We start from the raw sequence: 123144 nt of genomic DNA on the forward strand, positions 1-123144 counted from the left end.
CGAGTTGTGCGTCAATCCTCTTTATGTCAAAGTTCCTCCACTGCTTCTACCTCCTCAACCTCCTCTCGGTCTTCCACCTGCACCCAAAGCCTGTCTGGTCATGCCACAAGCTTTCTAACTGCGCAGAAGGGATCCTGCACACCTCCTTACTATGCTGGCAGTAGGGCTCAACGTCATCAGGCGGTTTTTACTTTGAAATGTCTGGGAAATGTGAGTCACACAGCTGAGGAGTTGTGGTCAGCTCTGGAGAACCAATTTCATGAATGGTTGTCTCCACTGGACCTGAAACCAGGGAAGGCCGTGTGCGACAATGCTGCAAACCTGGGTGCGGCCCTTCGCCGGGGCAATGTCACACACGTGCCTTGTATGGCTCACGTGTTGAACCTGGTTGTCCAGCAATTTTTAGCCCACTATCCCAGACTAGATGGCCTTCTGCAGAGGGCACGGTCGCTGTGTGCTCACTTCCGCCGTTCGCATCCCGCAGCTCAGCGACTTACATCTCTACAGAAGTCGTTGGGCCTGCCACTTCACCGGCTAAAATGCGATGTGCCGACACGGTGGAATTCAACTCTGCACATGTTGCAGCGACTGTGGCAGCACCGACAAGCCCTGGTGCAATACGTTCTGACGTATAGCCTGGGCCAACGAGATCCAGAGGTGGGGCAAATCACGCTGGAGGAGTGGTCTCAGATCAGGGACCTATGCACCCTTCTGCACAGTTTTGAAATGGCGACGAAGATGTTTAGTGCTGACGATGCCATTATCAGCATGACTATTCCGGTGATTTACATGCTGGAGCACATGTTAAACAGAATTCGGAGTCAGGTGGTGGCACAAGAGGAGGTGGAGGAAGTAGAGGAGGAGGAGTTGTATGCGGAAGGGCTAACATCTGCAAGGTCCAGACGGTCGGCAGCACCAAGGCGGCAGGCATGTGAGGGTGGGGGAGATGGTTTTACCAGGGCGCATGGTAGCAGCCAAACTAGTGAGGAAGGTGCAGGAGCCCAGGAAGAAGTGGAGGACGAACTGATGGAAGACTCATCAGATGAGGGAGACCTTGATCACATTTCTGTTGTGCGAGGTTGGGGGGAGAGGACAGAGGAAGGAAGCATGATTGTTACCTCGCCACCAACACAACAGGGACTTGGTGCTCCTGGATGCGCAACACACATGAGTGCCTTCTTGCTGCACTACCTGCAACATGACCCTCGAATTGTGAGAATTAGAAATAATCCTGACTACTGGGTTGCCACACTGTTAGATCCCCGGTACAAAAGTAAATTTGCAGAAATTATTCCTGCCATAGAAAGGGATGCACGCATGCAGGAGTATCAGCAGAGACTGTTGCAGAATCTTACATGTGCTTTTCCACAAAATACCAGTGGTGCACGTAGTGAATCTCACAGTTCCAACTTGCCAACCGTGGGACCGTCAAGTGTTCAGCACTCAAACCGTAACAGAACCACAGTATCTGCTGGTAACATCAATTTTGCGGAATCATTTCACCACTTTTTTAGCCCATCCTTTGCAAGGCCACAGGAGACAAGAAGTCTGACACATAGTCAACGCCTAGAGACGATGGTACAGGAGTATCTCCAAGTAAACATTGAAGCCACGACTGTGTCACTGGACCCTTGCTCTTTTTGGGCTTCCAATCTGGATAAATGGCCGGAGCTAGCCACTTACGCCTTGGAGATCTTGTCATGCCCCGCAGCCAGCGTTCTGTCTGAACGTGTGTTCAGCGCTGCTGGTGGTGTGCTGACAGATAAGCGCACGCGGCTCTCCACTGATAATGTAGACAGACTCACGTTCATAAAGATGAACAAATCATGGATCCGAAATGACTTTTCTACCCCTGTGTCATCCTGGGGAGAGTAAAAGCTTGATGATTGGTTAAAATCACCCTACCAACCGTTTTAAGCTTTCAAATTACTAATCATGTTTATCTGTATCTTGGCTGGAAAATAATTTGGGCTTTGTAGCAGTGTGCAGCACTGATTCTATTAGGCCATCTATAATTAGCTCCACCAGATTTAAAATTACTAATCATGTTTATCTGTATCTTGACTGGAAAATAATTTGGGCTTTGTAGCAGTGTGCAGCACTGATCCTATTAGGCCATCTATACTAAGCTCCACCAGATTTAAAATTAATAATAATTTTTAGCTGCATCTAGCCCGGAAAATAATTTTGGGGCTCCGAGATGCGCAAGACACATAAGTGCCTTCTTGCTGCACTACCTGCAACATGACCCTCATATTGTCAGAATTCAAAGTAATCATGACTACTGGGTTGCCACACTCTTAGATCCCCCAAACTTTTCGATCAACCTTTTCATTTTAATAAAGACCAAAAAAATGGTCATTTTTGAAATTATAAGCATTAGCAGGTTGTTAGAAACTGAAATCAAACAGTTTTCAACTCAAAACTTTATTCTAGGTGATGTTACATTTTCACATAGGACCCCTTGTTCGAAAGGAGCTTCTGAACTCTCTCGTCCATTGAATTTGTCAGGTTTTGGATGGTTTCTGCTTCAATTGTTTTGCATGAGGACAGAATACCCTCCCAGAGCTGTTGCTTAGATGTGAACTGCCTCCCGCCATCATAGACACTCCTTTTGATGATGCTCCAGAGGTTCTGAATGGGGTAGAGGTCAGGGGAGCATGGGGGTCACACCATAAGTTTGTCCCCTTTTATGCCCATATCAGCCAGAGATGCAGATGTTTTATGTGCAGCATGAGATGGTGCATTATCATGCAAAAAAATTATCTTGCTGTGAAATACACGGTTCTTCTTCTTGAACCATGGCAGGAAGTGCTGTTTGAGAAAATCCACATACATTATGGAGTTCATCTTTAGCGCCTTCAGGGATCCTAAAGGGGCCGACAATCTCTCTCCCCATGATTCCAGCCCAAAACATTACTCCACCTCCTCCTTGTTAGCGCTGTAGCCGTGTTTGCATGGGGTGTCCATCAACCAGCCATCCTCCACTCCATCCATCTGGACCATCGAGCGCTGCACGGCACTCATCCGTGAAAAAAACAGTTTTGAAATCAGTCTTCATGTAATGTTTGGCCCACTGGAGCCGTTTCTGCTTGTGTGAAGTGGATAGAGGAGGTCGACAGGATGGCGTATGCACAGCTGCAAACCTCTGAAGGACCCTGCATCTTGTTGTTCGGGGGACGTTGGAGGCACCAGCAGCTTCAAAAACTTGTCTGCTGCTATGACAAGGCTTTTTTGCCGCTGCTCTTTTAACCTGACGTAATTGCCTGTAGGAAAGAGTCCTCAATTTGCTCTTATCAGCACGCACACATGTGTACTGTGAATCAGCTACATACTTCTTGATTGCCAAGACACTTCATCCTGATCATCGCACAATGTTGATTGTAGTCATGCCTTGACCTAAGCACTCCACAATTTGTTGCTTCTCAGCAGCCGACACATCCTTTTTCTTTCCCATTTTGGCAGAAAATGTAGGCTGCTTAATAATGTGAGACAGCCTTCTTAAGTAGTCTTGCCTTTCATTGGACACACCTGCCTAACTAATTAGCACAGGTGTCTGCAATTGCTTACAGTGATATAAAGAGCCCTGACACACATCACCATCAATGAGTTTAACTGACAAACAAACAAATTCTTCCCTTATCACTCCTAAACACTTTTTGCATAATAATTTGGAACACAGTGTACATGTGCTTTTCCACAAAACACCAGTGGTTCACGTAGTGAATCTTACAGTTCTAACTTGCCAACCGTGGTCTGTATGGAGTTGTTCAATAAAGGGCCCAAAATTAAGATAACATAGAAGGGAGAGGTCTCTATGAATAGGAATTCCTAAGTATTTGATACCCTGTGAGGGCCAGGCAAAGGGAAAGTTGGACTGGATGGAATCCTGTATGGATTTGGGGAGGGAGACATCGAGGGCCTCAGACTTCGCTGCATTGATTTTAAAATTTTACCATGTAACAAAGTGATCTATTTCAGCCATAACAGCAGGGATGGATATATGTGATTGAGTGATATATACTAGGACATCATCAGCAAATAGAGAGCACTTGTACTCGGTGCCTCCCACCTCAATCCACCTAATATTGGGGTTATGGCGAATTGATGAGAGCAGGTGCTCCGTCACTAGGATGTATAAGAGAGGGGACAGAGGACATCCCTGCCTTGTCCCATTGGTGATTGTGAAAGGTGATGAAAATGTTCTGACGCACCCCCTGGGCCTTGGGACACCCGGAGCCGGACCCTTTTTGGTGGATGCTGGTGGTTGTAGTCTTCGTGGCGGCGATCCGGTTCCGTTGCTCAGGGCGGTCAAACCAGTGGCGGAACTATTTATGTGGTTTTGATGTTTAAATGTCCGACTACGCCACCCGTGGATTGCGGTCAGAGTGAACCGCCGCTACAGGGCAGACCGCTAAGGCTGGTGTTGTGGGTGCAGCAGAGCGTAGCATAACTCCCCACGGGAGGAGTATAGCCTCAGGGCAGTGTATGCGGAGGATGGGGGTGATGGTGCAGGGCAGCAGCAGTAACGACACGGAGTCAGTGATGCAGTCCAGGGCCTTTACTCACAGTTCTTATTATCCAGACCACGTCTGCAGGTAACGGCTGCCCACGTCGTACTGTGCTCACCAGGTGAGGGGCTCAGAAAACTCCCAGATAACTTTGGAGCGCTTCACAGGACCCCCTTTGTGTGTCCTTTGTCTGGGCTTTCTTACCAACGCTTCTGTCCGGCTGCCTCGGGCCTCCTCTTGGTAAACTTGGCACCAGTTTCCCTGACCCTATGTGGTGCCTTCCTAGCGGGTGTAGCGAGGGGCTGCGCCACATAAAATGTCACAGCCTCCGTTTTCTAGCTGAGGGTCGTTTCCCGCCTCCACTAGTTTCAGGGACCGGTCTCCCCCTTTGGCCTGACCCCTCCACGCAGGTGGATTCGGGCGTGCGGTGGCGACTCGCCCGTCCGCACCCCTGGGATCCCTTCGTTCCTCGTTCCTGGAGCCTTCTCCGCTCCTCTTCCTTCCTTCTCCCTTTTCCAGGCCTGGGCCTCTGTTACTAGGCCCGCCTCCGGAGCATAGCTCATGCAGAGCCCCTGCTCCCTGCCACTTCTGCTCAGACTTCTCTGCACTGAACTAAGATGGTGCCCACCTTTTATACTCCCTTCTCAATACACCCAGGAACTGCTTCCTCCCTGCTCCTGCACTACAGGGTTCCCCTTCCTCAGTGTTCCCTCCCCCCACTCCAGCCAGGGACAGGGACTGTCGTGCTCATCTCAGGGGCATATTGGTCGCCCTGCCCCACGGCAATGTGGTGTAATGCATGCTGGTGTCGGGTCCTGATCCACTCTCCATCCTTACCTGAGAGTGATATATCACACCTCTGGGTGAGGTGCAATACGTCTGTAGCAACCGAGCCCTCAGGGTGCTACAGTTCCATCTATCTTCAGCCTAGGTGACGTATTGTGATACAGGGCCGTGATTTTGGCTATAAAAGGGTCCCCTAGACCCCTACCCCAAGCTTTTTAAGAGAATCATATATGGCGTGCCAGGAGACTCTATGGAATGCTTTCTCAGCATCCAACGAGAGTATCTAATTACAAATTTATAACTGCATCTAGCCCAGGAAATACTTTGTGCCTAGTAGCAGTGTCTGCTAGTCAGCGGATTATCCCAGCTGTTAAGCAAGCTACACCACCTGTAGTTTGTACACTTAATTTTTTCAAAGGAAATGCTTCGGGACCACGGGATACTCAGTGAAGAGCATCAGGAGGCACGCCAAGGCATAGGGGCTGGGACTGGCAGTAGGATGCCTTGCGGTGGACAGCCGAGCTCGATCCTTATAAAAGCTTTTTAACTGCAGCAGCTTTAGTGGACGCTACTGGAGCTGGAATTACGCGGCTGCTGGCATGAGACTTGCCCTCCAATAGATCCTTGTAAATGGATTTAAAGTGTATTCATTCAAATTAGAGGGACAATTTAAATTAAAAAGCTTAGAGCTGCCTCCACCACAGGGGGGCTCGCTCGACCCACCAGCGGACAGGCACCAGTATTGGGAGAGGGGGGCTGGCCGTCAGGGTTCACCGCGGCTCTGGCACAAACCCGGCGACACGGAGGTGGCACGGGCAGGAGCAGACTGAACGTGTCGTCTTCTCACTTTTTGGATTTTAGAAGGGCATGACATGCCTATATCTGTGTCTCCCCCTCCTTTTACTCCTCCACCTCTTTTATTTTCGCATGACTATATCTACTTGTCACTTTTCCATGTGTTAGTTGTGTCTTCTGAGCAGTTTGTCAGCTTTTGGACACCTTTGAAGGTGTTTTCTATGTGTTTCTATGTGTTTTTGTTTGCCTGCCATTGGTTTTAACGGTGTTCGAAGGTGTTCGACGAACAGTTCGACGAACAGTTCGGCGAACACACGGGTGTTCGACGAACCGAACCGAACTCGAACACTACGGGGGTGGCTCAACACTAGTCAGGATGTTACACTAAACCCGCTGCCTCATTATGGATGGAAAGAGACCCAAGATAGTGATCCGGCAGTGAGTCTAGTGAAGAGGCTGGTAACCCAACCGGATTCCAAAATTGAGAAGAATGCTCCCCCAGAGGCCCAATACCTGTGGAAAGAAAGAAGCAGGTTATTTATCTATAAAAAACAATTGTGCAGATGGTATATCAATCCAAGGACACATGAAATGGTATGGCAAGTTGTGGTTCCAAAGAGAGACGTCCAAATGGTATTGGAAGCGTACCATAATGGAGCAGGACACTTTGGATGGAGAAAACTGGAAATACTGTTACGTGAGAGGTTTTATTGGATTGGCATGAGGTCTTCCATAGAAAAATGGTGTAAAAATTGTGGCCCATGCTCATTAAGAAGAGGAGATCGTAACAACCAGAAAGCACCACTCCAGCCTATCATAACCAAACAGCCCTTGGAACTAGTAGCCTTGGATCATGTCAAACTCACACCCAGTAGATCAGGCTATACTAATGCTCTTACCATGGTGGACCACTATTCCAGATTCCTAGTGGTAGCTCTTGTGAAGGACTTGACAGCTCAGACAGCAGCAAGAACCTTTCAAGCTTATTTCTGCAGGCCACATGGATATCCAGAACAGGTATTGACAGATCAGGGTCCTGCCTTTGAAGCGGAAATATTTCAAGAGTTCTGTAGCTTGTATGGATGCAAGAAAATTCGTAACACGCCTTACCATCCCCAAACTAACGGAATGTGCGAAAAAATGAATCACGTGGTAATAGAATTGCTGAAGACTCTACCCTTGGAAGACAGAAACAGATGGCCAGAGAAATTACCAGATCTGATTGACATCTATAACAACATCCCAGTAAGCTCAACTAATTGTACCCCGGCATACTTGATGAGAGCGAGACCCAGAAAATTGCCAGTGGACTTTGAAATGGGCATTGTAGTTCCTGTGGAAGACCCCTCAAGTGCAGATTGGGATACTAGAAGAACAGAACAATACAAGAAAATACAGGAGTGTGTTGAGAAAGGTCTAGCAAAATCCAGAGAAAGACAAGAAACCAATTTCAATAAAAATGCACAAGGAATCCCGTTAACCCCCGGAGAATTGGTTTTGAAAAGGGAAAAAGAGACTTCATAAGCTAGATAATCAATGGGAAGAAGAACCATATGACGTGCCCCCAGGGCCGGGGGGTACTTGGCAGCCGGGCCTACGGATGCTGGTGGGGATATCACAGTGGCTGGCTCGGTCCGTGGCCCAGGGCGGTTAACAAAAAGGAGATATTTATAGGGGATTTTTAGTAAGTTTGTGACGCCACCTGTGGAATGCGGCTAACGGGAGACGCTGCTGCGGAGCAGTCCTCTGGAGCTGGTGTTACGGCAGCAGGGATGGTGTGGCTCTCCACAGGTAGAGCTAGCTCCAGGGCAGTGTAGGGGTAGATGGTGGATGCTGGTGAGAGACGGCAGGACGGTCCCGGAGGAAAGACGGACACTCACACGGGGGTAAGCTTCAGTACCTTTACTGGTGATGATGCAGGCACGGTCCAGGGTACTCCGGGCGAAGGGTGCACTTTTGGACTCTCCCCAGTGAACGGGTGTAGGGCCTCCTGATCTGTGGCTTCCTCTTGCTAAGCTTCTGACCTGCCTGGAGCTAGGCCTAGCTTGATTACTGTCTCTCTCTTGTACCTGCTGACCTGGTGGTAGGGCCCTCTCTTGGAGATCATGCTCCCTGGACGCTGGGGCCTCTGTGACTCCTAGCCCTGGTACTGTAGTCAGCGTTTGGTAGACCTGGGACTTGTAGTCCTCCAGGTGTCCGGTAGTCCCTACTGGGCATAAAGGGACCCCGTAGGCGCGAACCCGGTGTCCGGTATATATCTCGGGCTGAGCCTGGTATGCTCCTCTGCCCCCTTTGCTACTTCTTCCTTCTCCTCTCGCCTTCGGCCACACTCAGGGCCCTCACTAGGCTTCACCTCGTGCTGTAGGCCTTGGCTCGCCAAAGCACCGCAGCAGCGTGCTGCTCTTCGCTGCTCTCTGAGCGTCAGCACGCTCTCTGCTCACAGACTGAACTCTGACTGAGCTCCAAACTAAACTGAGCTGCCTGGCTCCACCCTCCCTATATATATCCCTATCAGGGCTCCCTCTGCTGGTCTGAGGTGGTAGGGTGGAGGTGTGTGAATGTGACGCGCCCCCTGGGACATATTCCTTTTTGAGGGGAATACCCGGCACCGGATCAGATGGGGGGTTGTAGTCTCCGAGCGGCTGTGACCCGGTCCCGTGCCCAGGGCGTCAAGCTAAGTGTTATGTGGCAGTCCTTACTGATGTTATAAGAGTTCTTTTGTGTCGACTACGCCACCCGTTGTAATGCGGTCACTGTGGCCGCCGCTGCAGCAGGGTCCGCTGAGGCTGATGGTGGATGTGCAGCTTGGTGGGATAACCCCCAACGGGAGGGGTATAGCCTCAGAGGGGACAGGCGCAGAGGATGGGGGTTGTGGTGGTGCGGTGCAGCCGGCAATGAAGACAGACTCGGGTTGTGCAGTTAAGGGAGTTTACTTACTGCGGATGTTTCGGTCACTCCAGCTGTTAGTGACCACCCGAGCCGTGCTGCGTCCACCAGGTCCTGGATCCGGCCAACCCCCAAACAAGTCCGGAGCGTGGCCCTGAGCTCTCCCTCTGTCCTTTCTTCAGCCGTCCCCACCAGTGATCCACCTAGGTCCAGCTCCCTCGGGCCTTCTGCTGGGCAACCCTTGGCCTTAGGTTCCCTGACCCTCCATGTGGTATGCCTTCAGGGTGGATGTAGTGGGTGGCCGTGGCAGATGCTGCCCACAGCCTCCGGTCTCTGGCTAGGGATGTTTTTGCCCCCACCAGCTTGGGTTCCGGTACCCTTGTGCTGACTCCTCACCCGGTGCTCTAATTTGGGTTCTTGGGTCCCTTCAGTCTTCCCCCTCTGGGTCTTTCTCTTTCTTTCTCCTCTCTCTCTCTCCAGGGCTGCTGTTTCCTTTTCTCTCTCCAACTGACTTGTTCTCAGCGTCTGACCCTGATCTAAGTTGGTGCCCTCCTTATATATCCCTCTATGTGTGAGCTCAGGTGACCAGCACCCAATGAGCTCCTAACACTACCCAGACTGCTCCCCCTATCTGCCCCTACACTACATGGGATGTACCACCCCCCTCCCACTCCAGCCAGGAACAGGCTCGGTTGTACCTGCACATTTCCAAGTGGGAGTACCGTCGGCCTGCTCCTCTGAAGTGGGATGTGTGTAGTGCATGCAGTCTATCTGAGCTCAGTTCCCCACTCCTTCCTTACCCGGGAGTGGAATATCACACCTCTGGGTTGAGGTGCAATACCCCTGTAGCAGCCGAATCCTCAGGGTGCTACATTCCCCCCTGGTAAATCACAGCACGTCCTCGGGCTGTAAGACATAAAACACCAAAACATACAAAATTTTTATATGAACATATAAAACATATAAAACATTATATATATATAAAACTTTTTCATATAAACATTCTCGTCGTCTCTGGTTTCAGGTTCCTCCTCCGGACACTGTGCAACGTGTGTCCGGGAAAAGTGCGACAGTCTTTCTAGAAAAATGGTTTCTCCTATAAAACCGGTAGGGGGCGCTTTAGGACGCGCAACTATTTACAGGGAAATTTGGCCGTTCTCAGTCCCCGGCCAAGTAAAGGGAAAGGGATGGCTGCTCACAGTCCTCAGCCTGGTTTGGGTAGGGGACACACGGGTTAAACTGTTCACTGGTCCCAACGGGGACTAAACTTTAAAGCAGCCACGGTTACTTGGGTACCCCGACAGGTAACTATATACAGTCCTTTGTACTATCTCAGTCATAGTACCTTCTAGCCTTGAACCCGTTCGGGTCTTCTGGCTCCTCCTCCCTACACCGCAACTCCTCCTCTGTCAGGCGATGCACGTGGAGGGCGTAAGGTCCCTTGGCACACTTGTGCCGGGTGAACGTTACCTCGTCACCGACGTAGAGGTCACGGCCTTTGTGACCCTCTGGCAGGTGGGACTCGACGTCCCGTCGGGTAACGAAGACGTCACCCATGGTGTTCCGGTCCTTTATGAAGCCCCACCCATGCTGCGCATTAAACTTTATTACCGTCCCGATGGTACGGGGACGATTTGCTGCACAGGGGTCCCTTCTGGTCCGACTCTTTTGCTCCGCGCTGCGGGTCTGGGCCCATTGCTCTCTGACCCGCCTCTCCTCCCGTTCTCTCTTAAACTCTGCCAGCTGTTGACGGCAACACTCTGTGCGTTCAGCTGCAGCTGCCCGAGTCTCTCCGGTGAACCCCATCAAATCTTCTCCCGTGGGGTCCCACACGAATTGGGCTTCTTCTAGTGGAGGCGAGACCCGAGTCACGGGCTTTGGAGCCGGAATCAGGGGCTCACACAGGGGACCTAACTTCTTTTGTCGCTCCAGTTCCAAGAATTCTTCGGGCCAGATGAAAGGCCGCCCGTCCGGCCACGCTAGCTGGCTGAAGGGGTCCTCTCCCAGATATGGCACCCTTGGTGTTTCGGGTGCGGGCGCGATGGTGGGGGCGCCCAGGTTACCCAGGCCTTGCGGCCAGGCCGGGGGCATCTGGAAGGTAAATGGAACTGTTAACACGGCGGCGCCCTGGGCTACCTGGCCTTGCGACCAGGCCGGAGGCTCCGCGGAGGTAGATGGCTCTGCTGGGGATGCGGCGCCCGGAAACGCTAGGCCCTGCGACCAGGCCGGAGGCTCCTCTTCCTTCGCCACACTCCGGGTCACGACGCGTGACGTCACCGGGGTCGCGACGGCGGCTTCCGGTCGGGGCCTAGTCGGTGGCGGTGTCATGGCGGTCTCGGGTACGGCCGGGGGACCTTCGGGCTCTGCGACGGGGAGCTGGGGCAGATAAGCGGTCTTCCGGTATGGGGTATAGGCGTCCCCCTTACCTGCTGCCATGCGTCTCGCTCCCTCTTCTGCGCCGTCTCCGGCCTTGGGTCCTCCCGCGTCATCCGCAGAGGCAGTCGGTGTCTTCTTCCAAGGGAGCGGGTTCCGTGGACGGGTTCCAGCTTGCTGGGCCATCTCCCGGCCCCACTCCGCCAGGATCTCCCTCTGCACTCGGGCCATCCTTCCCGCGAGGCCCTCCAGGGCACTCCGCGCGCACTCCCGATCTCGGGGAAGCTGCGCCAGGATCTCCGCTAAGCCTAGCGGGGTTGTTGACTCCAGCAGGCTCCTGACCATCGGGTCGGTGCTGCTCTGCTCTCCTCTTTCTTCCTTTTGCAGGCTCCTGGCCAGCGGGCCGGTGCTGCGCTGCTGCCGCTCCATTCCCGGGTCTATTCTTCCTCTCCTCGACTCCGGGTGCTCTCGCTCTGGACACCTTGCCTCCGGGTGCGCTCGTTCTAGACTGCTCCAAGCGACACCCATCTTTTCTCTTCTCTTTCGTCTCCTCCCACTTCGAGGGCGGTCCCGGGGCAACTCGGTGACTGTCAGCTCCAGGGGGAGTTCTTTCACGCTGACAGACACCTCCAGCATCACAGTCTCTGTTGGTGGGGGCGGTTTCCACTTTTGGCGCCATTTTCTGTCCTGGCCCACGATGGGAGGTGGCCTCCTGCCCTCCTTTGGCACGCCCATAATGGCGTCCGCTGCTCTTCCAAGGCGGGAAATCTGCGGTTTTGGCGGGAAGCGTCGCCCAGTGGCGGGAAACTCTGCAGATGGCGGGAACAAGCTGGAAATGGCGGACAATCGGCGGGAAACGACTGGTGATGGAGTCCGATGGCGTGGACCCTCCGGAACCGGCGGGAGACTTCTTTCTGAGGTAAACTTGCACTTTTCTTCAGGCACGCAGTACCCGGGTGTTGCGGGCACGTAATCCTGCCGACTACGCCAAAGTTGACGCGCCCCCTGGGACATATTCCTTTTTGAGGGGAATACCCGGCACCGGATCAGATGGGGGGTTGTAGTCTCCGAGCGGCTGTGACCCGGTCCCGTGCCCAGGGCGTCAAGCTAAGTGTTATGTGGCAGTCCTTACTGATGTTATAAGAGTTCTTTTGTGTCGACTACGCCACCCGTTGTAATGCGGTCACTGTGGCCGCCGCTGCAGCAGGGTCCGCTGAGGCTGATGGTGGATGTGCAGCTTGGTGGGATAACCCCCAACGGGAGGGGTATAGCCTCAGAGGGGACAGGCGCAGAGGATGGGGGTTGTGGTGGTGCGGTGCAGCCGGCAATGAAGACAGACTCGGGTTGTGCAGTTAAGGGAGTTTACTTACTGCGGATGTTTCGGTCACTCCAGCTGTTAGTGACCACCCGAGCCGTGCTGCGTCCACCAGGTCCTGGATCCGGCCAACCCCCAAACAAGTCCGGAGCGTGGCCCTGAGCTCTCCCTCTGTCCTTTCTTCAGCCGTCCCCACCAGTGATCCACCTAGGTCCAGCTCCCTCGGGCCTTCTGCTGGGCAACCCTTGGCCTTAGGTTCCCTGACCCTCCATGTGGTATGCCTTCAGGGTGGATGTAGTGGGTGGCCGTGGCAGATGCTGCCCACAGCCTCCGGTCTCTGGCTAGGGATGTTTTTGCCCCCACCAGCTTGGGTTCCGGTACCCTTGTGCTGACTCCTCACCCGGTGCTCTAATTTGGGTTCTTGGGTCCCTTCAGTCTTCCCCCTCTGGGTCTTTCTCTTTCTTTCTCCTCTCTCTCTCTCCAGGGCTGCTGTTTCCTTTTCTCTCTCCAACTGACTTGTTCTCAGCGTCTGACCCTGATCTAAGTTGGTGCCCTCCTTATATATCCCTCTATGTGTGAGCTCAGGTGACCAGCACCCAATGAGCTCCTAACACTACCCAGACTGCTCCCCCTATCTGCCCCTACACTACATGGGATGTACCACCCCCCTCCCACTCCAGCCAGGAACAGGCTCGGTTGTACCTGCACATTTCCAAGTGGGAGTACCGTCGGCCTGCTCCTCTGAAGTGGGATGTGTGTAGTGCATGCAGTCTATCTGAGCTCAGTTCCCCACTCCTTCCTTACCCGGGAGTGGAATATCACACCTCTGGGTTGAGGTGCAATACCCCTGTAGCAGCCGAATCCTCAGGGTGCTACAAATGTGTGAGGGCCTCTTGTGGAGAAGTCCATCCATGCACCCTTCTGGGTTCTGTGGCACCAGTGCGTAGCAGGGCGCCACATTGCCCCCTAGTAAAACTCAGTACTCCTGGACTGAAGCATTTTTCTCAAAACAGGTTAAACAATAACATTTCTTCCCTTTATGGGAGGCACTTTTCTTGAACGTTACAGGTAACATTATAATACAATAATGTAAAGTATCTTCAGAGTTTCTCAAATCAGTTCCAGTGAGATCCCAACAGGGTATCCCTCTCACTGGTCAAAGTGCAAAGGTAGCTTGAGGGACCTGTCTGTAAACCCTCCACGTAGGTCCTGGGCGTGGCTGCAGGGCACAGGTGATCCGGCGTCGGACCACGACTTCTGCCACGCCAAACAGGTTTTTGTTCTGAGGTCGCTTAAAAGGGCACTCCAGGGAGTGCAACTATGTACATGACAGTTTTTGGGCTGCTCACAGTCCTCAGCCACCGAGTCCTTTATATATATACCCTTATGGGTAACTAGATGCAATGAGAAGTGTCCATGTCACATAAATTGTCCATTAACAAGGCAAAATAAATCAATAAATAAATACATGAAATTATTACAAGAACATACCCTACGGGGTAACTATTTATACTGTCAGTGTTTCTCTATTTACTCTCTATACCTGACAGGGGTCTGGCCTTTTGTGCTATGCGATGACCTACGTAGTACTGGGATGCGTGTAGTATGGATGCTTGCTCTATTTTCCACTCTATCAGCTCTATGTGTTGGTGGACTGCAAAACTGCCTTAACCTCTCTACGGGACTGGCAAGTATACCATTGGCTGGGCCTTCTTGCACTTCAGCTGGTGATCCTTCTTCCAGGGATTCTTCCTGAGCAGGCTCTTCTGGGGAACTTACAGGTCTTACTTGCAGTGGAGAGTCTTCTGGCTGTTGGTAGAAGTGCATCACAGGTATTATTACAGCTCCACCTAGTTGAGGCCAATCTGCCGGGAAATCTCCTAAGTCAGTATGGAGTACTTCTTCTTTAGGCTCCTCCGGTACGGTGAGAGGCACTTCCTCCTGGGGCTTCAACAGACTTGGGCACAACTTCAGATGGTCTCTCGATACCGTTGCAGTTTTTCTTCCTCCATCTTTGCTAATTAGACAGGTTTTCCTATTGTCGAATCTGGAATTCAACACAGTGTAAGGTTCTCTTTCCCACTGGACGTCAAGTTTGTGGTTTCTCCTTTTTCGTTTTAGCACAACTTCTCCAGGTGTTAAGGGTTCTGCTGGTGCACTCTGGTCTCACCCTATTTAGACTGTCTTCGACACAGGCCTGTACTCTCTTGTACTGCTCCTGTCGAGTCATATCCCAGTCTTCAGTGGACATATCTGCTTCTGGTTCTACTACTCCAAGCTCCAGGTCCATGGGCAACTTTCCAGGTCTTGCTCTCATGAGGTACGCTGGAGTACAATATGTGGAACTCACAGGTATGTGATTGTACAGATCTACCAGGTCAGGTAGTTTGTCTGGCCACTGGTTTCTTTCTTCTAGAGGTAAGGTCTTCAACAGGTCGATGACTATGTTATTCATCTTTTCACATAACCCATTGGTTTGGGGGTGGTATGGTGTAGTCCGGATCTTCTTACACCCGTACAGATGGCAAAACTCCTTCAACAATTCGGCTTCAAAGGCAGGGCCTTGATCCGTCAGCACCTGCTCCGGGTATCCATGGGGCCTGCAGAAGTACGCTTGAAATGTCTTTGCCGCAGTCTCTGCCGTCAGATCCTTGACGGGGGCGACCACCAGGAACCGGGAGTAGTGATCCACCATGGTCAAGGCATAGGAGTATCCTGACCTGCTGGGTGACAGCTTGACGTGATCCAAGGCAACGATCTCCAAAGGTCGAGTTGTCTTGATGGGCTGCAGGGGTGCCTTCTGGCTGCTGTAGTCTTTTCTTCTGAGGCTACAGGGTCCACAATCCCAGCACCATCTCTCTATGGAACTGCACATTCCAACCCAATAAAACCGACCCTTCAGCAGGGTTTCTAGCTTCTTCCAGCCAAAGTGCCCCGCTTGATCTTGGTAGGCCTCCAACACCATCTGGATGTCTGTCTTGGGCACTACTATCTGCCATACCATCTCATGGGTCCTAGGGTTGACATACCTTCGGCACAGCTTCTCTCTATAGATGAACAACTGGCTTCTCTCATTCCACAGTTGCTTGGCTTGCGGAGTAGCGTCCTTCTCCAGGGAAGAACCTTCCTGGGTTATCAGTTCTTTAATACGGCTGACAACTGGGTCGCTGTCCTGGGTCTCCTTCCATGTGTGATGAGGTAAAGGATTTAGTGTCTTATCACGATAGCTCCTGGAGGTGCGCTGCTCGTGGATCAGCCCATTTCTGTGGAAGGCAGGTAGCTCAATGTCCTCCAGGTCATCCACTTCTTCTTCAGTGTCCGACTGGTGAGGCATTCAGGATTGGGCATCGGCGTTTGTGTTCTTGTGGCTTGCCCGGTACTTGATGGTGAACTGATAGTTTGACAGTCGGGCCATCCAACGCTGTTCCATGGCTCCCAACTTGGCTGTCTCTAGATGCGTCAAGGGGTTGTTGTCAGTATAGGCCGTGAACTTAGTGTAGGCCAGGTAGTGCTTGAATCGTTCAGTGATGGCCCAGACCAAGGCCAGGAACTCCAACTTGAAGGAGCTATAGTTTTCTGGATTCCTCTCAGTAGGACGAAGCTTCCTGCTGGCATAGGCAATCACCTTCTCTTTGCCATACTGCTTCTGACTCAACACAGCTCCTAGTCCCTCGTTGCTGGCATCAGTGTACAGCAGGAAAGGTTGGCTGTAGTCAGGGTAGGCCAGGATTTCTTCGCCAGTCAGGATCTCTTTCATCACTGCAAAGGACTCAGCCTGTTCTTTACCTCACTGGAAGGGTTTTTTTTTGCCTCTGTTGGATTGTCCTACCAGAAGATCTTGCAAAGGCGCTGCCTTCTTGGTGTAGTCCTTTACAAATCTCCGGTAATACCCGACCAGTCCCACGAACTGACGTACCTCCTTGAGATTCTTCGGTTCTGGCCATTTCTGGATTGCGGTGACCTTCTACGGGTCTGGTGCTACTCCTTCTGGACTCCAGGTACTGAACCTTCTGTTTGAGCAGGTGGCACTTGGAAGGCTTCAATTTCATCCCATACCAGGACAACGACTCAAATACCTCCGCCAGGTGCTTCAAATGGTCCTCATACGTCTTGGAGTACACTATCACGTCATCCAGGTATAGCAGCACGGTCTCGAAGTTACGGTGTCCCAAACAGCACTCCATCAATCTCTGGAACGTTCCAGGGGCGTTGCAGAGTCCGAACGGCATACTGTTGAACTCGCAGAGTCCCATCGGGGTAGTGAAGGCCGTCTTCTCCTGGTCCTCCTCAGCAACTGCTACTTGCCAGTACCCACTAGTGAGGTCAAGGGTAGAGAAGTAATTTGCAGACTTTAGTGCTGCCAGGGATTCCTCTATACAGGGCAAAGGGCATGCATCTTTATGTGTTATGCGGTTTACCTGTCGGCAATCTACACACATCCTCATGCTTCCATCCTTTTTCCTGACCTGGACCAGGGGCGCTGCCCAGGGGCTACAGCTATCTCTTATTACCCCTGCCTTCTTCATGTCATGCAACATTTCCTTCGCTTTCTGGTAGTGTGCTGGTGGTATGGGCCTGTAACGTTCTTTGATGGGTGGATGGTCACCTGTGGGTATATGGTGTTGTACCCCTTTAATCCTCCCAAAATCAAGTGGGTGTTTGCTGAATACTCCCTCGTATTCCTGAACCACCCTGTGTACACCCTGTTTCTGATGGACAGGAGTGGCGTCAGTCCCAACATGGAGCTGTTGACACCAATTCTCCACCTGGGTTTCCGAGCCGTTATCCTCCACTCTGTCTGGTGAGGTTAAGGACTCCACTGTGTGGATAGCGTTGTTATTTACAGTGTACAATCTGGCAACAGTGGCATATCGTGGTAATTTGACTTCATCCTCTCCATAGTTTAGGAGGCGTGCAGGTACCCTCCCATTGCGTACATCCACTACCCCTCTGGCAGTTAAGAGTGTAGGTCTATGTTCCGAGCTAAGGGGCTCTACTACCGCCTGGTAGCTCTGTCCTCTGAGGCCTATTGCTGCTCTACACCAAATCAGCATTTCACTCATCGGGGGCATCACAATGGGTATCGGGTCTGTCACCTGTACATTACCAATTTCACCACTTGTTAGCTTTACCTGTTGCTGGTACATAAGGGCTCGTATCTCTTTCTGGAGCACCCTCCTCTGCCCTGGTTTGGCGGTGTCAGCAATCTGTTGGAGCTAGAACAACACTTCTCCCAAACAGTTACCAACAATATTTGTGCCAAGTACCATATACAAGTCTGTATCACCAGAATTAGTCTCTACTACAATTAGTCCCTGGTCCTTCAGTTCCACTCTTCCCACCTTTACTGCCACATCCTTAACCCTGACTAGGTTAAGGGGAAGGCCATTGGAGAACCTTTTGTAGAGGACATCAGGCATGATGGTTACCTGAGATCCAGTGTCCAGCAGGGCAGGTGTTGTGATGCAGTCCAGCACAATGGACAGGAAAGTTCTTCCTACCACGAACCAGTGGTACCAGTTTGATGGGCCTGGTTGGTCCACCCCTGGGTGTCGGCCCTCGGCCCCAGGGTTGTCTCGTTTAAAGGACAGTTCCGCGCTGTGTGGCCTGCCTTGTGGCAGCGGTAGCAGATGAATTCTCCTGGAGGGCGACGTTGGTCATTGGTCCTCCCACGGGGTGGCGTTGTCCTCCTTCTTCTCCTCATCCAGGGGACATCCTCAGGGCTGTCGGCCAGTAGGATCCTTCCCTCCAGCTCAGGCTCCGTCTGTAGCTGCAGGGTGCTCAGGACAGTGGCCAGGGTTTTACCTAACTGGTGCACTTCAGAGCGCAGGCTGTCCAGCTCGCTAGGGGGCACTGTTTGCATCTTTCTTTCAGCCATCAATGAAGGAGCAGTGGGTGCTGCGGGCACTGGGATGGTCCCACCCTGGTAACGTTGGATAGCCGTATCTGTTGTTTCCAGGGGCTGTAGACCCTTTATAGCCATGTCCTTAAGGGTGTCAAAGGTGGCATCTGGATGATCTAAGGCCCACCACCGTACAGTTCTGCTCTCCTCCTGGGACCTCAACCCCCGGATGAACTGTTCCGTCAGCATTTAAATTTCATTTTGTATGCTGGCTAGACTAACCTTTTTCAGGGCCCGCAGGGCTTCCTGTAAGCGCCAGGCGTAGTCCCGGACACTGTCCTCAGGTTTCTGGACACAGTGGTAGAACCTCATCCAGAGGTCTGTCTCAGTGCGATTCTCAAAAACAGTTTGCAGCTTTTTAAATATTGCGGATACTGACTCTTGGTCTGCGGCTGACCAGGTTTCAACTTCCCGCTCTGCAGCACCAGTCAATTGTCCAAGTACAACAGCGGCTCTCTGTTTGCCTGTCACCGAGTACATGTCCAGCACACCGCATATTCTCCTTTGAAATCCGGACAGCGTATCTGGTCTGCCGCTGTACTGGGGGAGCCACTTCGCTCCAGGGATGTACGGTAGGGCCATGGGTATGACAGGGATTACAGGCCTTGATGGTGGAGCGGCTGCTTCAGCCTGCTCAGCTCCGAGCGCAAGTAGAACATCAGGGCCGTTAACCGGTACTCCGGCGTTCTGCTGGACTTCGGACATCGTTGCGCCCCCCTAGTGAACCGTGGCCTACCTTCTTCACTTCTTATCAGGTAGGCCGCAGCTCCGCAGGCTACGGTCTACTTCCAGGACCTTGCGTCGCTCGCGTCTGAAGTCAGAGCGTCCACCGGATTCCTTCCAGGACCTGACGCTTCCTGGTTCGACGTCAGGGGCGGGGCGTGTCCTGGGCTTCTCGCGCTTTAGCAGTTACGCCTCCCAGGTTCCCGCGGTTACGCCCTTCTTCCCGCGCTGCAGGGCGATAATGGCGGCGATCTTCACCGCAGTTTAACACACAGTTCAGTTCAATAAAGGCGCTCAGTACCTGGTGGCAGCGGGCACGCAATCCTGTTAGTGACGCCAAAGTTTGATGCGCCCCCAGGGCCGGGGAGTACTCGGCAGCCGGGCCTATGGATGCTGGTGGGGATATCACGGTGGCTGGCCCGGTCCGTGGCCCAGGGCGGTCAACAAAAAGGGGATATTTATAGGGAATTTTTAGTAAGTTCGTGACGCCACCTGTGGAATGCGGCTAACGGGAGCCGCTGCTGCGGAGAAGTCCTCTGGAGCTGGTGTTACGGCAGCAGGGATGGTGTGGCTCTCCACAGGTAGAGCTAGCTCCAGGGCAGTGTAGGGGTAGATGGTGGATGCTGGTGAGAGACGGCAGGACGGTCCCGGAGGAAAGACGGACACTCACACGGGGGTAAGCTTCAGTACCTTTACTGGTGATGATGCAGGCACGGTCCAGGGTACTCCGGGCGAAGGGTGCACTTTTGGACTCTCCCCAGTGAGCGGGTGTAGGGCCTCCTGATCTGTGGCTTCCTCTTGCTAAGCTTCTGACCTGCCTGGAGCTAGGCCTAGCTTGATTACTGTCTCTCTCTTGCACCTGCTGACCTGGTGGTAGGGCCTTCTCTTGGAGATCACTCTCCCTGGATGCTGGGGCCTCCGTGACTCCTAGCCCTGGTACTGTAGTCAGCGTTTGGTAGACCTGGGACTTGTAGTCCTCCAGGTGTCCGGTGGTCCCTACTGGGTATAAAGGGACCCTGTAGGCGCGGACCCGGTGTATTGTATATATCTCGGGGTGAGCCTGGTATGCTCCTCTGCCCCCTTTGCTACTTCTTCCTTCTCCTCTCGCCTTCGGCCACACTCAGGGCCCTCACTAGGCTTCACCTCGTGCTGTAGGCCTTGGCTCGCCTAAGCACCGCAGCAGCGTGCTGCTCTTCGCTGCTCTCTGAGCGTCAGCACGCTCTCTGCTCACAGACTGAACTCTGACTGAGCTCCAAACTAAACTGAGCTGCCTGGCTCCACCCTCCCTATATATATCCCTATCAGGGCTCCCTCTGCTGGTCTGAGGTGGTAGGGTGGAGGTGTGTGAATGTGTGAGGGCCTCTTGTGGAGAAGTCCATCCATGCACCCTTCTGGGTTCTGTGGCACCAGTGCGTAGCAGGGCTCCACACATACACTGTATTACCATCCAATTTTGACAACCAGAAAACCTGTCTAATCACCAAGGATAACGGAAACACAACAGCAACAGTGTCCCGAGACCACTTAAAGAAGTGTCCTCAACCCTTACAACAAAAAGAATATATCTCTTGTCCCATACCAGAAGAAGAGACGCCAAGGACAATTAAGACAATCTTAGGAGAGTTACCCGCAGATTGGCCCCAAATAGAAGGATCATATTTAATTCCCATGTTGACATTCCCACAACCTGTACAAGGATCAAGAGCAGAAGAACCACCAGCTGCAGCCGAGCTAGGGAATCCTGCAATCGGCATACCTGCCATTCCCACTAGGGGAGTGGGAAGACACTCCGGCATACCTGTGCAACGTAGACCAACACATGAGTCAGTAAGTAGTGTTCGCTCCACACCAGGCTTACGCACCAGTGGGATACCAATTTTACGGAGGTCATCACGTATTAATTTTGGACACCTACCATTCAGATACAGGGAGTAAACCATAACAAGTGGGAAATGTAAATAGGTTCAAAAATGTAAATATGTGGTTAAAGTCAGTATATAGAAGGGTGACGAGTAGGCCAAAACAGGTTACACCAGGTACACAACATAAAAAAAAGGGGGTGAGTAGAGTGGGTGTAAGAAGCTGTCTAGGGAGAGCAAAATCTTGGCCAATAGGTGACCCCAGGGCCAAAGGGCCTACAGTGCTTATGACCGGTAGAGGCCCCTGCAGTACCTAGGACCCTTGCGCCAAGGCACACGTAGTACATGTTTTGTTGTGTATTGTGAATTATTAAGTCTATTTGAATTTTTAAGCCTACAGAGACTTTACCTGTTTGGACATCTGAAACTTTTTGCAAATTTTTAAGAATGGACCGAAGCCACAGGACTGGTGGTGGCAAAAACACATTCCCTTTAACAGCCTGCAGCAGATCGACTAGCGTTGTATGGACTGGTTATCCGATTTTTCCCATTTTCCTTGGCTATTGTAAATTTTATTTTTGGGACTCTGTTCAAATTACAAATGTAAATGTTAATGTTATTTTATCTTTGTTAAAAAAAAAAAATGTTTCAGTCCCGGAGGACTGAAGTTAACTAGGGGGAATGTGGCACCCCTGCGGGGGATTACCACAGGATCCATAGGTGCAGGGGGAGATGTACACTTGGGCACACACAACACCTTCCACCCCAGGTCTGAGGGGAGGAGTCAGTTTCGAGGGAGACAGCAAAGTGGCAGTTAGTTTGGGAAACGGGGGTGAAGGAAGGATGAAAAGGAGAGCTGTTGGCCGGGGAGCAGTTAAGCCCTGAACTAGGAAACCGGTCTGTGTTGTGAATGCGCCCTAGAGAGAGGGACGGAGGCTAGAAGGAGAAAGAAAGAGATAAAACGATTATCCCTTTAACTCACCCGGACACCGGAGTCCGAAATTGCTATTAATTCAGGAATAGCATAGAAAACCCAGACAGATCAGGAGAATCTACTCCCCCTGAAGAAGAAGGGGAAAGAGTTGCCAAACTTGACCAAGTATAGGACCAGGGGCTCAAAAAGAGAATTGGTAGCCCCAAGGAAAGGTCCTCATTGTCAGTTGTGGAGAAGGACCCCAAAGAAAGTCAAGGTGGCAGGTTCAGCTTAAGGCAGGACTGACCCCAAACAACGCACACATTGTTAGAGGAGGCCTCACAAATCTCCAAGGTGAATAACTCTACCTGCACCGAAAACCTGGTTACCCTCCTGTACTTGTTACCGGACATCAGTAAAAAAAAGGTACTGAAACAAAGACTTAATGTGTGTGTGTGCCTACTTTGTGATTTTTGCCTATAGAGTTTGGACAAGCCGTATGCCGATCGACCTCAGCGACCATTCACAGCGCTGGTAACCAATTTTACCAGTTACCACAGGAGATGTCATGACACAGTACTCCCATCATCCTGACCCCCATCACTTCACTGAGGGTCCAGGGCACGGAACCGGGAACCGACCGTGATCCCCACCGAAGTAGCCCATCCATCCCGGTATCCGAGTACCCCTACCCTGTCGACCGAATCAACTGACTGCGGTGGAACATAATAAAATATAACTTTTATTGAATATATAAAATAACAATACACCAAATCCACCGTGCTGGTGTGCAGTCTACCCAAGTGTGCTTGCATAGACCGGACACACCATGGGTATTAATAGACCTAAAAAGGACAAATAAATGTCCAGCATCAGCTCATAATATATGGAGGTGCTAGACTCACTAATCCCCAACTGATGAAAGAGGGCATAGAAAAACTAAACCAAGAAGGGAGACCCCCTTCATAAAGTGCAATCAGTTGTATATTGCACACTAGCCCACTTGCCTATCATAGAGCCTTGTCATAGAGCTCCTTGTTATAACCCTCATTCACCCAGAGCACCTTAGAGTTTACTACAGATAGCTCCCACAGATATTATGGTCTATATCACAGGTCACTGCCTAGAAGTTGATTACTAGCTCCTTGATTTCACTGCTCCATTGGTAGCCAGCGAATAATACTATGGCTCTCACTGCTTCATTCATAGCAGGGGGGCACATTCATATCACACCTCGACGCGTTTCATCCCTTTTTAATGCTCATAGGGATACATCAGGAGGCTTATTAGAATATGGAGCATTTGTTTAGCACTGGTACCGGCCACGATATGAGCCGCACTCAGCGGCACGGACGCCCGACATTTGTAAAGAATCCTCCGCCCCCAACAGATGACGCGCGCTCACGCCGGCCAATCCCATGCTTCGCCCCATCGGACCAATCAGCGGTGGCCACATCTGACACAAACGTCATAGCGCCATCCCGGAAGCGGAGGTATCCTAGATACAGGCATAGAAACAACAGATAGATAGCGGAGGAAGATATATGACGCGCCCCCTGGGCCATGGGGTACTCGGTAGCCGGGCCGGTCGTTGTTAGGGGAGATGTCACAGTGCCGGTGACCCGGTCCGTGACCCAGGGCGGTCAATAAAAGGGGAATTTGAGAAAGGGGGGGGGGCTGAGGGCTCTGGGGGGCTCAGGGGCTCTGGGGGGTCCATGGCCAGATTGCCCTCATTATAATATGTGCAGCACATACCGGCAGTCAGAGGCGGGGGGGCCCCGGACCGCTCCACCAGCAGCGGCGCACTGCCGCTGCTTCTTCTTCGGCCGGGCCAGCACTGCAACTGTTAACTTCCCAATGTGCTGGCCTAGACGCGTCACAGCTAGGAGACACGGCCCTGTGCGCGGCCGTGTCTGCTAGTGTGACGTCACGCAGTGCGAGCCCTGAGGAGGAGCTGGAGGACTGGAGCCGGGGGATGGTGAGTGAGTGAGTGTGTGTGTGTGTGAATGTGTGTGTGAGTGTGTGATTGAGTGTGTGTGTGTGTCACAGTGTGTCTGTGTGTGCAGATATCATTGTGTGATGTCTGTTTATATGTATTTTTGTGTTTCAAATGTGTTTATGCGTGTATGTATATATCTGTACATGTTTGTGTGTGTGCGTGACTGCGTGCGGCCTCCCACTGTCTCTGGGGGGGTGCCGTGTGGCCTCCTGCTGTGTATAGATGGCGGCGTGTGGCCCCCCGCTGGGTATAGATGGCTCCGTGCGGGCTCCCGCTGTGTATAGATGGCACAGTGCGGCCTCCTGCTGTGTATAGATGGCACAGTGCGGTCTTCTGCTGTGTATAGATGGTGCCATGCGGCCTCCCGCTGTGTATAAATGGCTACGTGCGGCCTCCAGCTGTTTATAGATGGCTACGTGCGGCATCCAGCTGTGTATAGATGGCTACGTGCGGCTTCCCGCTGTGTATAGATGGTGCCATGCGGCCTCCCGCTGTGTATAGATGGCTACGTGCGGCCTCCAGCTGTTTATAGATGGCTACGTGCGGTTTCCTGCTGTGTATAGATGGCTATGTGTGGCCTCCCGCTGTGTATAGATGGCGCCGTGCGGCCTCGTGCTGTGTATAGATGGCTACGTGCGGCCCCCCGCTGTGTATAGATGGCTACGTGCGGCCTCCCGCTGTGTATAGATGGCTACGTGCGGCCTCCCGCTGTGTATAGATGGCTACGTGCGGCCTCCCGCTGTGTATAGATGGCGCCATGCGGCCTCCCGCTGTGTATAGATCGCTACGTGCGGCCTCCCGCTGTTTATAGATGGCTACGTATGGTCTCCTGCTGTGTATAGATGGCTATGTGCGGCCTCCCGCTGTGTATAGATGGCGCCGTGCGGCCTCGTGCTGTGTATAGATGGCTACGTGCGGCCTCCCGCTGTGTATAGATGGCTACGTGCGGTCTCCCACTGTGTATAGCTGGCACCGTGTGGCCTCCCGCTGTGTATAGATGGCTACGTGCGGCCTCCCGCTGTGTATAGATGGCACCGTGCGGCCTTCTGCTTTGTATAGATGGCACCGTGCGGCCTCCCGCTGTGTATAGATGGCTACGTGCGGCCTCCCACGGTGTATAGATGGTGCCATGCGGCCTCCCACTGTATCTGGGGGGCGCCGTGTGGCCTCCCGCTGTGTATAGATGGCTACGTGCGGCCTCCTGCTGTGTATAGATGGCTACGTGCGGCCTCCCGCTGTGTATAGATGGCTACGTGCGGCCTCCTGCTGTGTATAGATGGCTACGTGCGGCCTCCTGCTGTGTATAGATGGCTACGTGCGGCCTCCTGCTGTGTATTGATGGCTACGTGTGGCCTCCCGCTGTGTATAGATGGCTACGTGCGGCCTCCTGCTGTGTATACATGGCTGCGTGTGGCCTCCAGCTGTGTATAGATGGCACCATGCGGCCACCTGCTGTGTGTAGATGGCTACGTGCGGCCTCCTGCTGTGTATAGATGGCACCGTGTGGCCTCCCGCTGTGTATAGATGGCTACGTGCGGCCTCCCGCTGTGTATAGATGGCTACGTGCGGCCTCCAGCTGTGTATAGATGGCACCATGCGGCCACCTGCTGTGTGCAGATGGCTACGTGCGGCCTCCTGCTGTGTATAGATGGCTACGTGCGGCCTCCCGCTGTGTATAGATGTCTACGTGCGGCCTCCCGCTGTGTATAGATGTCTACATGCGGCCTCCCGCTGTGTATAGATGGCTACGTGCAGCCTCCCGCTGTGTATAGCCGGCTACGTGCGGCCTCCTGCAGTGTGTAGATGGCTACATGCGGCCTCCTGCTGTGTATAGGTGGCTACGTGCGGCCTCCCGCTGTGTATAGATGGCTACGTGCGGCCTCCCGCTGTGTATAGATGGCACCGTGTGGCCTCCCGCTGTGTATAGATGGCTATGTGCGGCCTCCCGCTGTGTATAGATGGCTACGTGCGGCCTCCCACTGTGCATAGATGGCTACGTGCGGCCTCCCGCTGTGTATAGATGGCTACGTGTGGCCTCCCGCTGTGTATAGATGGCACCGTGTGGCCTCCTTTTGTGTATGGATGGCTACGTGCGGCCTCCCGCTGTGTATAGATGGCTACGTGCGGCCTCCCGCTGTGTATAGATGGCTACGTGCGGCCTCCCGCAGTGTATAGATGGTTACGTGCGGCCTCTCGTTGTGTATAGATGGCACCGTGCGGCCTCCCGCTGTGTATAGATGGCTACGTGCGGCCTCCCGCAGTGTATAGATGGTGCCGTGAGGCCCCCTGCTGTGTATAGATGGCTACGTGCGGCCTCCCGCAGTGTATAGATGGCTACGTGCGGCCTCCCGCTGTGTATAGATGGCACCGTGCGGCCTCCCGCTGTGTATAGATGGCTACGTGCGGCCTCCCGCAGTGTATAGATGGCTACGTATGCTCAATATTAAGTCATACAATTAATGTAAGGCTATGTGTCCACGATGCAGAAATGCTCCGGATTTTTTTTGAGAGTTTCTGAATCTCCCTGGCAGAAAAAATGCATGCGGATTGTACAGGCGGATTGTACATGTGGATTGTACAGGCGGATTGTACATGCGGATTGTACAGGCGGATTGTACATGCGGATTGTACATGCGGGTTGTACATGCGGGTTGTACATGCGGATTGTACATGCGGATTGTACATGCGTTTTTCCTGCCAGGGACATGCGGATGTGAAGCGTTCTTCACATGCATTTCCGCATGCGGGTTGACAAGCGATTTTAGCATCACTTGGAAAGTGCTTGACAACTTGGTCACACTATATAAATCCATGCAAAAGGCAACCGGCATGGATTTATATAGTGTGACCGTAAAGAATGGTAAAAAATAAATATATACTTACCTTCTGATGGCCTCCGCTGTCTTTATCCGATGCGTCCTGGCTCCCCAGCAGCTCGTGGTACACTGAAGGACCTGCCGAAGTCAACAGTCGCGTCTACCGCGATCTGCCGGCAAGCCAGGAAACATTGGATAAAGACACCGGGGGCCATCAGAAGGTAAGTATAATATTTATTTTTTATTTTATTCTTTTTTTACAGTTTTCTATGGTACCCGGGTCCGGAGGAGAGTCTCCTGTCCTCCACACCCAGGTACCATCCACACATTGAAACGCATGGATTCTGCATGTACATATACAGTGATGTGTAATACATGCGTTCTAATGCAAGTCAATGGCGGTAAAAACGCAGCACTTCCGCAAAATAATTGGCAGTGCTGCGTTTTTTTCTGCAATGATAATCCGCAGCGGAGATTTCCGCAGCATGTGCACAGCACATGCGGACTATCATTGGGGAACATGGCAGACCTTCTACCAAGCGTTTTTTAAGTGTTTCTGCAGTGGAATTGCCACTGTGGAAACGCTTAAAAAAGCATAGTGGGCACACAGCCTTAAAAAAATGATTATAATTAATCTATATATATAATCGTCTTATCCCGTCTGTCTGTCTGTCTTTCTGACTGTCTTTCTGTCAGTCTGTCTGTCCTGGAAATCCCGCGTTGCTCATTGGTCCGGCAGCGGCCAATCAGCGCCGCGGGATTTCTGAAAAAAGATGGCGGACATTAGCGGCTCATCTGCGGGACGGAGATGCAGCCGGGAGATGACCGGCGCGAGGCGCTCATCTCCCGGCCGGTAGCAGCAGAAGGACCTCGACCGCCGGCGCCGCTGACCTCCATGCGGCTAGGGTGTCAAGGGAGGACCGGGGAGCGGCGCTGTGGGTCGGGATACTTGTGCTGCGAGCAGTCGCTCATCTCCCGGCTTCTCGCAGCGGAAGTAGCCGCACAAGCAGCGGCGCTCCCCGGTCCTCACCAATACGATTCCGCTCCCCGGTCCTCACCAAAACGATTCGCTGATTGGTCGCGATCTCTCGCCGCGACCAATCACTGATCTTGGCCCAAAAGTTAAACACTGCTGTGCTGATTGGTCGCGGGCAGCGGCGCTCCCCGGTCCTCACTAATACAATTCCGCTCCCCGCTCCTCACCAATACGATTCGCTGATTGGTCGCGCTCTCCGCACGCGACCAATCAGTGATCTTGGCGCTAAAGTTAAACACCGCTCTGCTGATTGGTCTCGGCCGCTGCCCGCGACCAATCACCGATTTGGGCGCCACATTTAAATAGAGGCCGCGACCAATCACCGATCTTGGCGCCACATTTAAACACTGCTGTGCTGATTGGTCGCGGACGCCAGCCGCGACCAATCAGCGAGATTGGCACCAAATTTAAACAACACTCTGCTGATTGGTCGCGGACTGCAGCCGCGACCAATCAGCGAGATTGGCGCCAACTTTAAACAACGCTCTGCTGATTGGTTGCGGATGCCAGCCGACCGCGAACAATCAGCGAGATTGGCGTCAAATTTAAACAACGCGCTGCTGATTGGTTGCGGCCGCCAGCCGACCGCGACCAATCACCGAGATTGGCGCCAAATTTAAACAACGCTCTGCTGATTGGTCGCGGACACCAGCCACGACCAATCAGCGAGATTGGCGCCAAATTTAAACAACGCTCTGCTGATTGGTTGCGGACGCCAGCCGACCGCGAACAATCAGCGAGATTGGCGCCAAATTTAAACAACGCTCTGCTGATTGGTTGCGGACGCCAGCCGACTGCGACCAATCACCGAGATTGGCGCCAAATTTAAACAACGCTCTGATCTCCCGACGGCAAGTGTGAACGGAGGACCGAGGAGCGGCGCCGCCGGTTGGGATGCTTCTGCTGCGAGCAGCCGCTCATCTCCCAGCTGCTCGCAGCGGAAGTAGCCGCACAGGTAGCTGATTGGCCGGCCGCAACCAAGCAGCGATATTGGCGCTAAATTTAAACACCGCTCTGCTGATTGGTCGCGGTTGCCGGCCGCGACTAATCAGCATTATTGGTGCCAAATTTAAACACCACTCTGCTGATTGGTCGCGGTCGCCGGCCGCGACCACTCAGCACTATTAGCGCCAATTTAAACACCGCTCTGCTGATTGGTCGCAACCACCGGCCGTGACCAATCAGCGATATTGGCGCAAAAGTTAAACACCGCTTTGCTGATTGGTCGCGTTGGTCGGCCGCGACTAATCAGCATTATTGGCGCCAAATTTAAACACCGCTTTACAGATTTGTCGCGGTGGCCGGCCGAGAACAATGAGCGATATTGGCGCCAAATTTAAACACCGCTCTGCTGATTGGTCGCAGCCGTGACCAATAACCATTATTGGCGCCAAATTTAAATACCGCTCTGCTGATTGGTCGCGACCGCCGGCCGCAACCAATCAGCATTATTGGCACCAAATTTAAACCCCGCTCTGCTGATTGCGCCTGGTCGGCCGCATACATATTCTAGAATACCCGATGCGTTAGAATCGGGCCACCATCTACACTGTGTTCCAAATTATTATGCAAATTATATTTTCTCAGATTTTCCCAAATTACCTATATGAATTGCAGTCATTGTAATTTTCCAGTCAAATAACTATTAGAGTACAATTGAAAGGTTTTTGTACAAACTGCCTATGATAACAGGATATTTTTAAAAAAATAAAACACTCAAACTGCACTCAAAATGCATGTTCCAAATTATTATGCACAACAGAGTTTTCAACCTTTTCATTTTAATAAAGAACAAAAAAATGGTCATTTCTGAAATTATAAGCATTAGCAGGTTATTACACACTGAAATCAAACAGTTTTCAACTCAAAACTTTATTCTAGGTGATGTTACATTTGCACATAGGACCGCTTGTTCGAAAGGAGCTTCTGAACTCTCTCGTCCATTGAATTTGTCAGGTTTTGGATGGTTTCTGCTTCAATTGTTTTGCATGAGGACAGAATACCCTCCCAGAGCTGTTGCTTAGATGTGAACTGCCTCCCGCCATCATAGACACTCCTTTTGATGATGCTCCAGAGGTTCTGAATGGGGTAGAGGTCAGGGGAGCATGGGGGTCACACCATAAGTTTGTCCCCTTTTATGCCCATAGCAGCCAGAGATGCAGATGTGTTATGTGCAGCATGAGACGGGGCATTATCATGCACGAAATGATCTTGCTGCGGAATGCACGGTTCTTCTTCTTGAACCATGGAAGGAAGTGCTGTTTGAGAAACTCAACATACATTATGGAGTTCATCTTTACCCATTCAGGGATCCTAAAAGAGCCGACAATCTCTCTCCCCATGATTCCAGCCCAAAACATTACTCCACCTCCTCCTTGTTAGCGCCGTAGCCGTGTTTGCATGGAGTGTCCATCAACCAGCCATCCTCCACTCCATCCATCTGGACCATCGACATCATTTCATGCATGATAATGCCCCGTCTCATGCTGCACATAACACATCTGCATCTCTGGCTGCTATGGGCATAAAAGGGGACAAACTTATGGTGTGACCCCCATGCTCCCCTGACCTCAACCCCATTGAGAACCTCTGGAGCATCATCAAAAGGAGTGTCTATGATGGCGGGAGGCAGTTCACATCTAAGCAACAGCTCTGGGAGGGTATTCTGTCCTCATGCAAAACAATTGAAGCAGAAACCATCCAAAACCTGACAAATTCAATGGACGAGAGAGTTCAGAAGCTCCTTTCCAACAAGGGGTCCTATGTGCAAATGTAACATCACCTAGAATAAAGTTTTGAGTTGAAAACTGTTTGATTTCAGTTTGTAATAACCTGCTAATGCTTATAATTTCAAAAATGACCATTTTTTTGTTCTTTATTAAAATGAAAAGGTTGAAAACTCTGCTGTGCATAATAATTTGGAACATGCATTTTGAGTGCAGTTTGAGTGTTTTATTTTTTTAAAAATATCCTGTTATCATAGGCAGTTTGTACAAAAACCTTTCAATTGTTCTCTAATAGTTATTTGACTGGAAAATTACAATGACTGCAATTCATATAGGGAATTTGGGAAAATCTGAGAAAATATTATTTGCATAATAATTTGGAACACAGTGTATATATATAATCGTCTTATCCTGTCTATCTGTCTGTCTGTCCAGGAAATCCCACGTCGCTCATTGGTCCGGCAGCGGCCAATCAGCGCCGCGGGATTTCTGAAAAAAGATGGCGGCCATTAGCGGCTCATCTGCGGAACGGAGCTCAGCGGCGATGCAGCCGGGAGATGACCGGCACGAGGCGCTCATCTCCCGGCCGGTACCAGCAGAAGGACCTCGACCGCCGGACCCATCTGCGGGACGTAGATGCAGCCGGGAGATGAGCGGCGCGAGGCGCTCATCTCCCGGCCGGTAGCAGCGGAAGGACCGCCGGCGTCGCTGACCTCCATGCGGAAGGGAGGACCGGGGAACGGCGCTGCAGGTCGGGATACTTCTGCTGCGAGCGCCCGCTCATGTCCCGGGTTCTCGCAGCGAAAGTACCCGCACAGGCAGCGCCGCTCCTTGGTGCTCACCAAGACGATTCGATGATTGGTCGCGGTCTTCGGACCCGACCAATCACTGATCTTAGCGCAAAAGTTAAACACCGCTGTGCTGATTGGTCGCGGACGCTGCCCGCGACCAATCACCGATTTGGGCGCCACATTTAAATATTGGCCGCGACCAATCAGCGGTGTTTAAATGTGGAGCCAAGATCGGTGATTGGTCGCGGCCGATATTTAAATTTGGCGTCCAAATCGGTGATTGGTCGCGGGCAGCGATTTAAACGCCGCTCTGCTGATTGGTCGCGGTGGCCGGCCGCGACCAATCAGCGATATCGCCGGCAAATTTAAACGTCCCTCTGCTCATTGGTCACGGTGGCCAGCCACGACCAATCAGCAATATAGGCTGCAAATTCAAATGCCGCTCTGCTGATTGGTCGCGGTGGCTGGCCGCGACCAATCAGCGAGATTTTGGTCGATTTTATCGCCAAATTTAAACAAGCTCTCCGGTCCTCACTAACACAGTTCGCTGATTGGTCGCGGCCGCCACCCGTGACCAATCACCGATATTGCCGCCAAATTTAAACACCGTTTTGCTGATTGCGCCCGGTCGGCCGCATACATATTCTAGAATACCCGATGCGTTCGAATCGGGCCACCATCTAGTAGTAGTTATATTCTTGTACATAGGGGGCAGTATTATAGTAGTTATATTCTTGTACATAGGGGGCAGTATTATAGTAGTTATATTCTTGTACATAGGGGGCAGTATTATAGTAGTTATATTCTTGTACATAGGGGCAGTATTATAGTAGTTATATTCTTGTACATAGGGGGCAGTATTATAGTAGTTATATTCTTGTACATAGGGGGCAGTATTATAGTAGTTATATTCTTGTACATAGGAGCAGTATTATAGTAGTTATGTTCTTGTACATAGGGGGCAGTATTATAGTAGTTATATTCTTGTACATAGGGAGCAGTATTATAGTAGCTATATTCTTGTACATAGGGGGCAATATTATAGTAGTTATATTCTTGTACATAGGGAGCAGTATTATAGTAGTTATATTCTTGTACATAGGGGCAGTATTATAGTTATATTCTTGTACATAGGGAGCAGTATTATAGTAGTTATATTCTTGTACATAGGGGGCAGTATTATAGTAGTTATATTCTTGTACATAGTGGGCAGTATTATAGTAGTTATATTCCTGTACATAGGGGGCAGTATTATAGTAGTTATATTCTTGTACATAGGAGCAGTATTATAGTAGTTATATTCTTGTACATAGGGGCAGTATTATAGTTATATTCTTGTACATAGGGAGCAGTATTATAGTAGTTATATTCTTGTACATAGGGGGCAGTATTATAGTAGTTATATTCTTGTACATAGGGGGCAGTATTATAGTAGTTATATTCTTGTACATAGGGGCAGTATTATAGTAGTTATATTCTTGTACATAGGGGGCAGTATTATAGTAGTTATATTCTTGTACATAGGGGGCAGTATTATAGTAGTTATATTCTTGTACATAGGGGGCAGTATTATAGCAGTTATATTCTTATACATAGGGGCAGTATTATAGTAGTTATATTCTTGTACATAGGGCAGTATTATAGTAGTTATATTCTTGTACATAGGAGCAGTATTATAGTAGTTATATTCTTGTACATAGGGGCAGTATTATAGTAGTTATATTCTTGTACATAGGGGCAGTATTATAGTAGTTATATTCTTGTACATAGGGGCAGTATTATAGTAGTTATATTCTTGTACATAGGGGCAGTATTATAGTAGTTATATTCTTGTACATAGGAGCAGTATAATAGTAGTTATATTCTTGTACATAGGAGCAGTATTATAGTAGTTATATTCTTGTACATAGGAGCAGTATTATAGTAGTTATATTCTTGTACATAGGGGGCAGTATTATAGTAGTTATATTCTTGTACATAGGAGCAGTATTATAGTAGTTATATTCTTGTACATAGGGGGAAGTATTATAGTAGTTATATTCTTGTACATAGGGAGCAGTATTATAGTAGTTATATTCTAGTACATAGGGGCAGTATTATAGTAGTTATATTCTTGTACATAGGGAGCAGTATTATAGTAGTTATATTCTTGTACATAGGAGCAGTATTATAGTATTTAGATTCTTGTACATAGGGGGCAGTATTATAGTAGTTATATTCTTGTACATAGGGGCAGTATTATAGTAGTTATATTCTTGTACATAGGGGGAAGTATTATAGTAGTTATATTCTTGTACATAGGGGCAGTATTATAGTAGTTATATTCTTGTACATAGGGGCAGTATTATAGTAGTTATATTCTTGTACATAGGGGCAGTATTATAGTAGTTATATTCTTGTACATAGGGGGCAGTATTATAGTAGTTATATTCTTGTACATAGGGGGAAGTATTATAGTAGTTATATTCTTGTACATAGGGGGCAGTATTATAGTAGTTATATTCTTGTACATAGGGGACAGTATTATAGTAGTTATATTCTTGTACATAGGGGCAGTATTATAGTAGTTATATTCTTGTACATAGGGAGCAGTATTATAGTAGTTATATTCTTGTACATAGGGGGCAGTATTATCGTAGTAATATTCTTGTACATAGGGGGCAGTATTATAGCAGTTATATTCTTGTACATAGGGGCAGTATTATAGTAGTTATATTCTTGTACATAGGGCAGTATTATAGTAGTTATATTCTTGTACTTAGGAGCAGTATTATAGTAGTTATATTCTTGTACATAGGGGGAAGTATTATAGTAGTTATATTCTTGTACATAGGGAGCAGTATTATAGTAGTTATATTCTTTACATAGGGGCAGTATTATAGTAGTTATATTCTTGTACATAGGGAGCAGTATTATAGTAGTTATATTCTTGTACATAGGAGCAGTATTATAGTAGTTATATTCTTGTACATAGGGGGCAGTATTATAGTAGTTATATTCTTGTACATAGGGGCAGTATTATCGTAGTTATATTCTTGTACATAGGGGCAGTATTATAGTAGTTATATTCTTGTACATAGGGGCAGTATTATAGTAGTTATATTCTTGTACATAGGGAGCAGTATTATAGTAGTTATATTCTTGTACATAGGGGGCAGTATTATAGTAGTTATATTCTTGTACATAGGGGGCAGTATTATAGTAGTTATATTCTTGTACATAGGGGGCAGTATTATAGCAGTTATATTCTTGTACATAGGGGGCAGTATTATAGTAGTTATATTCTTGTACATAGGGGCAGTATTATAGTAGTTATATTCTTGTACATAGGGGCAGTATTATAGTAGTTATATTCTTGTACATAGGGGGCAGTATTATAGTAGTTATATTCTTGTACATAGGGAGCAGTATTATAGTAGTTATATTCTTGTACATAGGAGCAGTATTATAGTAGTTATGTTCTTGTACATAGGGGGCAGTATTATAGTAGTTATATTCTTGTACATAGGGAGCAGTATTATAGTAGCTATATTCTTGTACATAGGGGGCAATATTATAGTAGTTATATTGTTGTACATAGGGAGCAGTATTATAGTAGTTATATTCTTGTACATAGGGGCAGTATTATAGTTATATTCTTGTACATAGGGAGCAGTATTATAGTAGTTATATTCTTGTACATAGGGGGCAGTATTATAGTAGTTATATTCTTGTACATAGGGGGCAGTATTATAGTAGTTATATTCTTGTACATAGGGGCAGTATTATAGTAGTTATATTCTTGTACATAGGGGCAGTATTATAGTAGTTATATTCTTGTACATAGGGGCAGTATTATAGTTATATTCTTGTACATAGGGAGCAGTATTATAGTAGTTATATTCTTGTACATAGGGGGCAGTATTATAGTAGTTATATTCTTGTACATAGGGGGCAGTATTATAGTAGTTATATTCTTGTACATAGGGGCAGTATTATAGTAGTTATATTCTTGTACATAGGGGGCAGTATTATAGTAGTTATATTCTTGTACATAGGGAGCAGTATTATAGTAGTTATATTCTTGTACATAGGGGGCAGTATTATAGTAGTTATATTCTTGTACATAGGGGGCAGTATTATAGCAGTTATATTCTTATACATAGGGGCAGTATTATAGTAGTTATATTCTTGTACATAGGGCAGTATTATAGTAGTTATATTCTTGTACATAGGAGCAGTATTATAGTAGTTATATTCTTGTACATAGGGGCAGTATTATAGTAGTTATATTCTTGTACATAGGGGCAGTATTATAGTAGTTATATTCTTGTACATAGGGGCAGTATTATAGTAGTTATATTCTTGTACATAGGGGCAGTATTATAGTAGTTATATTCTTGTACATAGGAGCAGTATTATAGTAGTTATATTCTTGTACATAGGAGCAGTATTATAGTAGTTATATTCTTGTACATAGGAGCAGTATTATAGTAGTTATATTCTTGTACATAGGGGGCAGTATTATAGTAGTTATATTCTTGTACATAGGAGCAGTATTATAGTAGTTATATTCTTGTACATAGGGGGAAGTATTATAGTAGTTATATTCTTGTACATAGGGAGCAGTATTATAGTAGTTATATTCTAGTACATAGGGGCAGTATTATAGTAGTTATATTCTTGTACATAGGGAGCAGTATTATAGTAGTTATATTCTTGTACATAGGAGCAGTATTATAGTAGTTATATTCTTGTACATAGGGGGCAGTATTATAGTAGCTATATTCTTGTACATAGGGGCAGTATTATAGTAGTTATATTCTTGTACATAGGGGGAAGTATTATAGTAGTTATATTCTTGTACATAGGGGCAGTATTATAGTAGTTATATTCTTGTACATAGGGGCAGTATTATAGTAGTTATATTCTTGTACATAGGGGCAGTATTATAGTAGTTATATTCTTGTACATAGGGGGCAGTATTATAGTAGTTATATTCTTGTACATAGGGGGAAGTATTATAGTAGTTATATTCTTGTACATAGGGGGCAGTATTATAGTAGTTATATTCTTGTACATAGGGGGCAGTATTATAGTAGTTATATTCTTGTACATAGGGGCAGTATTATAGTAGTTATATTCTTGTACATAGGGAGCAGTATTATAGTAGTTATATTCTTGTACATAGGGGGCAGTATTATCGTAGTAATATTCTTGTACATAGGGGGCAGTATTATAGCAGTTATATTCTTGTACATAGGGGCAGTATTATAGTATTTATATTCTTGTACATAGGGCAGTATTATAGTAGTTATATTCTTGTACATAGGAGCAGTATTATAGTAGTTATATTCTTGTACATAGGGGGAAGTATTATAGTAGTTATATTCTTGTACATAGGGAGCAGTATTATAGTAGTTATATTCTTTACATAGGGGCAGTATTATAGTAGTTATATTCTTGTACATAGGGAGCAGTATTATAGTAGTTATATTCTTGTACATAGGAGCAGTATTATAGTAGTTATATTCTTGTACATAGGGGGCAGTATTATAGTAGTTATTGTCAGGCAAAAGGTATTTTTGCCCGAGTTTTTAAAAATGAGAGATGTTTTAAAAAAGGAAAAAAAAAAACCCACCCCCTATCTGTTTGTAAGTGAAGACATAGAACTCACTTTTGCTTTTCCCCAAACCAGGAATTTTTATGACCCGCCATAAAACCTCAGTCCAGGGCAAGCGCTAGTACAAACCGGAAAATCCCTCCAAAAAATCCCTTTGTTTAATTGTACAAACGTTTTATGCCAATTTTAATCACGCACAGGTCTGACAGAAACATCGGAACCACGTTTTTTGAATGCTTACCTTTTTCCCATTACAATAGTATAACTTGCATAACTGAGGAATGACCGGGAACTGAGATAATGGATTCTGAGCTTCTGAGCGTCATAGAGGTTTCATATTTAATATCTATCTTCATGAATATTGGTGACGGTCAAGATGATGTCTCCCTCTTGGATGTGGGACCCCCCCACACCAAGATATGGAATCTGAGGGATCTTTTGGGTCTTCTGCAGCCTGGTGGGCTCGCAAAGCCGAGCCCCCCTTGTAAGGTAAATAAGGGGTGTTCCCCAGAGTTTTGGCTGCTTACTAAAAAGCAAATCGGCCATTTTCAGGTCATTCTTCTCAGGGACGTCGAACGCACGCACATCACGCGGCGTAAGAAGAATCACCTCTAATTTCCGGGGAGCCGTCCCTCCCACAGAATCTGAGACCATCACCTCGTGGCGCAGGTTTTGCTATTACTTATCCCTTTTATTTTAATAACTGTTTATGCATACATGTAAATTGTCTCCTTTATAATATCTTGTATATATTTTGTAAACACTGCCCACCTTTTGGGAGTAAATCATTAATTATTTACCAGTTTCTTTCTTCTTGTCCTATGTCGAGCAAACACGTTCCTCACCCGCTAATTCACGTTACCTACCAGGTACCCGATCCACCTGTTAAGCGATCGGTGGTGGCAGTATACCAGTATTTATGTGATATTGTGGTTTGAGGGTGGCTGGTCGGAGGTATATATACGTTCCTGGAAGGAACTGGTGGTATATATACGTCCTGTCACATCACGTGCCGCAATAGTCGACATAAATGAGAGCAGCTGCACCCGTGCTTATCCTCTGTCAATACCGTGTTTGACCAGCAGGATAAGGGGGCGCCAGAGAGCTGCAAGGTCTGACCCAAGAGTGGGTGTTGTTTTCGTGACAAATTGGTGGCAGGCGGTGGGATCATAGGACATTAGTGATCTGGTTTGAGCAATCATTCCTCTCACTAAAAACTTGCACAAAAGTTTTGAAGATCGAACTCAGTGTTTATTAGATCTGAGACAATACTGTATGTGTAGCAGTTACCCCTACCCTTCTTCGCTTTTTCTTTTCTATTTTTATTTTGGTGATCATGGTCGTAGTTGGGGAGTCCTGGTATCACCAGCAGAAAAAGGACACTCTTACTGGAATATGTATAACCAAAGGCATTGACCCCCACGGCAAAAGCAAAGAAGAAATGATTTCTGAACTGTTACAAGATGCTGCAGAGCCCGTCCGACAGCAGAGCCCTGATGAGGGGGCGGCCAGCCAGGGCCCGGATGGTGTTGCTGCCGGGGTCCAACCGGTGATTGCCAGCCATACCCGCAACCAGGGTAGTGTGGACCCCCACCTGCAGATGGCCTTGGAGGAGCTCGCCACAATCATGATGGACGACTGGAGCTGATCCTGAAATTCCAGGAGCGGGCTGAGCGACAAGCCCAAGCTGACCGAGAGGCTGCTGAGCGACAAGCCCAAGCTGACCGAGAGGCTGCTGAGCGACAAGCTGACCGAGAGGCTGCTGAGCGACAAGCTGACCGAGAGGCTGCTGAGCGACAAGCTGACCGACAACACCAGCTGGAGCTAGCCCGGATTCAGAAGGAGTCGCCCTCTACGCAGACCCGTGAGTCCAACAGTGCCAGCTGCTTTAAACCTCGTCCTGAGCACTTCCCTGTGATGGAAAAGGATGGGGACTTGGACACATTTCTGCGAGGCTTTGAAAAGGCCTGCAGGCAGTATCAGCTGCCCATGGACCAATGGGCAAGATATTTAACTCCAGGGCTCCGAGGAAAAGCTTTGGAGGTGTTTGCTTCCCTCCCTCGAGAGCAGGATGGAAACTATGAGGCCGTCAAGCAGGCCCTGATAAAAAAGTACCAGCTGACTCCGGAGGTTTACCGGAAAAAATTCAGAACCCTCCAACGTGGACCACAGGACACCTACCGTGATGTGGTAGACGGGCTCAGAATCAACTTTGAGCAGTGGATCCAAGGACTGTCAGCGACCACCTTTGAGCAGCTAAAGGACCTGATGGTGAAAGACCAGTTCCTGCATCTGTGTCCGACTGAGGTACGGCAGTTCGTGATGGATCGGGAGCCACCTGATGCCAATAAAGCAGCGCAGATCGCAGACACCTACGAGGCCAACCGGAGACCAGAGGTGCGGAAGCCGGTCGTCGCCAGCTGGAAAGGGGGTAAGCCATCAACCACCATCCCTGCCCCTGCCAGCCGACCTTCCGGAGGCCTTTTTCCCGTTGCCAAGGCCCTGCCTGCATCCGATGCCCGCAGGTGTTATTCCTGCAACCAGACTGGTCATCTCAGCGCCACTTGCCCAGAGAAGCAGAGGAAGAACCCCCCATCCAAGGCCCCAGGGCCTAATGCTTCAGTTCTTTTGGTGGGTGGGCCGGTTGGGAGGGCCTGTGAAAACTTTCAGTCTGTCAGGGTGGGGGACACTCTCACTGTAGGCCTCAAGGACACTGGGGCCGAACGAACCCTCATCCGACCCGAACTGGTGTCCCCTGAAGCGCTTATTCCAGGAAAGACCCTGACTGTCACTGGGATTGGGGGCGTCCGATGCCCCTTGCCCATGGCCCGGGTTTTTATTGATTGGGGTGCGGGGAGTGGGGTGAAGGAAGTGGGAGTATCCAAAAACCTACCTGCAAATGTTTTGTTGGGAACTGATTTGGGGAGGATGTTTGCTTATTATGTCCCTGACACCCCTCCCCGATCTGATACGGTTGGTAAGGTTAATGCTAATAATGTGAATGTCAATGCTTTACATGATGATGGTGATGATGATGATGATGATGATGATGATGATGATGATGATGTTGTTGTATTGGAAGGTGCAGGAGAACTCAGCCATGTCACTCTGCGGGGTGATGTTGCTGAGGATCCCCTAGCAGGAGCAAATGTCAGTGCCAAGGGTAATGGGGAGAGGCACGAGGACCATGAAGCAGGTGGTGCTGTGCCAGTGACCAGTGTCACAACAGAAGGTGACCTGGCTGATGGTAGCTGCCGCATACGTAGCACTGTGCCTGAGGTAATGGAGGATGATGGAGAAGTAGTTCTCATGGCCTCTCAGGCTAATGAGACGGTGTTATTCCCCGGGGAGACGGCCTATATAGCCGCTGTTACCCGCAGTCAGAGTGCCCAGAATGCAAGTAACGCCCTGCCTTCTGGACCCTCCTCGGACAGAGGAATAACAGGATCAGGTATGGACCCAGAGCCGGTCCCAGAGGGTCCCAGTGAGGACGTGGCCTTAACCTCACTTCTGGCTTCCTCCAGCCAGGAGTTTCAGGCAGCTCTGCACTCAGATGCTAGCCTGGAGACGTTAAGGAGCCTCGCGGAGAAACCCACCTCCGAGTCGGATAAGGAGAGGGTATTCTGGGACCAAGGGAGGTTGTACCGGGAGACAGTTCCCTGTACACCCCAACAGGAGTGGCTGAGGGAAAGACAGCTGGTCGTCCCCTACCCATTCAGGGATGAGTTGTTGCGGATCGCCCATGAAATTCCACTCGCTGGACACTTGGGGGTCAGCAAAACCAAGGCCCGGCTGTCTCATCACTTTTATTGGCCCAAAATGAGGACAGATGTGGTGAACTACTGTCGATCCTGTACCACGTGTCAAAGAGTGGGAAAGTCAGGGCCGGCCCCCAAAGCCCCCCTGATCTCTTTGCCAGTGATAGAGGAGCCTTTCCAGAGGATTGCTGTGGACATTGTGGGACCACTGGCCATACCCAGCAGCTCTGGAAAACGATTCATCCTTACCGTGGTAGACTATGCTACCCGGTATCCGGAGGCAGTAGCCCTGTCCTCAATTAGGGCGGATAAGGTGGCGGACGCCCTCTTGGCCATCTTTTCGCGAGTAGGATTTCCCAGGGAGATGCTTACCGACCAGGGGACTCAGTTCATGTCACGCTTAATGGAGGCCCTATGTAAGAAAATGCAGGTGCAGCATCTGGTATCGAGTGCGTATCACCCACAGACCAATGGTTTGTGTGAGCGATTCAACGGTACCCTCAAACAGATGTTAAAAATGCTGGTTGAGACCCAGGGTCGCGACTGGGAGCGTTACCTCCCACACCTGCTATTTGCTTACAGAGAGGTTCCACAGGCCTCGACGGGGTTCTCCCCCTTTGAGCTCCTGTATGGCAGGCGTGTCCGAGGACCCCTTGGGTTGATAAGGGAATTCTGGGAAGAAGAGCCGAGCTCCCCAGGAGTGTCCATCGTGGAGTATGTCATGCGCTTCCATGACAAGATGCAGACCTTGACGCAGTTGGTGCATGACAACATGGCGCAAGCCCAGGCTGACCAGAAGCATTGGTACGACCAGAACGCCCGAGAACGGACCTACCAGGTGGGTCAGAAGGTGTGGGTGCTGGTCCCCGTACCAAAGGACAAGCTTCAGGCGGTCTGGGAAGGCCCGTACGTCATTCACCAACAGCTCAACCCGGTCACCTACGTGATCACCCTTGACCACGAGCGGGGTAGGCGGAAGGCGTTTCACGTTAATATGCTGAAGGCTCATCAAGAACGTGGAACCTGCGTCCTACCGGTCTGCAACCTGCCCGAGGATGGGGAGGATGACCCCCTCTTGGACATGCTCGCCCAAGCGAAGGCCAGCGGGTCCCTAGAGGATGTAGAGCTAAGCGACTTGCTATCCGCAGACCAGAGGTCTCAGATGCAAGCAGTGCTGAAACCCTTCCAAGCAGTGTTCACCAACCTGCCTGGCAGGACTGAAGTGGCGGTCCATGAAGTGGACACCGGGAATCATGCCCCACTCCGGCGGACAGCCTATCGAATCTCCGACGAGGTGCAGCATGTCATGCGCCAGGAGGTCGAGGAGATGCTGCAGTTGGGGGTGATTAAGCGGTCCAAGAGCGCGTGGGCCTCACCTGTAGTCCTGGTGCCTAAGAAGGACCGGACCACCCGGTTCTGTGTGGACTACAGGGGGCTCAACGCTATCACCGCCTCTGACGCACAACCAATGCCACGCATTGAGGAGCTGCTGGAGCGGTTAGCCAGCGCGAGCTATCTCTCCATTATGGATTTGAGTCGGGGATATTGGCAGATTCCCTTGAGCCCCGGGGCTCAGGAGAAGTCCGCCTTTATCACCCCCTTCGGATTGTATGAATCCACGGTCATGCCCTTCGGCATGAAAAATGCCCCTGCCACGTTCCAGCGAATGGTCAACCACCTGCTCCAGGGACTGGAGAGGTACGCAGTAGCGTACCTGGATGACATTGCCATCTTCAGTCCCACCTGGGAGGATCACCTCGAGCATCTGCAGCAGGTGCTCGGGCGCATTCACCAGGCGGGCTTGACCATCAAGCCGGGAAAGTGCCAGATGGGCATGAACGAGGTCCACTACCTGGGGCACCGGGTAGGTGGGGGTACTCTGAAGCCAGAGCCTGGGAAGGTGGACGCTATCGTGTCCTGGCCCACCCCCAGGACCAAGAAGCAGGTGCAGTCCTTCTTGGGCACCGCAGGGTACTATAGACGCTTTGTGCAGGACTATAGTAGCCTTGCGAAGCCCTTGACAGACCTCACCAGGAAGAGCCTACCCCATTCCGTCAAATGGACGGATGAATGCGAGGTGGCCTTTAGGGCTTTGAAGACTGCCCTGAGCAGCTCTCCTGTACTAAAGGCGGTCGACGGCACACGGCCACTCTTAGTACAGACCGACGCCAGTGAATTTGGCCTCGGTGCTGTACTCAGCCAGGTCGACTCGGGGAACCACGAACACCCCGTGTTGTACCTAAGCCGGAAACTGCTGCCGAGGGAAGTGGCCTATTCCACCATAGAGAAGGAGTGCCTGGCCATTGTATGGGCCCTCAACCGCTTACAGCCTTACTTGTACGGGCGCCCCTTCACTGTCGTGACTGACCACAACCCCCTGAGTTGGCTGCACACCATGTCAGGTGCCAACGGAAGGTTGTTACGCTGGAGCCTCACCCTCCAGCAGTACGACTTTACTGTTCAACACCGCAAGGGCAGCGAGCATGGCAATGCCGATGGGTTGTCCCGGCGAGGGGAGCCTCCAGACATACGCTTGGAGGAGTACCAGAAGGTCCTACCTCCATAGCGCAGTCAAAAAGGGGGAGGTGTCAGGCAAAAGGTATTTTTGCCCGAGTTTTTAAAAATGAGAGATGTTTTAAAAAAGGAAAAAAAAAAACCCCACCCCCTATCTGTTTGTAAGTGAAGACATAGAACTCACTTTTGCTTTTCCCCAAACCAGGAATTTTTATGACCCGCCATAAAACCTCAGTCCAGGGCAAGCGCTAGTACAAACCGGAAAATCCCTCCAAAAAATCCCATTGTTTAATTGTACAAACGTTTTATGCCAATTTTAATCACGCACAGGTCTGACAGAAACATCGGAACCACGTTTTTTGAATGCTTACCTTTTTCCCATTACAATAGTATAACTTGCATAACTGAGGAATGACCGGGAACTGAGATAATGGATTCTGAGCTTCTGAGCGTCATAGAGGTTTCATATTTAATATCTATCTTCATGAATATTGGTGACGGTCAAGATGATGTCTCCCTCTTGGATGTGGGACCCCCCCACACCAAGATATGGAATCTGAGGGATCTTTTGGGTCTTCTGCAGCCTGGTGGGCTCGCAAAGCCGAGCCCCCCTTGTAAGGTAAATAAGGGGTGTTCCCCAGAGTTTTGGCTGCTTACTAAAAAGCAAATCGGCCATTTTCAGGTCATTCTTCTCAGGGACGTCGAACGCACGCACATCACGCGGCGTAAGAAGAATCACCTCTAATTTCCGGGGAGCCGTCCCTCCCACAGAATCTGAGACCATCACCTCGTGGCGCAGGTTTTGCTATTACTTATCCCTTTTATTTTAATAACTGTTTATTCATACATGTAAATTGTCTCCTTTATAATATCTTGTATATATTTTGTAAACACTGCCCACCTTTTGGGAGTAAATCATTAATTATTTACCAGTTTCTTTCTTCTTGTCCTATGTCGAGCAAACACGTTCCTCACCCGCTAATTCACGTTACCTACCAGGTACCCGATCCACCTGTTAAGCGATCGGTGGTGGCAGTATACCAGTATTTATGTGATATTGTGGTTTGAGGGTGGCTGGTCGGAGGTATATATACGTTCCTGGAAGGAACTGGTGGTATATATACGTCCTGTCACATCACGTGCCGCAATAGTCGACATAAATGAGAGCAGCTGCACCCGTGCTTATCCTCTGTCAATACCGTGTTTGACCAGCAGGATAAGGGGGCGCCAGAGAGCTGCAAGGTCTGAACCAAGAGTGGGTGTTGTTTTCGTGACAGTTATATTCTTGTACATAGGGGCAGTATTATAGTAGTTATATTCTTGTACATAGGGGGCAGTATTATAGTAGTTATATTCTTGTACATAGGGGCAGTATTATAGTAGTTATATTCTTGTACATAGGGAGCAGTATTATAGTAGTTATATTCTTGTACATAGGGAGCAGTATTATAGTAGTTATATTCTTGTACATAGGGGGCAGTATTATAGTAGTTATATTCTTGTACATAGGGGGCAGTATTATAGCAGTTATATTCTTGTACATAGGGGGCAGTATTATAGTAGTTATATTCTTGTACATAGGGGCAGTATTATAGTAGTTATATTCTTGTACATAGGGGCAGTATTATAGTAGTTATATTCTTGTACATAGGGGGCAGTATTATAGTAGTTATATTCTTGTACATAGGGAGCAGTATTATAGTAGTTATATTCTTGTACATAGGAGCAGTATTATAGTAGTTATGTTCTTGTACATAGGGGGCAGTATTATAGTAGTTATATTCTTGTACATAGGGAGCAGTATTATAGTAGCTATATTCTTGTACATAGGGGGCAATATTATAGTAGTTATATTCTTGTACATAGGGAGCAGTATTATAGTAGTTATATTCTTGTACATAGGGGCAGTATTATAGTTATATTCTTGTACATAGGGAGCAGTATTATAGTAGTTATATTCTTGTACATAGGGGGCAGTATTATAGTAGTTATATTCTTGTACATAGGGGGCAGTATTATAGTAGTTATATTCTTGTACATAGGGGCAGTATTATAGTAGTTATATTCTTGTACATAGGGGGCAGTATTATAGTAGTTATATTCTTGTACATAGGGAGCAGTATTATAGTAGTTATATTCTTGTACATAGGGGGCAGTATTATAGTAGTTATATTCTTGTACATAGGGGGCAGTATTATAGCAGTTATATTCTTATACATAGGGGCAGTATTATAGTAGTTATATTCTTGTACATAGGGCAGTATTATAGTAGTTATATTCTTGTACATAGGAGCAGTATTATAGTAGTTATATTCTTGTACATAGGGGCAGTATTATAGTAGTTATATTCTTGTGCATAGGGGCAGTATTATAGTAGTTATATTCTTGTACATAGGGGCAGTATTATAGTAGTTATATTCTTGTACATAGGGGCAGTATTATAGTAGTTATATTCTTGTACATAGGAGCAGTATTATAGTAGTTATATTCTTGTACATAGGAGCAGTATTATAGTAGTTATATTCTTGTACATAGGAGCAGTATTATAGTAGTTATATTCTTGTACATAGGGGGCAGTATTATAGTAGTTATATTCTTGTACATAGGAGCAGTATTATAGTAGTTATATTCTTGTACATAGGGGGAAGTATTATAGTAGTTATATTCTTGTACATAGGGAGCAGTATTATAGTAGTTATATTCTAGTACATAGGGGCAGTATTATAGTAGTTATATTCTTGTACATAGGGAGCAGTATTATAGTAGTTATATTCTTGTACATAGGAGCAGTATTATAGTAGTTATATTCTTGTACATAGGGGGCAGTATTATAGTAGTTATATTCTTGTACATAGGGGCAGTATTATAGTAGTTATATTCTTGTACATAGGGGGAAGTATTATAGTAGTTACATTCTTGTACATAGGGGCAGTATTATAGTAGTTATATTCTTGTACATAGGGGCAGTATTATAGTAGTTATATTCTTGTACATAGGAGCAGTATTATAGTAGTTATGTTCTTGTACATAGGGGGGCAGTATTATAGTAGTTATATTCTTGTACATAGGGAGCAGTATTATAGTAGCTATATTCTTGTACATAGGGGGCAATATTATAGTAGTTATATTCTTGTACATAGGGAGCAGTATTATAGTAGTTATATTCTTGTACATAGGGGCAGTATTATAGTTATATTCTTGTACATAGGGAGCAGTATTATAGTAGTTATATTCTTGTACATAGGGGGCAGTATTATAGTAGTTATATTCTTGTACATAGGGGGCAGTATTATAGTAGTTATATTCTTGTACATAGGGGCAGTATTATAGTAGTTATATTCTTGTACATAGGGGGCAGTATTATAGTAGTTATATTCTTGTACATAGGGAGCAGTATTATAGTAGTTATATTCTTGTACATAGGGGGCAGTATTATAGTAGTTATATTCTTGTACATAGGGGGCAGTATTATAGCAGTTATATTCTTATACATAGGGGCAGTATTATAGTAGTTATATTCTTGTACATAGGGCAGTATTATAGTAGTTATATTCTTGTACATAGGAGCAGTATTATAGTAGTTATATTCTTGTACATAGGGGCAGTATTATAGTAGTTATATTCTTGTACATAGGGGCAGTATTATAGTAGTTATATTCTTGTACATAGGGGCAGTATTATAGTAGTTATATTCTTGTACATAGGGGCAGTATTATAGTAGTTATATTCTTGTACATAGGAGCAGTATTATAGTAGTTATATTCTTGTACATAGGAGCAGTATTATAGTAGTTATATTCTTGTACATAGGAGCAGTATTATTGTAGTTATATTCTTGTACATAGGGGGCAGTATTATAGTAGTTATATTCTTGTACATAGGAGCAGTATTATAGTAGTTATATTCTTGTACATAGGGGGAAGTATTATAGTAGTTATATTCTTGTACATAGGGAGCAGTATTATAGTAGTTATATTCTAGTACATAGGGGCAGTATTATAGTAGTTATATTCTTGTACATAGGGAGCAGTATTATAGTAGTTATATTCTTGTACATAGGAGCAGTATTATAGTAGTTATATTCTTGTACATAGGGGGCAGTATTATAGTAGTTATATTCTTGTACATAGGGGCAGTATTATAGTAGTTATATTCTTGTACATAGGGGGAAGTATTATAGTAGTTATATTCTTGTACATAGGGGCAGTATTATAGTAGTTATATTCTTGTACATAGGGGCAGTATTATAGTAGTTATATTCTTGTACATAGGGGCAGTATTATAGTAGTTATATTCTTGTACATAGGGGGCAGTATTATAGTAGTTATATTCTTGTACATAGGGGGAAGTATTATAGTAGTTATATTCTTGTACATAGGGGGCAGTATTATAGTAGTTATATTCTTGTACATAGGGGGCAGTATTATAGTAGTTATATTCTTGTACATAGGGGCAGTATTATAGTAGTTATATTCTTGTACATAGGGAGCAGTATTATAGTAGTTATATTCTTGTACATAGGGGGCAGTATTATCGTAGTAATATTCTTGTACATAGGGGGCAGTATTATAGCAGTTATATTCTTGTACATAGGGGCAGTATTATAGTAGTTATATTCTTGTACATAGGAGCAGTATTATAGTAGTTATATTCTTGTACATAGGGGGAAGTATTATAGTAGTTATATTCTTGTACATAGGGAGCAGTATTATAGTAGTTATATTCTTTACATAGGGGCAGTATTATAGTAGTTATATTCTTGTACATAGGGAGCAGTATTATAGTAGTTATATTCTTGTACATAGGAGCAGTATTATAGTAGTTATATTCTTGTACATAGGGGGCAGTATTATAGTAGTTATATTCTTGTACATAGGGGCAGTATTATAGTAGTTATATTCTTGTACATAGGGGGCAGTATTATAGTAGTTATATTCTTGTACATAGGGGCAGTATTATAGTAGTTATATTCTTGTACATAGGGAGCAGTATTATAGTAGTTATATTCTTGTACATAGGGGGCAGTATTATAGTAGTTATATTCTTGTACATAGGGGGCAGTATTATAGTAGTTATATTCTTGTACATAGGGGCAGTATTATAGTAGTTATATTCTTGTACATAGGGGCAGTATTATAGTAGTTATATTCTTGTACATAGGGGGCAGTATTATAGTAGTTATATTCTTGTACATAGGGAGCAGTATTATAGTAGTTATATTCTTGTACATAGGGGCAGTATTATAGTAGTTATATTCTTATACATAGGGGGCAGTATTATAGTAGTTATATTCTTGTACATGGGGGCAGTATTATAGTAGTTATATTCTTGTACATAGGTGGCAGTATTATAGTAGTTATATTCTTATACATAGGAGCCGTATTATAGTAGTTATATTCTTGTACATAGGGGCAGTATTACAGTAGTTATATTCTTGTACATAGGGGCAGTATTATAGTAGTTATATTCTTGTACATAGGGAGCAGTATTATAGTAGCTATATTCTTGTACATAGGGGGCAATATTATAGTAGTTATATTCTTGTTCATAGGGAGCAGTATTATAGTAGTTATATTCTTGTACATAGGGGCAGTATTATAGTTATATTCTTGTACATAGGGAGCAGTATTATAGTAGTTATATTCTTGTACATAGGGGGCAGTATTATAGTAGTTATATTCTTGTACATAGGGGGCAGTATTATAGTAGTTATATTCTTGTACATAGGGGCAGTATTATAGTAGTTATATTCTTGTACATAGGGGGCAGTATTATAGTAGTTATATTCTTGTACATAGGGAGCAGTATTATAGTAGTTATATTCTTGTACATAGGGGGCAGTATTATAGTAGTTATATTCTTGTACATAGGGGGCAGTATTATAGCAGTTATATTCTTATACATAGGGGCAGTATTATAGTAGTTATATTCTTGTACATAGGGCAGTATTATAGTAGTTATATTCTTGTACATAGGAGCAGTATTATAGTAGTTATATTCTTGTACATAGGGGCAGTATTATAGTAGTTATATTCTTGTACATAGGGGCAGTATTATAGTAGTTATATTCTTGTACATAGGGGCAGTATTATAGTAGTTATATTCTTGTACATAGGGGCAGTATTATAGTAGTTATATTCTTGTACATAGGAGCAGTATTATAGTAGTTATATTCTTGTACATAGGAGCAGTATTATAGTAGTTATATTCTTGTACATAGGAGCAGTATTATTGTAGTTATATTCTTGTACATAGGGGGCAGTATTATAGTAGTTATATTCTTGTACATAGGAGCAGTATTATAGTAGTTATATTCTTGTACATAGGGGGAAGTATTATAGTAGTTATATTCTTGTACATAGGGAGCAGTATTATAGTAGTTATATTCTAGTACATAGGGGCAGTATTATAGTAGTTATATTCTTGTACATAGGGAGCAGTATTATAGTAGTTATATTCTTGTACATAGGAGCAGTATTATAGTAGTTATATTCTTGTACATAGGGGGCAGTATTATAGTAGTTATATTCTTGTACATAGGGGCAGTATTATAGTAGTTATATTCTTGTACATAGGGGGAAGTATTATAGTAGTTATATTCTTGTACATAGGGGCAGTATTATAGTAGTTATATTCTTGTACATAGGGGCAGTATTATAGTAGTTATATTCTTGTACATAGGGGCAGTATTATAGTAGTTATATTCTTGTACATAGGGGGCAGTATTATAGTAGTTATATTCTTGTACATAGGGGGAAGTATTATAGTAGTTATATTCTTGTACATAGGGGGCAGTATTATAGTAGTTATATTCTTGTACATAGGGGGCAGTATTATAGTAGTTATATTCTTGTACATAGGGGCAGTATTATAGTAGTTATATTCTTGTACATAGGGAGCAGTATTATAGTAGTTATATTCTTGTACATAGGGGGCAGTATTATCGTAGTAATATTCTTGTACATAGGGGGCAGTATTATAGCAGTTATATTCTTGTACATAGGGGCAGTATTATAGTAGTTATATTCTTGTACATAGGAGCAGTATTATAGTAGTTATATTCTTGTACATAGGGGGAAGTATTATAGTAGTTATATTCTTGTACATAGGGAGCAGTATTATAGTAGTTATATTCTTTACATAGGGGCAGTATTATAGTAGTTATATTCTTGTACATAGGGAGCAGTATTATAGTAGTTATATTCTTGTACATAGGAGCAGTATTATAGTAGTTATATTCTTGTACATAGGGGGCAGTATTATAGTAGTTATATTCTTGTACATAGGGGCAGTATTATAGTAGTTATATTCTTGTACATAGGGGGCAGTATTATAGTAGTTATATTCTTGTACATAGGGGCAGTATTATAGTAGTTATATTCTTGTACATAGGGAGCAGTATTATAGTAGTTATATTCTTGTACATAGGGGGCAGTATTATAGTAGTTATATTCTTGTACATAGGGGGCAGTATTATAGTAGTTATATTCTTGTACATAGGGGCAGTATTATAGTAGTTATATTCTTGTACATAGGGGCAGTATTATAGTAGTTATATTCTTGTACATAGGGGGCAGTATTATAGTAGTTATATTCTTGTACATAGGGAGCAGTATTATAGTAGTTATATTCTTGTACATAGGGGCAGTATTATAGTAGTTATATTCTTATACATAGGGGGCAGTATTATAGTAGTTATATTCTTGTACATGGGGGCAGTATTATAGTAGTTATATTCTTGTACATAGGTGGCAGTATTATAGTAGTTATATTCTTATACATAGGAGCCGTATTATAGTAGTTATATTCTTGTACATAGGGGCAGTATTACAGTAGTTATATTCTTGTACATAGGGGCAGTATTATAGTAGTTATATTCTTGTACATAGGAGCAGTATTATAGTAGTTATATTCTTGTACATAGGGAGCAGTATTATAGTAGTTATATTCTTGTACATAGGGGTAGTATTATAGTAGTTATATTCTTATACATAGGGGGCAGTATTATAGTAGTTATATTCTTGTACATGGGGGCAGTATTATAGTAGTTATATTCTTGTACATAGGGGGCAGTATTATAGTAGTTATATTCTTGTACATAGGGGGCAGTATTATAGTAGTTATATTCTTGTACATAGGGGGCAGTATTATAGTAGTTATACTCTTGTACATAGGGGGCAGTATTATAGTAGTTATATTCTTGTACATAGGGAGCAGTATTATAGTAGTTATATTCTTGTACATAGGAGAAGTATTATAGTAATTATATTCTTGTACATAGGGGGCAGTATTATAGTAGTTATATTCTTGTACATAGGGGGCAGTATTATAGTAGTTATATTCTTGTACATAGGAGCAGTATTATAGTAGTTATATTCTTGTACATAGGGGGCAGTATTATAGTAGTTATATTCTTGTACACAGGGGGCAGTATTATAGTAGTTATATTCTTGTACATAGGGGGCAGTATTATAGTAGTTATATTCTTGTACATAGGGGGCAGTATTATAGTAGTTATATTCTTGTACATAGGGGGCAGTATTATAGTAGTTATATTCTTGTACATAGGGGGCAGTATTATAGCAGTTATATTCTTGTACATAGGGGCAGTATTATAGTAGTTACTGTATATTCTTGTACATAGGGGGCAGTATTATAGTAGTTATATTCTTGTACATAGGGGCAGTATTATAGTAGTTATATTCTTGTACATAGGGGGCAGTATTATAGTAGTTATATTCTTGTACATAGGGGCAGTATTATAGTAGTTATATTCTTGTACATAGGGGCAGTATTATAGTAGTTATATTCTTGTACATAGGGGCAGTATTATAGTAGTTATATTCTTGTACATAGGGGCAGTATTATAGGAGTTATATTCTTGTACATAGGGGCAGTATTATAGGAGTTATATTCTTGTACATAGGGGGCAGTATTATAGTAGTTATATTCTTGTACATAGGGGGCAGTATTATAGTAGTTATATTCTTGTACATAGGAGCAGTATTATAGTAGTTATATTCTTGTACATAGGGGGCAGTATTATAGTAGTTATATTCTTGTACATAGGGGCAGTATTATAGTAGTTATATTCTTGTACATAGGAGCAGTATTATAGTAGTTCTATTCTTGTACATAGGAGCAGTATTATAGTAGTTCTATTCTTGTACATAGGAGCAGTATTATAGTAGTTCTATTCTTGTACATAGGAGCAGTATTATAGTAGTTCCATAAGACACATTGAATACAAAGAATAAACATTTCGCTTTATTTGGTGTGACATTGCACTATGACATATAATAGCTTTATATTCACAACCACAATACAGAACATAAACTCCACGCTGACACTTTCTGTACTGCGCATTGACATTTCCCACATATCGCTCAATAAATAAATGATAGGCGAGGAGCTTTATGAATGCTGGGCGTCATGTAGAAGGACCGGGCGTCAGCCAGAGCAGCCAATCATAACCGTCCTTTAATTCTGGACTCTTCTTGGTTGTTAGCGGCACCCAGCGCGGATTATATAGGAGTTTTAGGAACATTCATTTTTTTTATGGAAAAAATGCTGAAAAATATCTGGATAATTTATAGACTTTCTCTGTTAAATATATAGATATTTTATTGTAAAAAAATAGGACACTGCTATAAAACTCTGGATACCGCAGTACAATATAGATATACTGTATATCACATTCAATAATTTATGACTGGGGTATTATTTTCGGCTCTTTCTGTGCTTTGAAAACCAATGGACCTGTTGAATATATATATATATATAAAAAAAAAGCGAAACGCGTTTCTTCATTGTCGACGACACATTCCCGGTCGGCATGCGGTAGAGTCCGTCACATATCTTAGCACACGCCATACAATTCACACGTGTCACACATATCACGACATGCAAGAGTCACCCAGAAACTCCCACGCGTTTCACGTTCCTGCATTCCCTTGCTGCATGCATATTGCACTGACTGATAAATGAGGCCTGACGGAAAGCTCCGAGCTGCTATTTATTTTCCTGCCACGGTATCACTTACGACTGACTCTGAGATCATCTGATGTCGGAGGCTCAGGTATATGCCTTTTCTCTCCACCATACTTTACACTACATCCCTGCTAGTGTGTTATATTGTGTGTATATTATAGGAGGTGGCGGTGGCTTTACAGACTGCGAACAAAGATAATGCTATGAAAAAGCTAAGCGAATCGGGTCGATTAAATGACCCCCAAAGTCACTGTTGTCAAGGGGGTCTCAGATGGACATGGAGATGCTGAGCTGCTCTACAACAGATCCATGGATCCAGTGGTGTCTTCGGCCCGGAGGATCATGTAAAGTCAGTAAGTGTTCTCCGCCCAGCCCTGACCCCTACACGTATTCTCTTCTTCTCTCCCGGCGTCTCATACGTCTCTACTTTCGTACCGGTCTCCCGAATCTTATATCTTTGGTGATTCAGCTCCTTTTATTGGATTTTTTTTTCCGCGTTTTTAACCCCTTCTCCTCCGACATCTTTCCGTTTAGTCTCTTGTAATTTACTTTCTAAGCGCTGAAGTTTGGCGAGGTTTTCTCTCAGTAATTTGCTGTCGGGGTCCAGAGTGGCGGCCTTCTTATAATAGGTCCGGGCAGCGATATAATCCCCCTGGAGGACATATATAGTGAGAAGATCAATAACGTCATAAATGTGAAGGCGTCTGTACAGTTTGTATGGATCTTGAGCTACATCATGTCTCTTACTCCATTCACATACAAAGCTGCATGAAAAGATCAGTTCTGAAAGCGAATTCTGCATCTATCAGGAGCTGTTCCCCCTGTAACTTGGGCTCCTATCAATGCCCCAGTTACAGTACAAAAAAAACAATTCTCTCGCCGGTCTTAATGAGGGGATCAGATGCTTCTGATTTATTAAAAGGAGAGCACCTCTTAATGAATAAGGCGAGGCGCAAAGTGTGCTCCTCGTCACAAATCTTACTCCAGCTTTGATGAATCGCCCCCATGTCTTTTACGACGTCTTAATGAACAAATTATATCAAGTAAACAATTCTTTAGTTTTATCAATTTAAGAAAGTGCATTTTATCAGGAAAAAATAAATAAAAAATGACAAAATAAAAAAAAAATGTTTCCGTAGACATAACCTACACGTCGGTAATAACCACTGAAAAATGAATCGAACAGGAGTAAAACGTCCACGGTAAAAAATATTAATGAAAAAATAAAATGAAACAAAAAATATATATTTTTTTGCAATATAAATGACAGTAATTTATATGTACAAAATATTTATATATTAGAGTAATTTCTATGTACCACGTGCAGCTCTGGACGTGACTGAGGTACAGGCCATGATGTGACTCAAAATCCATAAGAAATAAACTAGGTAAAGTTTTCAGGTTATTTCTCCATTAGATATTCCCACATGATGATAGAAGCCAATAGAATAGGGGAAACAGTCAGTAAGCTGGTATCAGATTGGCCTTTAGGGGTTAGTTCACAGCCTACCTGAATGTGCCTGATGCCCCCCATATTCATCCAGGCCTGGGCTTGTTTGGGACTCAGATCAGCCACACGACTGTAGCTCTAAGAGTAAAAAGGGAAAAAATGTCACCTGGAGCATTATAACTGTAGATCATACAGTGATTGTAATACACCGGGGGGGTACCTGGAAGGCCTCGTCCAGCCGGTTTAGCTCCCGCAGCTGATTCCCTTTGGTGAAGTACAGCTCTGAGGTTATTTTAGGATCCTGAGGTTTCATCTGCAGAGCAATGTCAATCATGTCCAGAGCCTGAGGGAAAAGAGAGAGGAGGGTCCTTCAGAGAAAGGAAGATCCATCAGAGAAAAAAGGGTCCATCAGTGAGAAGAGGGTCCATCAGAGAGAGAAGGGTCCATCAGAGAGAGAAGGGTCTGTCAGAGAAAAGAGTGTTCGTCAGGAGAGGAAGGTCCATCAGAGAGAGAAGGGTCCATCAGAGAGAGAAGGGTCCATCAGAGAAAAAAGGGTCCATCAGAGAAAAGAGGGTCCATCAGAGAAAAAAGGTTCCATCAGAGAGAAGAGGGTCCATCAGAGAGAGAAGGGTCCATCAGAGAGAGAAGGGTCCATCAGAGAGAGAAAGGTCCATCAGAGAAAAAAGGGTCCATCAGAGAGAAGAGGGTCCATCAGAGAGAGAAGGGTCCATCAGAGAGAGAAGGGTCCATCAGAGAGAGAAAGGTCCATCAGAGAAAAAAGGGTCCATCAGAGAAAAAAGGGTCCATCAGAGAGAAGAGGGTCCATCAGAGAGAGAAGGGTCCATCAGAGAAAAAAGGGTCCATCAGAGAAAAAAGGGTCCATCAGAGAAAAAAGGGTCCATCAGAGAGAAGAGGGTCCATCAGAGAGAGAAGGGTCCATCAGAGAGAGAAGGGTCCATCAGAGAGAGAAGGGTCCATCAGAGAAAGGAGGATCCGCCCAGAGAAAGGAGGATCCACCCAGAGAAAGGAGGGTGCGTCAGAGAGAGGAGGGTCCGTCAGAGAAAGGAGGGTCCGTCAGAGAAAGGAGGATCCGCCCAGAGAAAGGAGGGTTTGTCATAGAGAGGAGGGCCCATCAGAGAAAGGAGGGTCCATCACAAAGATCCCATCAGAGAGGCAGGTTCATTAGAGAGAGAATGGTCCATCAGAGAGAGGAGGGTCCATCAGAGAGAAGAGGGTCCGTCAGAGAGAGGAGGGCCTGTCAGAGACAGGAGGGTCCATCAGAGAGAAGAGGGTCCATCACAGAGAAGAAGGTCCATCAGAGAGAAGAGGGTCCATCAGAGAGAAGAGGGTCCGTCAGAGAGAGGAGGGTCCGTCAGAGAGAGGAGGGTCCATCACAAACATCCCGTCAGAGAGAGGCGGGCCCATCAAAGAGAAGCAGCAACTGAACCCAGCTCCCTGTTGCCGCTTATCTCCGGTGCATTATACAGAGAATCACGGTGATCAGATATTATCTGTTGGGAAACCTGGCAGCACATGTTCAGTTTCAGCGCCCCCACAGGTGAAAAGACGTATTATATGAGAAATAATGAGCTGTGTCGGGTGCAGAACAAGAGGAGCTCTGGCTAATAATAATAATAATTTTTATTTATATAGCGCCAACATATTCTGCAGCACTTTACAATTTAAGCGGGGACATGTACAAACAATAAATTCAATACAAGGTGAGACAGTTTAACAGTTACATTAGGAGCGAGGGTCCGGCTGCTTACATTCTACAAGGAAATGGGGGGACACAATAGGTGGAAAGTGCTTGTTATTTCAGGTCTGGCAATTATAATAAGTCGGGATTATCATATAAAGCTGTATGATCCGGTCATCAGCCTGTATGTTAAAGTGCAATACTCAATTACCGAGTGCAGTTATCGTGTGCATGGAGGGTGTAGAAACAGATGAACAGTAGGGGGCAGATTCTGAGTAGTATTTAGGAGGGAACAGGGGAAAGTTAGTTTACTGGGTATTTGAGGTGGTCGGCTTGTTTAAAGAGATGGGTTTTTAAGGCACGCTTGAAGACATCGGGGCTAGGCATCAATCGGATCGTCTGGGGTAGAGCATTCCAGAGAACTGGCGCAGCACGAGAGTAGTCTTGAAGACGGAGTTGCGAGGTTCGGATTATGGGGGATGTTAGCCTTAGGTCATTTGTGGAACGGAGGGCACGTGTAGGATGATAGACTGAGATGAGAGAGGAGATATAAGGTGGTGCAGAACTGTGGAGAGCTTTGTGGGTGAGAGCAATGAGTTTATATTGGACCCTGTAGCGAATGGGTAACCAGTGTAATGACTGGCACAAGGTGGAGGCATCGGTGAAGCGGCTGGACAGAAATACGACCCTGGCTGCCGCATTCAGGACAGATTGGAGAGGGGAAATTTTGGTAAGAGGGAGACCGATCAGAAGAGAGTTGCAGTAGTCCAGACGAGAGTGAATAAGAGCGACAGTAAGAGTTTTAGCAGTTTCCAAAGTGAGAAAAGATCGGATTCTGGAGATGTTTTTAAGATGCAGGTGACAAGAGCGAGTGAGTGATCGGATATAGGGAGTAAAGGAAAGGTTAGTGTCGAATATGACCCCAAGGCAGCGGGCGTGCTGCTTGGGAGTTATGGTTGACCCCTCCAAGGTAATTTCGATGTTAGGTAGAGTTCGGTTAGTAGATGGGGGAAAACACCAGAAGTTCAGTTTTGGAGAGATTCAGTTTGAGATAGAGGGAGGACATGATGCTAGACACAGCAGACAAACAATCCTTGGTATTTTGTATTAGGGTAGGGGTGATGTCAGGGGAAGAAGTGTATAGTTGGGTGTCGTCAGCATAGAGATGATACTGGAACCCAAATCTGCTGATTGTTTGTCCAATAGGGGCCGTGTACAGAGAGAAGAGGAGGGGGCCTAGGACTGAGCCCTGCGGAACCCCGATAGTAAGGGGATGAGGAGGGGAAGAGGAGCCGGCAAAAGACACAGTGAAGGAGCGGTCAGAGAGGTAGGAGGAGAACCAGGAGAGAACGGTTTCCTTGAGGCCTATAGAGCGGAGCATAGTGAGGAGGAGCTGGTGATCCACAGTGTCAAATGCTGCAGAGAGATCCAGGAGATCAGCAGGGAGCAGTGACCTTTGGATTTGGCTGTTAGTAGATCATTAAGAGACTTTAGTGAGGGCAGTTTCAGTGGAGTGTAAGGAGCAGAAACCAGATTGTAGAGGGTCGAGGAGAGTTATCTGAGAGATAGCGGATTAGACGGGAGTGGACCAAGCGTTCCAGGAGTTTAGAGATGAAAGGAAGGTTAGAGACAGGTCTGTAGTTAGCAGTGCAGTTCTGGTCCAGGGATGGCTTTTTAAGTAAAGGGGTTATGATGGCGTGTTTAAATGAGGAGGGAAAGATACCTGAAGAAAGAGAGAGGTTAAATATTTTAGTCAGGTGAGTGGTGACCACCGGTGAGAGGGACTGCAGGAGATGTGAAGGAATGGGGTCACTGTTGCAGGTTGTAGGCCGAGAAGAAGCGAGGAGCTGGGTAACTTCTTCTTCTGTGACCGGCTCAAAGATGGCAAGTGAGCTTGAAGTGCGGTAGGGAAGGGGATCCAGGCACTGAGGAGATTGGGCTGAGAAGTCCTGATGGATGTGGTTGATTTTTTCCAAGAAATAAGTAGCCAGATCCTCCCCGCTGAGGTTGGTGGTGGGGGCCTGTGCTTTAGGTTTCAGGAGGGAGTTTAAGGTTTCGAAAAGTCGTTTTGGATTGTTGGCCATTGAAGTGATGAGGGTGGTGAAGTAGGATTGTTTGGCCAGATGAAGGGCAGAGTTATAGGTTTTGAGCATGAATTTCAGCAGCAGATGGAAGGAAGGGAGACACAGTCATTACTAGTGGGTAGGCGGAGCCCACATAGGATAGAACACCTCAGATTAAAAAAGAGTGTTGTCCGGCCCCTCCAGCTTGGGCTCCTCCTACTCCAGCTCTCCAGTCTAAAATTTGAGGTCACAGAGGATGGTCGCTGCTGGAAGCAGCTCCTCAGAAAATTTTTTTTATTTTTATCGGACAGAGACTTGGACCCCCGTGGTCTTGAGGTCTCAGCGCTGCTGGACCCCCACCCCTCCCTTGGCGGATCTGCATTACCCTTTGAGAGAGGTCCCTGCAGAACCCTGCCGGCCCCGGGGGATGAGGGATGCTTCCCTGGCGGGGACGCAAACTGCGCATCTGGGGTCACTGCGTTCTCCGCCCTGGGGGGAAGCTTGGGCACAGCGCCACAAATCCCTGGGGGTCCCTGTGGCGCTCAGCTGGGTGAGTACTCAACATGTTAATGTGTTTTGAGTGCTTCAGCGGCTGCTGCGGCAGCCGCTGCTACATGTATTCAGGTGGTGACTTGTGTTTTTTTGTCCGCAGGTGGATGCCTGCAGGACATGGAAGCGGAGCAGGAGCGGAGAGCGCGCGCTTTTTTTTTTTTTTTTTTGAAGCCGGCGGGGGGCGTGGCTTCGCGCCTTCCCGGTCTTTCGCGGGCAGGAAGCGCTCTGAGCGCGCGCTTTCTCCTGCCCCTCCTCTTCCGGCTTCTCTCTCCTCACAGCGCGGCGGCCATTACTGAACGGCTTCCATCGGGCTCCTCACTCTCCTCTCCTCCCGACAGACCGAAGGAACACTGCACCGCGGCCAGCTGGGTGAGTCGCTTCTGCCTGTCAGGGCAGAAGCTTAACCCCTCACCCCCTCAGCGCAGGGCACCTTTCTGAGGCACAATAAGGTGGCAGACTGTGCTGTCCTGCAGCTATTACCTCATATAGAGGTCTCTTTTTTTGTCTGGGGCTCGCACATCCTTTTCATTTCACAGAGGTTGTGGGGAGTCTGCGACATTAACCCCTTATTAGGCGGTTATCCCTTAATTGGGGGTCAGCTGGGGTAGCTCTCTCTTTAAGAGCTTTAACCCTTCAGCTTTCTTTTAAGAAACCACACTGTCCTACTTACTGACAGGTTTAACCTGCCATATACTGTGTGAGGGCATGTCAGATCAGGGTCCAGGAGGTGCGGACCGTCTCCCAGGTCCGCTACAGGATCAGTCTCGCGTGTCTGACACGCAGGAGTCCTCGACGGCGTCAAGCGCAGCGGTCGTGGGTTTCGGTGATGGGGCAGTGGTCAAAATGGAGGCCCTCACTCGTTCTATTGATGGCCTGTCTGACCTTCTAGGTTATTGGGTGTCAGCTAGATCCTCTCATGGCAGGAAGTGCCACAGGCCGGTACTGCCCTCCCCGCGCAGCGACTCGGAGATCTCTGTTATGGAGGGTTCCCCTTCAAGCTCAGATGGGGAGATGTCCGATTCGGATAAGGAGGATCGGCAGGGGCACTCTGCCTCTTTTTTGGGCCGTGCAGAGGCTTTTATTGGAGCCATGAGGGAGGCGTTACAGTTTCCGGAGGAGGTAACTAGACGTCCTGGTAAGTCGGCCCGGATGTTTCAGGAGTCGCATAGGTCGCGCTTGGCATTACCATCTCTGGATGAGCTTAATGGGGCAGTGGAGAAGGAACGCCTGTGTCCAGATAAACGTTTTCAGGGGACACGGTTTTTTGAGGCACTGTATCCGTGTTCCACGGAGTTGATTGATAATTGGATTCCTTCTCCTGAAGTGGATGTCCCTTTATCCCAGCTTAGCAAATCCTCATTACTGCCTGTTAAAGGGAAGGCGAGTCTGCAGGATCCGCTGGACAGAAAAACGGAGATGGCGGCGAAATCCATCTACGAGGCCGCGGGTCATGGATTCAGAGCGGTGCTAGGATCCATGTGTGCTTGTAAAGCTTCCCTAAGCTGGTTGGACCGTCTACGGACGGCGTGGCAGGATGGATCCCCGCTATCCGAGGTAGATGGGCTTTTCAAGTTGTTGGAGCATGCGGCCCGATATGGCAGTGATGCAGGTTTGGATACCGCGTCACTGCTGTCCAGGGCGCAATCCTCGGCGGTCACAGTCAGAAGAGCACTGTGGCTCAGACAGTGGACCGGGGACGCGGTTTCCAAGCAAGGTTTGCTATCTTTAGCTTACAAGGGTGGTCAGTTATTTGGATCTGACCTCACGGAGCTGATTGTCAAGGCAAAGGCAAAAGAAGCGGCCTTACCACAGCGAAGAACTGTGGCTTCTGCGTCGGGCAGGCCTAGTGCCGGTAGTAGTCGGCGGCCCTTTCGGTCCAGGGGACGGTCCGGTCAGCCCTCTTGGGGATCGGGTCGTCCCTCTTTTTCAGGAAAAAAGGCTTCTCAGAAATCCCGCACTCCCTGGAAATAGAGCTTCCGTCAAGACAAGCGGGAAGCTGACAAAAAGCCCGCTAAGGCGGACTGACGCCAGGTTTTCACTCGAGGGCTCTCGAGTGGGGGGTCGCCTGCTCCAATTCGAATCGACTTGGGCGTCCCGCGTTTCGGACGCCTGGGTGACGCGGGTTGTGTCAGCAGGCTACTTCATAGAGTTTCTTTCTCGACCCCCGGACAGGTTTTGGCGATCTCGCATTCCGTCAGAGCCCGAGCTAGTTGCCGCTCTACGGCAGGAGGTCGATTCCCTTCTGCAGAAGGGTGTGGTGGTACCGGTTCCGCCGGAGGACCGGGGAAGAGGGTTTTATTCAAACCTCTTTGTGGTCCCCAAAAAGGAGGACAAATTTCGCCCCATTCTGGATCTCAAAAGATTGAATCGGCATGTCCGCACCCGGAAATTCCGCATGGAGTCGCTTCGCTCGGTTGTGGCGGCCCTGTCGCAGAACGACTTTTTGGTGTCAATCGACATTCGCGACGCTTATTTGCATGTTCCCGTCGGAAGGGCCCACCAACGCTTCCTTCGTTTTGCCATAGGTCAGGACCATTTCCAGTTTGTGGCCCTACCATTCGGGTTGGCCTCGGCGCCCAGAGTTTTTACAAAAATTCTGGCACCTCTCATGGCGATCCTTCGAAGACAGGGGGTTACGGTTCTTCCCTACCTGGACGACCTTTTGATTGTGGCGTCCTCAAAGGAGGAGGCGGTGACGGCTCGCAATCTATCCCTTCAGCTCCTGGAGGACTTCGGGTGGCTGGTCAATTGGAAGAAGTCGTCTCTGGAACCGTCGCAGTCAATCCTGTTTTTGGGGATGCATTTCGACACGGTACGAGCAGTGGTGTCCCTGCCTCCAGACAAGCAAACAAGTCTTCTTCGACATGTACAGGTTATGAAGTCTTCGACAGCAATGTCCCTTCGAAGGTGTATGCGCCTTTTGGGTTTGATGGTGGCGTCAATGGAGGCACTTCCGTTTGCCCAATTTCATTCCAGGACTCTCCAAATGCTCATTCTGAACCGTTGGGATCGATCACAGGCTTCGCTGGATCGCAGTGTCATCATCTCCCACAGGGTGCGAGAGTCTCTAGAATGGTGGTTACGTCCGGAAGCGTTATCCCTGGGGAAGTCCTTCCTCCTTCCGAGGTGGTCGGTCATAACCACCGATGCCAGTCTGTCAGGCTGGGGGGGTGTCTGGAACGATCTCTGGATTCAGGGAGTATGGTCGTCGGAAGAGTCTGTCCTGCCGATCAACATCCTGGAATTGAGAGCGATTTTCCTTTGCCTCCAACACTGGACGGTCCCTTTAAACGGTCTGCCAGTCCGAGTGCAGACAGACAACGCGACGGCGGTCGCGTATATCAACCATCAAGGTGGCTCCAGGCTCATGATGGAAGTGTCTCGGATCCTGGTATGGGCCGAGGCCAAGGTGCCAGCCATCTCTGCGATTCACATTCCGGGAGTTCAGAATATCACGGCGGACTTCCTCAGTCGCGAGAAGGTGGATCCCGGAGAATGGAGTCTTCACCCAGAAATTTTTGCACAGCTGTGCTCCCGTTGGGGAACTCCTCAAGTGGATTTGATGGCATCAAGGTTCAACACCAAGTTACCGACGTTCATGTCCAGGTACAAGGACCCGAAGGCTGTGGCGGTGGATGCTCTGGTGGCTCCGTGGGACCAATTCGAGCTAATCTATGTGTTCCCGCCGATATCCTTACTTCCTCTGGTGTTGCGTCGGATCAGACTGGAAAGAGTCCCGGCTATGTTAGTAGCCCCAGACTGGCCAAGGAGGACGTGGTTCTCGACGCTGGTGTCGCTTCTGGCTGCGCCTCCACTTCCTCTCCCTCTTCGCCCGGACCTGTTAACCCAAGGGCCCGTTCGTCATCCGGACCTGAAGTCTCTGCGTTTGACGGCGTGGCTCTTGAGACCGAAATCTTGACTCGTCAAGGTTTTTCAACCGAAGTCATTGCCACTCTGCGAGCTGCCAGGGGTCCTGCCACTACTAGGATCTATCACAAGACTTGGGAGGCCTTCTTTTCATGGTGTTCGGGTTCTTCAAGGAACCTGAGGATTTTTTCCATTCCCAATTTGTTGGCCTTTTTGCAGTATGGCCTGGACAAGGGTTTGGCAGTTAGCACTCTGAGGGGTCAGGTTTCTGCTTTGTCCTTGCTGTTTTCGGAAGGCTATCGCCTCGCGTAGGGACGTTCGTTCCTTTTTTTCGCGGGGTAACCCGTCAGTTTCCGCCGCGGAAGGCGCTTGTGTCCCCTTGGCGGCTCAATCTGGTCTTGGAGGCTCTTCAACATGGGCCTTTTGAGCCTATGGACTCCTTTAGCCTTTCTTTGCTTTCTTGGAAGGTTGCCTTTTTAGTGGCAGTCACCTCTTTGAGAAGGGTTTCTGAACTGGCGGCTCTTTCTTGCTCGCCTCCTTTTCTGGAGTTTCTCCTGGATCGCGTGGTGCTTCGCACACGGGGCGACTTTCTACCTAAGGTGGTGTCACAATTTCATGTTAACCAGGATATTGTGTTGCCCTCGCTCTATCCGGAACCGAGGAATGCGAAGGAACGGGCCTTGCACTCATTGGATTTAGTGCGGGCTTTGAAGTTCTATTTGTCTATTACTCAAGGTTTTCGGAAATCGGACTCTCTGTTTGTGATTCCAGCAGGTCGTCGGCGTGGTCAATGAGCTTCCAAGGACACTATAGCTCGATGGATTCGGTCGGCCATTTTAGAGGCTTATCGACTCAAGGGCGAATCTTGTCCAATTAAGATTCGAGCTCACTCCACGAGAGCTGTGGGTTCATCGTGGGCTTTTCATCAAGGGGCCTCGGCAGCTCAACTCTGCCGGGCGGCTACCTGGCGCTCCGTCCACACTTTTACAAAGTTTTATAAGGTGGACGTCAGTGCTTCCGCTGATGCAGCCTTAGGACGTAGGGTCCTGCAGGCGGCTGTAGTTTAAGTTATCGTTAACTTGTATTTAGCGCTAGTTGCGCATTTTTCTAGGTTGTTGGGATTCTGCCTCTGTTGGTTTTTTCCCACCCTTAATTTTTGGACTGCTTTGGGACGTCCCACTAGTAATGACTGTGTCTCCCTTCCTTCCATCTGCTGCTGAAAGACGGATTTTGGTAAGAACTTACCTGTAAAATCCTTTTCAGCGAAGGAAGGAAGGGAGACACAGCTCCCTCCCATGGCAGAAGTGTGTTGTTGTGTTTTCAGATGCAGCGTGACCCTTCTCTGATAGCGATTATCTGGGCTGAGGTCGGCGCGCTAAGGCTCTGTTCCAGCATTGCCAGCTCATCGCAGTGGTCAGGTCCAGTGAGTAGTACCTGGGACTGTGTGGTTTTTCTGTTATATGCATAACCTGTCTCTTGTTTTTTCTCTGAAGTTCTTCAGAAGGGGATGTGTTGCTCCGCTGGTGATATTTGCTCTTCCTTAGCTTGTGTACGGACTGGAGAGCTGGAGTAGGAGGAGTCCAAGCTGGAGGGGCCGGACAACACTCTTTTTTAATCTGAGGTGTTCTATCCTATGTGGGCTCCGCCTACCCACTAGTAATGACTGTGTCTCCCTTCCTTCCTTCGCTGAAAAGGATTTTACAGGTAAGGTCTTACCAAAATCCGTCTTTATAGTGGATGAAGTCCTCTGCTAAAAGAGATTTTCTCCACTGACGCTCAGCACACCTTGAGCAACTTTGAAGAAAACGTGTTTGCATCGTGTGCCAGGGCTGCCGTTGTCTGTGTTGGATCTTTCTGCGAGTAGAAGGAGCTGCTTCATCTAGGGCGCTCTTCAGTGTATTATTGTAGTGTGACAATGCTAAGTCTGGACAGGAGAAGGAGGAGATGGGGGCTAAAGATGTGTGGAGCTTGTCCATAAGCTGCTGGGTATTAATGGTACGTGTATTCCTATAAGTGTGGTAAGTGGGGGTGTCCCGGGTGAGTAGACAATTCTTAACAGAGAAGGAAAGAAGGTTGTGGTCCGAGAGCGGGAGAGGGGAGTTGGTAAAGTCATCCAGCAAGCAGAGACTGGAAAAAAACAGGTCCAGAGTATTCCCGTCTTCATGGGTAGGAGAATTAGTAAACTGTGAGAGACGGAATGAAGAGGTTAGAGAAAGTAGATGAGAGGCAGATTGGGAGAGGGGATCATCGATGGGGATGTTAAAGTCGCCCATGATGAGGGTGGGGATGTCACAGGATAGAAAGTGAGGAAGCCAGGAGGCAAAGTGATCCAAGAACTGGCGAGGGGAGCCTGGAGGGCGATACACGACTGCCACTCGCAGGGAGAAGGGTTTAAAGAGTCTGATGGTGTGGACTTCAAAGGAAGGAAACATAAGTGAGGGAACCGGGGGGATGACCTGGAAAGCACATTGTGAGGAAAGGAGCAGACCAACACCTCCACCCTGTCTGTTGTCAGGTCTGGCGGTATGTGAAAATTTCAGCCCACCAAACGAGAGAGCAGCAGCAGTGGTGGTGTCTGGCTGCTGAATCCAGGTTTCTGTGATAGCCAGAAGGTTAAGAGAATTAGAGAGGAAAAAATCATGGACGTAAGTTAGTTTGTTACACACAGACCGTGCGTTCCAGAGAGCGCAATGGAAATTGATAGGAGAGGGCATGCACTGAACGTTAATAAGATTAGCAGGGTTTCTATATGCAGCTGGAGGAGAGTGGTGTATGCTAGTGGCGGGGGGCCCAGGGTTGGGGGAGATGTCGCCTGCGACTAGTAAAAGGAGAAAGAAGAGAAAGAGCAGGTGGTCTAATGATTTGTATGAACGTTTCGAGTGCTGTATGGAGGTAGAGGATGGTTTGCAGTGGGTGAGGAATGTCAGTAGAGCCTCAGAGTTATACATGGGAGAGGGGAGAAGGGAGGGGCTGATATAGAGAGAGTGCACAGAATGTGTTGAAGGGCGGGTGAGTTGTGAGAAAGCAGAAGTGAAAACAAATAAAAAGCAGATTGATAAGACTAATGCAAAATGCGGTATTAGTGACCGAGAAGCATGTTTGTATGAATATTTTATGCACCTTACCTGTCTCTTGCCCTGTCCAACTGCCATGGTCTAACTGCACTTGTAATTATTGCACTTGAAATCTATTGCACGCGTGACCCAGCACGCGTGCTATTCCCAGCCAGAGCTGAATATATATGAAATGAAATGTCTGCTAGAGGCCAGCACCAGTTGGACAAACTGAGTAATTAGCCAATTAGCACTGGGCTAGAGCAGGCAATGCTATGTAAGATAAACACAGAGGCCATAAACCAATGAAAGAGAAGGCTTTGAACATTGTAAAATAGAAACAAAACAAAACAAACAAAAAAAAAAGACAAAAAGATGCAGGACCAAGCAATTAAATACCATGGAAAAATGTTTGCTAATAGATCGGGGTCCTGAATGGACCCCCACGTTAGAATATCAGTTAGCGGTGTGGTGTCTATGACATTTAGCAGAAGAGTCGTCACCTTGGAGTGTTCTTCTTGTTTGCTGTAGATTGCGCTAAGCAGCCGGAAACATTCAGTACAGTCAGGAACCTCATCCGCTATGTGACGAGCAAGACCCTCAGCCTCGCCTGTGAGACCCATCACAGCCTGGACCTGCGCCTGCAGAAATCCACAAAACAGGGGTTACCCCAATACCAGGCAGATGGTGCAGAGGTAATAGTCACACCCAGACCTGGTCCTGATGGGGCCCAAAGATTACATTGCCACATAAGCAAGACCCCAGTATTATACATGGTCTGTGAGAGGACGGATAAAGGAGCAGTCTGCTCACCAGTGACAGGCGTAGCTGCACGCTATGCGGGTGAAGCGCTGTCGCCTCCTTGTACAAAAGCAAAGCTTCATCATATTGTCCTGTGTTATAATACAGAGCTCCAAGAGGCGAGATCACGTCAATATCCCGGGACAACTGCAGAGCCCTACAGTGAGAAACGAGCAGAAAAGGTCCTCAGATGAAGCCAGAATCTTCACATGTATCCTGTATACAGGGAGCTCCCCCTAGTGGTGGCTGCAGACAGGATCTTATCATGTATCTCTGTATACAGGGAGCTCCCCCTAGTGGTGGCTGCAGACAGGATCTTATCATGTATCTCTGTATACAGGGAGCTCCCCCTAGTGGTGACTGCAGACAGGATCTTATCATGTATCTCTGTATACAGGGGGCTCCCCCTAGTGGTGGCTGCAGACAGGATCTTATTATGTATCTCTGTATACAGGGAGCTCCCCCTAGTGGTGGCTGCAGCCAGAATCTTCACATGTATCTCTGTATACAGGGAGCTCCCCCTAGTGGTGGCTGCAGACAGGATCTTATCATGTATCTATATATACAGGGAGCTCCCCCTAGTGGTGGCTGCAGACAGGATCTTATCATGTATCTCTGTATACAGGGGGCTCCCCCTAGTGGTGGCTGCAGACAGGATCTTATCATGTATCTCTGTATACAGGGAGCTCCCTCTAGTGGTGGCTGCAGACAGGATCTTATCATGTATCTCTGTATACAGGGAGCTCCCTCTAGTGGTGACTGCAGACAGGATCTTATCATGTATCTCTGTATACAGGGAGCTCCCTCTAGTGGAGGCTGCAGACAGACAGAACTATGCTCCGTAGTTCTTACTTTTTGTACCACATCTCTGCCTCTGAATTTTGGTTGAGGGAACGGTACAGGCGACCAAGATTGAGCATGGCCACGTGATGATTGGGGCGCAGTTGCAAAGCGAGAAGATAATGAGATACGGCCTTCTGTGGAGCTCCTGGAAAATAACATCAGCTCTGTGAGAAATCATTTGCAATTACAATGTGTCTTATATTCTAATCTCATCCAAAGCTCCCACTCACCCACATCCACCAGAAACACCCCATAATTATTCTGCAGGTCTGAACTCTCGGGGCAGTACTTGATTCCAGCCAGATAAACCTCCTCAGCTTCCTCATATCTCTTCTGGGTAAGGAGTAAAAAATAACAGTAAAGGGGGGCGCAGCAGGAATTCTGATTTTTGTCCTGTTGCTCCTCGGGGGCGGGCATACATCAAGCATGAAATACTGCCACCCTTGAGGTCTTAAAGAGTGTGGATCATAGAGTCTGGTATGATAGCGTAAAGGATTTTTGGAAATCCTCAACCGACAACTCATCCTAGGACTGTTGGTGGTCCTCTGCTCCTCAGGGGAGGGTCGATGACTCAATGACATCATCAGTAGTAGGAGGAGTCTGAATATACAGAAGCAGGTCACGACCTCACCTGATCAGCCAGCAGAGATCCTAGACTGGAATATGCATCGGCAAAGTATGGACCATGGAGAAGAGACTCCCTCAGAACGACCTCGGCTTCTTCATTCCTGCCCTGATTCCTGCACAAAATATGCAGAGGCTGCACTACTGAGAGACTCTGATGACAACATATTCCCTTACAGGTTCAAATTTGAGGCTGCACTACTGAGAAATTTTGTTTAGAATATATTACCTAACAGGTTCAACTCCTGAGGCTGCACTACTGAGAGGCGATAAGGACAAAATATCCCCCTACAGACCTGAGGCTGCACTACTGAGTAATTCTGATGACTATATATTATCTTACAGGTTCGAAACTGAGGCTGCACTACTGAAAATTTCTAAAGGACAAAATATCTCCTTACAGACCCGGGGCTGCACTACTGAGTAATTCTGATGACAATATATTATCTTACAGGGTCAAACATGTGGCTGCACTACTGAAAATTTTTAAGGACAACATATCTCCTTACAGACCTGAGATTGGAGGCTGCACGAGCAATTCTCTTGGCAACATATTCTTTTACAGGGTTAACGCCCGAGGCTGCACTACTGAGAGATTTTAACTCTAATGATATCTCATTACAGGCCCAAAGTCTGAGGCTGCACTACTGAAAGATCGTAAAGACAGCATATTTTCCTGCAGATGCAAGGCCGCACTACTATATCCTTCTGAAGGCAACCTGTCCTTATACCGGCCCAAAGCTTGAGGCTGTACTACTGAGATTCTTATCACCTAATATTACTTTTCATGTCCAAAGTTTAAAGCTGAACTACTGAAAAATTCTTATGATGATATATTACCTTCCATGTGCAAAGCCTGAGGCTGTACTACTGAGAGATTGTAATAACAGAAAAGCCTGAGGCTGTACTACTGAGAGATTGTAATAACAGAAAAGCCTGAGGCTGCACTACTGAGAGATTGTAATAACAGAAAAGCCTGAGGCTGCACTACTGAGAGATTGTAATAACAGAAAAGCCTGAGGCTGCACTACTGAGAGATTGTAATAACAGAAAAGCCTGAGGCTGCACTACTGAGAGATTCAGGGGTCAGGAGGGGGTTGAACATCCCCATCTTAGTCTTCAGGGTCTTTGATGACGTGGGTGTTGGGACCCCTCCACTCGATTACCTTAGTAAATTTCCCAGATTAAACAGCGCTCGGCTGTGGTGCGGGCTGATTTCCAGCGCCTTCCTGTAATATTCCTCAGCCGCTGTTATATTGGTGGTCAGGGTGCCAAGGTTGTTGAGAGCGCTGGGGTGCTGCGGATACAAACTACGGCGGACAACAAATCCATCAGCAAACAATCCGCATATCTAAATTATTCTTGATAAATATTCAAGTCACATCCAAAGCTGCATTCAAAATCCTGCTGCCTCCCTGTGTCACGGGTGTGTCAGATGTAACAGTCGCTCTGCAGCTGGCTGCAGAAGATCTCTTCATTTGGCATTGCAGACGCCTTCTTTAATCGGTCATACTTTAGGATCCAGCGGCTACCTCCCTCCTGCTCTGATTGACACCCTGACCTGGGTGTTTAAATACTTTCAGTCTGCTATAGGGAGGCGCCGGTGATATTCACATATTCCCTTGTGAAGGCTTGGAGCTATTGCAGTCGGCTTACTTCCTCTCTGATGCTTCGAGGACGTTTGGTGTTATCTCTTTGAAGTCTGCTCAAGCTAAGTTTCTCCCCCCTGTGTTTGTCTCCCTTGTTGTCTTTAGTTTATAGTAGGGACTGACCAGTGCTCACCACCCACTCCCCCCACCGTCCCTATCCAGGGCCAAGATCTAGGGATTTACAGGGCTTAGGTTTCCTGTTCGGCGATTGGTGAGGAAACAATATAGGGACAGTAGGGGAGATAGGGTGATATTAGATCAACCTAGGGGTCTCCACTCCCCCTTTCCCTAGTATCTGGGCTTCCTTCCCCTCATTCCTTCGTGTTGCACTTAGTCTTTCCTACACTGTGCGTGACATCCTGTTAGCTCTCAGGACAAACACTTGATAGAATGCAGAGCTGTGTGGATCTGAACCTCAGCTTTGCATGGACACATTCCCGATTTTTGAATGCAGTTTTGGTGATGACTAGAGTAAATTAGATTGTAAGCAGTATGGGCGACTCGTCCCTGTAGTGACAAGCGGCCATGCTTGTACCTTAGCACAGTTTTGTAGTGTTTTCTCGCCTCCTCCTTTCGATTCTGGTCCTTAAGGAAATTGGCAAAGTTGTAATGCACTTTGGCGTTATGCGGCAGCGTCTGAACTCCGGATCTGCGGCGGAAGAAAGTCACCAATGAGCGATGACCGCAGCACAATGGCGCCGTGTTCGACTTCACCGCTCCACTACATACCTGAACAGCGACTCCCGGGAGCCCCAGCACTCGCTCTGCGACACCGACTTACAGGAGAAGAGGAAGAGGAGGAGGAGGAAGCAGAAGGTGGTGGCGGACGAGCCTCCAGGACCCAACCGGGCGGAGAGTCTCTTCAGTCCGTGGACGCAAAGAATACAGAAGCCCATGCTGGAGATGGAAGAAGAGACCATGATCACCCCAACAAAAAAGAATTCACACCCCTGTATACTTGGTGACCCCATATTGTGAACAAGTCCGGCTCAGACTACAGTATCTTGTGATGTAGGTTTTCAGACTTTGGATGAAAATAAATAATGTTTTCAGTCACTGACAGCAAGCAGAGCTTTAACTACGTCGCCTTCTAACCACAGTCAGTTCTTACCTGGGCATGTAGAGGACGCGTTCGGCCACCACGAAACCAACCCTGAAGAAAAGATTACTGGCCGGTATGAAAGGGAAAATCAGGAAAAGAAGGCCGACCGTGACTTCCCGATGGCCCGTCCTCTGGGGAATATTCCAGAAATACTTATTACGTTATAGGATGACATAGAAAATGCTCAACATTTTTGTTTAGGTCTTAGCGAAGGACGATATGTGATCTACACACAGATATCAAAGTCATATCACAAAATAATTACCAAATGGAACCTCAGGGGTGGAGCTTGAAAAGATTTCCCAATTACCGGATGGAACCTCAGGGGTGGAGCTTGGGCAGATTTACTAATTACCGGATGGAACCTCAGGGGTGGAGCTTGAGAAGATTTCCCAATTACCGGATGGAACCTCAGGGGTGGAGTTTGGGCAGATTTACTAATTACCGGATGGAACCTCAGGGGTGGAGCTTGAGAAGATTTCCCAATTACCGGATGGAACCTCAGGGGTGGAGCTTGGGCAGATTTACTAATTACTGGATGGAACCTCAGGGGTGGAGCTTGAGAAGATTTCCCAATTACCGGATGGAACCTCAGGGGTGGAGCTTGGGCAGATTTACTAATTACCGGATGGAACCTCAGGGGTGGAGCTTGAGAAGATTTCCCAATTACCGGATGGAACCTCAGGGGTGGAGCTTGGGCAGATTTACTAATTACCGGATGGAACCTCAGGGGTGGAGCTTGGGCAGATTTACTTATAGGCTGGAACCTCAGGGGTGGAGCTTGGGCAGATTTACTAATTACCGGATGGAACCTCAGGGGTGGAGCTTGAGATTTCCCAATTACCGGATGGAACCTCAGGGGTGGAGTTTGGGCAGATTTACTAATTACCGGATGGAACCTCAGGGGTGGAGCTTGAGAAGATTTCCCAATTACCGGATGGAACCTCAGGGGTGGAGCTTGGGCAGATTTACTAATTACCGGATGGAACCTCAGGGGTGGAGCTTGGGCAGATTTACTAATTATAGGCTGGAACCTCAGGGGTGGAGCTTGGGCAGATTTACTAATTACCGGATGGAACCTCAGGGGTGGAGCTTGGGCAGATTTACTAATTACCGGATGGAACCTCAGGGGTGGAGCTTGAGAAGATTTCCCAATTACCGGATGGAACCTCAGGGGTGGAGTTTGGGCAGATTTACTAATTACCGGATGGAACCTCAGGGGTGGAGCTTGAGAAGATTTCCCAATTACCGGATGGAACCTCAGGGGTGGAGCTTGGGCAGATTTACTAATTACCGGATGGAACCTCAGGGGTGGAGCTTGGGCAGATTTACTTATTATAGGCTGGAACCTCAGGGGTGGAGCTTGGGCAGATTTACTAATTACACGCTGGAACCTCAGGGGTGGAGCTTGGGCAGATTTACTAATTGCCGGATGGAACCTCAGGGGTGGAGCTTGGGCAGATTTACTAATTGCCGGATGGAACCTCAGGGGTGGAGCTTGGGCGGATTTACTAATTACCGGGTGGAACCTCAGGGGTGGAGCTCAGGTATATTTACTAATTACCGGATGAATACTCAGGGGTGGAGCTTGGGCATATTTACTAATTAGTGGATGGAACCTCAGGGGTGGAGCTTGGGCAGATTTACTCATTACCAGCTGGGACCTCAGGGGTGGAGCTTGGGCGGATTTACTAATTACCGGATGGAACCTCAGGGTTGGAGCTCGGGTATATTTACTAATTACTGGATGGATACTCAGGGATGGAGCTTGGGCATATTTACTAATTAGTGGATGGAACCTCAGGGGTGGAGCTTGGACAGATTTACTAATTATTGGATGGATACTCAGGGGTGGAGCTTGGACAGATTTACTAATTATTGGATGGATACTCAGGGGTGGAGCTTGGGCAGATTTACTATTTAGTAGATGAAACCTCAGGGGAGGAGCTTGAGCATATTTACTAATTATTGGATGGATACTCAGGGGTGGAGCTTGGACAGATTTACTAATTATTGGATGGATACTCAGGGGTGGAGCTTGGGCAGATTTACTATTTAGTAGATGAAACCTCAGGGGAGGAGCTTGAGCATATTTACAAATTATTGGATGGATACTCAGGGGTGGGGCAGATTTGCATAAAATCTGGTATATTTGGGAGATATGGCAGCAGTACTAGATAGTGTGTGTATATATTTATTAAAATCTGCCCAGGCTCCACCCCTGAGGTTCCATCTGGTATGTATATGTGTATATATTGATCATATCATCTATGTTGTGCCTCATTACATCATTCTGTGACAAAACTAATCAAATGTGCTGCTGCCAGATTACCCAAATATACCAGATTTTATGCAAATCTGCCCAAGCACCACCTTTGAGGTTCGATCCAGTGTGTATATTTTTTTCACATATACAGTACAGACCAAAAGTTTGGACACACCTTCTCATTTAAAGATTTTTCTGTATTTTCATGACTATGAAAATTGTACATTCACACTGAAGGTGTCAAAACTATGAATTAACACATGTGGAATTATATACTTAACAAAAAAGTGTGAAACAACTGAAAATATGTCTTCTATTCTAGGTTCTTCACAGTAGCCACCTTTTGCTCTGATGACTGCTTTGCACACTCTTGGCATTCTCTTGATGAGCTTCAAGAGGTAGTCACCGGAAATGGTCTTCCAACAATCTTGAAGGAGTTCCCAGAGATGCTTAGCACTTGTTGGCCCTTTTGCCTTCACTCTGCGGTCCAGCTCACCCCAAACCATCTCGATTGGGTTCAGGTCTGGTGACTGTGGAGGCCAGGTCATCTGGCGTAGCACCCCATCACTCTCCTTCTTGGTCAAATAGCCCTTACACAGCCTGGAGGTGTGTTTGGGGTCATTGTCCTGTTGAAAAATAAATGATGGTCCAACTAAACGCAAACCGGATGGAATAGCATGCCGCTGCAAGATGCTGTGGTAGCCATGCTGGTTCAGTATGCCTTCAATTTTGAATAAATCCCCAACAGTGTCACCAGCAAAGCCCCCCCACACCATCACACCTCCTCCTCCATGCTTCACGGTGGGAACCAGGCATGTAGAGTCCATCCGTTCACCTTTTCTGCGTCGCACAAAAGACACGGTGGTTGGAACCAAAGATCTCAAATTTGGACTCATCAGACCAAAGCACAGATTTCCACTGGTCTAATATCCATTTCTTGTGTTCTTTAGCCCAAACAAGTCTCTTCTGCTTGTTGTCTGTCCTTAGCAGTGGTTTCCTAGCAGCTATTTTACCATGAAGGCCTGCTGCACAAAGTCTCCTCTTAACAGTTGTTGAAGAGATGTGTCTGCTGCTAGAACTCTGTGTGGCATTGACCTGGTCTCTAATCTGAGCTGCTGTTAACCTGCGATTTCTGAGGCTGGTGACTCGGATAAACTTATCCTCAGAAGCAGAGGTGACTCTTGGTCTTCCGTTCCTGGGGTGGTCCTCATGTGAGACAGTTTCTTTGTAGCACTTGATGGTTTTTGCAACTGCACTTGGGGACACTTTCAAAGTTTGCCCAATTTTTCAGACTGATTGACCTTCATTTCTTAAAGTAATGATGGCCACTCGTTTTTCTTTACTTAGAATTTGTATTATGGCAAGAAAAAAGCAGCTAACAGTCTATTCAGTAGGACTATCAGCTGTGTATCCACCTGACTTCTGCACAACACAACTGATGGTCCCAACCCCATTTATAAGGCAAGAAAAAACACTTATTAAACCTGACAGAGCACACCTGTGAAGTGAAGACCATTTCCGGTGACTACCTCTTGAAGCTCATCAAGAGAATGCCAAGAGTGTACAAAGCCGTCATCAAAGCAAAAGGTGGCTACTGTGAAGAACCTAGAATATAAGACATATTTTCAGTTGTTTCACACTTTTTTGTTAAGTATATAATTCCACATGTGGTAATTCATAGTTTTGATGCCTTCAGGGTGAATGTACAATTTTCATAGTCATGAAAATACAGAAAAATCTTTAAATGAGAAGGTGTGTCCAAACTTTTGGTCTGTACTGTACATCATATGCAGTGGTGGGCAAAAGTATTGGCACCCCTGCAATTCTGTCAGATAATACTCAGTTTCTTCCTGAAAATGATTGCAATCACAAATTCTTTGGGATTATTCTCTTCATTTAATTTGTCTTCAATGAAAAAACACAAAAAGAATTGTCCTAAAGCCAAATTGGATATAATTCCACATCAAACCTAAGAAAGGGGGTGGACAAAAGTATTGGCACCCTATGAAAAATCATGTGATGCTTCTCTAATTCGTGTAATTAACAGCACCTGTAACTTACCTGTGGCACCTAACTGGTGTTGGCAATAACTAAATCACACTTGCAGCCAGTTAACATGGATTAAAGTTGACTCAACCTCTGTCCTGTGTCCTTGTGTGACCACATTGAGCATGGAGAAAAGAAAGAAGACCAAAGAACTGTCTGAGGACTTGAGAAACCAAATAGTGAGGAAGCATGAGCAATCTCAAGGCTACAAGTCCATCTCCAAAGACCTGAATGTTCCTGTGTCTTCCGTGCGCAGTGTCATCAAGAAGTGTAAAGCCCATGGCACTGTGGATAACCTCCCTAGATGTGGACGGAAAAGAAGAATTGACGAGAGATTTCAACGCAAGATTGTGCGGATGGTGGATAAAGAACCTCGACTAACATCCAAACAAGTTCAAGCTGCCCTGCAGTCCGAGGGTACAACAGTGTCAACCCGTACTATCAGTCGGCGTCTGAATGAAAAGGGACTGTATGGTAGGATACCCAGGAAGACCCCACTTCTTACCCCGAGACATAAAAAAGCCAGGCTGGAGATTGCCAAAACTTACCTGAGAAAGCCTAAAACGTTTTGGAAGAATGTTCTCTGGTCAGATGAGACAAAAGTAGAGCTTTTTGGGAAAAAGCATCAACATAGAGTGCACAGGAAAAAAAGAGGCATTCAAAGAAAAGAACACGGTCCCTACAGTCAAACATGGTGGAGGCTCCCTGATGTTTTGGGGTTGCTTTGCTGCCTCTGGCACTGGACTGCTTGACCGTGTGCATGGCATTATGAAGTCTGAAGACTACCAACAAATTTTGCAGCATAATGTAGGGCCCAGTGTGAGAAAGCTGGGTCTCCTTCAGAGGTCATGGGTCTTCCAGCAGGACAATGACCCAAAACACACTTCCAAAAGCACTATAAAATGGTTTGAGAGAAAGCACTGGAGCCTTCTAAGGTGGGCAGCAATGAGTCCAGACCTGAATCCCATAGAACACCTGTGGAGAGATCTCAAAATGGCAGTTTGGAGAAGGCACCCTTCAAATATCAGGGACCTGGAGCAGTTTGCCAAAGAAGAATGGTCTACAATTCCAGCAGAGCATTGTAAGAAACTCATTGATGGTTACCGGAAGCGGTTGTTCGCAGTTATTTTGGCTAAAGGTTGTGCAACCAAGTATTAGGCTGAGGGTGCCAATACTTTTGTCTGGCCCATTTTTGGAGTTTTATGTGAAATGATCCATGATTTGATTTTTGCTTCATTCTCTTTTGTGTTTTTTCATTGAAGACAAATTAAATGAAGATAATAAGACCAAAGAATTTGTGATTGCAATCATTTTCAGGAAGAAACTGAGTATTATCTGACAGAATTGCAGGGGTGCCAATACTTTTGCCCACCACTGTATATACACACATACTGTATATGTATATACTGTATATTTCTCATGTATCAGTACAGTACTACTCATATCTGCGTTTCAGGAGTACAGGAATGGTGGGTGACGTTAATGGGATTACAATCTGAAGACATTCTGAGACATTTCTTGCTGAACAGGAGAGAAGGGAGTGTGAATAGTGTCAGAGCAATGCTTAAGAGCCAAACATAACACGATCATTATGCGGCAGTGACCCGGGGTCGAGGTTATTAATACAAACACCAGCGGGCGGTGTCGGCGCCAATCAGATAAATTCTATGGAGGATGATGGAAAATATGGAGTTTCCAGGCAGTTATTTAACAGCATGAAACCGGCTTCCTGCTCGGACGATAACGATCACATACGAGAAGGAAACTCAAGGAGGAAGAATTGATTCTTGGGGTGGGCATTCACCGGCATTGGCCCTATTCGTCAGGGTGTGGTAGTAACAAGTTATATAGAGTTTCAGCACTTAAAATAATCTTAAAGGGACAGTAACCCTAGAAAGAAAAGGAGAAAATATAAGAAAAACTTTCTTAAAAAATAATATTCGATTTGCAAAGAGTATGTAATCAACTACAATGCATATTTTTGCCACTAGAGGGCAAATTATTAATATTAATAAAGGCTCCTGTATCTAAACAGCACACCCCATGGTTAGGAGTGGTACTGCAAATGTTGTAATAAAATCTTTCTTTTCTGCAGATCTGACGACACTGATGTATTTAACAGATATTAAAATACCTTGTTCCCAGTCAAGCAACGCCGGCCGAGGGAGAGGAGGACGGCCAGCAACAGGGAAGTAGACACATTGCGGATGTCCAAGATGGAGTGGACGAGGGGGATGCTGCCCACCTGCCAGTCATAGCATAGAGTGATAGGGCCGAGCAGCAGACAGGCATTGAACGCAAGGAGGTAGGAGAAGGTCAGGAATCTGCAAGACAGAAGAAAATATCATAGATCGATCGATCACAGATAAATAATAGATAGATGAGAGATAGATAATAGATAGATGATAGATAATAGATAGATAATAGATAATAGATGGATGATACATAATAGATAGATAATAGATAGATGATACATAATAGATAGATAATAGATAGATAATAGATAGATGATAGATAATAGATAGATGATAGATAATAGATGATAGATAGATGATAGATAATAGATAGATAATAGATAGATGATAGATAGATAATAGATAGATGATAGATAATAGATAGATGATAGATAATAGATAGATGATAGATAGATAATAGATAGATGATAGATAATAGATAGATGATAGATAATAGATAGATGATAGATAATAGATGATAGATAGATGATAGATAGATGATAGATAATAGATAGATAATAGATAGATAATAGATAGATGATAGATAATAGATAGATGATAGATAATAGATAGATAATAGATAATAGATGGATGATAGATAGATGATAGATAGATAATAGATAGATGATAGATAATAGATAGATGATAGATAGATAATAGATAATAGATAGATGATAGATAGATAATAGATAGATAATAGATAGATGATACATAATAGATAGATAAGAGATAGATAAGAGATAGATAAGAGATAGATGATAGACAATAGATAGATGATAGATAATAGATAGATAATAGATAGATAGATAATAGATAGATAATAGATAGATGATAGACAATAGATAGATGATAGATAATAGATAGATAATAGATAGACAGATAATAGATAGATGATAGTTAATAGATAGATAATAGATAGATGAGAGATAGATAATAGATAGATAATAGATAGAGAATAGATAGATAATAGATAGATGATAGATAGATGATAGATAATAGATAGATGATAGATAGATGAGAGATATAGAGAGATGATAGATAGATGAGAGATATAGATAGATAATAGATAGATAATAGATAGATGATAGATAGATGATAGATAGATGATAGATAGATAATAGATGGATGATACATAATAGATAATAGATAGATGGAATAAGAACTATATTATTTTGTCTCTGACGAACATAGAGATTATGACTGGAATGCATCAGGCTATGCAATGTCCGGACACCATTGTACTCCACTGTTTATTCACACGCACTGACATTACTGGATTACACTTCCCACTCCTCCATTACCAGAACCTGGAGTGACGAGACGGCTCTCACCGCACACCACAATGAGAATCCATGCTGGACGCCGGCCATGTACCTGCTGAGGATGTAAGGAGAGAAGGAGGCCGGGTTGTCCTGCTCCGAAAATAATGGCATCGACCCTCCCATGATATAGACACGGAAACCCAACACCACAATCACCTGCGAGACACAAACATCACCGCAATATAAGAACCACTGAAGCAGTAATATAGTAGTTATATTCTTGTACATAGGAGCAGTATTATAGTAGTTATATTCTTGTACATAGGAGCAGTATTATAGTAGTTATATTCTTGTACATAGGAGCAGTATTATAGTAGTTATATTCTTGTACATAGGGGGCAGTATTATAGTAGTTATATTCTTGTACATAGGAGCAGTATTATAGTAGTTATATTCTTGTACATAGGAGCAGTATTATAGTAGTTATATTCTTGTACATAGGGGGCAGTATTATAGTAGTTATATTCTTGTACATAGGAGCAGTATTATAGTAGTTATATTCTTGTACATAGGGGCAGTATTATAGTAGTTATATTCTTATACATAGGAGCAGTATTATAGTAGTTATATTCTTGTACATAGGGGGTAGTATTATAGTAGTTATATTCTTGTACATAGGGGGCAGTATTATAGTAGTTATATTCTTGTACATAGGAGCAGTATTATAGTAGTTATATTCTTGTACATAGGGGGCAGTATTATAGTAGTTATATTCTTGTACATAGGAGCAGTATTATAGTAGTTATATTCTTGTACATAGGGGGCAGTATTATAGTAGTTATATTCTTGTACATAGGAGCAGTATTATAGTAGTTATATTCTTGTACATAGGAGCAGTATTATAGTAGTTATATTCTTGTACATAGGGGGTAGTATTATAGTAGTTATATTCTTGTACATAGGGGGCAGTATTATAGTAGTTATATTCTTGTACATAGGGGGCAGTATTATAGTAGTTATATTCTTGTACATAGGAGCAGTATTATAGTAGTTATATTCTTGTACATAGGGGGCAGTATTATAGTAGTTATATTCTTGTACATAGGAGCAGTATTATAGTAGTTATATTCTTGTACATAGGGGGCAGTATTATAGTAGTTATATTCTTGTACATAGGAGCAGTATTATAGTAGTTATATTCTTGTACATAGGAGCAGTATTATAGTAGTTATATTCTTGTATATAGGAGCAGTATTATAGTAGTCATATTCTTGTATATAGGAGCAGTATTATAGTAGTTATATTCTTGTACATAGGGTGCAGTATTATAGTAGTTATATTCTTATACATAGGGGCAGTATTATAGTAGTTATATTCTTATACATAGGGGCAGTATTATAGTAGTTATATTCTTGTACATAGGGGGCAGTATTATAGTAGTTATATTCTTGTACATAGGAGCAGTATTATAGTAGTTATATTCTTGTACATAGGAGCAGTATTATAGTAGTTATATTCTTGTACATAGGGGGCAGTATTATAGTAGTTATATTCTTGTACATAGGAGCAGTATTATAGTAGTTATATTCTTGTACATAGGGGGCAGTATTATAGTAGTTATATTCTTGTACATAGGAGCAGTATTATAGTAGTTATATTCTTGTACATAGGAGCAGTATTATAGTAGTTATATTCTTGTACATAGAAGCAGTATTATAGTAGTTATATTCTTGTACATAGGGGGCAGTATTATAGTAGTTATATTCTTGTACATAGGGGCAGTATTATAGTAGTTATATTCTTGTACATAGGGGCAGTATTATAGTAGTTATATTCTTATACATAGGGGCAGTATTATAGTAGTTATATTCTTGTACATAGGGGGCAGTATTATAGTAGTTATATTCTTGTACATAGGGGCAGTATTATAGTAGTTATATTCTTATACATAGGAGCAGTATTATAGTAGTTATATTCTTGTACATAGGGGCAGTATTATAGTAGTTATATTCTTGTACATAGGAGCAGTATTATAGTAGTTATATTCTTGTACATAGGAGCAGTATTATAGTAGTTATATTCTTGTACATAGGGGGCAGTATTATAGTAGTTATATTCTTGTACATAGGGGCAGTATTATAGTAGTTATATTCTTATACATAGGAGCAGTATTATAGTAGTTATATTCTTGTACATAGGGGCAGTATTATAGTAGTTATATTCTTGTACATAGGGGCAGTATTATAGTAGTTATATTCTTATACATAGGGGCAGTATTATAGTAGTTATATTCTTGTACATAGGGGCAGTATTATAGTAGTTATATTCTTGTACATAGGGGGCAGTATTATAGTAGTTATATTCTTGTACATAGGAGCAGTATTATAGTAGTTATATTCTTGTACATAGGAGCAGTATTATAGTAGTTATATTCTTGTACATAGGGGGTAGTATTATAGTAGTTATATTCTTGTACATAGGGGGCAGTATTATAGTAGTTATATTCTTGTACATAGGGGCAGTATTATAGTAGTTATATTCTTGTACATAGGGGCAGTATTATAGTAGTTATATTCTTGTACATAGGAGCAGTATTATAGTAGTTATATTCTTGTACATAGGGGCAGTATTATAGTAGTTATATTCTTGTACATAGGGGCAGTATTATAGTAGTTATATTCTTGTACATAGGGGGCAGTATTATAGTAGTTATATTCTTGTACATAGGAGCAGTATTATAGTAGTTATATTCTTGTACATAGGAGCAGTATTATAGTAGTTATATTGTACATAGGGGGCAGTATTATAGTAGTTATATTCTTGTACAGAGGAGCAGTATTATAGTAGTTATATTCTTGTACATAGGAGCAGTATTATAGTAGTTATATTCTTGTACATAGGGGGCAGTATTATAGTAGTTAAATTCTTGTACATAGGGGGCAGTATTATAGTAGTTATATTCTTGTACATAGAAGCAGTATTATAGTAGTTATATTCTTGTACATAGGGGCAGTATTATAGTAGTTATATTCTTGTACATAGAAGCAGTATTATAGTAGTTATATTCTTGTACATAGGGGCAGTATTATAGTAGTTATATTCTTGTACATAGAGGCAGTATTATAGTAGTTATATTCTTGTACATAGGGGCAGTATTATAATAGTTATATTCTTGTACATAGGGAGCAGTATTATAGTAGTGATATTCTTGTACATAGGAGCAGCATTATAGCAGTTATATTCTTGTACATAGGGGCAGTATTATAGTAGTTATGTTCTTGTACATAGGGGGCAGTATTATAGTAGTTATATTCTTGTATTTAGGAGCAGTATTATAGTAGTTATATTCTTGTATATAGGAGCAGTATTATAGTAGTTATATTCTTGTACATAGGGAGCAGTATTATAGTAGTTATATTCTTGTATATAGGAGCAGTATTATAGTAGTTATATTCTTGTATATAGGAGCAGTATTATAGTAGTTATATTCTTGTACATAGGAGCAGTATTATAGTAGTTATATTCTTGTACATAGGGGCAGTATTATAGTAGTTATATTCTTGTACATAGGAGCAGTATTATAGTAGTTATATTCTTGTAGATAGGGGGCAGTATTATAGTAGTTATATTCTTGTACATAGGGAGCAGTATTATAGTAGTTATATTCTTGTACATAGGGGGCAGTATTATAGTAGTTATATTCTTGTACATAGGGGCAGTATTATAGTAGTTATATTCTTGTACATAGGAGCAGTATTATAGTAGTTATATTCTTGTACATAGGGGGCAGTATTATAGTAGTTATATTCTTGTACATAGGGAGCAGTATTATAGTAGTTATATTCTTGTACATAGGAGCAGCATTATAGCAGTTATATTCTTGTACATAGGGGCAGTATTATAGTAGTTATGTTCTTGTACATAGGGGGCAGTATTATAGTAGTTATATTCTTGTATTTAGGAGCAGTATTATAGTAGTTATATTCTTGTACATAGGGAGCAGTATTATAGTAGTTATATTCTTGTATATAGGAGCAGTATTATAGTAGTTATATTCTTGTATATAGGAGCAGTATTATAGTAGTTATATTCTTGTATATAGGAGCAGTATTATAGTAGTTATATTCTTGTACATAGGGGGCAGTATTATAGTAGTTATATTCTTGTATTTAGGAGCAGTATTATAGTAGTTATATTCTTGTATATAGGAGCAGTATTATAGTAGTTATATTCTTGTACATAGGGGGCAGTATTATAGTAGTTATATTCTTGTACATAGGGGGCAGTATTATAGTAGTTATATTCTTGTACATAGGAGCAGCATTATAGCAGTTATATTCTTGTACATAGGGAGCAGTATTATAGTAGTTATATTCTTGTACATAGGGGGCAGTATTATAGTAGTTATATTCTTGTACATAGGGGGCAGTATTATAGTAGTTATATTCTTGTACATAGGAGCAGCATTATAGCAGTTATATTCTTGTACATAGGGGCAGTATTATAGTAGTTATGTTCTTGTACATAGGGGGCAGTATTATAGTAGTTATATTCTTGTATTTAGGAGCAGTATTATAGTAGTTATATTCTTGTACATAGGGAGCAGTATTATAGTAGTTATATTCTTGTACATAGGGGGCAGTATTATAGTAGTTATATTCTTGTACATAGGAGCAGCATTATAGCAGTTATATTCTTGTACATAGGGGCAGTATTATAGTAGTTATGTTCTTGTACATAGGGGGCAGTATTATAGTAGTTATATTCTTGTATTTAGGAGCAGTATTATAGTAGTTATATTCTTGTACATAGGGAGCAGTATTATAGTAGTTATATTCTTGTATATAGGAGCAGTATTATAGTAGTTATATTCTTGTATATAGGAGCAGTATTATAGTAGTTATATTCTTGTACATAGGGAGCAGTATTATAGTAGTTATATTCTTGTACATAGGGGGCAGTATTATAGTAGTTATATTCTTGTACATAGGGAGCAGTATTATAGTAGTTATATTCTTGTACATAGGGGGCAGTATTATAGTAGTTATATTCTTGTACATAGGGGCAGTATTATAGTAGTTATATTCTTGTACATAGGAGCAGTATTATAGTAGTTATATTCTTGTACATAGGGGGCAGTATTATAGTAGTTATATTCTTGTACATAGAAGCAGTATTATAGTAGTTATATCCTTGTATATAGGAGCAGTATTATAGTAGTTATATTCTTGTACATAGGAGCAGTATTATAGTAGTTATATTCTTGTACATAGGGGCAGTATTATAGTAGTTATATTCTTGTACATAGGGGGCAGTATTATAGTAGTTATATTCTTGTACATAGGAGCAGTATTATAGTAGTTATATTCTTGTACATAGGGGCAGTATTATAGTAGTTATATTCTTGTACATAGAAGCAGTATTATAGTAGTTATATCCTTGTATATAGGAGCAGTATTATAGTAGTTATATTCTTGTACATAGGAGCAGTATTATAGTAGTTATATTCTTGTACATAGGGGCAGTATTATAGTAGTTATATTCTTGTACATAGGGGGCAGTATTATAGTAGTTATATTCTTGTACATAGGAGCAGTATTATAGTAGTTATATTCTTGTACATAGGGGCAGTATTATAGTAGTTATATTCTTGTACATAGGAGGCAGTATTATAGTAGTTATATTCTTGTACATAGGGGGCAGTATTATAGTAGTTATATTCTTGTACATAGGGGGCAGTATTATAGTAGTTATATTCTTGTACATAGGAGCAGTATTATAGTAGTTATATTCTTGTACATAGGGGGCAGTATTATAGCGGTTATATTCTTGTACATAGGGGGCAGTATTATAGCGGTTATATTCTTGTGCTCTCTGTATTATGAGGATGGATGACTGAACAGAAACCAATATTCCACATTGCACTCACATGGCAGGAAATCAGCAGAGCTCTCTTCAGGAAGGGAGCAGCCACATCCCACATATTTCTGGATTGTTGAGCAGATGAGGCCCTAAATGTGGGAGTGAAGGATAGGGCTCGGTGAGCCGTGAAGACACAGAGAAAGTCAGAAATAAATAGAATTCTTTGAGTCGTCTTCTGTATATTGCTTTCTTATATATGTTTCTGCAAGCTGGTAACATGGCCTCCACTACAGCTTCCTTATAAATCTGCTTTCCTAGCAAGCAAAGACTGGAGTGAGGAATGTACCGCTGCACAGCGAGGACGACTTACCATTCAGATCTATGAGACGCAAATGCAATTGCTGTGTGCCCCACCCGGGACAGGAGCAGAGGAGCTGTAATGTCCCTGCTCCGCTGGGACCTCCAGCAAGACGCCGGTCACCTCCGGCCTGTGTCTTGTTGGAGAAGGCGCATGCAGGGGTTGTTGGATGGCGCAGTGCAGTGATGTCATTGCGCTGATGTCATTGCGCCGTCCAGCCTCCACTGCCGCACATCACAGAAGAGGAAATGGGAGATTGTGTGCGGGAGCCTGGATTATGTGAGCAGGACTCGCTTTATTTTTTAATTCTTATATTACTGTGACGTGGGGGCATAAAATGAGGGGCTGTGCAGATGAAGGGGGGGGGATAAAATGAGAGGAGGGGCTGTGTTGATGGGGGGGAATGAAATGAGGGGCTGTGTTGATGGGGGGGAATGAAATGAGGGGCTGTGTTGATGGGGGGAATAAAATGAGGGGCTGTGTTGATGGGGGGGAATGAAATGAGGGGCTGTGCTGATGGGGGCAATAAAATGAGGGGCTGTGCTGATGGGGGGAATAAAATGAGGGCCTGTGATGATTGGGGGAATGAAATGAGGGGCTGTGCTAGTGGGAGAAATAAAATGAGGGGCTGTGCAGATGAAGGGGGGAATAAAATGAGAGGAGGAGCTGTGTTGATGGGGAGAATAAAGCGAGGGGCTGTGTTGATGGGGGGAATAAAGCGAGGGGCTGTGTTGATGGGGGGAATAAAGCGAGGGGCTGTGTTGATGGGGGGAATAAAGCGAGGGGCTGTGTTGATGGGGGGAATAAAGCGAGGGGCTGTGTTGATGGGGGGAATAAAGTGAGGGGCTGTGTTGATGGGGGGAATAAAATGAGGGGCTGTGCTGATGGGGGGAATAAAGTGAGGGGCTGTGTTGATGGGGGGAATAAAGTGAGGGGCTGTGTTGATGGGGGGAATAAAATGAGGGGCTGTGCTGATGGGGGCAATAAAGTGAGGGGCTGTGTTGATGGGGGGAATAAAGTGAGGGGCTGTGTTGATGGGGGGAATAAAGCGAGGGGCTGTGTTGATGGGGGGAATAAAGCGAGGGGCTGTGTTGATGGGGGGAATAAAGCGAGGGGCTGTGTTGATGGGGGGAATAAAGCGAGGGGCTGTGTTGATGGGGGGAATAAAGCGAGGGGCTGTGTTGATGGGGGGAATAAAGCGAGGGGCTGTGTTGATGGGGGGAATAAAGCGAGGGGCTGTGTTGATGGGGAGAATAAAGCGAGGGGCTGTGTTGATGGGGGGAATAAAGCGAGGGGCTGTGTTGATGGGGGGAATAAAGCGAGGGGCTGTGTTGATGGGGAGAATAAAGCGAGGGGCTGTGTTGATGGGGAGAATAAAGCGAGGGGCTGTGTTGATGGGGGGAATAAAGCGAGGGGCTGTGTTGATGGGGGGAATAAAGCGAGGGGCTGTGTTGATGGGGGGAATAAAATGAGGGGCTGTGCTGATGGGGGGAATAAAATGAGGGGCTGTGCTGATGGAAGGAATAAAATGAGGGGCTGTGCTGATGGGAGGAATAAAATGAGGGGCTGTGCTGATGGGGGGGAGAAAATGAGGGGCTGTGCAGATGGTGGGGGGAATAAACTGGAGCTGTGCTGATGGGGCGAATAAAATGAGAGGCTGTTCAGAAAGGGGAATTAGAATAAGCAAATTAAAATGAGGGGAGGGGCTGTGCAGATGGTGGGAGGAATAAACTGGGGCTGTGCTGATGGGGGGGATAAACTGAGGGGCTGTGATGTTAGAGGGAATAAACTGAGGGACTGTGCTGATAGAGGGAATAAACTGAGGGGTTGTTCTGGTAGGGAGAATAACCTGAGGGGCTGTGCAGATGGAGGGAATAAAATGAGGGGCTGTGCAGATGGAGGGAATAAAATGAGGGGCTGTGCAGAAGGGGAGAATTAAATGAAGGGCTGTGTAGATGGGGGAATAAACAGAGGGGCTGTGCAGATGGGGGAACAAACAGAGGGGCTGTGCAGATGGGGGAATAAACAGAGGGACTGTGCAGATGGGGGAATAAACAGAGGGGCTGTGCAGATGGGGGAATAAACAGAGGGGCTGTGCAGATGGGGGAATAAACAGAGGGACTGTGCAGATGGGGGAATAAACAGAGGGGCTGTGCAGATGGGGGAATAAACAGAGGGGCTGTGCAGATGGGGGAATAAACAGAGGGGCTGTGCAGATGGGGGAATAAACAGAGGGGCTGTGCAGATGGGGGAACAAACAGAGGGGCTGTGCAGATGGGGGAATAAACAGAGGGACTGTGCAGATGGGGGAATAAACAGAGGGACTGTGCAGATGGGGGAATAAACAGAGGGACTATGCAGATGGGGGAATAAACAGAGGGGCTGTGCAGATGGGGGAATAAACAGAGGGGCTGTGCAGATGGGGGAATAAACTGACGGGCTGTGCAGATGGGGGAATAAACAGAGGGACTGTGCAGATGGGGGAATAAACAGAGGGGCTGTGCAGATGGGGGAATAAACAGAGGGACTGTGCAGATGGGGGAATAAACAGAGGGGCTGTGCAGATGGGGGAATAAACAGAGGGACTGTGCAGATGGGGGAATAAACAGAGGGGCTGTGCAGATGGGGGAATAAACAGAGGGGCTGTGCAGATGGGGGAATAAACAGAGGGGCTGTGCAGATGGGGGAATAAACAGAGGGGCTGCGCAGATGGGGGAATAAACAGAGGGGCTGTGCAGATGGGGGAATAAACTGACGGGCTGTGCAGATGGGGGAATAAACAGAGGGGCTGTGCAGATGGGGGAATAAACAGAGGGACTGTGCAGATGGGGGAATAAACAGAGGGACTGTGCAGATGGGGGAATAAACAGAGGGACTATGCAGATGGGGGAATAAACAGAGGGGCTGTGCAGATGGGGGAATAAACTGACGGGCTGTGCAGATGGGGGAATAAACTGACGGGCTGTGCAGATGGGGGAATAAACAGAGGGGCTGTGCAGATGGGGGAATAAACAGAGGGGCTGTGCAGATGGGGGAATAAACAGAGGGGCTGTGCAGATGGGGGAATAAACAGAGGGGCTGTGCAGATGGGGGAATAAACAGAGGGGCTGTGCAGATGGGGGAATAAACAGAGGGACTGTGCAGATGGGGGAATAAACTGACGGGCTGCGCAGATGGGGGAACAAACTAACGGGCTGCGCAGATGGGGGAATAAACTGAAGGGCTGTGCAGATGGGGGAATAAACAGAGGGGCTGTGCAGATGGGGGAATAAACAGAGGGACTGTGCAGATGGGGGAATAAACAGAGGGGCTGTGCAGATGGGGGAATAAACTGACGGGCTGCGCAGATGGGGGAACAAACTAACGGGCTGCGCAGATGGGGGAATAAACTGAAGGGCTGTGCAGATGGGGGAATAAACAGAGGGACTGTGCAGATGGGGGAATAAACAGAGGGACTGTGCAGATGGGGGAATAAACAGAGGGGCTGTGCAGATGGGGGAACAAACTAACGGGCTGCGCAGATGGGGGAACAAACTAACGGGCTGCGCAGATGGGGGAATAAACTGAAGGGCTGTGCAGATGGGGGAATAAACAGAGGAGCTGTGCAGATGGGGGAATAAACAGAGGGGCTGTGCAGATGGGGGAATAAACAGAGGGGCTGTGCAGATGGGGGAATAAACAGAGGGGCTGTGCAGATGGGGGAATAAACTGACGGGCTGCGCAGATGGGGGAACAAACTAACGGGCTGCGCAGATGGGGGAATAAACTGAAGGGCTGTGCGGGGGCCATGAAACGAGGGCATGTCCGTTTGGCCCATGAAATGAGGGACTGTGAAGGGGGTACAGGAAAGTATATATGGAGTTGTGGTGTCCATACTGTATATGGGGCTGTGGAGGTCATTATATTTGGGGCTGTAGTGACCATACTGGATAGGGGGCTGTAGTGAATATCATATTGTTTGGGGTGTTGTTTGTGGTCCATAATACTGTATGTGGTGCTGTGGGGATCATCATAGTATACATGGAGGCTATTTTGGACATCATACTATTTATGGGGGGCTGTGGTGGTGACCATACTATATATTTGGGGGTAGTTGTGGATATCATACCGTATGGGCGGCTGTGGTGACCGTCATACTGTGTAGGGGGACAGTGTGAGGCGTGGTTACAGTTTGAAGAGGGCAGCGTGGTGGGCAGCATGTGGGCATAGTGTGAAAAGAGACACATGCATATGAAAAGGGGAGAGCGTGAAATAGAGGCACAATATGGAGAGGGGTTAGCATGGTGGTGGGACAGTGTGGAGATATAGAAAATGTAATGGAGAATTAGAGAGGGGACAGCTATGGTATAGGCCGTGGTTCATAAGGGCGGATGGTGTTGCGGTTATAGCTAATAATGGTAGACAGTGTGGAGGCCATATACCATGGGAGGCATAATTAGGTCATGATATGAACAGATATATGTATGCAGGGGGCATTTTAATAACACTCTTATTTTTAAGGGCACTGTGTCGGGATGTTCTGCAAAAGACTGGAGAAGAGGGAACTCTGCAGAGAACAGCTGTAGATGTGAAGAGTCATCTAGATAAGATGAAGATGAAAAGAAAAAGGCGACTATAAGATGTCATCTATAAGGTAATTGGATGTAAATGTCTATTTGTGATACTGACTTTGTCTCAGCGATACTGTGGTTCATGTATGGTCCGCAGTCAGATGATGGCTGTTAATAACAACTCCCAGTATCTTATTACCATTGTTAAGGACATACTGGGAGTTGTAGGTTCATGTGATACAATTGTTTATGGGACTGACTTGATATTACAATTGATTGTTGTACTAAGCTTAGTTCTTGTACTCAAGTACTCTTGATTCTGGTCATGTACATATGGTAGTTCTGTTGACGTATTCATGTACTGATGGAAGTTCTAGTGAAGTATTCATGTACTGATGGTGGTTTAGGTAACATTCATGTACTGATGGTGGTTCTGGTGATGTATTTATTTGCTGATGATGTTTCCGGTGCCATATTCATGTACTATTGATGGCTCTGGTGCTCTAATTATGTACTAATAATGATTGTGGCTTCGTTTTCATGTATTGATTATGGTTCTGGTGATGAATATCATCATCCCTACATGAATACAGCACCAGAACAACCATCATTACATGAATATGACAGCAGAACCGGAATACATCACCAGAACCACCATCAGTTTTGTGCAAGCTGTATTTGTCACATGACGGATGCAAAAAACATCAGACGTTTCCCTTTATTTATAATGGGGGCATGTTTATTTTCCATTAGGGTATTTGCCAAATGCTGGACACCTTAATTGAAAACGAATGCCCCCGATTGTGCTTAAGCATTATTAGTTTCCATAACTATCCTTTGGTTCTATATTTAAAATGTAGGACGTCGTGGATGACTATCACTATTTTTCCCCTGTATTGTGTAAATGGTCCACAAAAAATTATTGATTCTGTACCTAACATTGAAAATGCACTCCCTCTTAAGTCACATCCCTACAGTACACCAGTTTTTTTAATTTTGCTAACATTTTTATGTGAAAAAGGAAAGAATTCTACTGGAAGGTGTCATCAGAGTTTCCTACCTAACCCATCTGAGGGGATGGGGGGATGTTCATTAGGAGTCCTATTACCTTGGTCTCTGAGACATTTCTTTGCTTTGGGGTGGGGATGGCGGCGCCATTGGCTTCATCTGCCTAGCGTACCAAAATATTTTGTCCCGGCCCTGGCTCAGACCCCAGAAAAATATCCAAACACCTTCTCTGACAAACCTTTGAAACCTCCTCAGACATAGGATTTGGAGATCGTACACCACACAGACCCCAAACACCGTGACACCTGTTTCCTTCACCAACATGGCGCAGGTCCCCAGGAACAAACTGAGCAGCAGGAGGAGAGGAGAAAAAGTGCCGGGGAAACAATTGGGGGGAGGATTGTCTTCTACGCTCCTGAAATAACACACAGATACCAATATGGCAGTTATATTCTTGTACATAGGAGCAGTATTATAGTAGTTATATTCTTGTACATAGGAGCAGTATTATAGTAGTTATATTCTTGTACATAGGGGCAGTATTATAGTAGTTAGATTCTTGTACATAGGGGGCAGTATTATAGTAGTTATATTCTTGTACATAGGGGGCAGTATTATAGTAGTTATATTCTTGTACATAGGGGCAGTATTATAGTAGTTATATTCTTGTACATAGGGGGCTGTATTATAGTAATTATATTCTTGTACATAGGAACAGTATTATAGTAGTTATATTCTTGTACATAGGAGCAGTATTATAGTAGTTATATTCTTGTACATAGGGGCAGTATTATAGTAGTTATATTCTTGTACATAGGGGCAGTATTATAGTAGTTATATTCTTGTACATAGGAGCAGTATTATAGTAGTTATATTCTTGCACATAGGGGCAGTATTATAGTAGTTATATTCTTGTACATAGGGGCAGTATTATAGTAGTTATATTCTTGTACATAGGGGACAGTATTATAGTAGTTATATTCTTGTACACAGGAGCAGTATTATAACACTTTAGTCTTGTACATAGCAGTTTTAGTACAGATATATTCTTTTAGATATATAGAATCCACCTATAAATAATAATGATTTTATTTCTATAGCTCTGACATATTCCGCAGCACTTTACAATTAGCACTATTTGTCTAGTTCATTATTGTAAAAGAGGATATTGTACCTTATATAACAAAGAAATGCCAATAAGAAAAGTACACATGACATGACGTCCGCTCGCCCAACAATACCAGCCACCTGCAGGGAACCGAAAAAGAAGTTTATGATCTGGTTGTTATTTTTGTATTTTGGATATTACTTTTTTTTATCATTGTACTATTGCAGTTGACATGTGACATATACACGTGGTCAAAATTGTTGTTACCCCTCGTTTAATGAAAGAAAACCCCACAATGGTCACAGAAATAACTTGAATCTGACAAAAGTAGTAATAAATTAAAAATCTATGAAAATGAACAGATGAAGGTCAGACATTGCTTTTCTGCTTCCACAGAATTTGAAAAAAACAACTAAACTTATGAAATCGGCCTGGACAGAAATGATGGGACCCCTGAAAATAATGTGACAAAAGGGACATGTTCAATAAAGTTGTGTCCAGTAATTATCATCACGGGGGTCTACAATCCTGTAATCAGTCAGTGGCCTGTATATAGAGCTATAGATACTCACTGTGCTGTATATAGAGCTATAGATACTCACTGTGCTGTATATAGAGCTACAGATACTCACTGTGCTGTATATAGAGCTATAGATACTCACTGTGCTGTATATAGAGCTACAGATACTCATTGTGCCTGTATATAGAGCTACAGATACTCACTGTGCTGTATATAGGGCTACAGATACTCACTGTGCTGTATATAGAGCTACAGATACTCACTGTGCCTGTATATAGAGCTACAGATACTCACTGTGCTGTATATAGAGCTAAAGATACTCACTGTGCTGTATATAGAGCTACAGATACTCACTGTGCTGTATATAGGGCTACAGATACTCATTGTGCTGTATATAGGGCTACAGATACTCACTGTGCTGTATATAGGGCTACAGATACTCACTGTGCTGTATATAGGACTACAGATACTCACTGTGCTGTATATAGAGCTACAGATACTCACTGTGCTGTATATAGGGCTACAGATACTCACTGTGCTGTATATAGAGCTACAGATACTCACTGTGCTGTATATAGGGCTACAGATACTCACTGTGCTGTATATAGGGCTACAGATACTCACTGTGCTGTATATAGAGCTACAGATACTCACTGTGCTGTATATAGAGCTACAGATACTCACTGTGCTGTATATAGGGCTACAGATACTCACTGTGCTGTATATAGAGCTACAGATACTCACTGTGCTGTATATAGAGCTACAGATACTCACTGTGCTGTATATAGAGCTACAGATACTCACTGTGCTGTATATAGAGCTACAGATACTCACTGTGCTGTATATAGGGCTACAGATACTCAATGTGCTGTATATAGAGCTACAGATACTCACTGTGCTGTATATAGAGCTACAGATACTCACTGTGCTGTATATAGGACTACAGATACTCACTGTGCTGTATATAGGGCTACAGATACTCACTGTGCTGTATATAGAGCTACAGATACTCACTGTGCTGTATATAGGGCTACAGATACTCACTGTGCTGTATATAGAGCTACAGATACTCACTGTGCTGTATATAGAGCTACAGATACTCACTGTGCTGTATATAGAGCTACAGATACTCACTGTGCTGTATATAGAGCTACAGATACTCACTGTGCTGTATATAGGGCTACAGATACTCAATGTGCTGTATATAGAGCTACAGATACTCACTGTGCTGTATATAGAGCTACAGATACTCACTGTGCTGTATATAGGACTACAGATACTCACTGTGCCTGTATATAGAGCTACAGATACTCACTGTGCTGTATATAGAGCTACAGATACTCACTGTGCCTGTATATAGAGCTACAGATACTCACTGTGCTGTATATAGGGCTACAGATACTCACTGTGTTGTATATAGAGCTACAGATACTCACTGTGCTGTATATAGAGCTACAGATACTCACTGTGCCTGTATATAGGGCTACAGATACTCACTGTGCCTGTATATAGGACTACAGATACTCACTGTGCCTGTATATAGAGCTACAGATACTCACTGTGCCTGTATATAGGACTACAGATACTCAGTGTGCTGTATATAGAGCTACAGATACTCACTGTGCTGTATATAGAGCTACAGATACTCACTGTGCTGTATATAGAGCTACAGATACTCACTGTGCTGTATATAGAGCTACAGATACTCACTGTGCCTGTATATAGAGCTACAGATACTCACTGTGCTGTATATAGAGCTACAGATACTCACTGTGCTGTATATAGAGCTACAGATACTCACTGTGCCTGTATATAGGGCTACAGATACTCACTGTGCCTGTATATAGGACTACAGATACTCACTGTGCTGTATATAGAGCTACAGATACTCACTGTGCCTGTATATAGGACTACAGATACTCACTGTGCTGTATATAGAGCTACAGATACTCACTGTGCCTGTATATAGGACTACAGATACTCACTGTGCTGTATATAGAGCTACAGATACTCACTGTGCCTGTATATAGGGCTACAGATACTCACTGTGCTGTATATAGGGCTACAGATACTCACTGTGCCTGTATATAGAGCTACAGATACTCACTGTGCTGTATATAGAGCTACAGATACTCACTGTGCTGTATATAGAGCTACAGATACTCACTGTGCTGTATATAGAGCTACAGATACTCACTGTGCTGTATATAGAGCTACAGATACTCACTGTGCCTGTATATAGAGCTACAGATACTCACTGTGCCTGTATATAGAGCTACAGATACTCACTGTGCTGTATATAGAGCTACAGATACTCACTGTGCTGTATATAGGGCTACAGATACTCACTGTGCCTGTATATAGAGCTACAGATACTCACTGTGCTGTATATAGGACTACAGATACTCACTGTGCTGTATATAGAGCTACAGATACTCACTGTGCCTGTATATAGGGCTACAGATACTCACTGTGCTGTATATAGGGCTACAGATACTCACTGTGCTGTATATAGAGCTACAGATACTCACTGTGCCTGTATATAGAGCTACAGATACTCACTGTGCTGTATATAGAGCTACAGATACTCACTGTGCTGTATATAGAGCTACAGATACTCACTGTGCCTGTATATAGAGCTACAGATACTCACTGTGCTGTATATAGAGCTACAGATACTCACTGTGCCTGTATATAGAGCTACAGATACTCACTGTGCCTGTATATAGAGCTACAGATACTCACTGTGCTGTATATAGGACTACAGATACTCACTGTGCTGTATATAGAGCTACAGATACTCACTGTGCTGTATATAGAGCTACAGATACTCACTGTGCTGTATATAGAGCTACAGATACTCACTGTGCTGTATATAGGGCTACAGATACTCACTGTGCCTGTATATAGAGCTACAGATACTCACTGTGCTGTATATAGGGCTACAGATACTCACTGTGCTGTATATAGAGCTACAGACACTCACTGTGCTGTATATAGAGCTACAGATACTCACTGTGCTGTATATAGGGCTACAGATACTCACTGTGCTGTATATAGAGCTACAGATACTCACTGTGCCTGTATATAGAGCTACAGATACTCACTGTGCCTGTATATAGGGCTACAGATACTCACTGTGCTGTATATAGAGCTACAGATACTCACTGTGCCTGTATATAGAGCTACAGATACTCACTGTGCTGTATATAGGGCTACAGATACTCACTGTGCTGTATATAGGGCTACAGATACTCACTGTGCCTGTATATAGGGCTACAGATACTCACTGTGCCTGTATATAGGGCTACAGATACTCACTGTGCTGTATATAGAGCTACAGATACTCACTGTGCCTGTATATAGGGCTACAGATACTCACTGTGCTGTATATAGAGCTACAGATACTCACTGTGCCTGTATATAGAGCTACAGATACTCACTGTGCTGTATATAGAGCTACAGATACTCACTGTGCCTGTATATAGGGCTACAGATTAGTGTTGAGCCACCCCCATAGTGTTCGGGTTCGGTTCGGTTCGTCGAACACCTTAGAACACCGTCGAACACCGTTAAAACCAATGGCAGGCAAACAAAAACACATAGAAACACATAGAAAACACCTGCAAAGGTGTCCAAAAGCTGACAAACTGCTCAGAAGACACTCTCTTTAAAAAAGCCGGCCGGCAAATTCAGCAGCGGCATACACCGGTACCCGACAATTTAGACAAGAAGGAATAGAGAATCACACATAGATTAGACAGATAGAAACATGTCAGTCACACATATAAGAAGCACAGTGACAGTGTTGGTTACTGCACTTGTCATTTAGTGTAAAGGATTTATTAAAAAAAATATTAGTGTTTTCATGCACCGTCTCTTTAAAAAAGCCGGCCGGCAATTCAGCATCTGTACCCGAAAATTTAGAACAGAAAGAATAGAGCTTCACACATAGATTAGATAGATAGAAACATGTCAGTCACATATATAATAAGTACAGTGATAGTGTTGCTTACTGTACTTGTCATTTAGTGTAAAGGATTTATTTAAAAAAATAATAGTGTTTTCATGCACTCTCTTTAAAAAAGCCGGCCGGCAATTCAGCAGCGGTACCCGACAATTTAGAACAGAAAGATAGAGCATCACACATAGATTAGATAGATAGAAACATGTCAGTCACATATATATGAAGTACAGTGATAGTGTTGGTTACTGTACTTGTCATTTAGTATTAAAATAAAGGATTTATTATTAAAAAAATTGGCGTGGGGTTCCCCTTAATTTTAGGCTCTAGCGGAGGTTAAGCAGACGGCTGGGGCAGATGTTTGAAGCCTGGGAAGGGGGTAATACCCACGGAGCTTCCCAGGCTACTAATATCAGCCCCCAGCTGAATACCTAGCCTTTACTAGCTATTAAAATGGGGGACCCCCCAAAAAAAATGACGTGGGGTCCCCCCTAATTTAATAGCTAGCAAAGGCTAGGCAGACAGCTGGGGGCTGATATTAATAGCCCAGGAAGGGAGCCATGAATATTGGCCCCCTCCCAGGCTAGAAACACCAGCCGTCAGCCGCCCCAGAAATGGCGCATTCATAGGATGCGCCAATTCTGGCACTTAGCCTCGTTCTTCCACGCTGCCCTGTAGCGGTGGCAGTGGGGTAATAGGGTTGGGGTTGATGTCAGCTTATAATGCCAGCTGACATCAAGCCCAGGTTAGTAATGGAGAGGCGTCTATAAGACACCCCCATTACTAACCCCATAGTCAAAGTTAAAAAAAACACAAACACCCAGAATAAAGTCCTTTAATTGAAATAAAGACACAATTCTTTATTGTTCTAAATTAAACCATACTTACCATCACGCCCATTCCAGCTGAAGCCAACGATCTCCTGCAATAAAAGAAAAATAATAAAGCAACCTCATCCTTACCTTTCCATGGTTCCCACGACAGCTTCAGCTCTGCTACATCGAGATGACAGGCTGGACCGCAGCAGAAAGCTGCCATCCAGCCTGTCATCCCGCAGACACTGAGAAGAGCAGGCTTGCTTGCGCTGCTCAGCGTCTCTCTGTGACGACATCCAGATGAGCCGAGTTCATGTCCAATGAACTCGGCTCACCTCATGCACGTCACTGACAGCGTGGGAAAATTCTCACGCTGAAGCGCTGATTGCAGGAGAATTTTCCCACGCTGTCAGTGACGTGCATAAGGTGAGCTCATGTCTAATGAACTCAGCTCACCTCCTGCACGTCACTGACAGCGTGGGAGAATTCTCCTGCACTCAGCACTTCAGCGTGAGAATTTTCCCACGCTGTCAGTGACGTGCATGAGGTGAGCTGAGTTCATTGGACATGACCTCGGCTCATCTGGATGCCGTCACAGCGAGACAGTGAGGAGCGCAAGCATGCCTGCGCTTCTCAGTGTCTGCGGGATGACAGGCTGGATGGCAGCGTTCTGCTGCGGTCCAGCCAGTCATCTCGATGTAGCAGAGCTGAAGCTGTCGTGGGAACCATGGAAAGGTAAGGATGATGTTGCTTTATTATTTTTCTTTTATTGCAGGAGATCGTTGGCTTCAGCTGGAATGGGTGTGATGGTAAGTATGGTTTAATTTAGAACAATAAAGAATTGTGTCTTTATTTCAATTAAAGGACTTTTTTCTGGGTGTTGTGTTTTTTTTAAATACTTTACTAGAAATTCATGGCGGTCATGTCTAATACTGGCGTGACCCCATGAATTTTGGGCTTGGGGCCAGCTGATAATACCAAGCTGGCCCTAACCCCTTTATTACCCAGTGAGCCACCGCACCAGGGCCCTGGATGAGTTGGGTACAGCGCCAGAAGATGGCGCTTCTATGAACGCGCCATTTTCCGGGGTGGCTGCGGACTGCAATTTGTAGCGGGGGGGGGCCCAGAAAGCTTGGGCCTCCCTGCGCTGCAGATTCCAGCCCCCAGCTGCCTAGTTGTACCTGGCTGGACACAAAAATAGGGCGAAGCCTCACGTATTTTTTTTTTTTAATTATTTCATGAAATTCATGAAATAATTAAGAAAAAAAGGGCTTCCCTATATTGTTGTGTCCGGCCAGGTACAAATAGGCAGCTGGTGGATGGGGGCAGCCCGTTCCTGCCTGCTGTACCTGGCTGGACACTAATATAGTGCGAAGCCCTACGTCAATTTTTTTAAATTATTTCAGGAAATTCATGAAATAATTTAAAGAAAATTGACGTGGGGCTTCGCCCTATTTTTGTGCCCAGCCAGGTACAACTAGGCAGCTGGGGGCTGGAATCCGCAGCGCAGGGAGACCCAAGCTTTCTGGGCCACCCCCGCTGCAAATTGCAGTCCGCAGCCACCCCGGAAAATGGCGCGTTCATAGAAGCGCCATCTTCTGGCGCTGTACCCAACTCATCCAGGGCCCTGGTGCGGTGGCTCACTGGGTAATAAAGGGGTTAGGGCCAGCTTGGCATTATCAGCTGGCCCTAAGCCCGAAATTCATGGGGTCACGCCAATATTAGACATGACCGCCATGAATTTCTAGTAAAGTATTTAAAAAAAACACAAACACCCAGAAAAAAGTCCTTTAATTGAAATAAAGACACAATTCTTTATTGTTCTAAATTAAACCATACTTACCGTCACGCCCATTCCAGCTGAAGCCAACGATCTCCTGCAATAAAAGTAAAATAATAAAGCAACCTCATCCTTACCTTTCCATGGTTCCCAGGACAGCTTCAGCTCTGCTACATCGAGATGACAGGCTGGACCGCAGCAGAACGCTGCCATCCAGCCTGTCATCCCACAGACACTGAGAAGCGCAGGCTTGCTTGCGCTCCACAGTGTCTCTCTGTGAGGGCATCCAGATGAGCCGAGTTAATGTCCAATGAACTCGGCTCACCTCATGCACGTCACTGACAGCGTGGGAAAATTCTCCTGCACTCAGCGCTTCAGCGTGGGAGAATTCTCACACTGAAGCGCTGAGTGCAGGAGAATTCTCCCACGCTGTCAGTGACGTGCAGGAGGTGAGCTGAGTTCATTGGACATGAGCTCACCTTATGCACGTCACTGACAGCGTAGGAGAATTCTCCTGCACTCACCGCTTCAGCGTGAGAATTTTCCCACGCTGTCAGTGACGTGCATGAGGTGAGCCGAGTTCATTGGACATGAACTCGGCTCATCTGGATGTCGTCACAGAGAGACGCTGAGCAGCGCAAGCAAGCCTGCGCTTCTCAGTGTCTGCGGGATGACAGGCTGGATGGCAGCGTTCTGCTGCGGTCCAGCCTGTCATCTCGATGTAGCAGAGCTGAAGCTGTCGTGGGAACCATGGAAAGGTAAGGATGATGTTGCTTTATTATTTTTCTTTTATTGCAGGAGATCGTTGGCTTCAGCTGGAATGGGCGTGATGGTAAGTATGGTTTAATTTAGAACAATAAAGGATTGTGTCTTTATTTCAATTAAAGGACTTTATTCTGGGTGTTTGTGTTTTTTTTAACTTTGACTATGGGGTTAGTAATGGGGGTGTCTTATAGACGCCTCTCCATTACTAACCTGGGCTTGATGTCAGCTGGCATTATAAGCTGACATCAACCCCAACCCTATTACCCCCTGCCACCGCACCAGGGCAGCGTGGAAGAGCGAGGCTAAGTGCCAGAATTGGCGCATCCTATGAATGCGCCATTTCTGGGGCGGCTGACGGCTGGTGTTTCTAGCCTGGGAGGGGGCCAATATTCATGGCACCCTTCCTGGGCTATTAATATCAGCCCCCAGCTGTCTGCCTAGCCTTTGCTAGCTATTAAATTAGGGGGGACCCCACGTCATTTTTTTGGGGGGGTCCCCCATTTTAATAGCTAGTAAAGGCTATGTATTCAGTAGGGGGCTGATATTAGTAGCCTGGGAAGCTCCGTGGGTATTACCCCCTTCCCAGGCTTCAAACATCTGCCCCAGCCGTCTGCTTAACCTCCGCTAGAGCCTAAAATTAAGGGGAACCCCACGCCAATTTTTTTAATAATAAATCCTTTATTTTAATACTAAATGACAAGTACAGTAACCAACACTATCACTGTACTTCATATATATGTGACTGACATGTTTCTATCTATCTAATCTATGTGTGAAGCTCTATTCTGTCTGTTATAAATTGTCGGGTACCGCTGCTGAATTGCCGGCCGGCTTTTTTAAAGAGACGGTGCACGAAAACACTATTATTTTTTTTGATAAATCCTTTACGCTAAATGACAAGTACAGTAAGCAACACTTTCACTGTACTTCGTATATATGTGGCTGACATGTTTATATCTATCTAATCTATGTGTGAAGCTCTATTCTTTCGGTTCTAAATTGTCGGGTACAGGTGTATGCCGCTGCTGAATTGCCGGCTTTTCATGTTTCACTGTTGGCACTGTTCCCATCGATTTGGGCAATCACTGTAATGCCACAACCACCATGGCTGTGACATTACAGTGAGTGGCAGACAATCCCTGCATGATTGGTGCTCTAAATAGCGCCAGACATGCAGGACACGCTTTTGGTGCACGAACAGTTATCGAACATAACCTCGAACAGCCGAATTTTTTGCAAATCGTTCGGGTTCGTCGAACAACTCGAACACCGCCCAAAACAGCTCGAATTTGAGATTGGCGAACAGTTCGAGTAGAACAACGCTCATCTCTACTACAGATACTCACTGTGCCTGTATATAGAGCTACAGATACTCACTGTGCCTGTATATAGGGCTACAGATACTCACTGTGCTGTATATAGAGCTACAGATACTCACTGTGCCTGTATATAGAGCTACAGATACTCACTGTGCCTGTATATAGAGCTACAGAAACTCACTGTGCTGTATATAGAGCTACAGATACTCACTGTGCTGTATATAGGGCTACAGATACTCACTGTGCTGTATATAGAGCTACAGATACTCACTGTGCTGTATATAGGGCTACAGATACTCACTGTGCCTGTATATAGGGCTACAGATACTCACTGTGCCTGTATATAGAGCTACAGATACTCACTGTGCTGTGTATAGGGCTACAGATACTCACTGTGCTGTATATAGAGCTACAGATACTCACTGTGCTGTATATAGAGCTACAGATACTCACTGTGCCTGTATATAGAGCTACAGATACTCACTGTGCTGTATATAGGGCTACAGATACTCACTGTGCCTGTATATAGAGCTACAGATACTCACTGTGCTGTATATAGAGCTACAGATACTCACTGTGCTGTATATAGAGCTACAGATACTCACTGTGCTGTATATAGAGCTACAGATACTCACTGTGCTGTATATAGGGCTACAGATACTCACTGTGCCTGTATATAGAGCTACAGATACTCACTGTGCTGTATATAGGGCTACAGATACTCACTGTGCTGTATATAGAGCTACAGATACTCACTGTGCTGTATATAGAGCTACAGATACTCACTGTGCTGTATATAGGGCTACAGATACTCACTGTGCTGTATATAGAGCTACAGATACTCACTGTGCTGTATATAGGGCTACAGATACTCACTGTGCCTGTATATAGGGCTACAGATACTCACTGTGCCTGTATATAGAGCTACAGATACTCACTGTGCTGTGTATAGGGCTACAGATACTCACTGTGCTGTATATAGAGCTACAGATACTCACTGTGCTGTATATAGGGCTACAGATACTCACTGTGCTGTATATAGAGCTACAGATACTCACTGTGCTGTATATAGAGCTACAGATACTCACTGTGCCTGTATATAGGGTACAGATACTCACTGTGCTGTATATAGAGCTACAGATACTCACTGTGCTGTATATAGAGCTACAGATACTGACTGTGCTGTATATAGAGCTACAGATACTGACTGTGCTGTATATAGAGCTACAGATACTCACTGTGCTGTATATAGGACTACAGATACTCACTGTGCTGTATATAGAGCTACAGATACTCACTGTGCCTGTATATAGAGCTACAGATACTCACTGTGCCTGTATATAGAGCTACAGATACTCACTGTGCTGTATATAGAGCTACAGATACTCACTGTGCTGTATATAGAGCTACAGATACTCACTGTGCTGTATATAGGGCTACAGATACTCACTGTGCTGTATATAGGGCTACAGATACTCACTGTGCCTGTATATAGGGCTACAGATACTCACTGTGCCTGTATATAGAGCTACAGATACTCACTGTGCCTGTATATAGAGCTACAGATACTCACTGTGCTGTATATAGGGCTACAGATACTCACTGTGCCTGTATATAGAGCTACAGATACTCACTGTGCTGTATATAGAGCTACAGATACTCACTGTGCCTGTATATAGAGCTACAGATACTCACTGTGCTGTATATAGAGCTACAGATACTCACTGTGCCTGTATATAGAGCTACAGATACTCACTGTGCTGTATATAGGACTACAGATACTCACTGTGCCTGTATATAGAGCTACAGATACTCACTGTGCTGTATATAGGGCTACAGATACTCACTGTGCTGTATATAGAGCTACAGATACTCACTGTGCTGTATATAGGACTACAGATACTCACTGTGCCTGTATATAGAGCTACAGATACTCACTGTGCCTGTATATAGAGCTACAGATACTCACTGTGCTGTATATAGGGCTACAGATACTCACTGTGCCTGTATATAGGGCTACAGATACTCACTGTGCCTGTATATAGGGCTACAGATACTCACTGTGCTGTATATAGGACTACAGATACTCACTGTGCCTGTATATAGAGCTACAGATACTCACTGTGCCTGTATATAGGACTACAGATACTCACTGTGCTGTATATAGGGCTACAGATACTCACTGTGCTGTATATAGAGCTACAGATACTCACTGTGCCTGTATATAGGACTACAGATACTCACTGTGTTGTATATAGAGCTACAGATACTCACTGTGCCTGTATATAGGACTACAGATACTCACTGTGCTGTATATAGGGCTACAGATACTCACTGTGCTGTATATAGAGCTACAGATACTCACTGTGCCTGTATATAGGGCTACAGATACGCACTGTGCTGTATATAGGGCTACAGATACTCACTGTGCCTGTATATAGAGCTACAGATACTCACTGTGCTGTATATAGAGCTACAGATACTCACTGTGCTGTATAAAGGACTACAGATACTCACTGTGCCTGTATATAGAGCTACAGATACTCACTGTGCCTGTATATAGAGCTACAGATACACACTGTGCTGTATATAGAGCTACACATACTCACTGTGCTGTATATAGAGCTACAGATACTCACTGTGCTGTATATAGAGCTACAGATACTCACTGTGCTGTATATAGAGCTACAGATACTCACTGTGCCTGTATATAGGACTACAAATACTCACTGTGCTGTATATAGGGCTACAGATACTCACTGTGCCTGTATATAGAGCTACAGATACTCACTGTGCCTGTATATAGGGCTACAGATACTCACTGTGCTGTATATAGAGCTACAGATACTCACTGTGCTGTATATAGAGCTACAGATACTCACTGTGCTGTATATAGAGCTACAGATACTCACTGTGCCTGTATATAGAGCTACAGATACTCACTGTGCTGTATATAGAGCTACAGATACTCACTGTGCTGTATATAGAGCTACAGATACTCACTGTGCCTGTATATAGAGCTACAGATACTCACTGTGCTGTATATAGGGCTACAGATACTCACTGTGTCTGTATATAGAGCTACAGATACTCACTGTGCTGTATATAGAGCTACAGATACTCACTGTGCTGTATATAGAGCTACAGATACTCACTGTGCTGTATATAGAGCTACAGATACTCACTGTGCTGTATATAGAGCTACAGATACTCACTGTGCTGTATATAGAGCTACAGATACTCACTGTGCTGTATATAGGACTACAAATACTCACTGTGCTGTATATAGGGCTACAGATACTCACTGTGCCTGTATATAGAGCTACAGATACTCACTGTGCCTGTATATAGGGCTACAGATACTCACTGTGCTGTATATAGAGCTACAGATACTCACTGTGCTGTATATAGAGCTACAGATACTCACTGTGCTGTATATAGGGCTACAGATACTCACTGTGCTGTATATAGAGCTACAGATACTCACTGTGCTGTATATAGAGCTACAGATACTCACTGTGCTGTATATAGGACTACAAATACTCACTGTGCTGTATATAGGGCTACAGATACTCACTGTGCCTGTATATAGAGCTACAGATACTCACTGTGCCTGTATATAGGGCTACAGATACTCACTGTGCTGTATATAGAGCTACAGATACTCACTGTGCTGTATATAGAGCTACAGATACTCACTGTGCTGTATATAGAGCTACAGATACTCACTGTGCTGTATATAGAGCTACAGATACTCACTGTGCCTGTATATAGAGCTACAGATACTCACTGTGCTGTATATAGAGCTACAGATACTCACTGTGCCTGTATATAGAGCTACAGATACTCACTGTGCCTGTATATAGGGCTACAGATACTCACTGTGCCTGTATATAGGGCTACAGATACTCACTGTGCTGTATATAGAGCTACAGATACTCACTGTGCTGTATATAGAGCTACAGATACTCACTGTACTGTATATAGGGCTACAGATACTCACTGTGCCTGTATATAGGGCTACAGATACTCACTGTGCTGTATATAGGGCTACAGATACTCACTGTGCCTGTATATAGGGCTACAGATACTCACTGTGCTGTATATAGAGCTACAGATACTCACTGTGCCTGTATATAGAGCTACAGATACTCACTGTGCCTGTATATAGAGCTACAGATACTCACTGTGCCTGTATATAGGGCTACAGATACTCACTGTGCCTGTATATAGGGCTACAGATACTCACTGTGCTGTATATAGGGCTACAGATACTCACTGTGCCTGTATATAGAGCTACAGATACTCACTGTGCCTGTATATAGGACTACAGATACTCACTGTGCTGTATATAGGGCTACAGATACTCACTGTGCTGTATATAGAGCTACAGATACTCACTGTGCTGTATATAGAGCTACAGATACTCACTGTGCCTGTATATAGAGCTACAGATACTCACTGTGCCTGTATATAGGGCTACAGATACTCACTGTGCTGTATATAGAGCTACAGATACTCACTGTGCCTGTATATAGGGCTACAGATACTCACTGTGCCTGTATATAGAGCTACAGATACTCACTGTGCCTGTATATAGAGCTACAGATACTCACTGTGCCTGTATATAGAGCTACAGATACTCACTGTGCCTGTATATAGGGCTACAGATACTCACTGTGCCTGTATATAGAGCTACAGATACTCACTGTGCCTGTATATAGAGCTCAGATACTCACTGTGCTGTATATAGAGCTACAGATACTCACTGTGCCTGTATATAGAGCTACAGATACTCACTGTGCCTGTATATAGGGCTACAGATACTCACTGTGCCTGTATATAGGGCTACAGATACTCACTGTGCTGTATATAGAGCTACAGATACTCACTGTGCCTGTATATAGAGCTACAGATACTCACTGTGCCTGTATATAGGGCTACAGATACTCACTGTGCCTGTATATAGAGCTACAGATACTCACTGTGCCTGTATATAGAGCTACAGATACTCACTGTGCTGTATATAGAGCTACAGATACTCACTGTGCTGTATATAGGGCTACAGATACTCACTGTGCTGTATATAGAGCTACAGATACTCTTTGTGCCTGTATATAGGGCTACAGATACTCACTGTGCTGTATATAGAGCTACAGATACTCACTGTGCTGTATATAGAGCTACAGATACTCACTGTGCTGTATATAGAGCTACAGATACTCACTGTGCTGTATATAGAGCTACAGATACTCACTGTGCCTGTATATAGAGCTACAGATACTCACTGTGCCTGTATATAGAGCTACAGATACTCACTGTGCTGTATATAGAGCTACAGATACTCACTGTGCTGTATATAGGGCTACAGATACTCACTGTGCTGTATATAGAGCTACAGATACTCACTGTGCTGTATATAGAGCTACAGATACTCACTGTGCTGTATATAGGGCTACAGATACTCACTGTGCTGTATATAGGGCTACAGATACTCACTGTGCTGTATATAGAGCTACAGATACTCACTGTGCTGTATATAGAGCTACAGATACTCACTGTGCTGTATATAGAGCTACAGATACTCACTGTGCTGTATATAGAGCTACAGATACTCACTGTGCTGTATATAGGGCTACAGATACTCACTGTGCTGTATATAGAGCTACAGATACTCACTGTGCTGTATATAGAGCTACAGATACTCACTGTGCTGTATATAGGGCTACAGATACTCACTGTGCTGTATATAGGGCTATAGATACTCACTGTGCTGTATATAGAGCTACAGATACTCACTGTGCCTATATATAGATCTACAGATACTCACTGTGCCTGTATATAGGACTACAGATACTCACTGTGCTGTATATAGAGCTACAGATACTCACTGTGCCTGTATATAGAGCTACAGATACTCACTGTGCCTGTATATAGAGCTACAGATACTCACTGTGCTGTATATAGAGCTACAGATACTCACTGTGCCTGTATATAGGACTACAGATACTCACTGTGCTGTATATAGAGCTACAGATACTCACTGTGCCTGTATATAGAGCTACAGATACTCACTGTGCCTGTATATAGGGCTACAGATACTCACTGTGCCTGTATATAGGGCTACAGATACTCACTGTGCTGTATATAGGGCTACAGATACTCACTGTGCCTGTATATAGGGCTACAGATACTCACTGTGCTGTATATAGGGCTAAAGATACTCACTGTGCTGTATATAGGACTACAGATACTCACTGTGCTGTATATAGAGCTACAGATACTCACTGTGCCTGTATATAGGACTACAGATACTCACTGTGCCTGTATATAGGGCTACAGATACTCACTGTGCTGTATATAGGACTACAGATACTCACTGTGCTGTATATAGAGCTACAGATACTCACTGTGCTGTATATAGGACTACAGATACTCACTGTGCTGTATATAGAGCTACAGATACTCACTGTGCCTGTATATAGGGCTACAGATACTCACTGTGCTGTATATAGAGCTACAGATACTCACTGTGCTGTATATAGAGCTACAGATACTCACTGTGCTGTATATAGAGCTACAGATACTCACTGTGCTGTATATAGAGCTACAGATACTCACTGTGCTGTATATAGAGCTATAGATACTCACTGTGCCTGTATATAGGGCTACAGATACTCACTGTGCTGTATATAGAGCTACAGATACTCACTGTGCTGTATATAGAGCTACAGATACTCACTGTGCTGTATATAGAGCTACAGATACTCACTGTGCTGTATATAGAGCTACAGATACTCACTGTGCCTGTATATAGGACTACAGATACTCACTGTGCTGTATATAGGGCTACAGATACTCACTGTGCTGTATATAGGACTACAGATACTCACTGTGCTGTATATAGGACTACAGATACTCACTGTGCTGTATATAGGGCTACAGATACTCACTGTGCTGTATATAGGACTACAGATACTCACTGTGCTGTATATAGAGCTACAGATACTCACTGTGCTGTATATAGGACTACAGATACTCACTGTGCTGTATATAGGGCTACAGATACTCACTGTGCTGTATATAGAGCTACAGATACTCACTGTGCCTGTATATAGAGCTACAGATACTCACTGTGCTGTATATAGAGCTACAGATACTCACTGTGCTGTATATAGAGCTACAGATACTCACTGTGCTGTATATAGAGCTACAGATACTCACTGTGCTGTATATAGAGCTACAGATACTCACTGTGCCTGTATATAGAGCTACAGATACTCACTGTGCTGTATATAGAGCTACAGATACTCACTGTGTTGTATATAGAGCTACAGATACTCACTGTGCCTGTATATAGGACTACAGATACTCACTGTGCTGTATATAGAGCTACAGATACTCACTGTGCTGTATATAGAGCTACAGATACTCACTGTGCCTGTATATAGGACTACAGATACTCACTGTGCCTGTATATAGGGCTACAGATACTCACTGTGCTGTATATAGGGCTACAGATACTCACTGTGCTGTATATAGAGCTACAGATACTCACTGTGCCTGTATATAGGGCTACAGATACTCACTGTGCTGTATATAGAGCTACAGATACTCACTGTGCTGTATATAGAGCTACAGATACTCACTGTGCTGTATTTAGAGCTACAGATACTCACTGTGCTGTATATAGGGCTACAGATACTCACTGTGCTGTTTGGTGACATGGTGTGTACCACACTCAACATGGACCAGTGGAAGCAAAGGAAAGAGTTGTCTCAGGAGATTAGAAAGAAAATTATAGACAAGCAAGTTAAAGGTAAAGGTTATAAGACCATCTCCAAGCAGCTTGATGTTCCTGTGACTACAGTTGCACATATTATTCAGAAATGTAAGATCCATGGGACTGTAGCCAACCTCCCTGGATGTGGCCGCAGGAGGAAAAGTGATGACAAATCAAAGAGATGGATAATACAAATGGTAACAAAAGAGCCCAGGATAACTTCTAAAGAGATTAGAGGTGAACTTCAAGCTCAAGGAACATCAGTGTCAGATTGCACCATCCGTCGTTGTTTGATCCAAAGTGAACTTCATGGGAGACGACCAAGGAGAACACCATGGTTGAAAAAAATCATAAAAAAGCCAGACTGGAATTTGACAAACTACATGTTGACAAGCCACAAAGCTTCTGGGAGAATGTACTATGGACAGATGACACAAAAATGGAAGCTTTTGGCAAGGCACATCAGCTCTATGTTCAGAGACGGAAAAATGAAGCATATCAAAAAAAGAACACTGTCCCTACTGTGAAACATGGTGGAGGCTCTGTTATGTTCTGGGGCTGCTTTGCTGCATCTGGCACAGGGTGTCTTGAATCTGTGCAGGGTACAATGAAATCTCAAGACTATCAAGGGATTCTAGAGAGAAATGTGCTGCCCAGTGTCAGAAAGCTTGGTCTCAGTCGCAGGTCATGGGTCTTGCAACAGGATAATGACCCAAAACACACAGCTAAAAACACCCAAGAATGGCTAAGAGGAAAACATTGGACTATTCTGAAGTGGCTTCTATGAGCCCTGACCTAAATCCTATTGAGCTTCTATGGAAAGAGCTGAAACATGCCGTCTGGAAAAGGCAACCTTAAACCACGAGACAACTGGAGCAGTTTACTCATGAGGAGTCTCCAAAATACCTGTCGAGAGGCGCAGAAGTCTCATTGACAGTTACAGGAATCGTCTGATTGCAGTGATTGCCTCAAAAGGTTCTTCAACAAAATATTAAGTTAAGAAGAAGAAGAACCATCATTTCTGTCCAGGCCGATTTCAGGAGTTTAATTTTTTTTTTTATTTCAGTGGAAGCAGAAAAGCAATGTCTGACCTTCATCTGTTCATTTTCATAGATTTTTAATTTTTTATTACTTTTGTCAGATACAAGTTATTTCTGTGACCATTGTGGGTTTTTCTTTCATTAAACGAGGAGTACCAACAATTTTGACCACGTGTGTATGTGAGCATTCAATTTACTGAAAAATGTGGACCAGTAATGGCGGTTTTATTTATTAGACTTCTTTTCCAGGAACAGTTATAATGTATTATCTACAGATTTTACTGTACTTACCGCCTCTGTGTGCACGGGGTGTACAGCGAAGAGCAGGGCTGACGCCACCGCTTGCTTCCTGTCCTCGAACACGGCGGTGCTGCAGACATACCCCAGCAGAGCGCTCACCATACAATGTAACGCCACGTTCACCGCATGGAAATAATACGGCTCCAGCCCGCACCAGTACACGTTTACTCTGGAGGAGAAAGGAGCAGAAGAGTTATCGGCGGCCGGCTAATGAATTTACCATGTGATTGGTGATTTAAAGGGGTTTTCATAACACTTCTTTTTTGTGACGGAAAGGAACCCGGTCGCTGATACATCTGACAATAAAGTGGGTGGAGCTAATGCAAGGGGCGTGGCTAGTATTGCAGCAGTGGGGGGAGGGGGGGCTCCTGCTGCAGACATATGACTTACAGTTAGACATAAGTCTTAAGTTTTGAACTTTTCGGGGCCGGTCTGGTGACAACACCCGGAGAGGAACAAGTATCGGCTTTCAGAGACGCGGGATCTTGTTACGCGGAATATAGAACACAATACCATGTTACCTGGAGGCGAATCGGGAGTCAGGAGTCACCCAACTTATCTGTAAACTCGGATCTTCCCATCGTTCCGTTCGATTGCTGATTTAAATGCCGGGCTCATTCAATGAACGCAGCATTTAAGGCCCAAAAGTACATCGGACCCCCTCCACCCCCCATAGCAAAAGATTTAAAAAAAAAATTAAAGTAAAGTAAAAAAAAAAAAAAAAAAAGATAATATAAAATCCAAATCAGCTTGCTTTTCCCTTAAGAATTAAGTAAAAAAAAATAAAATAAAAAAATTAACATAACATTAAATATAAAATTTTTCACTCGTACCATACATGCAATATAAAAAATATATATATATATGATACCTCTATTTATTTATTTTTTTACGCTGCGTCTCCCACAAAAAAATGCAATAATGCATTTCCCTTAAGAATTAAGTAAAAAAAATAATAAAATAAAAAAATGAACATAACATTAAATATAAAATTTTTCACTCGTACCATACATGCAATAAAAAAAAAATGATACCGCTATTTATTTATTTTTTTACGCTGAAAAAAATGCAGTAAAAAAAGCACAGCTCGCCACACAAAAAAACAAGCCCCCATACAGTTCCAACGATGGAAAAATGTAAACTTTTTCAAAAAATGGCGGCACAAGGCAATTTTTATTTTATTTCTTTTTTTTAGAATGTGTCCAATTTTTTTTTTTTTTTTTAAGCCACTAAAATAATAAAAGTTTGGTATCACCGTAAATCATAAAGACCTGGAGAATCATGCTGCCAGGTCATTTTTTTTTTACCCCAAAAATGAGCAGCAGAAAAAGAAAATCCCCCCCCCCCCCAGAAAAAACAATAGTAGGATTGCAAATTTTTTTTTTATTTGGATTTTTATTTTTCACGTAATGGTAATGTGAATGGTGTCAATCAAAACTACAGCTCGTTCTGTAATAAACGAGCCCTGGTACAGATATGGGGACAGAAAGATAAAAAAAAATATGTTGAAAAAAACTAAAGCGCAAAAAGAAATCAAAAATGGCCGAGTCCTTAAGGGGTTAGGAAGAGATAACGTAACAGTGAGAGCGCTCGAATTCTGGCGCTGGTACAGGGGCGCAGGGGGTTAACCAGACAGATATTTCAGAAATGTTCTGGAGGCTCGGCCACTTCTACAAACAAACCCCATATTTTTACTAGTCGATAACCGGGCTGCCCCTTTAAGTGGTTGCAGATGTTTTTCGCTTCTCTATAAACAATCTCTTCCCCTACTCGGAGGTGCCCCTGCTTACGACTGGACCCCCACCGCCAGCTCTGACATTATTGGGGTCATATTAATCAGTTAAAGGGGTCGAATTTTATGTCTGCAATGCACCAGACCCTCAGCTGTGAGAAGTGTTTTAGGAGGATATTTAGCACCAGGGGCAAAGCAAACGTGTTCCTACTGACAACAAGCAGAGATCTTGAAAATAATAAAAGATTGACGTTTAGGCCTCACCTATCTAATAGTAAAACTGCCTTTATAGCCCATAACGACCAATCAGAGCGCAGCTTTCATTTTTCCACAACTGTTTTAAAAATGAAAGCTAAGCTCTGATTGGTTGCTATGGGAGACAGATTCCAGAAACGAGGCCTACATACAGATTCCAGAAATGAGGCCTAAAAGTCTGTAAATCCGCACACACCGGAGATATTGCTGGGCTCTCACAAGGTCTCCATGCCAACACAGCCCCTGACAGGGATCTCTCAGTAGTGCAGCCTCAGGCTTCAGGCCTGTAATTTCATGTGCTCATATTTCAGCCAAGAAGTAAGATATTAAGACGCAGTTTTCACCGTTGTAATCTACAGTAATGGAGTCACATGCTTTGGTCATTCTGTGGCCGTGTCTGAAGTCGTCACATAGTCCTACAATATACTTACTTCTGGGACCTTTTTGGACCTCATTTTTTCACCCCATTCTTCAAAGCCCCCTCTAATCCTCTACCATGCCCGCTGAATATAACTGCCCCCGATAATAAGCATAAAAAAACCTTACAGATGCAAAGTTTTCCAGGAGGTTTTGGTGGTGCCTGGGTTCCTCATGGAGTGGCGGGGGTCTCCCCTTTTTCTGCTATGGGGGGAGTTCTCGAGTTTCCACAATAGTACTACTATTTTGGTGCCCACCTTGTTGACCACCCCAGTGCCCAGAATTACCTGAAGCTGAGAATACACAGGGGTCGGTAGGACTTATGGCTCGTGTTGTCATCCATGGCCTTGCCCCAAAAGTCATTCTTAAAGATGGTGGACAGGTTGGTCTCTCCTCGGCTGTCCGGATTATTGAGTATCGCCCATACATCATCATGGACGAACTCACCCAACAAAGATCGGGCAAAGCACAGACCAGCAACAACAGCTGGCACTGCGAAAACCCAGATGCCAAGGTTCTCCACCATGGGGGGTTCGCTGGTCCTCCTGGACATCCCTTTGGAATCTCCATTTTGAGGGCGACCCGTATATTGGGTCTTGGATAAACCATTGGTGGTGTGTTTTGTTATCATTCCACCACCAGTATGACCTCCATGGCTGGTGCTGGTGATACTGCGCCCGTTTCCATCGGGCAACATTCGGAGGTTCTTATGACTTCTGTGGTGGGCGCCGTTGCTCGATACTTGTCTTTGGCTGTTGTTTCTTCCACCGTTGGCCATGTTGTATGGATTCTCCTTGCCAATGTCTTGTACTTGATCATAGGAGACATTTTCAAGGATGACTTGGCCAACGCTTCTCATACTCTCCAACGTAGGTGTCGTCTCACATTCTGAGGTGGAAATGTCCTTCATCCATCTTCATTTTTTTTTTACGTTCGGAGGTCTACTTCTCCTCTCCGAGGGATGAACCGAACCGTCTCATCCTCGTAACCACAGGGTACATCTGGTGCCCATCAAATTGGACGTTACTCTTCACCGGCATTCCAGAATTGGCACCTGAAAAACATTATATATCTGTTATTATCGACTCTCTCAAAGGGGAGTTCCACATTTCATCATTTTTGTACATGGTGAGGTCTTATGAGCCAGTAACATCCCACCTTCCCATGGATTCCCAGATCTAAAGCTGTTGAAAAAGTTTATGAACCCCTTCAGGTCTAAGTCGAGATTCCCATTATTCAACCCACAACTTGGTACTTCCTCTAGACATAACTGTTCTGCTGTCTCGCTTATTCTTGGTGGCTACCACAGGGCAGCTGTCTACGAGAGAGATGTCACATATTGTCATCAAACACTTCTAAAGGTCAAGCTGTCTATGAAATGCCAAGTTTCTAGGAAAAAGAATTACTCTAATCCTCAGCTGCCGCTCTCTGACACCAGATCTGACTTTACTGTTACTGTCTCTTTAAATCAGCTGTCAGCTCTCCATAATCCAGCTGTCTCTCCAGACAACCACAATATACACATATTATATATACCTCTATGTATACAATGTATCAGTGCTGTCTCTTTAGCAGTCTGTATATTCGATGTATCAGCTGTCTCTTCAGGAGTCTGCATATACAATGTATCAGCACTGTTTCTTCAGGAGTCTGCATATACAATGTATCAGCTGTCTCTTCAGCAGTCTGCATATACAATGTATCAGTGCTGTTTCTTCAGGAGTCTGCATATACAATGTATCAGCTGTCTCTTCAGCAGTCTGCATATACAATGTATCAGCTGTCTCTTCAGCAGTCTGCATATACAATGTATCAGTGCTGACTCTTCAGCAGTCTGCATATACAATGTATCAGCTGTCTCTTCAGCAGTCTGCATATACAATGTATCAGTGCTGTTTCTTCAGGAGTCTGCATATACAATGTATCAGTGCTGTCTCTTCAGCAGTCTGCATATACAATGTATCAGTGCTGACTCTTCAGCAGTCAGCACATACAATGTATCAGTGCTGTCTCTTCAGCAGTCTGTATATACAATGTATCAGTGCTGTCTCTTCAGCAGTCTGTATATACAATGTATCAGCTGTCTCTTCAGCAGTCTGCATATACAATGTATCAGCTGTCTCTTCAGCAGTCTGCATATACAATGTATCAGTGCTGTCTCTTCAGCAGTCTGCATATACAATGCATCAGTGCTGTCTCTTCAGCAGTCTGTATATACAATGTATCAGTGCAGTCTCTTCAGCAGTCTGCATATACAATGTATCAGTGCTGTCTCTTCAGCAGTCTGCATATACAATGTATCAGTGCTGTCTCTTCAGCAGTCTGCATATACAATGTATCAGTGCTGTCTCTTCAGCAGTCTGCATATACAGTACAATGTATCAGTGCTGTCTCTTCAGCAGTCTGCATATACAGTACAATGTATCAGCCGTCTCTTCAGCAGTCTGTACAGTGCTGGCCAAAAGTATTGGCACCCCAGCAATTCTGTCATATAACACTCAGTTTCTTCCTGAAAATGATTGCAATCACAAATTCTTTGGTATTATTCTCTTCATTTAATTTGTCTTCAATGAAAAAAACACAATAAGAATTGTCCTAAAGCCAAATTGGATATAATTCCACACCAAACCTAAAAAAGGGGGTGGACAAAAGTATTGGCACCCTTTGAAAAATCATGTGATGCTTCTCTAATTCGTGTCATTAAGGCTATGTGCCCACGTTGCATTTATGAAGCAGAAAATTTCTGCTTCATTTCTGCAAGTCCTCTCCCGGAAAAACGCATGCGGAATTCCGCACGCGTTTATCGCGCATTTTTCGCGCGTTTATCACGCGTTTTCCACATGCGGAATTGCCTTGCGTTTTTTATGCATTGGACAAAGGCAATTCTGCATGCGGAAACGCAAAATTAAATGACATGCTGCGGATTTTTGAACGCAGCATAAACGCTGCGGAAAAATCCGCAGCATGGGCATTGACATTGCGGAATGCCATTGGGGACCATGGGGTGCGGATTACCTAGCGTTTTTCAAGCGTTTACGCTGCGGAAATTCCGCAGCATATACGCTTGAAAAATGCTACATGGGCACACAGCCTAACAGCACTTGTAACTTACCTGTGGCATCTAACAGGTGTTGGCAATAACTAAATCACACTTGCAGCCAGTTAACATGGATTAAAGTTGTCTCAACCTCTGTCCTGTGTCCTTGTGTGTACCACATTGAGCATGGAGAAAAGAAAGAAGACCAAAGAACTGTCTGAGGACTTGAGAAACCAAATTGTGAGGAAGCATGAGCAATCTCAAGGCTACAAGTCCATCTCCAAAGACCTGAATGTTCCTGTGTCTTCCGTGCGCAGTGTCATCAAGAAGTGTAAAGCCCATGGCACTGTGGCTAACCTCCCTAGATGTGGACGGAAAAGAAAAACTGACGAGAGATTTCAACGCAAGATTGTGCGGATGGTGGATAAAGAACCTCGACTAACATCCAAACAAGTTCAAGCTGCCCTGCAGTCCGAGGGTACAACAGTGTCAACCCGTACTATCCGTCGACGTCTGACTGTATGGTAGGATACCCAGGAAGACCCCACTTCTTACCCCGAGACATAAAAAAGCCAGGCTGGAGTTTGCCAAAACGTACCTGAGAAAGCCTAAAACGTTTTGGAAGAATGTTCTCTGGTCAGATGAGACAAAAGTAGAGCTTTTTGGGAAAAAGCATCAACATAGGGTGTACAGGGAAAAAAAAGAGGCATTCAAAGAAAAGAACACGGTCCCTACAGTCAAACATGGCGGAGGCTCCCTGATGTTTTGGGGTTGCTTTGCTGCCTCTGGCACTGGACTGCTTGACCGTGTGCATGGCATTATGAAGTCTGAAGACTACCAACAAATTTTGCAGCATAATGTAGGGCCCAGTGTGAGAAAGCTGGGTCTCCCTCAGATGTCATGGGTCTTCCAGAAGGACAATGACCCAAAACACACTTCCAAAAGCACTATAAAATGGTTTGAGAGAAAGCACTGGAGACTTCTAAGGTGGCCAGCAATGAGTCCAGACCTGAATCCCATAGAACACCTGTGGAGAGATCTCAAAATGGCAGTTTGGAGAAGGCAGCCTTCAAATATCAGGGACCTGGAGCAGTTTGCTAAAGAAGAATGGTCTACAATTCCAGCAGAGCATTGTAAGAAACTCATTGATGGTTACCGGAAGCGGTTGTTCACAGTTATTTTGGCTAAAGGTTGTGCAACCAAGTATTAGGCTGAGGGTGCCAATACTTTTGTCTGGCCCATTTTTGGAGTTTTGTGTGAAATGATCAATGATTTGATTTTTGCTTCATTCTCTTTTGTGTTTTTTCCTTGCAAGCAAATTAAATGAAGATAATAATACCAAAGAATTTGTGATTGCAAGAAACTGAGTATTATCTGACAGAATTAAAGGGGTGCCAATACTTTTGGCCAGCACTGTATATACAATGTATCAGTGCTGTTTCTTCAGCAGTCTGTATATACAATGTATCAGCTGTCTCTTCAGCAGTCTGCATATACAATGTATCAGTGCAGTCTCTTCAGCAGTCTGTATATACAATGTATCAGTGCTGTCTCTTCAGCAGTCTGTATATACAATGTATCAGTGCTGTCTCTTCAGCAGTCTGTATATACAATGTATCAGTGCTGTCTCTTCAGCAGTCTGTATATACAATGTATCAGTGCTGTCTCTTCAGCAGTCTGTATATACAATGTATCAGTGCTGTCTCTTCAGCAGTCTGTATATACAATGTATCAGTGCTGTCTCTTCAGCAGTCTGTATATACAATGTATCAGTGCTGTCTCTTCAGCAGTCTGTATATACAATGTATCAGTGCTGTCTCTTCAGCAGTCTGTATATACAATGTATCAGTGCAGTCTCTTCAGCAGTCTGCATATACAATGTATCAGTGCTGTCTCTTCAGCAGTCTGCATATACAATGTATCAGTGCTGTCTCTTCAGCAGTCTGCATATACAATGTATCAGTGCAGTCTCTTCAGCAGTCTGCATATACAATGTATCAGTGCTGTCTCTTCAGCAGTCTGTATATACAATGTATCAGTGCTGTCTCTTCAGCAGTCTGTATATACAATGTATCAGTGCAGTCTCTTCAGCAGTCTGTATATACAATGTATCAGTGCAGTCTCTTCAGCAGTCTGTATATACAATGTATCAGTGCAGTCTCTTCAGCAGTCTGTATATACAATGTATCAGTGCAGTCTCTTCAGCAGTCTGTATACACAATGTATCAGTGCAGTCTCTTCAGCAGTCTGTATATACAATCTATCAGCTGTCTCTTGCAGTTCTTGTACTGCTCCTCCTCTCTGACAGCTCAGCAGTCTGTCTCTCTCTCCTTCTGTATTACACTCTCGCCTATCTGGGTACAATAGAGACCTCTCTGTATAAAGCACAGACGGTCTATATCTATGTGCAAACTCTGCAGTCGCTACATCAGGGTCTCTCTCTTCATATACTGTAGGTGCAGTCTCTTTATACAGCAATGCCCTTGTGTGAACTAACAGTCTTTCCATACAGGTGAAGTCTCTACTGCAGCCTCTCTACATCACTGTCTTCATATAGGTGCGGTCTCTTCCATATAAACAGTCTACATCCAGTGCACCTATATCTCCTGTCTCTTCAGTTAGGTGTGGTCTCTCCTGTGACGGTCACCTCTCTGTAATTGCAATGGTCGCTGTGGCTACCTGTAGTATCGCTGCTGTCGGAGGTGTCTCTGTGCAGGCTGCAGTCTCGGAGATGTCAGCGGCTGTCTCTCTCAGTGCTGTCTCTCTCTCTCTTCTCCTCCCCTCACAGCTGCAAACACATCAGCCGCCTCCTCCCCGCGCAGCCTCAGTGCAGCCTGTGCAGGGGCCTGGGCTCAGCGGCTGTGGGGGAACTACAAGTCCCAGGATGTGTCTGTACCCCCTCTATATGTAACTACAAGTCCCAGCATGTGTCTGTGCCCCCTCTATATGTAACTACAAGTCCCAGCATGTGTCTGTGCTCCCCTCTATATGTAACTACAAGTCCCAGCATGTGTCTGTGCTCCCTCTATATGTAACTACAAGTCCCAGCATGTGTCTGTGCCCCCTCTATATACAACTACAAGTCCCAGCATGTGTCTGTGCCCCCTCTATATGTAACTACAAGTCCCAGCATGTGTCTGTGCCCCCTCTATATGTAACTACAAGTCCCAGGATGTGTCTGTACCCCCTCTATATGTAACTACAAGTCCCAGCATGTGTCTGTGCCCCCTCTATATGTAACTACAAGTCCCAGCATGTGTCTGTGCTCCCCTCTATATGTAACTACAAGTCCCAGCATGTGTCTGTGCTCCCTCTATATGTAACTACAAGTCCCAGCATGTGTCTGTGCCCCCTCTATATACAACTACAAGTCCCAGCATGTGTCTGTGCTCCCCTCTATATGTAACTACAAGTCCCAGCATGTGTCTGTGCTCCCTCTATATGTAACTACAAGTCCCAGCATGTGTCTGTGCCCCCTCTATATACAACTACAAGTCCCAGCATGTGTCTGTGCCCCCTCTATATACAACTACAAGTCCCAGCATGTGTCTGTGCTCCCTCTATATACAACTACAAGTCCCAGCATGTGTCTGTGCCCCCTCTATATGTAACTACAAGTCCCAGCATGTGTCTGTGCTCCCTCTATATGTAACTACAAGTCCCAGCATGTGTCTGTGCTCCCTCTATATGTAACTACAAGTCCCAGCATGTGTCTGTGCCCCCTCTATATACAACTACAAGTCCCAGCATGTGTCTGTGCTCTCTCTATATGTAACTACAAGTCCCAGCATGTGTCTGTGCTCCCTCTATATGTAACTACAAGTCCCAGCATGTGTCTGTGCCCCCTCTATATGTAACTACAAGTCCCAGCATGTGTCTGTGCTCCCTCTATATGTAACTACAAGTCCCAGCATGTGTCTGTGCCCCCTCTATATGTAACTACAAGTCCCAGCATGTGTCTATGCCCCCTCTATATGTAACTACAAGTCCCAGCATGTGTCTGTGCTCCCTCTATATGTAACTACAAGTCCCAGCATGTGTCTGTGCTCCCTCTATATGTAACTACAAGTCCCAGCATGTGTCTGTGCCCCCTCTATATACAACTACAAGTCCCAGCATGTGTCTGTGCTCTCTCTATATGTAACTACAAGTCCCAGCATGTGTCTGTACCCCCTCTATATGTAACTACAAGTCCCAGCATGTGTCTGTGCTCCCTCTATATGTAACTACAAGTCCCAGCATGTGTCTGTGCCCCCTCTATATGTAACTACAAGTCCCAGCATGTGTCTGTGCTCCCTCTATATGTAACTACAAGTCCCAGCATGTGTCTGTACCCCCTCTATATGTAACTACAAGTCCCAGCATGTGTCTGTGCCCCCTCTATATGTAACTACAAGTCCCAGCATGTGTCTATGCTCCCCTCTATATGTAACTACAAGTCCCAGCATGTGTCTGTGCTCCCTCTATATGTAACTACAAGTCCCAGCATGTGTCTGTGCCCCCTCTATATGTAACTACAAGTCCCAGCATGTGTCTGTGCCCTCTCTATATGTAACTACAAGTCCCAGCATGTGTCTGTGCTCCCTCTATATGTAACTACAAGTCCCAGCGTGTGTCTGTGCCCCCTCTATATGTAACTACAAGTCCCAGCATGTGTCTGTGCCCTCTCTATATGTAACTACAAGTCCCAGCGTGTGTCTGTGCTCCCTCTATATGTAACTACAAGTCCCAGCATGTGTCTGTGCCCCCTCTATATGTAACTACAAGTCCCAGCGTGTGTCTGTGCCCCCTCTATATGTAACTACAAGTCCCAGCGTGTGTCTGTGCCCTCTCTATATGTAACTACAAGTCCCAGCGTGTGTCTGTGCTCCCTCTATATGTAACTACAAGTCCCAGCGTGTGTCTGTGCCCCCTCTATATGTAACTACAAGTCCCAGCATGTGTCTGTGCTCCCTCTATATGTAACTACAAGTCCCAGCATGTGTCTATGCTCCCCTCTATATGTAACTACAAGTCCCAGCATGTGTCTGTGCTCCCTCTATATGTAACTACAAGTCCCAGCATGTGTCTGTGCCCCCTCTATATGTAACTACAAGTCCCAGCATGTGTCTGTGCCCTCTCTATATGTAACTACAAGTCCCAGCATGTGTCTGTGCTCCCTCTATATGTAACTACAAGTCCCAGCATGTGTCTGTGCCCCCTCTATATGTAACTACAAGTCCCAGCGTGTGTCTGTGCTCCCTCTATATGTAACTACAAGTCCCAGCATGTGTCTGTGCCCCCTCTATATGTAACTACAAGTCCCAGCATGTGTCTGTGCTCCCTCTATATGTAACTACAAGTCCCAGCATGTGTCTGTGCCCCCTCTATATGTAACTACAAGTCCCAGCATGTGTCTGTGCTCCCTCTATATGTAACTACAAGTCCCAGCATGTGTCTGTGCTCCCTCTATATGTAACTACAAGTCCCAGCATGTGTCTGTGCTCCCTCTATATGTAACTACAAGTCCAAGCATGTGTCTGTGCCCCCTCTATATGTAACTACAAGTCCCAGCATGTGTCTGTGCTCCCTCTATATGTAACTACAAGTCCCAGCATGTGTCTGTGCTCCCTCTATATGTAACTACAAGTCCCAGCATGTGTCTGTGCTCCCTCTATATGTAACTACAAGTCCCAGCATGTGTCTATGCCCCCTCTATATGTAACTACAAGTCCCAGCATGTGTCTGTGCTCCCTCTATATGTAACTACAAGTCCCAGCATGTGTCTGTGCTCTCTCTATATGTAACTACAAGTCCCAGCATGTGTCTATGCCCCCTCTATATGTAACTACAAGTCCCAGCATGTGTCTTTGCTCCCTATATATGTAACTACAAGTCCCAGCATGTGTCTGTGCTCCCTCTATATGTAACTACAAGTCCCAGCATGTGTCTATGCCCCCTCTATATGTAACTACAAGTCCCAGCATGTGTCTTTGCTCCCTATATATGTAACTACAAGTCCCAGCATGTGTCTGTGCTCCCTCTATATGTAACTACAAGTCCCAGCATGTGTCTGTGCCCCCTCTATATGTAACTACAAGTCCCAGCATGTGTCTGTGCCCCCTCTATATGTAACTACAAGTCCCAGCATGTGTCTGTGCCCCCTCTATATGTAACTACAAGTCCCAGCATGTGTCTGTGCTCCCTCTATATGTAACTACAAGTCCCAGCATGTGCCTGTGCTCCCTCTATATGTAACTACAAGTCCCAGCATGTGTCTGTGCCCCCTCTATATGTAACTACAAGTCCCAGCATGTGTCTGTGCCCCCTCTATATGTAACTACAAGTCCCAGCGTGTGTCTGTGCTCCCTCTATATGTAACTACAAGTCCCAGCATGTGTATATGCCCCCCTCTATATGTAACTACAAGTCCCAGCATGTGTATATGCCCCCCTCTATATGTAACTACAAGTCCCAGCATGTGTATATGCCCCCCTCTATATGTAACTACAAGTCCCAGCATGTGTCTGTGCTCCCTCTATATGTAACTATAAGTCCCAGCATGTGTCTGTACCCCCTCTATATGTAACTATAAGTCCCAGCATGTGTCTGTGCTCCCTCTATATACAACTACAAGTCCCAGCATGTGTCTGTGCCCCCTCTATATGTAACTACAAGTCCCAGCATGTGTCTATGCCCCCTCTATATGTAACTACAAGTCCCAGCATGTGTCTGTGCTCCCTCTATATACAACTACAAGTCCCAGCATGTGTCTGTGCCCCCTCTATATGTAACTACAAGTCCCAGCATGTGTCTGTGCTCCCTCTATATGTAACTACAAGTCCCAGCATGTGTCTGTGCTCCCTCTATATACAACTACAAGTCCCAGCATGTGTCTGTGCCCCCTCTATATACAACTACAAGTCCCAGCATGTGTCTGTGCTCCCTCTATATGTAACTACAAGTCCCAGCATGTGTCTGTGCTCCCTCTATATACAACTACAAGTCCCAGCATGTCTGTGCCCCCTCTATATGTAACTACAAGTCCCAGCATGTGTCTGTGCTCCCTCTATATGTAACTACAAGTCCCAGCATGTGTCTGTGCCCCTCTATATGTAACTACAAGTCCCAGCATGTGTCTGTGCTCCCTCTATATGTAACTACAAGTCTCAGCATGTGTCTGTGCTCCCTCTATATGTAACTACAAGTCCCAGCATGTGTCTGTGCCCCCTCTATATACAACTACAAGTCCCAGCATGTGTCTGTGCTCCCTCTATATACAACTACAAGTCCCAGCATGTGTCTGTGCCCCCTCTATATACAACTACAAGTCCCAGCATGTGTCTATGCCCCCTCTATATACAACTACAAGTCCCAGCATGTGTCTGTGCTCCCTCTATATGTAACTACAAGTCCCATTATGTGTCTGTGCCCCCTCTATATGTAACTAAAGTCCCAGCATGTGTCTGTGCCCCCTCTATATGTAACTACAAGTCCCAGCATGTGTCTATGCCCCCTCTATATGTAACTACAAGTCCCAGCATGTGTCTGTGCTCCCTCTATATACAACTACAAGTCCCAGCATGTGTCTGTGCTCCCTCTATATACAACTACAAGTCCCAGCATGTGTCTGTGCCCCCTCTATATACAACTACAAGTCCCAGCATGTGTCTATGCCCCCTCTATATGTAACTACAAGTCCCAGCATGTGTCTGTGCTCCCTCTATATACAACTACAAGTCCCAGC

The 123144-nt window shown here is 45.4% G+C and overlaps 1 protein-coding gene across 1 annotated transcript; it reads right to left on the reverse strand.

The window, feature by feature from the left end:
* Window positions 1-52549: 52549 nt before the first annotated feature.
* On the reverse strand, window positions 52550-118253 carry TMTC1 (transmembrane O-mannosyltransferase targeting cadherins 1). The gene is made up of 20 exons (XM_073650356.1): window positions 118098-118253; window positions 112669-113435; window positions 109969-110146; window positions 91758-91831; window positions 90822-90998; window positions 84735-84816; window positions 78918-79021; window positions 77444-77633; window positions 71007-71128; window positions 70625-70792; window positions 70431-70544; window positions 69413-69556; window positions 68254-68362; window positions 67853-67955; window positions 67632-67767; window positions 66792-66936; window positions 66482-66619; window positions 54965-55087; window positions 54805-54882; window positions 52550-53946 (listed from the first exon to the last, which is right to left on the reverse strand). The coding sequence occupies exons 2-20, from the start codon at window positions 113289-113291 to the stop codon at window positions 53770-53772; spliced, it is 2985 nt and encodes a 994-aa protein (XP_073506457.1). The 5' UTR covers window positions 113292-113435; window positions 118098-118253; the 3' UTR covers window positions 52550-53769.
* Between the last annotated feature and the right edge of the window lie 4891 nt (window positions 118254-123144).

The sequence above is a fragment of the Phyllobates terribilis genome, unplaced genomic scaffold (assembly GCF_046119375.1).
Source record: "Phyllobates terribilis strain yellow unplaced genomic scaffold, ASM4611937v1 Scaffold_10__3_contigs__length_209671492, whole genome shotgun sequence".
In the NCBI taxonomy this organism is placed as follows: Eukaryota; Metazoa; Chordata; class Amphibia; order Anura; family Dendrobatidae; genus Phyllobates; species Phyllobates terribilis.

Bases quoted from the DNA above. Each gene is read 5' to 3' on its own strand.
- TMTC1 (XM_073650356.1), bottom strand. From the start codon at position 113,291: ATGAAGGACATTTCCACCTCAGAATGTGAGACGACACCTACGTTGGAG. The intron at 79,022-84,734 runs GTGAGTGCAATG...TGTGTCTCGCAG, and splicing joins CTCTGCTGATTTCCTGCCAT to GTGATTGTGGTGTTGGGTTT. The intron at 53,947-54,804 runs GTAGGCTGTGAA...TATGTCCTCCAG, and splicing joins GGGGCATCAGGCACATTCAG to GGGGATTATATCGCTGCCCG.